The sequence below is a fragment of the Aotus nancymaae genome, unplaced genomic scaffold (genome assembly GCF_030222135.1).
Source record: "Aotus nancymaae isolate 86718 unplaced genomic scaffold, 86718_ANA_hifiasm-v0.15.2.pri h1tg000006l, whole genome shotgun sequence".
NCBI classification, from domain to species: domain Eukaryota; kingdom Metazoa; phylum Chordata; class Mammalia; order Primates; family Aotidae; genus Aotus; species Aotus nancymaae.
The window spans coordinates 38,966,556-39,110,734 of record NW_026988417.1 but is presented as its reverse complement, the minus strand read 5'-3'; the positions used below and the strand labels follow the sequence as shown (position 1 = coordinate 39,110,734).

Below are 144,179 nucleotides of genomic sequence, written 5' to 3'. Positions count from 1 at the left end.
CTACGCTCAGGCCTCCTTCAACAAACCATCCACTCCAGAATCTCAGAGCCAGAAGGTACTTTTGAAATGGAGTTTAAGTCCTCATTTCCACACAAGGAAACTGAGGCCCAGGGATGCAGAGTGGCTTCCATCCAGCAGTGATCGGCCAGAGACGGGATCAGGCCACCTGCCCCAGTCCACTGTGCTCACCGCAGCACTAACAATGCATCTCTTCCTTCTCATTGTCTTTCATCAATATGGCTTTTGCTGCCAGCTGGGTGGTGACTTCCTTGTGGGTAGAGGATCTTTACCTTATATGTCTTTGATTCCTTACAGCACTCATAGGGTTGAATTGTAGTTGACACAGAGTTTACTTTGAATGGTGTCCCTTCCCTCACTATCCCTCTCCCCTCGCTTCAGGCTCCCTTCTCCCCTCAAGGACCTCTTTTAGGTTGAAGCTGCTGAGAACCTTTGCCCATTGGAGTCCAGTCTCCTGGGGGGTATCCCTGACTTCATTCCAGGAGGATGATGGCAATGCTCCCATTCCTTAGAATAGAGACCCATCTGACAAAGAATCCTAGTGAATTCTATGGCTAAAAGATCCTCTGTCAAGCAGCAGAGCAGGGCTGGGAAGAACAAATATCTTCATTCTGCTACAAGTGTTTTTTAAAACAAAAATTACAAGAGTCAAGCATAATGTCTTGCAAAGGATTTTTTTACCCACAAATGAATATAGCATGAATATTTTATCCATTTCATTAAATACAGGATCAGAACATTTCTAACCTGTAAAGAGCTCTTCGAGGACCATCTAGCTGAGTTCATCGTGTTACAGATGAGGAAACTGAGGAGTAGAGAGGTCAGAAGCCTTCGCAAGGGCAGAACCCATTGCCCTGACTCTCAATACAGTGCTCCTTATACAACACCAGTGCAGCTGGTGAGGAAGCTCAGAGGAAATCAAGGTCACGTGTGCCTTTAGGTAGCTTGGGAATGAGCTTCCATTCAGCCAGGGGTGGGTGGGACCTCCATCTGCCCCACAGGAGGGTGGGTAAAGGATGCCAACTCTCCACCGAGAGCCATGCCAGACCCTCAAACTTTCCAGGAGCCTGGGCTCTTCGCAGAGGAGTGCTGTCCTAGGAGCTCAGAGCCATGACACCCGCTAACCAGTGCTTCACAGCTCACTGCAATGGCAGGAGATACCTCGGTGGGACTCTATGCCCGAGGACCTAGTTCACTGCTACTTTCTAACTTTGCTGGCTTTATCCTGGGTATGTGTCTTGAAATTAAACAAAAGAAAAAAAAAAAAACCTCAAAGTTCCTTTAAAAGAGAACTACATGAATTCCTTCATCTTACACCAGAGTTTGGGATAAGCATTGGTAGTTAAGATGCAAAATCATGCCCAAAGGGCTGTCCATGGCACCACTCTTCAAACATTTTGGGGTTTAATTCTGTCTTTGTTTTCTTAATCAAGAAAAGCAACATAACATAGACTACAGACCCTGGAGTCGAACTGCTTGGATTCAAGTCCAGCCCCACCACTTACTAGCTGTGTAGCCTTGGGTAGATTATTCGACCTCAGTTTCTTCATGTATAAAACTCAGGCAATTATAATAATGCCTACCTCTTGGGGTTGTTTTGAGGACTAAATCATTTAATGCATGTGAAACCCTAAAAACAGTGCTTAAACATAAAATTGCTAGATAAATATCATTAAAGAGGAAAATGACATGTTAAGCATGTCATCTGTAGCTCAATGCCACTATTTATTTATTTTATTTGTTTATTTTTCCTCTACTCTTCCTCTCCCCCTTCCATCTCTCTCTCTCTCTCTCTCTCTCTCTCTCTCACTCACCCAGTCTCTCTCCCAACTTCCTGATAGACCTGGTTAGAGGATAATTGGTTTTTGTTTGTTTGTTTGTTTAGAGACGGGGTTTCGCTATGTTGCCCAGGCTGGAGTGTAGTGGCTATTCACAGGCGCGATCCCACTACTGATCAGCACGGGAATTTTGACCTGCTCCATTTCTGACCTGGGCTGGTTCACCCCTCCTTAGGCAACCTGGTGGTCCCCCGCTCCCAGGAAGTCACCATACTGATGCCAAACTTAGTGTGGACACCCGATCGGCATAGCGCACTACAGCCCAGAACTCCTGGACTCAAGCGATCCTCCAGCCTCAGCCTCCTGAGTAGCTGGGACTATAGGCACTCACCACCACGCCTGGCAGGATAATTGTTTTATGTGACAAACAGCTTGTACTATAGGTGGGAGAATACTGGTCCTACTATTTTCTTGTCCTTTTTTATTGTGATGTTAATATTATTGTCAGTCCACCGTGGATTTATTTATTTACTTACTTATTTCTGTAGTAGTCTTTTTCATCCTCAAATCCACTTTGTGAGAGTTACCCAATCTAAATCTAACTCCGTCACAGAGATTGGCAAACTCTCGCAAAGAGCTGGATAGTAAATATTTTCAGCTTGGCAGGCCATATGGTCTCTGTAGCAACTACTCTTCTCTGCTGTTGTACTATGAAAGCAGCCACAGGCAAAATGAATGTGTGGCTGTGTTCCAATAAAACTTTATTTACAAAAATAGGTGGCAGCGCATAGTGTGTTGACCCCTGATATAGACCAGCAGATCCATAAATCCACTTTGCTCATGGAAATTGCAATAGGGAACAATGTTCCAGATGAAGGAGGGGCAAAGCCTGCAGGGAAAAGAGCTTGATGTGGGCAGATGCCTGGCGGGGCCAGGGCTGCCTCCGGCTACAGCTCAGCCAGTGAGATTCGAACTGCCTTCCAGCAGAGGCTCTGGGCATGAAAGAAGCCTTTCTAACAAACAGTCAGAAATATAAGAGAACCAGAGAGTAGGAAGCAGCCCTGTTGGATGCCTGGAGGCTGGGCAAGCCTCCTCACTTCCACAGGGTGACCGTCACAGTGTCATGGGCAAGGAATTAGAGTTTCCAGATACAGGTGATGGTGGGAACGGTGGCTACAGCCAGGCCAGAGGCTGGCAGGGTGAGCAGCAGGGGAATGATTCAAAAGTTCACGTGAGTCTCTGAATACAGACAGGCATGGAGGGCAGAGCTCGGGCAGTTTCACTGAGAGGTACGGAGCACCAGAGCACTATTTTGTTTCTAGACTGCTAGAAATGCCAGCGACTGCACTCCCTCCTGCAATTTTACTCAAATCCACTGGCCTGGGGATCATTGTGCACTGTGGCCTCCAACTCCTGGGCTCGAGAGATCCTCCCATCTCAGCCTCCCAGGTAGCTGGTACTACAAGTGCACACCACCAAGCCAAGACAGGCGGTCATCTTAAAACACAAGTCTCATCATGTCACCCCTCTGCTCAGTGGATTCTCTCCAGTGGATTCTCACCTTATTGGAATAAAAGCTCAGAACAAAAGGGATTCAGGAAGGGGAGAAAGGAGGACTTCTGGGCAAACGGGAACAGTGGGCCCAGAGCTCATTATGGTATGGGCACCAAAAGGTGATGACACTAGGTGTGGAGCCGATTCTCCTTCTGTGACCTCACGTGTCTGCGTCTCACTGTTGTCGCACTGTGTTCTGGCTCTGTCAGTGGTGTGTCGTGGACTGGAAAAGCGTTCTGACTGAAACCCAGCGGGACAGTCTCTCTTGGTGCTTCTGGGCGTGGTGGAGGAAACGTCCCAACCATGACTTAAAACAGACCCAACTCCTGAGCATCCTCCTCGCCTCATCCCTGTCACACCCATACGTTAGTCTACTGGGACTCCCGCAACAAAATACCATAAACCAGGTGAATCAAACAACAGAAATTTCGTTTCTCACAGTCCTGCCTCCATGCCTGAGGACCAGCTCATCCAAGAATCAGCTGGAAGCCCAGACCAAGGTGTGGGCAGGGCTGGTTTCTCCCAAGGCCTTTCTCTTTGGCTTGTAGATGGCTGTCTTCTCCTTATGTCCTTGCATGCTCTCCTCTGTGCATGTCTGGGTACTAATCTCTTCTTCTCAGGGAGTCATGAATAAGGACAGGCCTGGAGGGCAGGGCCCTGGCAATTTCCCTAAGAGATACAGAGTCCCAGAGCACTGTTTTGTTTCCAGGTTGTGATCCCGTTCCCGGTCTGTACCCAAACCCATGATGAAATTAGTCCCATCCCAATGACCTCATTTAACCTGAATTACCTCTTTAAAGACCATATCTCCAAATATGGTCACATTCTTCAGTACTGGGGGTTAGGACTTCAGCATGTGAATTTTGTAGGATGCAATTCAACCTGGAACATCCCACATCCAATCTGTGAACAAATCCCGCAGCTCCACCTTCATGACATATAGGGAACCCAGTCGCCTCTCCCCGCCTTCCCTGCTGTCTTCCTGGTCCAAGCCATTGCTGACTGCCATCTGCACCGACTGCACTTGCCTCCTTGCAGCCAACGGTGCCCCTGAATTCCCTTCTCCAGGTAAGGGCCAGAAGGTCATTTTATTTCATTTCATCTATTTTTTATTTTTAAATATTGTATAAGATGGGGATCTCACTGTGTTGCCCAGGTTGGGGTGCAGTGACTATTCACTCCCTCATGGTTATTGTGCACTGTGGCTTCCAACTCCTGGGCTCAAGAGATCTCCCGCCTCAGATTCCCAGGTAGTTGGGACTATAAGTGCATGCCACCAAGCCCACCAGGTGTTCATCTTAAAACACAAGTCTGGGCTGGGCTCACCCCTGTAATCTCAGCACTTCAGGAGGCCAAGGCTGGTGGATCACAAGGTCAGGAGTTTGAGACCAGCCTGGCCAAGATGGTGAAACCCTGTCTCTACTAAAAATACAAAAATTAGTCCAGCATGGTGGTAGGCACCTGTAATCCCAGCTGCTTGGGAGGCTGAGGCAGGAGAATAGCTTGAACCCAGGAGGCGGAGGTTGCAGTGAGCCATGATTGTGCCAGTGCACTCTAACCTGGGCAACAGAGCAAGACTCCATCTCGAAAAAACAAACAAAACCACAAGTCTGCTCATGTCATCCCTCTGCTCAGTGGATTCTCTCCAGTGGACTCTCACCTTATTTGGAATAATAAAAGCCAAAATCCTACAATGCCGTACGTGATATCTCCCCCAACTTCTCCTCCCCGTCGCTCTTGTCACTCCAGCCATCCTGGCCTCCCTGCATTCCACACACACACTGTGCCCCTCCTTCTGTTCCCTCTGCCTGGGGCACTGTTAGCCTCTCCTCCTGGCTTCCTTTCTTCTTCCTGGGTTCAGCCCAGTGCCTCCTTATCAGAAGCCCTTCCCCGATGACGCTACAGAGAGTAACATCCACCCCTTTCCATCTATGGGATCCACTCTTCCCTCGCACTAAGGATCAGCCAGCATATGTGTGTGCATTGCACTTGGTAGTTATCGTCTGTCTCCCTACTAGAAATTAAGTTCCACAAAAGTAGGGACTTTGTCTTGTTCTGTCCTGTTCTCCCAGATACAGACAGGATATTAGAGGATATTTACTGATTGCATAAATGAATAATATCTAGAATGAGAAATCTAAGGGATTCAAAAGTAGGGGAAAGGCCAGCTTTCAGACAAAGAATGGTGGGTATATTTCCTATGATTCATAAGCTTACCTGGTTTTTTAGCACTCATGGCCAGGGTGTTATTTACAGCTTTAGATTGTCAGTCTACTGCTGTGTTACATTTTAACCTGCGTCAAAGCAAAATTCCTTGAGAACATGAACCATAATTTTTCCTTATACATAGTTCTAGCTCAAGGGAAAGAACCAGCAAGACCAATTAGCAGCGTCTGCTACAGATGCAGGAGGAGGGTGTGGAGGCATCTCCCCCGTGTCTCTGCTGACCTAATGCAACAGAAAGAACCTAATGACACAGGAGGAGTCCTATGGCCCAGGTTCAAGTTCTAGCACCACCTCTTACTAGACATGTGAGTAGTAATTATTTCTCAGAGTCTCATTTTCTCATTTGTAAAAATGAGGATTATACCGAGGCAGGTGGATCACCTGAGGTCAGGAGTTCAAGACCAGCCTGACCAACATGGAGAAACCCCGTCTCTACCAAAAATATAAAATTAGCCAGGCGTGGTGGTGCATGCCTGTAATCCCAGCTACTTGGGAGGCTGAGGCAGGAGAATAGCTTGAACCCAAGAGGCAGAGGTTACAGTGAGCTGAGATAGAGCCATTGCACTTCAGCCTGGGCAACAAGAGCAAAACTCCATCTTAAAAAAAAAAAAAAAGAGGACTATAGTATTTTACCCAAAAGGTTGGTAAAATACCTTTCAAGAGAAAGCAGATAACGTGCCAAGCACACACCTGGCATACAGCAGGACTCTCAGTGGATGCCACTGTGATTCCCCCTGCTGAACCACACAGGCTACAGTACTCAGAAAACACCCATTGGTTAAAAGAAACTCATAAAGTTGCCAACAGAAGAGCCAAGTTCATGAAGAGACATGAGTGGGTGATAAGAGACATGCAGTTTTCTGGGTCAGGAGAGCAGCTGATATATGATCCAGGGTATCCGGTATGTCCAAGTGAGCGATCCGGGGACGGCATTGGGCTCTGATGTCTGTGCTTTGTCAGAGGGTGCATACTGTTCTCCTGAAATCCCCTGAGGGAATATATTTGAAAGCTGCAAAACTGTACGCAGCGGCATAGGGCGAGTATCTCCTGGCTTCCTCCTGTCTGGGGTCTTTCTTCACTGCACAGAGGAGTCCTCGTCCATGGGACATTTCTGGGCTCAACAGTAGCCCACTTGCTTCTGGGAACTTTTCAACATGTTCTTGAGTTTCTGACTCCTCACCCCAGGAGGTTCTCACCCCACAGGCTCTGCTTCCTCTTCTCAGAGCAGACCCTGCGGTTACAACTGTGCAATATTTCCCTGCTCGTTGCAATCACCGACTCTCTGCTAACATTGTAAGAGTTAGGCAAATGACAAGCCTGGGAAAAGGCAGAAGGGGCGTGCTCTGCTCTTCTCCTGTTAACAGTAGCACATGACTTCAAAGATGCAAAATCCTAGAGAAGGGAAGCTGGGAGATTCAGAGACAACACTGTGCAAACCCAGAGGATGTCCTTCCCAGGCAATTCTGGGAGCTACCAACCCCCAGCCTCTCCCACAGCTTCTGCCCCCTGAGAAGCAGCATGGCCCCACGGCCCCAGATCCCCACTTGTCTCCCGCTCCCCCATCCTCTGCCCTGTCCTGGAAAGTAGGCAATAAAGGGACACATTAAAACTGAAAAGAGGCAAGGGCCGGGTGCGGTGGCTCACACCTGTAATCCCAGCACTTTGGGAGGCCGAGGCGCAGGGATCACCAGGTCAGGAGATCAAGACCATTCCAGCCAACACGGTGAAACCCCGTCTCTACTAAAAATACAAAAATTGGCTGGGCGTGGTGGTGGGTGCCTGTAGTCCCAGCTACTCAGGAGGCTGAGGCAGGAGAATCACTTGAACCTGGGAGGCGGAGGCTGTGACGAGCCGAGATCACACCACTGCACTCCGGCCTGGTGACAGAGGCAAGGAGGTGCTCTCTCCCAGGAAGCAATGTGCTGCTCCATCTCCCACCCCACCTGCCCTCAGCATCTCTTCAGCTAGGCCTACTACTTAGCCGAGAGCAGCTCCATGGGTATGAATGACTAGGTGCCTGCTTCTGGAAGCATGTTAGGAAGGAAGTGGGGAAGGGTACTGAAAAGTAAAGCAAGAGAACTGGAAGGTTTTATTCCCAAGTTTTTTCCTTGAAGACGCTTTTTAACTTTCTCCATTTCTTCTTCTCACTTACCTCACCATTGCCATTGACATAGGCTCTGTATACCTAGGAAGTGAACAAGAGGAGAACAGAAGAGCCACAGAAAGGACAAGGGACAAGGGACAAGGGACAAGCCACAGTGTGGCAGGGGGCAGGGGGCGGGGTGGGTGGATGGACACACAGCTCCTGACCATGTAAAAGCCAGGCCAGAAGCTAGGTCCTCAGATACATTAGGTCTTCTCAGTGCCTTTCAGAGCCACGTTGGAGCCTGAAAAAAAAGAGAGAGAACATTGGCAATACTAATCCTGTTCTTTTGTTTTGAGATGGAGTCTCTCTGTTGCCCAGGCTAGAGTGCAATGGTGTGATCTCAGCTCACTGCAACCTCCACCTCCTGGGTTCAAACAATTCTCCTGCCTGAGCCTCCGAAGTAGTTGAGATTACAGGCACAGACTACTATCATCACACCCATCACCGTGTTCATTTTTGTGTTTTTAGTAGACACGGGGTTTCACCATGTTGGCCAGGCTGGTCTCAAACTCCTGACCTCAGGCAATCCACCCGCCTCAGCCTCCCAAAGTGCTGGGATTACAGGCGTAAGCCACCTCTCCCAGCCACTAATCTTGTTTTTAAACTTTGGTATTTTTATTTATAATGAAATGTTTTGCATTAATTTTGATGTTTAGAAATATTGTATTAAGGCCAGGCATGGTGGCTTACACTTGTAATCCCAACACTTTGGGAGGTCGAGGTGGGAGGATCACTTGAGGCCAGGACTTCAAGACCAGCCTGGACCACAAAATGAGACCCTATATCTACCAAAGAAAGGTTTTTTTAAAATTACCTGAGCATGGTGGCACGTACCTGCAGTCCCTGCCACATGGGGAGGCTGAGGCGGGAGGATCACTTGAGCCCAGGAGTTTAAAGCTGTATAGTAAGCTATGATCACACCACTGGACTCTAGTCTGGGTGACAGACAGAGACCCTGTCTTAAAAAAACAAAATTATTGACCAGATGTGGTGGCTCACACCTGTAATCCCAGCACTTTGGGAGGCCAAGGTGGGCAGATCATGAGGTCAGGAGTTCAAGACCAGCCTGGCCAACATGGGGAAACTCCATCTCTATTAAAAATACAAAAATTAGCCAGGCATGGTGGCAGGTGCCTGTAATCCCAGCTACTCGGTAGGCTGAGGCAGGAGAATTGCTCGAACCTGGGAGGCAGAGGTTGCAGTGAGCCAAGATCGTGCCATTGCACTTCAGCCTGGGTAACAAGAACAAGACACTGTCCCCTCCAAAAATTATCTATATTCATTACTAATATTTTTGGTACCCCCTTAAGTGTGCACTGGAAGTAAGCACCCCTCCTGTCTCACTCTCGTCCTGGCCCTGATGAGATTTAGCCCAGCTGATGGAACTGTCAATTCTCCTGGTTGATGATTTTTCTTGTTTTGGAAAGAAAGAGTGAAAGCTCTAAAAATAATCTTCAAAAATCAAAGTCTTTTTTTTAAAAAAAAATGTGCAATTCTACTAAAAGAATCAAGAAAAGAGTGAAATTCTCAGCCACAAAAAGAAACCAAATTTAGACACAGTTCAAATCCTTTATCTTCTGACAAAGCCAAGGTACTTCACCTTCCCAGCCACCAGGTGTCTCTGTAAACTCCCTGCAGGCCTCTGCACAGGGCGCTGCAGATAACGTCATATATGAAATCTGCTGTTTTTAACCAGCTCTAAAGAGACAGCACATACCAAAAAAAATAGTTTGAAATGTAACAGCCTCAAATACCAAATTTACAGTGATCCATCCATTTATCCAGGATTTCTGGTTAATACCCAAGTGCTTATGATAATATAATCTATTAACAGATTTAAGCTAAGAAATAGATTATTAGAGTCAGGTTGTCCTAATCAGGACACTTTCTAGAATGTTCCTGCTTTATTGTTTCCTCATATCTTATCCAGATTAATTTCTAACGTAATACAATTCTGCAAGATCAAAATAGGGTATTTCAGGAACTAACTCTTCCCCTGGTTTGGAGGACTAGATTTTACCCTATTCTTTAGGGTAGGGAATTTTGTTTTTGTTTTTGTTAAGACAGTGTCTCACTCTGTCGCCCAGGCTGGAGGGCAATGGTGCAATCTCGGCTTGCTGCAACCTCTGCCTCCTGGGTTCAAGTGATTCCCCTAACTCAGCCTCCCTAGTAGCCAGAATTACAGGCGTGCACCACCACGCACGGCTAATTTTTAGTAGAGACAGGGTTTCACCATGTTGGCCAGGCTGGTCTTGAACTCCTGACCTCAAGCGATCCGCCCGCCTTGACCTCGCAAAGTACTGGATTACAGGTGTGAGCCACTTTACCTGGCCTAGGGTAGGGAATTTTGAAAACAATGTTTAAACCATTTGCTTATGTTAAAAAAATAAATAAATGCATGAAGTGCTATGGCAGGGGGCGGGGCAGAAAACAAAGTATTGGGAAAGTTGTACTATTCCTTCAAAGTAAGGTGATTTTGACTTGTCATCCTTTCCCTTCCCATCCTCACCTCACCCCTCAGAAGAAAATGCAACACTTCAGTGAACAGACCATTTCCTCGGAACTTAACCTTTTTGTAAGTTAATTCTGCAAATAAGCACTTCATTCCACACTGTGGGGGGACCATCGATCCTTCTTCCAAAGGTTGGGAAAAATGACTCCTGGGATAGACCTCTGTGATGACACTCCACGGGCCTCTCCTGCTCGTCTAAGATAGCATTTATTCTTCATTTAAAAATTGCCACTCATAACAATCACAATAGGAACACGGCTACTGGTCACGATGAGGTGCTCACTACTTATTTTAGTACAGTCATTTCTCTGGGTTTCCACGGCAGGAAAACTCCAGCTTTTCTCCTAACTTCCTAGGCAATTCTTCTTCATCTGCCTGTTCCCTCAATGTCGGGTTTCTCAGGATTCAATCCCAAGCTTGCTTCTCTTGGTCGAGGTAGAAGAAAATCTTACCAGTTATAATGAAACTTTAGACTACAAGAAAAGAGGGAGTAACAGTGGGTTTCATGTCAAATGAGTCCCATGTCTTGAAGAGGAATGCCAACTGCAGGCTTCATCCCTCATATCTGGGTAGCTACATCCTTTCTATGAGTCATCGGGGCATTAAACTGCCATCAAATCACAGGGGGTCTTGTTCAAATGCAGATCCTGAGTCAGCAGGACTGAGTGAGGCTGAGATTCTGCATCCCACATGATACTGATGCTGCTGTCCCATGGACCACACTTTGAGAAGCAGAGGTTAGATGATCGTATAATTATAATGCGATACTGATAAAACATACCTAAATTATCAATTGCACCAACAGACCAAATCAATATATAATAATGGCTGAACTGGGAGAGGGAAGTTGATTTTGAAAAATTAGAAGAATATATGCTTCTGGTTTCTAAAACTCAAAATCTATTTGAAGAGAAAAGGGACCTAAAAGTTCCATGACATCAGAAACAAGATGCTGTTTTTTCAAAGTGCCCAACCTAAAGATTGATTGTGCAGCTTCGAATGACTAGCCCCAGTACCAAGAATCTATTCTTTTATAACTCAGAATCTGCAACTTGAGCCAGTCTGCATTTGGTTGGGAGGGGAAGGGGAAGAAGGATGATCTGTATTATTTTTGCAATCCTAAACTGATACAGAAATAGGAAACCCAGAAAGTTATAAAATAAAAATAAGTATTAAATTTATGTGTATTTATCATTAATGTAAATGATGAACAATCTTAAATCCATGATATCAGCAATTTTAAAGATCAATGAATGGCCGGGGGTGGTGGCTCATGCCTGTAATCCCAGCACTTCGGTAGGCCAAGGTGGGCGGATCACCTGAGGTCAGGAGTTTGAGACCAGCCTGGCCAACATGGTGAAAACCCCATACCTACTAAAAATACAAAAAATTAGCCGGGGCCGGGCGCAGTGGCTCACGCCTGTAATCCCAGCACTTTGGGAGGCCGAGGCGGGTGGATCACGAGGTCAAGAGATCGAGACCATCCTGGTCAACATGGTGAAACCCCGTCTCTACTAAAAATACAAAAAATTAGCTGGGCATGGTGGTGCGTGCCTGTAATCCCAGCTACTCAGGAGGCTGAGGCAGAAGAATTGCCTGAACCCAGGAGGCAGAGATTGCGGTGAGCCGAGATAGCGCCATTGCACTCCAGCCTGGGTAACAAGAGCGAAACTCCGTCTCAAAAAAAAAAAAAAAAAAAATTAGCCGGGTTTGGTGGCACATGCCTGTAATCCCAGTCACTCGGGAGGCTGAAACAGGACAATCACTTGAACCCAGGAGGTGGAGGTTGCAGTGAGCTGGGATCATGCCATTGCACTCCAGACTGGGCAACAGAGCAAGACTCCATCTCAAAAAACAAACAAATAAACAAAAAATAACAAAATCAATGATGGGCTGAGTGTGGTGACTCATGCCTGTAATCCCAGCACTTTGGGAAGCCAAGGCAGGCAGATCGCTTGAGGCCAGGAGTTCGAGACCAGCCTGGGCAACATAGCAAAACCCCATCTCTAGTAAAAAATACAAAAATTAGCTGGGCATAGTGGTGCACACCAGTAGTCCCAGCTGCTCGGGGACTGAGGCAGGAGAATCGCTTGAACCCAGGAGGCAGAGGCTGCAGTTAACCAAGACTGTGCCACTGCACTCCAGCCTGGCCAACAGAGCAAGACTCTGACTGAAAAAACATCAATGTTACATCATAATTTCTGTAATCATTGCAATAACTAGTACATTTTGCCAGCTTTTAAAGGTATTTAATGCACTTAAGATCCAATGGGTTTGTGTTGTGATTTTCATTTAAAAAAAAAAAAAAGAACTTAATTTAGGCATGCAATTAACACCTAAATGTTTGGAGAAAATCTACACTTTTATTTTCTTAACAATCACAATAGGAACATGGCTAATGTCCACAATGAGGTGCTCACTACTTATTTTAGTACAGTCATTACTTTCTTAGAAGCATAAGTTTTACCTTATTAGTTATAAATGTACTACATAAATAGAGAAATGCTGACTGTTGACTAAAAGAATGCTAATTGCTTAACAAATATACGAGAAGGTCTCGGCGACCTTGCAGGAGATCAAACATGTCAAGTTCCTGCCAACACAATTTAGAAACTGCAGAAAAAGAAATTTCTGTAATTTCTTTCTTCTAGAATGTGCTTTTCCAACCTTTGCAGGTCTATTTGTGAGTCTGTGTGCTTAATGACTCTTTCTTCTTGGATTGTGAATTCCGTGACCATGGAAACAGTTTGCCATGGTGATCTTTATACTCCTGCAAAGGTTTCTGGTATTATCCCATTTACAGAAGGCAGGCTGGGAGAGTTTTAAGTAGCATGTCCAAGTTGTAGTGCTGGGATAGGACCAAGGTCTTTCTTACTTGTGAGCCCATGTTCAATAAACAGTGATTGCTGATTGAATGCTGCTCAGGTCATCTGCTGTGTTCTGCAAACACAAAGTCGCAGAATTACGGGACCTCCCAGAGCTTTCCTTGAAAAGAAGATTTGGGGCAAAACTTTAAACACTATTCTCTTAAAGAGCCAATCATAGAGAACACAATGAAAATATATAACTAGACAGATCAACGAGACAGAAAATTAACAAGGATATCCAGGACTTGAACTCAGACCTGGAACAAGCAAACCTAATAGACATTTACAGAACTCTCCACCCCAAATCCACAGAATATACATTCTTCTCAGCACCACATCACACCTACTCTAAAATTGACCACATAATTGGAAGTAAATCACTCCTCAGCAAATGCAAAAGAACAGAAATCATAACAAACAGTTTCTCAGACCACAGTGCAATCAAGTTAGAACTCAGAATTCAGAAACTAACTCAGAACCACACAGCTTCATGGAAACTGAGCAACTGGCTCTTGAACGTTGACTGGATAAACAATGAAATGAAGGCAGAAATAAAGATGTTCTTTGAAACCAATGAGAATGAAGACACAACATACCAGAATCTCTGGGACACATTTAAAGCAATCTCTAGGGGAAAATATATAGCAATGAATGCCCACATGAGAAGCAAGGAGAGATCTAAAATCGACACCCTATCGTCAAAATTGAAAGAGCTAGAGGAGCAAGATCAAAAAAACTCAAAACCTAGCAGAAGACAAGAAATAACTAAGATCAAAGCAAAACTGAAGGAGATAGAGATACAAAAAACCTTTCAAAAAATCAATAAATCCAGGAGCTGGTTTTTCAAAAAGATCAAAAAAATAGACCACTAGCCAGATTAATAAAAAAGAAAAGAGAATAATCAAATAGATGCAATAAAAAATGACAAAGGGGATATCACCACAGATTCCACAGAAATGCAAACCATCATTAGAGATTATTACAAACAACTCTATGCACATAAACTAGTAAACCTGGAAGAAATGGATAAATTCCTGGACACTTGCCTCCTCCCAAGCCTAAACCAGGAAGAATTCGAAACCTTGAATAGACCAATAACAAGGTCTAGTTGGGGCAGCAATTAAGAGCCTACCACCCAAAAAAAGCCCAGGTCCAGATGGGTTCACAGTCGAATTCTAAATTCTACCAGACATACAAAGAGGAGCTGGTACCATTCCTTCTGAAACTATTCCAAACAATCCAAAAGAGGAAATCCTTCCCAAATCATTTTACGAGACCAATATCATCCTGATACCAAAACCCGGCAGAGACTCAGCAAGATAAGAAAACTTCAGACCAATATCCATGATGAACATAGGTGCAAAAATCTTCAATAAAATACTGGCAAGCCGATTGCAACAGCATATCAAAAAGTTTATCCATCATGATCAAGTAGGCTTCATCCCGGGGATGCAAGGCTGGTTCAAAATGCACAAGTCTATAAATGTAATTCACCACATAAACAGAACCAAAGACAAAAACCACATGATTATCTCAATAGATGCAGAGAAAGCCTTCAACAAAATTCAACAGCCCTTTATGCTAAAAACTCTCAATAAACTAGGTATTGATGGAATGTATCTCAAAATAATAAAAGCTATTTATGACAAACCAATAGCCAATATCATACTGAATGGGCAAAAACTGGAAGCATTCCCTTAGAAATCTGGCACTAGACAAGGATGCCCTCTCTCACCACTCCTATTCAATATAGTATTGGAAGTTCTAGCCAAAGCAATCAGGCAAGAAAAAGAAATAAAGGGTATTCAAATAGGAAAGGAGGAAGTCAAATTGTCTCTATTTGCAGACAACATAATTGTATATCTAGAAGACCCCATCGTCTCAGCCCAAAATCTCCTGAAACTGATAAGCAACTTCAGCAAAGTCTCAGGATACAAAATCAATGTGCAAAAATCACAAGCATTGCTATATACCAATAACAGACTTAAAGAGAGCCAAATCAAGAATGAACTGCCATTCACAATTGCTACAAAGAGAATAAAATACCTAGGAATACAACTAACAAGGAACGTCAAGGACCTCTTCAAGGAGAACTATAAACCACTGCTCAACGAAATAAGAGAGGACACAAACAGATGGAGAAACATTCCATTTTCATGGTTAAGAAGAATCAATATCATGAAAATGGCCATGCTGCCCAAAGTAATTTACAGATTCAATGCTATCCCCATCAAGCTACCAATGACCTTCTTCACATAACTGGAAAAAAACACCTTAAACTTCGTATGGAACCAAAAGAGAGCCCGCATAGCCAAGTCAATTCTAAGCAAAAAGAACAAAGCGGGAGGCATCACACTACCAGACATCAAACTATACTACAGGGCTACAGTAATCAAAACAGCATGGTAATGGTACCAAAACAGAGATATAGACCAATGGAACAGAACAGAGGCCTTGGAGACAACACAACATATCTACAACCATCCAATCTTTGACAAACCTGACAAAAACAAGCAATGGGGAAATGATTCCCTGTTTAATAAGTGGTGTTGGGAAAATTGTCTAGCCACGTGCAGAAAGCAGAAACTAGACCCCTTCCTGATACCTTACACTAAAATTAACTCCAGATGGATTAAAGACTTAAACATAAGACCTAACACCATGAAAACCCTAGAAGAAAGTCTAGGCAAAACCATTCAGGACATAGGCATAGGCAAGGACTTCATGACCAAAACACCAAAAGCGTTGACAACAAAAGCCAAAATAGACAAATGGGACCTAATCAAACTCCACAGCTTCTGCACGGCAAAAGAAACAGTCATTAGAGTGAATCGGCAACCAACAGAATGGGAAAAAATTTTTGCAGTCTACCCATCTGACAAAGGGCTGATATCCAGAATCTACAAAGAACTAAAACAGATTTACAAGAAAAAACAAGCAAGCCCATTCAAAAGTGGGCGAAGGATATGAACAGACACTTTATAAAAGAAGACATACATGTGGCCAACAAACATGAAAAAATGCTCATCATCACTGGTCATTAGAGAAATGCATATCAAAACTGCATTGAGATACCATCTCACGCCAGTTAGAATGGCGATCATTAAAAAATCTGGAGACAACAGATGCTGGAGAGGATGTGGAGAAATAGGAACACTTTTACACTGTTGGTGGGAGTGTAAATTAGTTCAACCATTATGGAAGACAGTGTGGCGATTCCTAAAGGACCTAGAAATAGAAATTCCATTTGACCCAGCAATCCCATTACTGGGTATATATCCGAAGGATTATAAATTGTTCTACTATAAGGACACATGCACATGAATGTTCGTTGCAGCACAGTTTACAATAGCAAAGACCTGGAACCAACCCAAATGCCCATTGATGATAGACTGGACAGGGAAAATGTGGCACATAAACACCATGGAATATTATGCAGCCATCAAAAACGATGAGTTCGTGTCCTTTGTAGGGACATGGATGAACCTGGAAACCATCATTCTCAACAAACTGACACAAGAACAGAAAATCAAACACTGCATGCTCTCACTCATAGGCGGGTGTTGAACAATGAGAACACGTGGACACAGGGAGGGGAGCATCACACACTGGGGTTTGTTGGGGGGAAATAGGGGAGGGATAGCAGGGGTGGGGAGTTGGGAGAGATAGCGTGGGGAGAAATGCCAGATATAGGTGATGGGGAGGAAGGCAGCAAATCACACTGCCACGTATGCACCTATGCAACAACCTTGCATGTTCTTCACATGTACCCCAAAACCTAAAATGCAAAAAAAAAAAGTTGAGAAAAAATTAAAAAATTAAAAAAAAAAAAGAAAATATACATCTATTGTTTAGGCCTTCCTTAAAATAAATTACGCCCCTTGCTCTTTACATGGACTGATAAGAAAAGGAAAGCTATGCAAAGTGATATTTCCTAACTTTTTACATGGAAAGGTAGCATAGCATAGTTAGGAGTAGTGAAGAGTCCCTGAAGAATTCTGGGTTCAGGCTGTCTGGATCTTGGAACTGCCACTTGTTAGCTGGCGGCCTGGGGAAAGTTGTTGTTTGGGTTTTTTTTAAGCAATTAATTTCAGAATGTATCAGTTACTTTTTTTTTTTTTGAGACAGAGTTTCGCTCTTGTTGCCTGAGCTGGAGTGCAATGGCATGATCTTGGCTCACTGTAAACTCTGCTTCCCAGGTTCAAGTGATTCTCCTGCCTCAGCCTCCCGAGTAGTTGGGATTACAGGCGTGCACCACCACACCCAGCTAATTTTTTTGTATTTTTTACTAGAAACGGGGTTTCACCATGTTAGCCAGGCTGGATTCTAACTCCTCTGACCTCAGATGATCCACCCACCTTGGCCTCCCAAAGTGCTAGGATTACAGGCGTGAGCCACAGCGCCTGGCTTTGGGAAAGTTGTTTAAATTCTCTGTGTTCCGTTTACTCATCTCTAAAGGGGGCAGAACAAAAGCTCTACCATGAGGTCATCCTGAGGACTGAATGAGGTGATGCACATAAAAAGTTTAAAACAGTGACGACGTGTCTAAAAGCAGATAGCAAACATGCGCGTCATGTCTGATAACCTATTATAGACACCCAACTCATACTTGAACCCGGGATGTTAGACTCCCATCTCTTTTCCACCAGATCAGACTATACTTCGTCATCCATTTTGGCTGGAACGCGCTGCAGGCACGATGTGCCCTCTGTGTAGCTCTCTTCCGCGTTTCCATGGCTGCGTTTCTTTTTCCTGCGTAATTGAAAACACCAACTGCAGAGGCAGGTTTATTTATAGCTGAAAAATTAGTGTTATTTAGCTGGAGCTTTTCTGCAACCGTCAGTCCATTACTGTAAAAGCATCCACATTTACATTGCAACTTCCTTCTGTTTTCCCAGTGCCCTGTAATCCTTAATTCGCTCGCTACTCAAAACAATGTTTATTGAATGTCTATAGAGAGAGAAACTTGATCCAGTCTTTTTACATCCGAAGCCAGCATCTTCCCAGAGCTCAGTCTACCCAACCGCTTTCATCTTAAAAACCGCTCAGTACCAACCGCTTCCTAGACAGCTCTCCATGGAGGTCACACAGCACTTCAGATGCGGCCAAAGTGCAACTCACCGTCTTGCCCTGTCCTGCCATGGGCTCCTAGTTTTGGTGAATGAAGCCACCATTCCCCAGTCCCCCATGCCAGATCCTGGCAGTTGCCCCAGATTTCCCTCACATACCACCACATTCCATCTGCCACCAGGCTCCATGAGTCCTGTCAGCTAAACCCACACCATCCCTCTCAACTCCCCAACACTCTACAAGGTAGTATTTCCTAGACTATTGAAAACCATCTTGGCCCAGTGCGGTGGCTCACACCTGTAATCCCAGCACTTTGGGAGGCTGAGGCAGGCAGATCACGAGGTCAGGAGTTCTAGACCAGCCTGACCAACATGGTGAAACCCCTGTCTCTACTAAAAATACAAAAATTAGCTGGGCGTGGTGGTGTGCACCTGTAATCCCAGCTATTCAGGAGGCTGAGGCAGGAGAATCGCTTGAACCCGGGAGGCAGGGGTTGCAGTGAGCAGAGATTGCTCCACTGCACTCCAGACTGGATGATAGGGCAAGACCCCACCTCAAAAAAAAAAATAAAGAAAGAAAGAAGAAAACCATCTAGGGGCTGGTCCTTCTTCCTTCAGTCTCCTTTTCCTCTAGTCCCCTCTCATATTGCTGTTACATTGATGTTTTGGACTCTGACCATGTTATACTCCCCTCCCCATCTGAAATCCTTCCATGTCCCCCATTACCCACAGGATGAAGGCCTGCTCTAAATCATGGCTTGGGAGGCTCTTCACACTCTCAGCCCTGCCTTCCTCACCAGATGCATCGCCTGCCATCCCACATAGCTTTTTTCCTTTTTTCTTTTCTTTTTTTTTTTTTGAGACGGAGTCTCGCTCTATCGCCAGGCTGGAGTGCAATGGCACAATCTCGGCTCACTGCAGCCTCCGTCTCCCAGGTTCAAGTGATTCTCCTGCCTCAGCCTGCTGAGTAGCTGCGACTACAGGTGTGCGCCACCACACCCAGCTAATTTTTGTATTTTTAGTAGGATGGGGTTTCACCATAGACTGGTCTCGATCTCTTGACCTTGTGATCCGTCACCTAGGCATCCCAAAATGTTGGAATTACAGGTGTGAGCCACGGTGCCTGGCCTTTTTCTTTCTTTCTTTTTTTTTTTTTTTGAGAAAGGGTCTTGCTCTGTTGCCCAGGCTGGAGTGCAGTGGTATGATCTCAGCTCACTGAAGCCTCTGCCTCCCGGGTTCCAGTGATTCTCCTGGCTCAACCTCCCAAGTAGCTGGGACTACAAGCATGTACCACCACACCCAGCTAATTTTTGTATTTTTAGTAGAGATGGGGTTTTGCCACATTGGCCAGGCTAGTCTCAAACTCCTGACCTTGTGATCCGCCTGCCTTGGCCTCCCAAGTGTTGGGATTACATGCATGAGCCACTGTGCCCGGCCCCACATAGCTCTAATAGCAACGTGATCTGCTACACTCTCTCAGGCCTCCATGCTGTTTCCATGTGGTCACTCAGCCTGGAATAGCTGTCCCCTCCATGCCCAGCCAGTGAATAGCTTCTCTTTCAAGACTCATCTTGAAAATCGCCTAATCAAGAAAGCCCTTTCCAACCTCCCAGGCAGAATTCTGTGCTTCCTCTCCTATGTTCTGTGGTTTCTGGTACATACTTCTATCATAGTGCCCATCCTATCACTAGATTCACCTTTGAATTTAGATTCCACCTTTGACCTAGCCTGGGTGCAGTGGCTCATGCCTGAAATCCCAGCATGTTGTGAGGCCGAGGCAGGCAGATCATTTGAGATCAGGAGTTCGAGACCAGCCTGGTCAACATGATTAAACCCTGTCTCTACTAAAAATACAAAAATTAGCTGGACATGGTGTCACATGCCTGTAATCCCAGATACTCGGGAGGCTGAGGCAGGAGAATCGCTTGAATCCAGGAGGTGGAGGTTGCAGTGAGCTGAGATTGCACCACTGTACTCCAGCCTGGGGGACAGAGCAAGACTCTGTCTCAAAAAAAAAAAAAAAAGAAAGAAAGAAAGAAAAAAGAAACAAAAAAGGCCAGGGACAGTGGCTCACATCTATAATCTCAGCACTTTGGGATGCCAAAGCAGGTGGATCACAAGGTCAGGAGTTTGAGACCAGCCTGACCAAAATGATAAAACCTCATCTCTACTAAAAATACAAAAATTAGCCAAGCGTGGTGACCCACACCTGTAATCTCAGATACTCAAGAGGCTGAGGCAGAAGAATCGCTTGAACCCAGGAGGCAGAAGTTGCAGTAAGCCAAGATCGCACTACTGCACTCCAGCCTGGGTGACAGAGTGAGATTGGGCCAAATAAATCCAGTGTAGTAATAGCCAAGATAAGTTTAAGCTCAAGAGTTAAGCTTCTGGAAAAAGAGACCTGTATTTAACTTACCTTAGGTTGTAAGCCCCTCAGCAGAGGGGAGTAGGTCACATTTTTGATGAGAATACATGTTTTAAGATAAAAATAAAGACCATTTCATAGTTTCCCAGTAGAAACAGGCACTGAGAGGTGAGTTCTGATCAGAACATTGCTGCAAAATCCACTCATACTGCAAATATTTACTGAATGCTGGGCAGAGAGTTCACAAGAATTAACTACACGTCATCTTGTACTTCAGGGTGATTATGGAATATTTAGAGGAAAAAGACAAATTTCTAAGAAAAGTTAGATAACAGTAAAAGTTAAATTAGTAATGCAAGCAGCTGGACGTGGTGGCTCACGCCTGTAATCCCAGCACTTTGGGAGGCCGAGGTGGGCGGATAACAAGATCAGGAGATTGAGACCATCCTGGCCAACATGGTGAAACCCCATCTCTACTAAAAATACAAAATATTAGCTGGGTGTGGTGGCACACACCTGTAGTCCCAGCTACTTGGGAGGCTGAGGCAGGAGAGAATCACTTGAACTTGGGGGGCAGAGGTTGCAATGAGCCAAGATTGTGCCATTGCACTCCAGACTGGGAGACAGAGCAAGACTCCATCTCAAAAAAAAGTAATGCAAGCAAAAAGACTATTTCTTTTTTTCTTTTTCTTTCTTTCTTTTTTTTTTTTTAACAGGGTCTTGCTTTGTCACCCAGACTGAAGTAGAATGATGCAATCTCAACTCGTTGCAACCTCTACCTCCTGGACTCAAGCGATCCTCTCACCTCAGCCTCCAGAGAGCTGGGACCACAGGGGCCACCACCCCCCCAGCTAATTTTTTTTTTTTTAATTGGAGATGGGTTTCACCATGGTGTCCAGGCTAGTCTTGAACTCCTAAGCTCAAGCTATCTGCCCACCTCAGCTTCCCACAATGCTAGGATTACAGATGTGAGTCACTGCACCCTGCCAACTATTCCTTAAAGGCATGACTCATTGCCAAATAAGAGGTTTGGACCAGAAGTTCAGAGAAGGGAAAGACGGGTTGGGCCTCCAGGGTGGATTGATCCATAGGAGGCAGAGACCAGAAACAAGGCTCTCACTGGACAGACTGGACCAACAAAATGGAGGGCATGGTGGAGGCATGGGGGTGCATCTTGGTAGAAAGAAAGCCTTTGGAATTTGGGACTGGAGTTTCTGTTCTGCCATTTATTAGAGATCTCAGGGATTTTTTTTTTTTTTAAATCTTCTCTGCACCTCAGTTTCCTCCTGGGTGAAGGGAATAATATTATCTATCCCATAAGCTCCATATAGTATTCAGACCACAGACATCTGTGGAGTCTACTTAAGCTAAGCCCTTTTGATAAGCTCTGGAGTACAAGATGAAAAGAGAAGGGCCTGCCCTCCAGAGCTACCACATAAGGAGGGGCAGTCAACGCTGGTCTCCCTCTTTATTTACCTTCCAGGGGTCTGTCATTTTAAAAGAGCAGTGGGCAGACCCATGAGACACATCCATGGATTCCAGGACATTGGTTCAGAAGTTTGGGGACAGAACAAGCTCTTCACCATCCACATCGGAAGGTTCCTGCCTTCCTCTCCCACGTTCTGTGAGGAAATGTGTCTGTCCCTCTGGAGCTCCTGATTTTCAAGGCTTTTCCCCTGAGCTTTGACGAAGTCCGGGGGAGCCAGCGTCAAAGGCACACTCTAGTCACCTGCGATCATTACCCAAAGCGCCTGCTGCTGACTTCAAGTACCTTCATCTTTTTAATTGCAAAAGACAACCGCTAGGGGGCCTGGGAGCTAGAGGCTGAGCTCTGATTCCATTTATCAGGCAAAATGCCTTTCCTTCTTGCTGAAAAACGCACTCGAGGTCGACAAAACACACACCGTGGGCTGAGAACAATACCTTCTGCACCTTCTGCAAACCCTTAGTGAAAAACGCATCTCCCTTGAGGCTACAAAATATTCTTAACTCAGCCCATCCTCCACAGCCCATCAAGCTGGGCCAAGGGTGTCTCAGCCCTGATTCCATTTTTCAGTGCTTCCTTCTGATTAAAAGCCCTTTGGCGCAGCAGGATTGTCTATAATAATAGTAAATGGCTCACATGATGATGAGGCAATCCTTTCACATCGTGAGCTGCAATCCATCTTGTAAAGGCTTGCAACGGCCTGAATTACAGCCCTGGATTCTCAGCAAAGTCATGGAGTAGGGGGTTTTGCTTGATCTTCCCTCCCCTCCCAGTTTCCCTGCACCTTATGCAGAGGCTTGAATGTCTGATGGACTGCACTTACCTATGGCAATCCTCATTAAAATCAATCAATCACTTATTTGCAAAAAAAAAAAAAAGAAAGAAAGAAAGAGAAAAAAAGGAAGGAAGGGAGGGAGGGAGAGAAAAAAGAAAGAGAGAGAAAGAAAGAAAAGAAAGAAAGAAAGATCTCTACCTGGAAAAAAGAATTAAAAAAAAAAGAAAGAAGAAAAACAAATTTCAGGCCCCTAGGGGCCTCCGGGGTCGCGGTGACTCAAGTCCCTGTCACCAGAATTGGGTGGCAAAGCTTGTTTTTCCTTAGCAGGAGTCTGCTTTTGCAAAGGTTCATCCTTACATTTTGTTTGAGACACTCATGCACACTCCAGCAACAATGGAAATGAACATAATTTCCCAAGCAGGTTGCCTAGAAACCACTCCTGTGTTTCTGAAACTAATTTAAACATGAAAATTCAGCTCCTGACTCACGCCAGGAATGCACATCATAATTTTCTCAGTATTTTACTTTCTTTTTTCTCTCGCATTACAAAATTATGCATGCTCATTGCAGAAAAAAAAGTGAAAAGAATATGAAAATATAGAGGTCCAGAAAGCAAAGAATCTCCTGTAATCTCACTATCAGAGGCAACTGCTGTTGTCATTTGGGAATATTTTCTTCTAGGCTTTTTTTCCCATGCATTTTTAACATCATGGAGATTAATACAGATTTTACATTGAGATTAATACTGAATTTAATTGGCATATTATCTGCATTTCTCCATCTGGTGAAATTTTCAGAAACTTGATTTTGAAAAGACTGCATTATATTACAGTTCATTTTCCCAATATTAACCATTTTTAAATGCTAGATGTTTAGGTTATTTTTTTTTCTTTTTTTCTTTTTTTTATCCACTGGGCTCTTCTGGTACATGTTTAGGTTATTTCTAATCTTTCACCATTATAATAAATGTTGCATGATCAACTTAGTACAAAATAGTTATTGTATCTTTATTTCTTCAGGATAAAATCATAAAAGGAGTTTTCAAAGAGGATAAACATTTTAAAACTGTGACCACATAAAAAACTGTGATCACAGTATGTGACCAAATATACTGTGATCCCAAATACTGTTTAACCATTGTGTGACAATTGCCTACAATATTCAGTATGATAACATACTGTACAGGTTTATAGCCTAGAAGCAAAAGGCTATGCCATTTAGGTTATGTAAGTAACACTTGATGTTCACATGCTGACGAAATTACCTAACAATGCATTTCTCACAAAATGTCCACATCGTTAAGTGACACGTGACTGAATTATTGGTCATATCACAGAAAAGATGCAAAAAACGATATCTAAGTGAATATCCATTTTGAATTAAAGATGAAATAAATATATTCTTTATTTCTATAATAACAAATTGTATACAATATAATAATAAAAGACTTTTGCTCTTTTTGACAAGAGCAATGTGATTGAATATGCTTCAATATATTTAAAAATATTGGCTTAACGTCTTGTATTACAGTTATTCTGGGGTCTGATTTTAAATTCAGCATATTCCAATCATCAATGTAAGGTTGGCATCACAGGAAGAGACCCCCTCACAAATATACATAGATCTAAATGAAGAAGAGTATTGCTCACCATTCTTAGAATCTCGCCAACCGCCAGGTATGGTGGCTCACACCTATAAACCCAGCACTTTGGAAGGCTGAGGTAGGTGGATCACCTGAGGTCGGGAGTTCAAGACCAGCCTGACCAACATGGAGAAACCCCGTCTCTACTAAAAATACAAAAAATTAGCCAGGCCTGTAATCCCAGCTACTCAGGAAGCTGAAGCAGGAGAATTGCTTGAACCCAGGAGGCAGAGGTCGCAGTGAGCAGAGATCGTGCCATCACACTCCAGCCTGGGCAACAAGAGCGAAACTCCACCTCAAAAAAAAAAAAAAAATCTCACCAACCCAAACTGTGATATTTTGGAAATTCACCTTCACTTGTAGTATTCAGTTTATCTTTCATTTGCAGTTATTGTAAATAATAACTTTGTAGAAATAATAACCTTGTAGAAATCTTTCAAAGCTAAGTATCCACTTTATGCCCTTTAGCTTAATTAAAATTAGATAATATGTTCCGTGAATCCACTTACCCAGGCCCACGTCCAAAAGCAGACTCTCAACCTCCCACTTCAAACCTGCATCTCCCTCCATTTCTCCATCCCAGTTATTGACAACTCCAAGCTCCAGTTGCTCCAGCCAGAAAACCTGGGGCTCTCCCTTGCCTCTTTTCTTTCTCTCAACTCCACGTGGAATTAATCAGAAAATCCTAATAGCTCTACCTTCAAGACATATCCAGAACCTGAATGCCCCCTGTCCCTTTTCCTATCACCATCCTGGTCTAAGCCACCACCTTCTCTCACCTGAATTATCACAATGACACCCTGACCATGTGGCCGGTTCCTGCCCATTCCTCTTCATGGTGTCTGCATCACAGCAGCATGTGTGGGCCCTTTAAGAGTTGTATTCTTTTTAATTTTTTTTTTAATTTGGAAAAGATTTAAACTTACAGAAAGTTACAAGAATAAAAATACTACAAAAAATATCCTGTTCCCTTATACCATAGCCACCTATAGTTAGTATTTTGCATATCTTTTATCTACGCAGCTCTCTCTCGGCCTCTCCTCTCTAAATACTATATATCATGGCCCTTTACTCCTAAACACTTCAGTGTTTATTTCTTAAGAATATTCTCTTCCATAGCCATAGTACAGTTACCAATCTCAGTAAATATAACATTGATAAAGCCAGGCGTGGTGGCTCACACCTGTAATCTCAGCACTTTGGGAGGCTGAGGCGAGTGGATCCATCTGAGGTCAGGAGTTCGATACCAGCCTGGCCAGCAGGGTGAAAATTTGTCTCTACTAGAAATACAAAAATTAGCTGGGTGTGGTGGTGCGTGCCTGTAATCCCAACTACTTGGGAGGCTGAGACAGGAGAATCACTTGAATCCAGGAGATGGAGGTTGCAGTGAGTCGAGATCATGCCACTGTACTCCAGCCTAGGCAACAGAGCAAGACTCTATGTTAAAAAAAAAAAAAAAGATACAGTAATTTAATCTAGCCTACTATCTGTTTTCTCATCTTCCAGTTGACCCAATGATGTCCTATATGTCATTTTTTTCCCTTTAGTGTAGAATCCAGTCTAAGATCAGGGTTACATATTGTATTTAGCTGCCATGACTGCTGTCTACTTTAATTTGAACATTTTACACTGTCTTTGTCTTTTATGATACTGTCATTTTTGGAGAATACTAGTCCCCTCTTTTCTATTTTTAAATAGAGTTTTCTCATTTGGGTTTTTTGATGTTTCCCATCATTAAATTCAAGTTATGCATTCCTGGACAGAACACTGGGTAAGTGATACTGTGTCCTTTTTGGAGCATCACATCTAGAGGCCCACGAGGTCCATCTGCCCCTTATTGGTGACATAAATTTTGATCACCCAATCAATGTGCTGTTGGACTTCTCCACTACAGAATTACTAAGCAATCTGTGAATAGGTACTTTAAAATCATGCAAATATCCTGCTCCTCAACAAAATATCTACTTACATTGAGCAACCATTAATGATTCTTGCCTGAGCCAGTTTTTACTTGGATGGTTGCAAATGGTGATTTTCCAACTCCGGTTCACCCTCCACATTTACCAGTTAGCACTTTGCAGCATTCTACTGTAAGCGAGATCCCCGCACCTCCTCCTCATCTATTTATTATCAGTATGCACATGTGGATTTCTATTTTTCTTCCCCTGCCTCTTTTTTTCTGAGACAGAGTCTCCCTCTGTCACCTAGGCTGGAGTGCAGTGGCACAATCACAGCTCACTGCAGCCTCAACCTCCCAGGCTTAAGTGATCCTCCTACCTCAGCCCCGAAAGTAGCTGGGACTACAAGCAAGCGCCACCACACCTGGCTAATTTTTAAAATGTTTTGTAGAGATGGGGTCTAGTGATGTAGCCCAGGCTGGGGATTCCTATTTTTCAGTAGTTCACATCCCACTGCTGTCCTTAATTACGCTGGTGCTCAAATTGTGTCCAATTTGGCCAGGGGTCGCCCCTTCACACTGGCTCCTGTGTCCTTGCTTTAAAATCAGATCATGTAACTCCTCTGCTCTGAAGCTTCTAGCCGTGCCACCTCTCCAGATGAACTGACATTTCTAGCTCTGGTTTCAGAGCACTCTCTCAAAGAAATACCATGCTACCCTAGATAGTCTTAGGATATAAGCAAGGATACACCCTGAAATGCTCTCAAGTCTAAGATCTCTGTTAAAGATAACGCAGTGCTTATGTATACACTGGCTCAATTACCAAACCCTCCCAAGGGCCAGGCACTGTGCACTGGGTGTGAGACCCAAGTCAGAAAGAGTGCTGCCAGAACACAGGCTGGTTTGGAAGGCTGATGTCTAAATGGACATCATTTGCTCATTTGTCCATCGAAGTGGTTAAGAGCACATACTCCCAAGCCAGCCTGGCTGGTATAGAACCCAGTTCTTTGACTTCATAGCTGTATGACATTGACAACTTACCTAACATGGTTGTGCCTTGGTTTTCCTCATCTGAAAACTGGGGATAATTATGGTACATCTATTTCTTTCTTTTTCTTTTTCTTTTTTTTTTTTTTTTGAGATGAAGTATTGTTCTTGTCACCCACGTTGGAGTGCAGTGGCACAATCTCGGCTCACTGCAACCTTCACCTCCCAGGTTCAAGTGATTCTCTTGCCTCAGCCTCCCAAGTAGTTGGGATTACAGGCACATACTGCCACCCTCAGCTAATTTTTGTATTGTTAGTAGAGATGGGGTTTCACCATGTTGGCCAGGTTGGTCTCGAACTCCTGACCTCAGGTGATCCACCCACCTCAGCCTCCCAAAGTGCTGGGATTACAGGTGTGAGCCACCATGCCCAGCCAAGTAACATCTCAAATAAGGGTTGGCTGTTGTTAAAATAAAGTATATATATATTATATATATATATATCCTGCACACTATATATATATATATATATATATACTGACACACAGTAACATCTCAATAAGTGTTGGCTGTTGTTAAAGTATAGCAAGTAGCTGTGTTGTCAAAAGGAAGGAGTTGGCTGGGCACAGTGGCTCATGCCTATAATCCCAGCACTTTGGGAGGCTGAGGTGGGCAGATCATGAGGTCAGGAGTTCGAGAACAGCCTGGCCAACATAGTGAAACCCTGTCTCTACTAAAAATACAAAAAAAAAAAAAATTAGCCTGGCATGGTGATGGGCGCCTGTAATCCCAGCTACTCAGGAGGCTGAGGCAGGGGAATTGCTTGAACCTGGGAGGCGGAGGTTGCAGTGAACCAAGATCGCGCCAGCCCAGGTGATAGGAAAGAGTGGCCCTCCTGGAAGTTTTGAAGTAAGTAGCAAGCGAGCTAGACTAGAAGGAGGAAAATACGAAGAACTTGCAGACAGACGGGGGACCTCTGGTCATGGAGGCAGCACTACGTTTGTTTAATGAATGTTTCTTATTCACACACTTTCTGTTTCCCCTCCCCTCCAACTTCTTGTTTTCCTCATTTCTTTATTATATACAAGAATGAACTTATGGCCTTGCATAGTGGCTCACTATAATCTCAGCACTTTGGGAGGCCAAAGTAGACAGATCACTTGGGGCCAGGCATTCGAGACCATCCTGGCCAACATGGTGAAACCCCTGCCTCTACTAAAAACACAAAAATCAGCCAGGCATGGTGGCACACACCTGTAGTCCCAGCTACTTGGGAGGTTGAGTCAGGAGAATTGCTTGAACCCAGGAGGCGGGTTACAGTGCTCTGAGATCGTGCCACTGAGCTCTAGCCTGGGAGAGAGAGCGAGACTCTGTCTCAACAACAACAAAAAAAGAATGAAGTTACCAAAATAGGCCATATCCTGTGACATAGTGACAGCATATCACAATGTTACATATCTTCTAATCTTTTACTTCAGCTGAGATAGAATTGGCTCTCTGCCCTTCTAATCTCACCTCCCCAGAGTCTGAGTGTCCTCACCAGGCCTGTCCTGATTTTTTCCAGACCTAAGCATTGGGAAACTGGGGAGCCAGTCCAGGGCCTGGCTTGGGCTGATGCAGGGATGAGTTAAGAGTCATAAACTCAAACGCAGGGAAGGACTGAAATGAGTGAAAAGGCAAATAATAAAGCAACACAAGCAGTGGGGACTAGGGGAACCAGTGTGCTCATGACCAACTCGAGGCATTCAAATTCTAGTTTGGAAAACACTGCACTGGCAAGGATGCTATTAAAAGTAATTAATGCTGGGTACAATGTCTCATGTCTGTAATCCCAGCACTTCGGGAGGCAGAGGCGGGCAGATCACCTGAGGTCAGGAGTTCGAGACCAGCCTGACCAACATGGAGAAACCCCATCTACACTAAAAATACAAAATTAGCCAGGTATGGTAGCACATGCCTGTAGTCCCAGCTACTTGGGAGGCTGAGGCAGGAGAATCATTTGAACCCGGGAGGTAGAGGTTGCAGTGAGCCAAGACTGCGCCATTGCACTCCAGCCTGGGCAACAAGAGTGAAACTCTGTCTCAAAAAAAAAAAAAAAGTGATTAACAACTAGTATGACATGGCACCATCCCATCAGAACAGATAGCAGCATAAACAGTCAGCAGTGGTGAGGACCAGCTGAATTTCAGCCCCATACTCTGGTCAAACCACACTTCCAGAGTTGAAACTCTGGAGCTACCCAGCTGGTTTCCAAGTTGCTACCTCTGCCCTAGTCAAAGTCAGAACAGGGACAGTCAAAACCAGAGTCATAAGTAGCACCAAGCACAGTACCTGCACATAGTAGGTGCTCAGTAAGTGTTGAAGGAAGAGGCAGCATGGTTAGAATCATGGGCTCTGTAGCTGGATGCATCGGCCAGAGTCCTGGCTATGCTATGAACTGGCCGTATGTCCTTGAGCAAACAACTAAACTCTGTGCTTCGGCTGCGTTATCTATGAAGTGGGAATAATAGCAGACATGAGAGTACATTAGAAGATACACGCCGGCTGGACATGGTGACTCACGCTTGTAATCCCAGCACTTTGGGAGGCCGAGGCAGGCAGATCACTTAAGGTCAGGAGTTCGAGACCAGTTTGGCCAACATGGAGAAACCCCATCTCTACTAAAAATATAAAATTTGCAGAGTGTGGTGGTATACACCTGTAATCCCAGATACTTGGAAGGCTGAGGCAGGAGAATCGCTTGAACCCAGGAGGTGGAGGTTGCAGTGAGTCGAGATCACACCACTGCACTCCAGCTTGCGCAGCAGAGTGAGACTCTGTCTCAAAAGAAAAAAAACAGAACAAAAAGAGATACATGCTAGCACAGTGCCTGGCACATAGCAAGCACTCAAACATTAGCTATCATATTGTCTGTAGAGCATTCAATAAACAAGTGTGCTAGGGAGCCCATGCCAAAGTGGGCAGTCCTCAAAGCTGGCATGGAGGATCTAGGCCACTAGTCACACAGGAGGCCTAAACGTTGGCAGCACCAGGAAGGAACGTGCTCTCACTTAAATGAAGCCAGACAGTTCTGTTCTGTTTTGTTTTGTTCTAACCAGGGTTCCAGATACACTCTGCCTTGCTCCAAAGCTTTCTGGAGCCCTTCTCCTTTGATTCAGGCTTGGTCTGCCTGACGCTGCAAGTCATCCTAGGCGGAGGGAAGATGGTACACCACATGCTACACCCGGCGCGCCTGTCCTCCTCATCATAAGGCCAGTCTCTCTCAAAATAGGAGCAAGGCACAGCTTGGGACAGAGACCAGTGCTTGGGACATCACCCAGTGCCCCATATCCTAGTTGGATGTTTGATTTGTCCTCTTCCTGCCACTATCCAGCACAGCCACTGTATCACACGGAACTAGAAAAGCCAGGCCGGGTGTGGTGGCTCACGCCTGTAATCCCAGCACTTTGGGAGGCCAAGGCAGGCAACTCACGAGGTCAAGAGATCAAGACCATCCTGGCCAACATGGTGAAACCGTGTCTCTACTAAAAATACAAAAATTAGCCAGGTGTGGTGGCTCATGACTGTAGTCCCAGCTACCCGGGAGGCTGAGGCAGGAGAATTGCTTGAACCCGGAAGGCGGAGGTTGCAGTGAGCCGAGATCACGCCACCGCACTCTAGCCTGGCAACAGAGCAAGACTGTCTCAAAAAAAAAAAAAAAAAAAGAACTAGAAAAGTCGTATCTTGTAGCCATGGTGACCAACTAGCACACAGGTTCGCTCTCTGGCCACAGGAAGCAGACAAGGTAGCTTTTCTGTTTGCAGTTTAGCTATTTATTAAGGCCCAGATGCTAGGGTTTGCTGGCTCTCTGTAAGGACTTGAGCAATTGCACATTCTATTTTTCTTTCTGGGGTGTGGTTAGGCGGTGTTTTTTCAAACACAGTGTGTCTTAGCAACTGAAAGGAGCTGTCAAAGGGCTCCTTTGGTTAGTGGCTAATCCAGGTGCCTTTGGAATCCCCATTTCCTCAAGATTAGCGTGCTCACAACTGATACCCTCTTTATCAGCTGGCTGCATGTGCTTCCTGTCCCCGCAGTTGAGATGGGCGATGGCAGCCACTACTACCGGAGGTAAACGGAGACTTCACAATTGCCAGGGTCTTCGTCGGTCCCTTCAGACCTTCTGCTTCCAAAGCTCAATCGGACCATACAGTGGATCTCCCAGCCAAAGACTCCATTTCTAGCCAGTTCCTGCAGGACGGAGTTCTGGAAGGTTAAATGGATAACTAGAGGCCAGAAGTTGGTTAAATATATACACACATATATATACATATATATATATGTGTGTGTGTGTGTGTGTGTGTGTATATATATATATGTGTATGTATATATATAGTTTTTTTTTTGAGATGGATTCTCATTCTTGTCACCCAAGCTGTAGTGCCATGGCGCAATCTCGGCTCACTGCAACCTCCGCCTCCCAGGTTCAAGCGATTCTCCTGCCTCAGCCTCCCAAGTAGCTGGGATTACAGGCATGCACCACCACAGCTGGCTAATATTATATATTTTTTTTAGTAGAGACAGGGTTTCTCCATGTTAGTCAGGCTGGTCTCGAACTCCTGACCTCAGGTAATCCGCCTGCCTCGGCCTCCCAAAGTGCTGGTATTACAGGCGTGAACCACTGTACCTGGCCTATCTATATTCTTAATTATCCACAACATTTAATGTTCACAATTGAAAGGAAAAAAAGATCACTGATTGTCTATTTAACTGCCTGATGCCATGACAGAAGAATATAAAGTCATAATTGTAGGGCAGGAAGTAACTTCGTTTGAGAGAAACTGAGCTTTAGACTGTTAGGTAACTCTCTCAAGGTCATGACAGTGGTGAGAGGCAGAGCCAGACTGCAATCTCAGCGTCCTGGCCTAGGGTCACAGCATTAGCCCTTGCTCCAGCAGCAGTTTCTCGATGGCAGGAGAGAAATGCTAGAGCCTGGTTTTAGTCCTGAGATCTGATCCTTCTTGGGTCTGAACACTTTTCACAACTCCAGCCATCGACTTATAGAGGACATACTGATTATCTCCAAAATCCATTCTCTCATTCTTCAGTAATAAAATGGCAAGTGTTACCAGGGCCCATGGTTGCTCTGACTCATTCCCCAGTATGCCTGACAGTGAACTCACGTGCAAGGCCTGGTCAGCAGGATGTAAGGGAGAGTGGCGAGCACTTCTTTTTTTCTTTTTTTTTCTGAGACAGAGTCTCGCTCTGTTCCCAGGGACTGGAGTGCAGTGGTGTAATCTCGGCTCACTGCAATCTCCGTCTTCTGGGTTCAAGTGATTCTCCTGCCTCTGCCTCCCGAGTAGCTGGGACTGCAGGTATGTGCTACCACACCTGGCTAATTTTTGTGTTTTTAGTCGAGATGGGGTTTCACTGTGTTGTCCAGGCTGGTCTCGAACTCCTGACCTCTGGTGATCCTCCCATCTTGGCCTCTGAAAGTGCTGAGATTCCAAGCATGAGCTGCTATACCTGGCTGGTGAGCACTTTAAAGGACTAGAGTGTACCCTTCTCTGGTCCTTTCCTCCTGACCAGTGACTGAAATGCTGAACCAAGCTTGGCACTAGAGCGGCCATTTTGGGCCACGAGGTAGAAGCCACATGTTGAAGAGAATGGAACAAGATGGAAGAAACCTGGCGATCAGGGAGCCACCATGCCAGTCTTGGGTTGGCTCTGTTTACATGAGAGATAAATTATTTATTTATTTACTTGAGATGTAGTCTTGCCCTGTCACCGAGGCTGAAGTGCAATGGCGTGATCTTGGCTCACTACAACCTCCACCTCCCAGGTTCAAGCGATTCTCTTGCCTCAGCCTCCCAAGTAGCTGGGACTACAGGTGCCCACCAACAGGCCTCGCTAATTTTTGATTTTTGGTAGAGATGGAGTTTCACCAATGTTGACCAGGCTGGTCTCAAACTCCTGGCCTCAAGCGATCCACCTACCTTGGCCTCCCAAAGTGCTGGGATTGCAGGCGTGAGCCACTAATTTATATGCAGTAGTTTAACAAAAACCACAGATATATGGGGTTTTCAGTTGTAAGTATTTTGTATAATAATGCCATTCGAACACAGAAAGTGAAACTATTTGAAAGGTTCTTGTAGAATTGCCTGGGAAGAAAGGCAATTCATTCCCTTTGAAGGATTTCATTCCTGGGATGCCGCTGCCTGCTTAAAGAGCAGGGTCTGTTCTGTAGAGAGAGCTGGGAGACAAGGAAAGACCCTTGTCTCAAAAATATAGCCACTTCACTTCCTGCTGACTTGATTATTTGGTTTGTTAAACTGCTTTCTCTTTGAAAACAAATGTTCCCTGGGTAAGCCTAGCTCATTGGTTGTTCACACCTGAGAACAGAGCATCCTCTGCTGATTAGTAAGGAGTTTAGGGGAAGAGGAGTTGCGACTAGGCTGCCGGAGGAAGTGACGTTTGGGGGCGGATAAGTCAAGGTTGATGGGATGGATGGGACTCGGAAAGTCCCTGAAAGCAGGGAAACAAAGAAGTGGGAGAAGGGCCAGAGAGGGAGGTACACACGCACTATCGCAGTGGCTCTGCTTTGGCTTGTTCTCAAGACCCTGGGAACAGACCGCCAGAGGGCAGCAGCGCAAGATGAAATTGCTGGGACTTCACAGGGCCGCTAGCTTCAGGCTCCAGGGAGACTTCGCCTTCCTGTCCAACCTGGGTCTCCCTGGTTTTCTTTGTCCAAAGTCAACCAGGATGGAAGACTTAAACCAAAGTAGGCAGGGCCCATTTTCATACACTTTCGTTCAGGGATCCCTGGCGATGGTCGTTCCCCCTCTCTAGTCCACTGATACCATCTCTATCACACATTTAACATTGTATTAAAATAGTCTTTAACGTGGGTTATATATTTTTTTGTTTGTTTTTTGAGATAGAGTCTCACTCTGTCACCAAGCTGGAGTGCAATGGTGCGATCTCGGCTCACTGCAACCTCCAACTCCCTGGTTCAAGCGATTCTCCTGCCTCAACCTCCAGAGTAGCTGGGATTATAGGCACCTGCCACCACACCCAGCTAATTTTTGTATTTTTCGTAGAGATGGGGTTTCACCATGGTGCCAGGATGGTCTCGAACTCCTGACCTCGTGATCCACCTGCCTCAGCTTCCCAAAGAGCTGGGATCACAGGCGTGAGCCACTGCACCCAGCTGGTTATATATGTTTTTTACCTAGCCATGTCCTAAGCAATCAGACCTGTAAAATAATGATTTTGGTGTGCGTGTGTGTGTGTGCGTGCGCGTGCACGCGCGTTACAATTATTACATTAAAATGTCTATATCACCAGAAAATCATCTATCACCTATAGTATATATATATCACATTTGGAAAAACATTGCATTATTTCATTAAACTCCCCCAATGACCCAATGAAGGAGGTGATATTATTCTCCCCATTTTCTAAATGAGGAAACTGAGGCTCAGAGAGGTTAAATGTCTTCCTCAAGAATTTTTGCCAGAGCTGGGATTTGAAGTCTATTTGACTTAGAAGGCAGTGGTCCTTGCTTTCTGCCGAGGAGAAGGGAGCAGAGATACCTAAAGATGCCTGCCTTCCAATCCTACAGAAACATGCCCCCTGCGGCTCTTTTCTTCTTCATCTTCAATTTATCTATTTTTTTTTTGAGACAGAGTCTTGCTCTGTGGCCCAGGCTGGAGTGCAGTGGCACAATCTCAGCTCACCACATCCTCCACCTCCCGGGTTCAAGCGATTCTCCTGCCTCTGCCTCCCGAGCAGCTGGGCCTACAGGCACCTGCCACCACGCCCAACTAATTTTTGTATTTTTAGTAGAGACGAGGTTTCACCATGTTGGTCAGGCTGGTCTCAAACTCCTGACCTCATGATCCACCTGCCTTTCACCATGTTGGTCAGGTTGGTCTCAAACTCCTGACCTCATGATCCATCCCAGAGTGCTGGGATTACAGACGTGAGCCACCATGCCCAGCCACTTTGTCTTTAATTTCTAAGAATATCTTCTTCTCACTAAAACAAAACACTCCAGAATGATTCTGCATGAATAAAGTCTGCCAACTCCATGGCAGAAATAACATTCCTTTTAGGAATGTTGATCACTTCTAAAATAGTGATAAAGAAATTCAGCAGTTTGTATTTCTGGATGAACTAGGGGAGAAGAGGAACTAAAGTTTCTGCAGAGTCTCGCAACACACCTACAGGAAGCCAAGCAAAGTATGCGAATTGCACTGGGCCCGGAGGATGGCTGGTAACAGAAGCCTTGAGGTTTATCTGAAGTGACTGCCTGTCCCCAGGCACCACGGTGACAGGTGTGGTAGAAAGATAAAACCCTAGACTCTGCTGCTCACCCGCTGTGGGGCCGTGGTCAAGTCACTTCTCTCTGCACTTCAATTCCCCCGTCTGTAAGAGGATAACAATTCCGGTCTCGGGGTCATCATAGCAATAAATGAGGAAGCTGTAAATGAGTGCCAAAACACCCCACTTATTACTACTGTTTTTAAGTGATTCTGAGAGTAAAAAGGGCCTTAGTGATCAGAATCCAATCAGCTTAATGTGAATTACAGCACTTGTCAAATACTGCCTTTTCTGCTTGGAAACTTCACTTAAAAAAAAAAAGAGGTCAGCCGGGCACGATGGCTCACGCCTGTAATCTCAGCACTTTGGGAGGCTGAGGTGGGCAGATTACAAGTTCAGGGGTTCGAGACCAGCCTGACCAACATAGTGAAACCCCGTCTCTACTTAAAAATACAAAAATTAGCCAGGTGTGGTGGCATGCACCTGTAATCCCAGCTACTTGGGAGGCTGAGGCAGAAGAATTGCTTGAACCTGGGAGGCAGAGGTTGCAGTGAGCCGAGAGCAAGCCATTGCACTCCAGCCTGGGTGACAAAGTGAGACTCTGTCCCAAAAAAAAAAAGAGGTCAAAAAGCCATTCCTAAAGCAAAAGTAAATGGCTAAACCTGGAACTATTCCTGACCCCAAAGTCCTACTTCAGACCATGTTTCCCGTTTTTCTCTTATATTCTAGCCCAACATGCATAAATCCTTGCTTCTACCTGAGGGCCACATAGAGGAATGGACAGACAGGAAGAGCTTTTGCCCAAATTAGTTTCACTTCCTCCCAAGCACCCCTTGGTCACAGCTATGGAGAATTGTTTACTGCGGCACTAAGGGCTACATTTTTGTTTTAATCAGTGCAGGGTAGGCAAGAGACTTAAGTCAGTGAGCTTGATGATGTAATCAATTTTCCAACTACCAATGACACTAGGACCTCATCACGTTTCTTTGTCTTCCTTTCTAACCCCAAATCTAGCAGGCATCCCTGTTCTCATTAACAAAGGCTTCTGTTAGCACCATTGCTCCCTACCTACCGTCCAACATCACAAGGGAGAAGTTCTGTGTCGAGAACAATAGAGCAAAAGGCAGCAAGAAAGCGAGTCTCCAACATCATGGAGCCCACATACCAGCTCTGGATGGCTTATGTACAGTGAAATCTCCAAGACGCCTTCCAAAAACCAGATGTCCCTGTCCTTTCTGGAACCACTGCCATCCCCTGTCACTCAGTAAGCCTCATCTCCGACCTCATCCTGCTCTAACTCGAACACAAACACAAGTCTGTAGAACTACAATGGCTGTGGGGGCATCATTCTCTTTGCCTTGCCAACATTTCTACTTTACATCCCTCCCTGCTCCTGTGTAGAGGATGGTACTCAATCACCCGAGACCCATCTGGTAGATAGAGCTTGATGGACCAGGGGGAGAGGGGCATCGCTCCTGCTACAGTCTGAATGCACACACCCTTCCAGCACTGAAGTGCACACAGCTGCATCTTAAACGACTCCTCCACTTCTCATCAGCTTAGCATAGAGCGAGTTCGGAGCTGTCAGACACTCATCAATGGCTGAGAGACAAAGAAATACATTAAAAGATCTGTTCGCGTCACTTTGTGCACAGCAGAACTCCCATTTGTCTTATGTCTAAAAAGCTGGCCGTTGACTTTCAACAGGATTTCACTGATGCTGTTAGAAAATATTTTTCCACTAAATGAAAACAAACTGCTTCTCTGAAGATGCAGAAGGTAAGAGATAATAAATAAAAATGCAAGTGGTCCCAAGCTGGTGTGCAGTGCCCCGATCTTGGCTCACTGCAACCTCTGCCTCCTGGGTTCCAGTGATTCTCCTGCCTCAGCCTCCTGAGTAGCTGAGATTACAGGTGCCCGCCACCACAGCCAGCTAATTTTTGTATTTTTAGTAGACACAGGGTTTCACCTATTTGGGTGTTTGATGACATTCAGTGTTCCAGAACATTACTTTGGGAATTCTTTTCTCCCATGATCTTGGAGAGCAGTGTGAATGGACATAGAGGCCATTTATATAAAAGAACCTGAGGACGTAGGAGAAAACAAAAGAATTTGCCAGGGATGGGAAAAGCTCACCCATTTAAATATGCAGAAACCTGAATGCCAGTGTCTGACTAGCTATTAAGCAATAATCCTTTCTCTATCCCTTATCATATCTACCAGTTACTCTGCAAGATTATTCTGTGTAAAGAGCATTGTAAAATGTATTTTTCAGATTTATCTCATCTTTTTGCCAGGTCAGCCCACCCCATGCATATCTGCCACCTGCCTCTTGCACAATCCCTCAGAGACCACGGAGCTGCAGTGTGGGGCCCTCAGCTGATCTGATGCAGGTAGATAACCCCTCCCCCACACTCTTTTCCTGCTTGCTTGCATCCATTACAAACTGTCCTCCCCACTCAGATACTACCAATCCTGGTAGTTTTTGTTTGTTTGTTTGAGACAGGGTCTTACTCCGTCATCCAGGCTGGAGTGCAGTGGTACAATTGTAGTTCACTGCAGCCTCGACCTCCTGGGCTCAAGTGATCCTCCTTCCTCAGCCTCCCAAAGCACTGGGATTACAGTCATGAGCCACCTCACCTGGATTCCCCAGTAATTTTGACCATGATCTCATTTGCCTCCTTCTCCTGATTAGGCCAGCCTTAGAGCATCCAAGAAGCTACATAATATAGAATAAACATAGGCTGCTAGATTTAAATCAAGATTTTACTTCCTAGCGATGCAAGCTTTGTTGAGTTCCTTAACTTTTCTTAGCATTTCTACTTTTAAAAAAAGTTGTTGTAATACTAAATCATAGGATTTTTGAGATAACTAAATGAGAAAATGTACATAAGACTTGCAGCGGCCAGGTGCAGTGGCTCATGTCTGTAATCCCAGCACTTTGGGAGGCCAAGATGGACAGACCACCTGAGGTCAGAAGTTCAAGACCAGCCTGACCAACATGGAGAAACCCTGTCTCTACTAAAATACAAAATTAGCTGGGCGTGGTGGCACATGCCTGTAATCCCAGCTACTTGGGAGGCTGAGGCAGGAGAATCGCTTGAACCTGGGAGATAGAGGTTGCAGTGAGCCAAGATCGTGTCATTGCACTCTAGCCTGGGCAACAAGAGTGAAACTCGGTCTCAAAAAAAGAAAATACAGCACCTTAAGTGCTCAGTAAATAGCAGCTCTTTTCTTCCCACTTCTGTTTCCCAAAATAGTCCTGTCTGGGAAGATGCATTGTCACAGGCTACATACACTAAATAGTTGTTTGGTATTATTATTACCCGGATTTCATTCACTACTTTCATTCATCATTATAAAGAACACAATAACATGTCATTTTTGGCACCTACCTATGGGAAGTAATAGCATTGTTTTTTCATATGTCATTTTCATAACTGGCCCTTTGCCCTCATTTAATTCTGCAGGGTGGGCTCAGATCGAAACTGTCAAGATCCTCAATGTTTCACGCTTAGCACCAGGAAGCCTCCATCGGTCCCTTGGAAACTGGAACAGTGCCAACCGAGAAGTTTCTACTTTGCTTCCATTCAGAGGGCACTGCTGAGAAAAGGTGGGAGGGCTGCCCACTCAAGTGTGGCCTTTAAAGACAAAGTGGAGAAAAAAAAGAGGTGAGAATGTGGTGCAGTGGTCTGTGAACTTGAGACGTTCAGCGATGGGAAACAGAGGCCCCTAAGGAGCCATTTGTATAAACCAGTTCACAGCTACATGCAATGTGCTTCCTGTGAACAGAGCCCTGAGGCATAGAAAGGATTCTCCAATATTGCTTTTCCCATAGAAAAGATTATGCCTCATCTTGGTTCTTGGTACAATTTGATTTGATGCTGCCTGCAGAGTTCCAAACTTTCTTGGTCTAAGCCAGGGGCCACAGTCCTCCTTGCAAACAAGATGTATTCTTTAAGATATAACTGAGGCTGCTGTAAAAATGAGACATAAAAACAGAAGTTTGTTTTTCTTATGTAAGAGTGTGAGCATAAGCTTCCAGAGCTGCTGTGTGATTCCATGATGTTGGGGATGCCGTTTCTTCCTGCTTTTTGCTCTGCTATGCTCCATACACACCTTGTGATAGCAGATGGCTGCCCCAGCTCCCACTATCCCATCCGCACTCCAGCGGGCAGGAAGAAGAACTGGAGCAAGAGAAGACATCTTGCTTTCCATCAGAGGCAGTCTGGAAATTCCAAACATCAATTCCACGATCATCTCCTTGGCCAGAACTGAGTCACTGGCCCACACCTAGCTGCAAGGAAGGCTAGAAATGTAATCCTAGGTGGACCATCATGAGTCCATCTGGCATATTACTATGGAAGAAGAGAATGCAATATTGGGGAACAGCTAGCATTCTGCACAAAGGACCAGACAGGAATATAAACCAGTGATTCCTGCTAGGTGTAACGACAAATGCATATCTTTTGTGGGCAGTGGAGCACAGAGCAAACAGGGAGAGCCCCACTTTAAGCAGCAGCCCCTTTCACCTTAGATGATACTGTCATGCAGAAATTCAGGCTCCCTGTTCAACTCTGCTGGTTTTCAAAAGAAGTCAGAAATCAACATTTTAAAAAATAATGAAATCTCAGTCGGGTGCAATGGCTCACACCTGTAATCCCAGCACTTTGGGAGGCCAAGGTGGGCAGATCACTTGAGGTCAGGAGTTCGAGACCAGAAGTTTGGCCAGCATGGGAAAACCTCGTCTCTACTAAATAAATAAATAAATAAATAAATAAATAAAATAATAATTAGCTGGGTGCAACGGCTATGCCTGTAGTCCCAGCTACTCGGGAGGCTGAGGCAGGAGAATCGCTTGAACCCAGGAGGCAGAGGTTGCAGTGAGCCAAGATTGTGCCACTGCACTCCAGCCTGGGTAACAGAGCAAGACTCTGTCTCAAAATAAATAAATAAATAAATAAAAATATAAAATGTCTTTATTTTAGAATGTTGGGTCAATTTTTTTTAGATTCTGTGTGGGCCCAACATATCTGTGGACTGGATACGGCCCAGTAGCTGCCATTTGGGGCTCTATATTGATTTGATTTACATGAAAATGTCCATTATGCTTAACTCTCTGCCCAAAATGCAAAATTTTGGGAATCCAAAATTAGAGTTAAAAGGCAAATAGGCTTAGTAAAGAGCTGTTATCAAGACAAAGCCTTCAAATTACTTAATTTGTTTGGCTTGTTAGTCTGGCACTGAAACACAAGAAAATCACAAATTGGTTTTGAATGGGTCACAGTGACCAAGTAGTTACTTAACCAGGAAAAGGAACTGGAGGAAACTCTCAAGTTCCATTTTTCAGCATGTTTCTTCTGCGAGATGGAAATGATATACGTGGCAGCCATGCTAATGCCGCTGGAGCTCCTGCTGTGGGAAGCGTGATTGACGGTCCCTCCCCCACCCCAAGCTGCCTTTCTGGATCCAACACCAGGGATACAGGAAGGCTTCATTTCCTGCCAGCTGCTCCAACCAGTGACTGAGCATAGAAAGGGGACAACTCCAATAGTCCATTTTGGCTCCAGGACTCTTTAACAGCCTGGCCAAACCTTTCCTGTAACCTTACTGCAGTTTCAGACTCTTCCAACCCAGTCCTCCTTCCTTCTCTTCTTCCTTTTTTTTTTTTTTTTGAGATGAAGTCTTGCTCTGTTGCCCATGCTGGAGTGCAATGATGCCATCTCGGCTCACTGCAACTCCGTCTCCCGGGTTCAAGCAAATCACATGCCTCAGCCTTCTGAGCAGCTGGGATTACAGGTACCCGTCAACATACCCGGTTAATTTTTATATTTTTGGTAGAGACAGGTTTTCACCATATTGGCCAGGCTGGTCTTGAACTCCTGATCTCAGGTGATCCACCCACCTCAGCCTCCCAAAATGCTGAGATTACAGGTGTGAGCCACCACACCCGGCCTCCTTCTCTCCTTCCTGCCACAGATGTCAGAACTTCTCTCGCCGCTTTCTCTGGCTCCCTCCTTTATCCTTCACAGGTGTGTCCCTCATAGATCTCTTGCACATCTGATACCATCTTGGCATCTGCTTCTCAGCAGACCCCACCTAGCACATGATGCTGATGATGGCAGCAGCATGTCTAGGCGCTAACTCTGTGCACTGTTCTGAGACTAGAACTAGAGTCCCTGGCAAGAATGATAATTATGGCTAACTTTATTGAGCACACACTGTGTTCTAGGACCATGTATTTCAGCCCTGCATGGATTGTCTTCACAAAAGTCCTAAGGTGGGTAGTGAATTGCTGCTCTCCTGATTTTACAGATGTGGAACTAGGTTAAATGACTTGCTCGTCTTCCCACAGGTGGTAGGCAGTGATTCAGACCCAAGTTGGTCTGTCTCCAAAGCCTAGCCATGCATACATCAAACATCTGTGTACTTCCTTCCCAATCTTTACTACCTTCAAATACCACCACATCTATCCTCATGACTGTTATAATTTATGGGTAGTACTCATACAATTATTTGCTTCCTATTTTTCTTTAAATTAATTGATTTTGAAAACTTGAACATGTTTATTTTAAAAGGAGACACAATAGCCCTAAGATAAATGGTAAACTGCTATCCCTTGCCATACATTTAAGGTAATCCTAAAGATAATTTTCATAAAGACAAAGCAGTATTCTCAATTTTTTTTTTGAGATGGAGTCTCGCTCTTGTTTCCCAGGCTGGAGTGTAATGGCACGATCTCGGCTCACCGCAACCTCCGCCTCCCGGGTTCAAGCAATTCTCCCGCCTCAGCCTCCCGAGTAGCTGGGATTACAGGCACCTGCCACCAAGCCTGGCTAATTTTGTGTATTTTTTGTAGAGACAGGGTTTCACTATGTTGGCCAGGCTGGTCTCAAACTCCTGATCTCAGGCAATCCTCCCACCTCAGCTTCCCAAAGTGCTGGGATTACAGGTGTGAGCCGCTGCATCCAGCCTGGCAAATTTTATTTAGACAATATTATAACATTTAACATTTAGACACTATATCTAAAGACTAATTCCAAGGTCTGCACTCACTTTGGTTTTGTTATGGATAAAGGGAGGTTAGCAAATGTTAGATGTTAAAGATAGCTTCAAACGAAGACTTTTTTCTTGACAAAACCAGAAAGGTTGAAAACATTTGAAAAGGGACTAACTTTCTCAGTGTGTGACTCAATGCTCTTGATCCCTTGTATCCCTAAAATCCATTTTGGGAAATAACGACCAATATGAATATGGAGAACGTTCATTTGAATAAAGAGAAAATGTATAGAATTGTCACAAAAGAAAATAAAATCAATTTTATTACTCTCCAACCTCAACTGGTTCTCCGTATCACAACAGTATGCCCTGGTTTATCTGGAGGGTGCGATCTTTTTAAAAGTAAAACAAACCGGAGCCTGCAGCACAAGTGAACCCTGCCTTTTTGGCAGGTGTATCCGGTAGAGAAGCAAAACATCACTCTGTGGTTAGGCTACTGGTGCGCTGGAGTTCAGCACATTCACAAATCAGCCTGTCTAGGAGGGGGCTCAACCACACACATAGACCTGGAGCCCTTGTAAAAAACCTCCCAGCCTCGTTGGGTTTGGAAGACAGTGATGATCCGGAGCTGAGCAACAGCGACAGGCAAGTGTGGGCCACCCCACCTGCCTGGCTGTGCACTGGGCCGTTTCTAGCCCCAGCCACCACGTTCCTTGTAGAGACAACAGATAAAATCCTACCGCACAGATTGCAGAGCTTGGCTGCAGTGTAGACACATTTCGGAAAGTCATACCCCACTGTCCAGGGTTTAACCCCAAAAGACAAGACCAATAATCTAGTCACTCTGTGAATTAGTGTTTTGAGTGCCATAAGAAGGTGGAGAGGGTTTCTCACCAACCTTCCTTTCTGCCTCTGTGCTCCTGCGTCGGCTTCCACGATGTATCATTTGTATTTGATTTGGTGAGTGGTCGGCAGATGGAGTTGGCTCTGGAGGTAGAGAAAGGACTGTGATGCCATGTGGAGAAGTGTTTCCTCCATTCATCCTCAAGAAGTCCCAGTCTAGGCCAGATGCAGTGGCTCATGCCTGTAATCCCAGCAGTTTGGGAGTCTGAGACGGGAGGATATCCTGAGGTCAGGAGTTTGAGGCCAGCCTGGCCAACATGGTGAAACCCCATCTCTACTAAAAATAAAATAATAAATTAGCCAGGCATGGTGGCAGGCACCTGTAATCGCAGCTACTTGGGAGGTGAAGGCAGGTTAATCGCTCAAACTCAGGAGGTGGAGGTTGCAGTGAGCCAAGATCACGCCACTACACTCCAGCCTAGGCAACAGAGTGAGACTCAGTCTCAAAAAAATAAAAGAAGTCCCAGTCTTGTGCCCATTTTGCGGATGGAAACTGAAGTGAGTCACTGAATGCTGAGGTCTGACAGCAGACCTCTGGCAGTTCCATATGCTTTATTTTCTTAGACCTCTGGATTTCTGGCATATTATTCTTTTGAGCAAATCACCATCCCTAGCCGACATAAATCTTAGAGAAGGAGTAAAAATTAATATTTGCTAAATGCTAAACACCTTAAATAGCTCCTCCCATTTCATGCTAAAACCCCATGAGGTTGAGATATATATATATTTATTTATTTATTTATTGTCTCCCCTCTACCAATGAGGAAATTGAAATACAAAGAGGTAGTCAAAGATTGCCCAAAGCGAGGATTCAAGCCCCAGTAGTCTGACCTCAATGTTCAAACTCAAAACCACTATGCTGCCGTCTGAGGCAAATATACCTGCATTCAAATCCAGGCTCTATCTGCTGGTAGAGATGTGTGTCTTGAGCAAGTCACTTGACCATTTTGGCCAGAGGATCATTTTACATATGACCATCTTCTCCTATGTAAAGTGAAGATAAAAATATTCCCTACCACTTAAGCCTGGTAAGAAGAGAAGTGAAATGAGGCAATGCAGGTAACATGCTTTGCATGGTGTCTTGCGTGCAGGAGGAACTCAATAAATGATCAGTATTATTAGCAATGTCATCGTAGCCCAAAGGATCAGCCACCTCTGTGGCCGATCTGGGCAGGGGAAGCCCACAAGATGGAGAAAAATTCATCCTCCTCAAATGGTCTTTCCTCTTCAAAGCTGCATGCCCCACATGTGTGTGGGAGGCCTCACAAAGCACTTTTAGAGCCATCAAGGATTTTTGGAGACAGTGACAAAATCCAGGAGACAGATGGCATCATAGACCTCTGAGAACCAGTCGGTGTGCTAAAGATCTGTGTGACCCAGGACATTTCAGAGAATGAGTTCACTGTGGGGAGTGAACTGACGAATGCCACTCCACAAGAACCACAAGTTTGCAGAAATGCTACATATGATAGTTTTAAAATGGGTCTCAAAGTTCCTTGACTCTGGCCCCATCAAGAGATGGAGTCTAATTCCCTTATCCTTGAATATGGGCTGGGCTCGGTGACACTGGGTGACTTCCAAAGCTACATTACAAAGGATATTTTAGCTTGGCTATGTCTCAGGATGCTTGTTTTTCAATTCTGAAATCCCATGGTGGGAGGAAGCTCAAGTGACAATGGAGAGGTCAGGTGTAGGTGTTCTGGTCCTTGGCCCCAGTTGAAGTCCTAGTGAACAGCCAGCCTTTGGGATGACCCCAGCCTCTATCACTATCTGACTGTCCTTCATGAGAGGCTCCAAGTGAGAACCACCTCCTGAACCCAATCAATAAGAAATAATTATTGTGTTATGCCTCTAAGTTTGGAGTCATTTGTTATACTGCAATAAATACCTGGAACACTCATAGTTATTATTTTAAAATAGGCTGGGTACAGTGGCTCATGCCTATAATCCCAATACTTTGGGAGGCGAAGGCAGGAGGATCGCTTGAGCCTAGGAGTTTGAGACCACCTGAAGAACATAAAGAGACTCCCCCCAACTCTAGAAAAAATTAAAAAATTAGCCAGGCATGGTGGCACACACTTGTGGTCCCAGCTACTCAGGAGGCCGAAGGGGGAGATATGCTTGAGCCCAGAGACCTGAGGGTGCAGTGAACCATGACGACACCACTGCACTCCAGCCTGGGCAATAGAGCAAGACCCTTTCTCTTAATAAATTAATTAAGTAAATGAACTTTTAAAAAAATGAAATGGTAGTCACTTTGCTTTCTCCTGAGGAAAAAGTGGCTAGGTAGCCTTTCATTGGAATAAGGCTGAGAAGTATTCTTTAGCTCCCTAAGCCATCAAAACTAGGAAAGCTTTACAGTGGATTGACCCTTGAAGGTCTCTTTGAAGCAGAACTGGGGCCAGTAGAGACGAAAAGCCTGATACCTAGGCAGGTGCAGCACGTCAGGCTGTAAATATTAATGCAGAGGTTGTCTGCAAACCATCAGGCAATACCAAGTGTTTTCCAGGAGTGTTAGCAAAGTTAGTGGCCCTTGACACTTGTGGAAGTGAAAATTACAACCTCAGCAGCTTCAAAAAATAGGTACTGAGATAAACATTCATGCATATTAATATGGTTTGTCCCTGTGTCCCCATTCTAATCTCATCTTGAATTGTAATCCCTATAATCTCCACATGTTGAGGGAAGGACCAGATGGAAGGTGATTGGATCATGGGGGCAGATTCCCCCATGCTGTTCTCATGATAGTGAGTGAGTTCTCACGAGATCTGATGGTTTTATAAGGTAGTTTTCCCTGCTCTTGCTTGCCCTCTCTTTCCTGCCACCATATGAAGAAGGTCTTTGCTTCCTCTTCCTCTCCTGCCATAATTGTAAGTTTCCTGAGGCCTCCCCAGCCATGTGGAACTGTGAGTCAATTAAACCTCTTTTTTTTCTTTTTTTTTTTTTGAGATGGAGTCTTGCTCTGTCACCCAAGCTGGTATTCAGTGCCCCGATCTTGGCCCACTGCAACCTCTGCCTCCTAGGTTCCCGTGATTCTCCTGCCTCAGCCTCCTGAGTAGCTGAGATTACAGGTGCCCGCCACCACAACCAGCTAATTTTTGTATTTTTAGTAGACACAGGGTTTCACCATGTTGGTCAGGCTGGTCTTGGACTCCTGACCTCATGATCTGCCTCCCTTGGCCTCCCAAAGTGCTGGGATTACAGATGTGAGCCACTGCACCCAGCCAAACCTCTTTTCTTATAAACTATCCAGCCTTGGGCAGTTCTTTATAGCAGTATGAAAACAAACTAATACACATATATACACAGGCAAACACACATGAACACAGAGCTCTACTATCTTGCTGTCTTGAGCAAATTATGTAAGCTCTGTGTCTTGGTTTTTTTCATGTCTAAAGTGCAGAAAATAACACTTTCCTCAGAGGAGTGTTGAAATGTAAACGAACTTCAAATACTAAGAGCAATAGAATAGAGCATGCTCAATGAATGTAAGTTATTACAATAATCCATACATATATGTACACACATAAAAAAGAGAAGACTGGAGGCCAAGGCCAAGCACTGAGGCCAAGGCAGAAAGAACACTTGAGCCCAGGAGTTCAAGATCAGCTTGGGCAATATAGCAAGATGCCATCTCTACAAAAAAAGAATTTTTAAAATTATCCAGGTGTAGTGGCACATGCCTATAGTCACAGCTACTCAGGAGGCTGAGGCAGGAGGATCACTTGAGCCCAGGAGGTTGAGGGTGCACTACAGCCTGGTTGACAAAACAAGACCCCATCTCAAAACAAACAACAATGAAAAAAAGACAGACTGAAAGAAATTACTCCAAAGAGTTACTGTGGTTATCTCTGGGTCATAAGATTATAAATGTTTTTTATTTGCTTCTTTATACTCTTCTATATTTTCAAAATATTCTATAATAAACCTGTATTTCTTTCATTAATTTTATAAAAACATCATTTGAATAGAGACTAGAAGGGAAACATAGGGGGAAATGGTTACTGGAAAGATGGTAGGATTGTGAATAACTTTTTATTACTCTGTTTTAAATTTTTTTTAACTCCCAAGTGCTTGGAACTTTTTTAACACTCTAAATTTAGTTTTTAGTGTTCAATATTTTTTAAATTGACTTAATCAGTGGGATTTTTAGGTCTAGGAAAATAAAGATGGAGGACAAATTAGTGCTCAGCCATGTAGTACAGTTGCAAGATGTTGTAGAGGTTTGTTAGATGGTTAGATGGAGCTCAGTGAGGACTACAACAGTCAGGATAGGCTTCTTGGGGGTGGTGATGCTCAAGGTAGATGTGGGAGGATAGGTGCTTTTTCCAAGGACTGGTTCTATTCACTTCTCTCTCTCTCTCTCTCTCTCTCTCACACACACACACACACACACACACAGAGAGAGAGAGAGAGAGAGAGAGAGAGAGAGAGAGAGAGAGAGAGAGAGACATACATGGACATTCACACTGTTTTGATCTCTGACCACACCAGATGCTGAGGCAATAAAGAAACCATCCCTGTCTTGAGGAATTTCCTAACGTGCAAAGTACACACATAAACAAGCAGCCTTTCGATTTAATACAATAAGTATTAGTTTAGCACCAGGCACAAAGTTCAGTAGGAGCACAGGCACAGGGTATTCGCCCACCGTGGCCTTCAGATTGGCTTCTTTTTTTCTCTCTCTTTTTCTTTGGACTTTGAGTAAAGCAGATTACCCTCCATCATGTGAGTGGGTCTCATTCAATCAGTTGAAGGCCTTAAGAGAAAAAAGACTGACTTCCTTGAGAAAGAGAGAATTCTGTCTGCAAACAGCCTTCAGACTTGCACTGAAACATTAACTCTTCCTGTGTCTCTGGCCTGCTCTGCAAGCTTTGAATTTGCCAGACTCCACAATAAGTGAGCCAATTCTTTAAAGTTAATATGGATCAATTGATAGATAGGTAGATGATAGAGAGATGGGAATAGATGATAGATGGAGATGGAGGTAGAGGTGGAGGTTGAGATCAAGTAGAGATGGAGATGGAGAGAGATAGAGATAGAGAGAGAGAGAGAGGTGGAGATGGAGATAGACATGGAGATGGAGATGGAGGTGGACGTGGAGGTGGAGATGGAGAGAGAGATAGAGGTAGAGGTAGAGGTGAAGATGGAGATGAGATGGAGATGGAGATGAGATCGAGATGAGATGGAGATGGAGATGATATGGAGATAGAGATGGAGATGAGATGGAGATGGAGATGGAGATGAGATGGAGATGAGATGGAGATGAGATGGAGATGGAGATGAGATGGAGATGAGATGGAGATGGAGATGAGATGGAGATGGAGATGAGATGGAGATGAGATGGAGATGAGATGGAGATGGAGATGGAGATGAGATGGAGATGGAGATGAGATGGAGATGAGATGGAGATGGAGATGAGATGGAGATGAGATGGAGATGGAGATGAGATGGAGATGGAGATGAGATGGAGATGAGATGGAGATGAGATGGAGATGGAGATGAGATGGAGATGGAGATGGAGATGAGATGGAGATGGAGATGCAGATGGAGATGAGATGGAGATGGAGACGAGATGGAGATAGAGATGAGATGGAGGTGGAGGTGGAGGTTGAGGTCAAGTAGAGATGGAGATAGAGATGGAGATGGATGTGGAGGTGGAGATGGAGAGAGAGATAGAGGTAGAGGTAGAGGTGGAGATGGAGAGGAAATGGAGAGGAGATGAAGATGGAGATGGAGGTGGAGATGGAGGTGGACATGGAGGTCGAGGTCAAGTAGAGATGGAGATGGAGAGAGACAGAGATAGAGAGAGGGAGAGAGAGGTGGAGATGGAGATAGACATGGAGATGGAGATGGATGTGGAGGTGGAGATGGAGAGAGAGATAGAGGTAGAGGTAGAGGTGGAGATGGAGATGGAGATGGAGATAGAGAGGAGATGGAGAGGAGATGGAGATGGAGATGGAGACAGAGATGGAGATAATTCTATTGGTTTTGTTTCTCTGGAGAGCTCTAATGTACTGGCTTGCCCCATTGTCCAGTTAGCCAGGGATGGAGTGGAGGGAGGAATAAAGTGCTGATCTGTAATGGTTTACTAATTCAACCTTACCACACTTCCTCCCCCAAAGATGGGCTCAAAAGGTAGAGCAGGCCATGCTCTTAATTGGCAGTCCTCTAATAACATCACCATCCTGCTAAAAGTCTTCCATTGATTCTCTGTAGCCCTTTCTTTTTTTTTTTTTTTTTTTTTGAAATGGAGTGTCATCTGTCACCCAGGCTGGAGTGCAGTGGAGCGATCTTGGCTCACTGCAACCTCTGCCTCCCAGGTTCAAGTGATTCTCCTACCTCAGCCTCCCTAGTAGCTGGGATTACAGGTAAGCACCACCATGCCCAGCTAATTTTTGCATTTTTAGTACAGACAAGGTTTTACTATGTTAGCTAGGCTGGTCTTGAACTCCTGACCTGAGGTGATCCACCTGCCTCAGTCTCCCAAAGTGCTGGGAGTACAGGCGTGAGCCACTGTGCCCAGCCAACCTTTCAATAAATTCCAATTATAAGGCTTAACATTCAGAGATCTTTGTGCACTGGATTCAATCGCTACGCCTGGTCCCCCCTTTTACAACTGGCAGATTAATTACTGTGCCCCAGTGTTCACTCTGTCCCCCTAAGAAGACTGTGCATTCACATCCTTTGCCCTATTTCTTGCAGGTCCCACATGGGAGAAGTAGACATTCCTACTCCATTGATGTAGAGCTTGTCCACACAACTTGCTTTGCCCAGTAAAATGTAATCAGACATGACTTATATCCATCCTAGCAGAAACTTTAAATGGTTTTCTGGCTTGGCTGAACCAAGGGTGGGTGTCCCCTAGGAAGGTTGGGGGAAAGAGTGTAGAACTCTCTCATGAAGATTTTTCTACTTTTCTAGCAATAAAAGTATCAGCTGCCCCCTCTGAAACTTTTTCTTGGAAGTCTAGATTGTACACTCTGTTGTAGCATGAAATTATTTCATTTAAAGCAATAAACAGCCTGTGTTTCTTAAGGGCTTGTTAAATCACTTAAGATTTGGGATGTTTACATGACAGACCAATTGATTTCTCTAAATCTTAACTCATTGTTTTTGGGAACAGTGTCTTAAAATAGTGTCTTGCTTTATTTTTACCATGTAGCAGGATAGGAAAAATATCTTAACAGCTGGAGCCAGACTCCCAGTTTGAGTGTGAAATATCTTTGTTTAGGACAAGAGCTTTCTAGGTCATTTGGGATGGAAAGTGGGACCCTAAGATTTGAGAGAGAACAGGAGGGGAAAAATCAGAGATGGCTAAACTGTTCTGTTTTGGAAATAAGTATGAAACTGGGGCAAGAAGCCAAGGGAGAGAGCTGAAATAAAATGAGAGTGGAAAGAGAAACGAAGAGAGAGTACAAGATAAAGCAAACCCTGGAATATGGCTGGTTGAAGCAAAGAGGGATGTTGTGCCCTCCAAAACCCTCTCTCCCCTTCTTGCATAGTGAGATTCCCAGCTGGGCACACCACGGCTCTGTGAAATACTCCATTTCCCAGACTGCATTGTAGCCGGTGTGATCATGTGACTATGTTTCCAACAATGGAATGAGAATGGAAGTGAAGTCTACGTCCTCTTCCTTAGAAAGGAAATCCTTGGCCTCCATTCCCTCCTTTTCTCCCCTTCTGATGGGCTGTTTGTGGGTGTGATTTCACTCAGTTCTGACCATGCATATGAGGACATAACCACTCGTAGGGGGTGATGACACACCAGATAGAAGAAACACTGGTTTGAGTGACTGTGAGCAGCAGAGCTTACCCTCACCTGGACTGTTAAACTCTGGACTGAGAGAAAGAGAGAGAAAGCCACAATAGGTTGCTGGGAATAGGAGAGAGATATTGTTGTTTCAGCAGCTTAGCCTAAATCTCAGCTAACACAATGGCAGAATCACTATGGAGCTTTTGAAAGACAGAGATAAATCTTACTCTTTTCAAAAATTTGCATTATCTGCATGGTAAACCCCTCCATCTTTTGACTTTACAAATATGAAGGCTTTATGCGAGTGAAAGTCTTGGTAGAAATCAAGGAAAGACACTGGTTTCCATAGCTGGGCTGGCAGAGCACAGACCAGGGAAAACACATGCGGGATACACCACACACTGAAATGATTTCACAGAAGCAGATGCTCCAAGCCAAAGGTTCCCATGACAATAGGAGCTTGTCTGAATTCACAGAAATCAGGGAGGGCCTGGACTTTGCATAGAATCTGAAATGGAAGAATGTTCGAATTCAATCTAAGTCACAGGGGACAGGAGAATCTCAATGGACACCTGAGCCAAAACAGAATAATTAATCCAAGAAGGTAGGAATGTGTAAGAGTCAAGAGTACAGATTCTAGAGTTGGACTTAATTTCCAATCTCTACACTACCACCTACAATTATGTAACTTCAGGGAAGTAACTTGAACATCTGTGAACTGGGTATAATAATAATATCTAACTTATAGTGTTATCATAGAGAAATAAAATGGATAACATAAATAATGCATGCAAAACACTTAGCAGAGTGCTTGACTGAGCAGAACGCCTTGTAACCCCCAATGGGTTCACCTTCCCTGCTACCTAGACAGAGCCGATTTCTCAAGACAGAGGAATTGCAATAGGGAAACAGTAACTCACACAGGGCCCACTGTGTGAGAGACTGCAGTTTTATTATTATTCAAATCAGCCTCCCTGAGCATTTGGGGATGAGAGTTTTTAGGATAAATTTGGTGGGTAGGGGAAGGCCGGTGAGTTGAGAGTGCTGATTGGTTGGGTCAGAGATGGAATCACAGGGAGTCAGAACTGTCCTCTCACTGAGTCAGTTCCTGGGTGGCGGCCACAAGATCAGATGAGCCACTTTATGGATCTGTGTGGTGCCAGCTGACCCATCAAGTGCAGGGTCTGCAAAATATCTCAAGCACTGATGTTAGGAGCAGTTTAGGGAGGGCCAGAATCTTGTAGAGTCCAGCTGCATGACTCCTAAACCATAATTTCTAATCTTGTACCTAATTTGTTAGTCCTACAAAGGCAGTCTAGTCCCAGGCAAGAAGGAGGTTTGTGTTGGAAAGGGCTGTTATCATTTCTGTTTTAAACTGTAAGTTCCTCCCAAAGTTAGCTCAGCCTTCGTCCAGGAATGAACAAGGACAGTTCGGAGGTCAGAAGCAATATTGCGCTGGTTAGGTCAGATCTCTTTCACTGTCTCAGTTATAATTTTGCAATGGCAGTTTCAGCTTGACATATGATAATGAAAAAATTCGCTTTTATTATTAATGATAACTAACTAATTTCATCCTAATACTCATATGAGACCCAAGCTATCATTCAAGGCTCAGACAAAAATCACTAACTTTGAGGCTCCTTTGGCAAAGTTGTCTGCTCAAAGGTTTCTTACTTGACCAGAGGAAGGAGGTGGGGAGGAGGGTCTCGCTCCAGCATGTGAGGCGTGCAGGACGAGGATCAGGAGCTCCATCGCTTAGATGAGAAAACAAAGTTAAGAAAGGTGCCTGTCAGTCTGTTCAGGCTACTGTAACAAAATACTAGATGTTTATAAACAACAGAAATGTATTTCTCATGGTTCTGGAAAACAGGAAATCCAAGCTCAAGACACAAGCAGATTGGGTGTCTGCTGAAAACCTGCTCCCTCCTAGACAGCTGCCTTCGCAATCCAACTCCATACAGCAGTAAGAGTTGAAGGGTCTCTCTGGGGCCTCTTTTTTTCCCTTTTTTTTGAGACAGAGTTTCACTCTTGTTGCCCAGACTGGAGTGCAATGGTGCAATCTCACTTTTAGCTCACCACAACCTCTGCCTCCCTGGTTCAAGCGATTCTCCTGCCTCAGCCTCCCGAGTAGCTGGGATTACAGGCACATGCCACCATGCCCTGCTAATTTTGTATTTTTAGTAGAGATGGCATTTCTCCCTGTTGGCCAGGCTGGTCTCGAACTCCTGACCTCAGGTGATCCTCCTGTCTCAGCCTCCCAAAGTGTTGGGATTACAGGCATGAGCCACCTCGCCCAGCCTGAGACCTCTTTTATAAGCACATTAATTCCATCATGAGGGCATAGCCTCACCTCTCAAAGCCTCCACCTCTGTAGAGGGGTGGGGCAGAAGGTGAAGATTTCAACCTATGAATTCCGCAGGTACCAGTATAAACAGACCATAGCAGTGCCTGAGATAGCAAGTTAGTGGCAGAACTAGAAGTAAAATCACATCATTTGAATTCCAAGGCATTTTTGCAAAAACAGATTGAGAACAAAAAATAACACTTTTACTGATGTTTCAGATGACCCCATGCCTCCCTACTCCTTCCCCCATGTCCCTTCTCAGTAAGCAACTCACTATCCTTTCAGCAACTCAGGCAAGAAAGCTGCCGTCATTCTGTCCTTCCTATTTTCCCTTGCCCTCGTTTTCAAGTTGTGTCTATTTCATCTCCAAATTGCTCTGAAATTCATGTACCTCTTCCCGCCTCCACTGCCACCAGCCTGTTTCAGGCTGCCCACAGTAGCCTCTTAATTGGTATCCACATTGGACCTCTCATTTTTCTCTCCTCTTGGCAGCCAAAGACTTTTTTTTAAAATCCAATTGTAATAATTCCTGTTCCTGCCTAATACCTTCCACTGGTTTCCCACAGACTCAGGACAAAGTCCAATCAGCCACCTGGTTAGTTTTAGCTTACAACACTCTCACTGGGTTTGTTTGTTTGTTTGTTTGTTTGTTTTGAGACAGAGTTTTGCTCTTGTTGCCTTGTCGCCCAGGCTGGAGTGCAGTGGCATGACCTCAGCTCACTGCAACCTCTGCCTCCCAGATTCAAGTGATTCTTTTGCCTCAGCCTCCCGAGTAGCTGGGATGACAGGCTTGTGCCACAATGCCTGGCTAATTTTGCATTTTTAGTAGAGACGGGGTTTCACCATGGTCACCAGGCTGGTCTCGAACTCCTGACCTCAGGTGATCCACCCACCTCAGCCTCCTAAAGTGCTGGGATTACAGGCATGAGCCACCACACCCGGCCTCTCACTGGATTTCTAAGTACAAACCACACCAGCTTTTCTCTTTCTAGGACCAAATTCTCTGCTTTTGAATTTTCCTCAGTTTCCTCAGCCTGGGACGGTCTTTCCTTCTCGACTTCCCTTCATCCAGCCAACTCATTCATTCAAAAACATTTTTAAGCTCCTAGTATGTGCCAAACACTGTTCTAGGCCACTGAGGTAGTTAAGCTGTTTTGTACCATGAACCCTATTAGTAGCTTGGTGAAACTTTATGGACCCTTATTCAGGCAGAGGCTTTATAAACGCATAAAATAAACACAAAGGCAGGCCGGGCAGGGTGGTTCATGCCTGTAATCCCAGCACTTTGGGAGGTTGAGGTGGGTGGATCACAAGGTCAGGAGTTTGAGACCAGCCTGACCAACATGGTGAAACCCCGTCTCTACTAAAGATACAAAAAAAACTTAGCCAGCCATTGTGGCACACACATGTAATCCCAGCTACTTGGGAGGCTGAAGCAGGAGAATCGCTTGAATCCAGGAGGTGGAGGTTGCAGTGAGCCGAGATCACACCACTGCACTCCAGCCTCGGCAACGAGGCGAGACTTCGTCTCAAATAAATGAATCAATAAATAAAAATAAACACAAAGGCTTATAAAAGAAGCCATATCTATTGAAACAGTTACCAAAGTATTTTTAAATTGTGATATAGTAACTTACATTATTTCTTTTTTTTTTCTTCCCGAGGCAGAGTTTTGCTCTTCTTGCCCAGGCTGGAGTGCAATAGCAAGGTCTTGGCTCAGCTCACTGCAACCTCCAGCCCCACTCCCCCATGTTCAAGTGATTCTCCTGCCTCAGCCTCCCAAGTAGCTGGGATTACAGGTACCCGCCACCATGCCTGGCTAATTTTTGTATTTTTACTAAAGATAGGGTTTCACTATGTTTGCCAGGCAAACTCCTGACCTCAGGTGATACACCCACCTCAGCCTCTCAAAGTGCTAGGATTATAGGCATGAGCCACCATGCACAGCCTCACATATTTCTTTATTCAGCATAAATGATATTCTAAGATATCTATAAACCTGTAGCATGTGACACAGCGTCAAGTCCAGTTTATACTACTGTGGTTTGTTGCCTACATTCATGACAAGGAAATGCTAATTTTTTTTTCTTTGGAAATACTAAATTTCAATTAGGGATTAGTGAAAATAAAGATGCGGGTTTTATTTTTATATCCAAATTTATAGAGCCCAAACTCTATCCACAGACCCCAGAGGTTCCCCTGGATTAGTTTAATACTGGGGAATATACGAGGAAACCAGACTGACACAGGAACTTAGTAGTTGGAGCAGGCTGATAATAAACGAGATAATTTCACAAGATAATTGTAATGAGTTGTTGAAGGAAAAAAAGTAAAATAATTCCAGATGATAATGAGTCCTTGAAAGAAAATAAAATGATCAAGATTAACTTGCAGCTAGGATGAGGTGACCCCAGCTAAAACCCAAAGGAGGAGAAGGAACTAGTCCCATGAAAAGCCAGGGAAGAGCGCTGCAAAGGAGTCAAGACAAGTGGGCCCGGTGCGGCAAGGTGACATGGTTTGTATCTGTGTCCCCAGGCAACTCTCACGTTGAATTGTAATCCTCGATGTTGGAGATGGGGCCTGGCGGGAGGTGTTGGATCCTGGGGGCGTATTTCCCCCTTGGTGCTGTTCTCATGATAGAGTTCTCATGAGATAAGGTGATTTAAAAGTGTGTGGCAGCCGAGTGTGGTGGTTCATGCCTGTAATCCCAGCACTTTGGGAGGCTGAGGCAGGGAGATCACAAGGTCAGGAGTTCGAGACCAGCCTGACCAACATGGTAAAACCCCATCTCTACTAAAAATACAAAAAATTAGCTGGATGTGGTGGCACACGCCTGTAATCCCAGCTACTTGGGAGGCTGAGGCAGGAGAATCGCTTGAACTCAGTTGGTAGAGGTTGCAGGGAGCCAAGATTGTGCCATTGCACTCCAGCCTGAGGGACAGAGCAAGACTCTGTCACAAAAGAAAAAGAAAAAAAAAGTATATGGCACCTTCCCGCTCTCTCTCTTGCTCCTGCTCCATGCCTGCTTCTCTTCACCTTCCCCAATGATTGTAAGTTTCCTGAGGCTTCCCCAGAAGTAGAAGCTTCTATGCTTCCTGTACAGACTGCAGAACAGTGTGCCAATTACACAACATTTCTTTATAAATTACCCGGTCTCAGGTATTTCTTTATAGTGATATGTGAACAAACTAATACACATGAGCCAGGCACTGACTACAGTGCAGCCACCGCACAGTGTTGGGAGATGAGGTCAGAGAAACCGGCACACATCAGTCCTAAAGGCCGATGAAGGAAGTCCCTGAGCTCCTACTGGGGTTCCCTTCTCTGGAACTTTAGGATGCCATTGACAGCATCCCGAGTTATTCTGGGAGCCCTTGAGATCATGCGAGTGAAAGGACCTGGTAAACCCACCTCTCTGGGAGTTCCCATGGGTCACACATCATCCCATTAACTCACAGTTGTCCTGTGAAGTGCGTGCTGTGAGGGCCCCCATTTCTCTAAGGGGTTAAATAATTTGCTGAAGGTCACGTAAGTGGTACATGACAAAGCTAGAATTCAGGCTAAGCTACCTGACTCTCTAAAGCAGTTTCACTTGACCTTTTCCACCTCTTGTCAGTTTTGTTGTTTTGTGTTTTGAGACAGGATCTCACTCTGTCACCCAGGCTGAAGTCCAATGGCACAAATTCAGCTCAGTGCAACCTCAGTCTCTGGGGCTTAATTGCTCCTCCAGCCTCAGCCTCCAAAGTAGCTGAGACTACAGGTGCACACCACCACACTTGGCTAATTTTTTTTTTTTTAGTAGAGACAGGGCTTCACCATGTTGCCTAGGCCAATCTCCTGAGCTCAAGCAATCCTCCCACTTCGGCCTCCCAAAGTGCCAAGAATACAGGCCTGGCCCACGTGAACTATTTCAAATCAAATTCACCCGCTTCCCCAATTGCTCCCAGAACATGACTGTCCACACACGATTCTTTCCCCCATGCAGAGCAGGGTCTCCAAGGAGGAGAAGCTAAAATCCAGCCTGAGCAGCTAAATGCTGCATGGCCTGAGGGAAGCCACTTAGCCTCTGTTAAAACCAGCATAACCATGGCAACCCACTTCCGGAGCCAGCATTGTAAGAGTCCAGCAGAGAAAATCAGCCTGAATCAGTGGAAGGAGACTCGGTGTTCCATTCTCTCTCTTTTTTTTTTTTTTAATTTTGTTTTTCTTTTTTTTTACTTGCCATCCAGTAACAAGGTGTTCCATTCTCTCTAAGGACAGCTGGCTTGTCCTCCCCCAGCACTCTGAAGGGCTCAAAGCAGCCCCCTCCACAGCCCACCCCGACCTCAAGGCTTGCTGTCAGCCCACTAGGGACTCCTCATCCTTCTGGGTGCTCTTGGTCCCCATCCCCTTCCCACCAGAAGGTTCTCTCCTGAAACAGATAAGGGCTGAGACTTTGCAGGGCACAGACTTTTGCTGTGTTCACCTTCCTAAAACAGCCCCGGTCCAGCCAGGCAGCGTCTCCTTCCCAGTTTCAGGGAGATAAGAAAAAGAGGGAGAATCAGACAGAGGATGAGGGTTGTGCAGCTCTTTTCTATTTTCCCACTACTCTGTGTCTTCTCTTTCTTTTTGTTCTGTGTGTGTGTGTGTGTGTGTGTGTGTGTGTGTGTGTGTGTGTCAGAGTCTCATTCTGTCACCAGGCTGGAATACAATGGCACAATCTCTGGTCACTGCAACCTCTGCCTCCCAGGTTCAAGCAATTTGTCCTGCTTCAGCGTCGTGAGTAGCTGGGATTACAGGCGCCCACCATTATGCCTGGATAATTTTTATATTTTTAGTACAGATGGGGTTTCACCATGTTGGCCAGGCTGGTCTCGAGCTCCTGACCTCAAGTGATCTGCCCGCCTTGGCCTCCCAATGTGCTGGGATTACAGGCATAAGCCACCGCCCCTGGCCTCTTTTCGCTCTTTCTCCAACAACTAGACCTCAGAGCCTTCCCTTCAAGGCCCCTTGGATCACTCCTTCCAGTGAGTGCTTCAGCCTAAAGTATTTGAAATACAGGTTCTTCCCGCTTCGTCCAGGTGTGTGGGGGCAATGTGAGCCCTGCCTCCTCCTGCTGCCTCCAGGATGGGAAAAAGAATCAGCAGTTTTGTGCTCTGGTTTATTTCAGGCCTTCACCCAATGCACAAAGACCTTGCTGGGCTGGGAGTCATTTCATTGCTCTGGGACCAAGTGCTTTCCCAGCAGCATGGGCCACCTCTTTTAGACCATATAGTGCATCTTCCCACCCTTTTAATTTCACTGTCATCTGCAAGACTGAGGATGTCCCAGAAATGACAGAGGGTAACTTTTACTGAGTCTTCAGCCATGTGCTAAGTGCCTTACACATGTTTCCTCGTTTAAACTTCCTAATTATGTTATGAGATGGGTACTTGTATTATCCCAGTATTGGCCAGGCATAGAGGTTCATGCCTGTAATCCCAGAACTTTGGGAGGCCGAGGCGGGCAGATCATAAAGTCAGGAGTTCTAGACCAGCCTGACCAACATGGTGAAATCCTATCTCTATAAAAATACAAAACTTAGCTGGGCGTTGTGGCATGCGCCTGTAATCCCAGCTATTCAGGAGGCTGAGGCAGGAGAACTGCTTGAACCCAGGAGGCAGAAGTTGCAGTGAGCCGATGCCACTGCACTCCAGCTTGAGTGACAGAGCAAGACTCCACCTCAAAACAAACAAACAATTATTTTGCAGGACAGAAAACTGATGTTTAATTTTTTCCAAAGAGATCTCATTACATTGCCCAAGTTGGAGTGCAGTGGCTATTCACACATGGGCAATCCTGGGCTACAGCCTTGAACTCCTGGTCTTCAGCATCCTCCTGCCTCAGCCTCCTGAGTAGCTGGGATTAGAGAAGCTGTTATTTAGAAAGTTTAATAATTTGCTCAAGATCACTTAAGCTTTTACATTCAGGTCATCTGACACCATGGCTTTTATCTCCCTCCCTAGATATGGTCCGTTGGTCAAAGAACAGTCTAGATCCTTTCCGCGGCAATTAGACCAACGTTTACTTTGGACCCCAGATTGATTTGCCAACATTAGATGACGTGGATGCTGTTGTGTCATGGGGACTCCTACACAGATACTGTAAAATGCCTCTGTGAATGGAAAACATTAACTGGCCCTCGGCTTACTATGGGCGTCCCCCGGAAGCGCAGATTCGCCTGACTCATACGCGTGGCAGACACCTAATGGTGGCAGCAGCCTCCTTCTTTGATGTGGCTTCCCTCTTGCGCTCATCTTGCCAAACTGCGAGAGAGAAATAAAATTCCTTCCATTAGACTAAATTCCTACTCATCTCCCCGCAGCTCCTCAGGAGGGAGGGAAAGCAAAGCAAAGGGAGCGAGCGGGCGGGCGGGGGAGGTGGGAGCGGGCTCACCGTGCGCGGGAGGGAGACAGGCTCCACCAACCTGAACGACCTGACACTCTGCCTCTCACGGTTGACGGACTCAAAATACGTGAAGAGGTGGATGGCTCCCCTCAAGCTGTGCTCACAACACAATAGACACTGAACTGCCAGGAAAAGAATAAACGCTAGGAGATGGAGACCTCGTGCAAAGAAATGGGAGGGGCCCTTGTCAGGTTTTCATTTCTGGCCTGTCCCCAAGAACCTCAGGACCTAGTTCTCAGCCTGGGCCCTCGCACCGTCAGGGCACTCCCTGGCTTCCATGTCTTGGCCTCAGGTTTCCCTTGGAAGAAGGGAAGCCTAAATGGGCTCAGGACTCTTCCGGAAAATAAACTCACGAAACTCTGAGACCCAGGATGCAGCCTCAAGAGTCCTTTGAAATCGTTTCCTCCTGGGAAACACAAGGCCTTAGCCTTCAGGGGCTTACAGTTGTAAGTGGGAGTCATTATGTAAATGAACACTTTCTTCATGTGATTCAATGTTACAGATGCTTGTGGGGGGCGGGGCACACCTCTTCCTTCCCCTGAAGGGAATTTCACTGATATAACTCCGGGTCTCTCTCTTTGCCCTTTTATACATTCCACACTCTGGAGGTGGAGTGATATGGTTTGGCTGTGTCCCCACCCAAATCTCATCTTGAATTGTAGCTGCCATAATTCCCACGTGTTGCGGAGTGACTTATTGGGAAATAATGGAATCATGGAGGCAGTTTCCCCCATACTGTTCTTGTGGTAGTGAAGAAATCTCACGAGATCCGATGGTTTTATAAGGGGAAATTTCTTTCGTTTGGCTCTCAGTCTCTTCTTGCCGGCTGTCATGTAAGATGTGCCTTTCACCTTCTGCCATGATTGTGAGGCCTCTCCAACCATGTGGAACTGTGAGTCCGTTAAACCTCTTTTTATTTATAAATTACCCAGTCTTGGGTATATCTTTATCAGCAGTGTGAAAACGGACTAATACTTGGAGTGACTTATCTACTTGGTAAATTTGGAAAAACAACTGTGTATGTTCAGTTCTGTTCTTCCTTTTATTCTCTTGCAGCCAGGCCTGGCCAAGGGTAGTGCATGATCTCCCTGCTCCTTCATGCTGCAAGTTCCCCCAGGGCTATAGCCTCTCCCCAGCCCACCCCTGGTGAGCACTCCTGAGAATGGGCCAGTGATCCACCTGATTCTGGGGTTCATTTGGTTCTCACACTAGGTGATATCTTCCTACCTATCTGTAGCAGTAATAAAGGTGACATTTGGCCTCCAGCTTTTTATTCCCTTCTTTCTCCTCTCTCCTTCTTCTCCTCCCTCCCTCCTTCCCTCCTTTTTTCCCTTCCTTCCTTTCTTCCATTGGAGTTTTGCTCTTGTTGCCCAGGCTGGAGTGCAATGGTGCAATCTCAGTTCATTGCAACCTCCCCCCGCTGGGGTCAAGTGATTCTCCTTCCTCAGCCCCGCCAAATAGCTGGGATTATAGGTAGCCGCCACCATGCCCAGCTAAGTTTTGTATTTTTAGTAGAGACAGAGTTTCACCATGTTGACCAGGCTTGTCTCGAACTCTTGACCTCAGGCGATCCACCTGCCTCAAACTCTCACTCTTGATCATGGATCAGTTCTATTTAGAACCCCAAAGCCCAGAACACTGCCTGGCACATAGCAGCACTCAACAAATATTTGTTGAATAAATGAATATAAAACAATCTGAGGCCAGTGGCTCACGCCTGTAATTCCAGCACTTTGGGAGGCCGAGACAGGCAGATCACTTGAAGTCAGGGGTTCAAGACCATCCTGGCCAACATGGTGAAACCCTGTCTCTACCAAGAAATACAAAAATTAGCCAGACATGGTGGTGCATGCCTGTAGTCCCAGCTACTAGAGAAGTTGAGGTGGGAAAATCACTTGAATATGGGAGGCACAGAGATTGCAGTGAGCCGAGATCGCACCGCTACACACCAGCCTGGGCAACAAAGTAAGACCCGGTATCAAAAAAAAGAAAAAAAGTCCAAGAACAAGATATAAGTGCTGAGTGTTGAGGAATATAACTGTACTTCTCAAAGTGTGGTCCAGGAACCCTGGGGTTCCCTAAGACTTCAGAGAACCATGAGGTCAAAACTATTTTCATAATGATACTATTGACGGAGTCGAACTCTGTAAAACATTTGAAGAGATTTATTCTGAGCCAAATATGAGTGACCATGGCCCGTGACACAGCCCTCAGGAGGTCCTAAGAACATGTGTCCAAGGTGGTTGGAGCGCAGCTTGGTTTTATACATTTTAGAGAGGCATGAGACATCAATCAGATACATTTAAGAAATGCATCGTTGGATCCAGAAAGGCGGAACAACTCAAAGTGAGGGAGGGGGGCTTCCAGGCTATAGGTCAATTTAAACATTTTCTAGTTGACAATTGGTTGAGTTTGTCTAAAGATCTGGGATATAGAGAAAGGGAATGTTCAGGTAAAGATAAAGATTGTGGAGACCAGAGTTCTTTGGAATTTTTGTAGTGGCTGCCTTTAGAGACAATAGATGACAAATGTGTCCTATTCAGATCTTAGTTAATCTCTTTAGCATTGGGAGGGTCTGGAGGAAAAAGCTCCCAGCTTGCCAGCTGTTCTTTGTTAGAAAATGATTTGGCGCTGCTTTTCATTAAAAAGAAAAGCCTAGGCCAGGTGCAGTGGCTCACGCCTGTAATCCCAGCATTTTGGGAGGCCAAGGGCCGGATCACCTGAGGACAAGAGTTCGAGACCAGCCTGGCAAACATGGCAAAACCCTGTCTCTACTAAAAATAGAAAAATTAGCCAGGCATGGTGGCTGGTGCCTGTAATCTCAGCTACTTGGGAGACTGAGGCAGGAGAATCGCTGGAACCCAAGAGGCAGAGGTTACAGTGAGCCAAGATCACACCGTTGCACTCCAGCCCAGGCAGCAACAGCAAGACTTTGTCTCAAAAAAAGAAAAAAAATTAAGTTAAACAATAAAAATAAAAGCCGTACTGAGGACTCCCTTGCAATCTGCCTAAGTGATTTCTTCTTAACTCCTATATCACTAATATAAAGCAAACTAGACCGGAGAACTTTGTGGAAAAACAGATTCGAGGTTCCTCCCCTCTATATTGTAATTTGGTAGAGCTGGGACAGAGCTCTGAAAATTTGTATTTCGTAAGAACTCTCCCAGTAATTGTGATCATCAGTCATTAGTAGAAACAATAAACATATTAAAAATTTGGAGACATACAATTGTCAGAGAAGGCTTCAGTTATTCAACACTCATTTCTCATGTACAGACTATGTTCCAGGGACCATTGGGAACATTGGGCAGACACCTGTGAACAAGACTCAAGCCCTGTTCTAAAGAAGCTCACAGACAAGTGAGAGAGATGGAGGTAGAGAACTGGAGCACACAGTGTTGTATCTGACAGGGAAAATGGAGTGCTTTGGAACACAGATTCAGGGTTCCTCACTTCAGAAGAGCTGACCTCAGATGATACAGAGGAGCTAGAGAACCAAGAAGAATGGGTGACAAGGACATCATGAGTGATGGCCTAGAGCCAGATGGCTGTGATGCTTCTGTTGTGGATGGTGATTAAAAAGCAGGTTCAGCGCTCACTTCGGCAGCACATAAACTAAAATTGGAACGACACAGAGAAGATTAGCATGGCCCCTGCGCAAGGATGACATGCAAATTCATGAAGCATTCCATATTTTTTTTTTAATAAAAATAGTAATAATAATAATAAAAGCAGGTTCAGGCTGTGCGAAGTAGGTCACACCTGTAATCCCAGCACTTTGGGAGGCCAAGGCAGGCGGGATCACCAGAGGTCGGGAGTTGGAGACCAGCCTGGCTTAAATGGCGAATCCCTGTCTTTACTAAAAATACAAAATTAGCCAGGCATGGTGGCATGTTTTAGAGACGGGGTTTCACCATGTTGGCCAGGATGGTCTCTATCTCCTGACCTCGTGATCCGCCCACCTCAGCCTCCCAAAGTGCTAGGATTACAGGCATGCATCACCACGCCCAGCCAACTCTAAAATATTTTAAGAGATTTATTCTGAACCAAATGTGAGGACCATGACCCAGGACACAGCCCTAGGAGGTCCTGAGTACGTGTGCTCCTGTGGTTGAGTTACAGCTTGATTTTATATATTTCAGGAGAGTTACAAGCAGACATCAGTCAATACATGTGAGGTATACATTGGTTCAGTCCAGAAAGGCCAAACAACTCAAAGTGGAGGTCTTGAAAGGACTTCTAGGTCATAAGTAGATTCAGAGATTTTTTTGTTTGGCAATTGTTTGAGAGTTAAGTTCTTATCTAAAGACCCAGAATCAATACAAAGGAGTGCCTGGGTTAAGATAAGAAATTGTGGAGATTGCCGGGCACAGTGGCTCACGCCTATAATCCCAGCACTTTGGGAGGCCGAGACAGGTGGATCACGAGGTCAAGAGATCGAGACCATCCTGGTCAACAAGGTGAAACCGTGTCTCTACTAAAAAATACAAAAATTAGCTGGGCATGGTGGCGCACGCCTGTAGTCCTAGCTACTCAGGAGGCTGAGGCAGGAGAATTGCTTGAACCCAGGAGGCGGAGGTTGCGGTGAGCCGAGATCGCGCCATTGCACTCCAGCCTGGGTAACAAGAGTGAAACTCCGTCTCAAAAAAAAAAAAGAAATTGTGGAGATTAAATTCTTATTATGTAGATGAAGCCTCATTGGTGGACACCCTTAGAGGCAATAGATGGCAAATGTTTCCTATTCAGACCTTTAAAAGGTGCCAGACTCTCAGCTAATCTCTTCAGGATCCAAAAAGAACCTGGAGAGGGAAGAGGATTCTCTACAGAACGTAAATTTCAGCCAGGAGAGGTGACTCACACCTGTAATCCCCGCACTTTGGGAGGCTAAGGTGGGAGGATCGCTTGAGGCCATGAGTTCTAGACCAGACATACATTTCTCCCACAAGAGATGGCTTTGTGCGGCCATATCTAAATACATCAGATAAACATATTTGGGGATAAAATACTTTAATTTCCTTCAGGGCCTACTATCTGACATGTGGCGCTATACTAGAGTTAGGCTGGAATTTGGTATTTTATTGCTACAAAAGCCTGTTTTGTCAGTCTTAAGAACTCTGTTTTCATGTTTTTCATTGTTGTTAGTTATCTTTTGTTTTTTTTGAGACGGAGTTTCCCTCTTCTTGCCCAGGCTAGAGTGCAACGGCGTGATCTCGGCTCACCATAAACTCTGCCTCCTGGGTTCAAGTAATTCTCCTGCCTCAGCCTTCTGAGTAGCCGGGATTACAGACATGTGCCACCGCTCCCAGCTAATTTTGTATTTTTAGTAGAGATGGATTTTCACCATGTTGGTAAGGGCGGGTCTCGAACTCCTGACCTCAGGTGATCCACCCGCCTCGGCCTCCCAAAGTGCTGGGATTACAGGCAAGAGCCACTGCGCCCGGCGTTGTTTTGTTTTTTTTTTTAGAGGCCAGGTCTCCTTCTGTTGCCCAGGATGGTGTTTTAATGTTGATGCTGGTCAGTTGTGCCTGAATTCCAAAGAAAGGAGGGTATAACGTGGCGTGTCCACCCCCCTTTCCACCATGGCCTAAACTAACTTTTCAGGTATACTTTGGAATTCCCTTGGCCAAGAAGAGGGGTTCAATGCAGTCTGTTGAGTGACTTAACATGTTATTTTTGGTTTATATGGGCAGTACATTAGCCAGCCTGGCAGGGGTGGAAGGGTGGCTTGGGAACAGAGCAAGAGAAGGGCATATAGGTGGGACTGGAGGCTTTTAACCCCAGAGCTGATTGGATTACAACTCTGGGCACACAATGGAGGGTAGCTTGGGGGGTGGCAGACTGAAGAATGGGATGGCCTCTAGTTGGCAATTAGAATAATATGAGTCTCAGGACCATCCAAGGCAGTCAGGAAAATAAGCAACACCGTTCATGCTCATGGTTAAATAAATAAATAAATAAAATAAGCTGCCAAAAATCAGACAGTGGGATAAAATAAATGTAATAAACCCTTCCTGAACTTTCTGTACCCTTTTCTTAGGGGATTTCATGAATCCTTTGGTGTCAGCAGCTCTTAAAATTCTGGGGTCATGGACTCTTGAGACTCTGATGAAAGCTTTTGATAGTCTCTCCAAGAAGACAATGAATTAAAGCAAGAAATTGTACGTGGCTAGGCAGCATTTCTCCACTGTCATGTTCCCTTCCCTTTGTATCTTCTTTCTGAGAGGTCATTTGATAAGGGATGGGGGGCAGTGGGAGAAAAAAGATGCTTTCAGCAGAATCAGGCACCAGAGCTTTCCTAGAAGAGGTAGTGAATATTCGCAGCAGAAAGTTTGGGGGTAGAAATTTTATTCTGAACTACAGGAAGCCTCTTCCTGATGTCAGAGGCATTTGAACCAGAGCATATTGAGTAAGGGCTGCGTAAAATGAGGCTGAGATCTACTGAGTTACATTCCCAGATGGTTAAGGCATTCTAAGTCACAGGATGAGATAGGAGGTCAGCACAAGATACAGGTCATAAAGACCTTGCTGACAAAACAGGATGCAGTAAAGAAGCCAGCCCAAACCCACCAAAACCAAGATGGTCATAAGAGTGACCTCTGGTCGACCTCAGTGCTACACTCCCACCAGCACCATGACAGTTTACAAACACCTGGCAACCTCAGGAAGTTACCCTATATGGTCTAAAAAGGGGAGGCATGAATAATCCACCCTTTGTTTAGCATATCATCAGGAAATAACCATAAAAATGGGCAACCAGCAGCCCTCAGGACTTCTCTGTCTATGAGTAGCCATTCTTTCATTCCTTTATTTTCCTAATCAATTTGCTTTCACTTCACTCTAGGGACTCACCCTAAATTCTTTCTTGTGAGAGATCCAAGAACCCTCTCTTGGGGTCTGGATGGGTACCCTCTTCCTGTAACAATGGGAAGTAAAAAAAGAGCAATACAGGAATGGAAATGTGAAAGGAAAATAAATCTTGAGACTCCACAATCGCAAAGTCAAGGGAAAGACAAGCTGCGAACTATGTCAGGCAAACCTGCCTCCCACTTGATTCCTAAATAAGATAGCCCCTGTGAGGTCTTTTAGGCTGACTGATGGCGCCATTGACGCTAGGGCAATCCCTGTGACGTGCACCAGACACCTCTGGAGGGCCTTCCAGAATTAGAAAACCTGAAGGAGCTGGAAGATCATGAAAAACGGAAGAATTCTTAGGTTAGTTAGAATTCTGCAGCTCCTAACTAACCTGAGACATTCTTCTATTGTTTCTTATTCCCACCTCAGTTGACAAGGTCATTGGACTTTGCAATGGACCTTGGTCAACCTCGTGACTGCACACCCTACGACCCCTTCCCAGCTTGCAAAAAACTGCCCTAAACTGTAACTTCTGTAACTTTCCACTGCCCACCCCAAACCTATAAAACCAACTCCTATCCCACCACCCTCCACTGACTCCCTTTTCATACTCAGCCCGCCTGCACCCAGGTGAATAAACAGCCGTGTTGCTCCCACAAAGCCTGTTTGGGGGATCTCTTCATTCAGAGCACAAATTTTAACAGCTACAAAGATAAAAAGCTCCATACCTCCCTCACAATTTGCCCACAACGAAATTCCTGTGGACAAAGGACAGACAGTACAGAACTCAAATCATCCCTCTGAGGCTCAAGTGAGACAAATGCATATCTGATTGCTTCCTCTGCCCTATTGTTTATGTCAAATTGCAGATTCACTGAGCCAGACTAAATTTTGTATTCAGTGGAAGGCTCATCAAGGACTCTAAAGAGTCCACCGCAGCCTTTTGTCTTTTAACTGCTTGTGATCGGGAAGCCTCTGCCTCAAGTTGTGTGCCTTCCCAGACTAAACCAATGTATATCTTACAAGCATTGATGATGTCTCATGTCTCCCTAAAATGCATAAAAGCAAGATGTGGCCGGGCGTGGTGGCTCACGCCTGTAATCCCAGTATTTTGGGAGGCTGAGGCAGCCCAATCACCTGAGGTTGGGAGTTTGAGACCAACCTGACCAACATGAAGAAACCCCCATCTCTAGTATTAAAAAAAAAAAATACAAAATTAGCTGGGCGTGGTGGTGCATGCCTGTAATCCCAGCTACTCAGGGGGCTGAGGCAGGATAATTACTTGAACCCGGGAGGCAGAGGTCGCAGTGAGTCAAGATCACGCCACTGCACTCCAGCCTGGGCGACAACAACAAAAAAGCAAGACATGTCCCGACCACCTTGGGCACATGTCAGGACCTTCCAAGGCTGTGTCACAAGCAGATCCTTAACCTTGAAAAAATAAACTTTCTAAATTGATTGAGACCTGACTCAGATACCTTTTGGTTTACAGAAACAAGGACAGAGTCCAGTTTGGTGGAAGAGGCAAGGGAGCAGTTAACTAGATTTTGCAGGGTTTGGTGGATGCCTCAGTGGAGAAAGTAAAGAGCTGTACTCAGTGAGTAAGAGTGATTGCCTCGTAGTCAGGCTTTCTGGAAATGGACTGTACACTTACACCCAGCGAATACTGCAGCCATAACCAAGGGCAGTTTCCCTCTTCTTATTTCAGTCTCTTGTGAGCCCTCTTCTTCCACACCATTTGGGATGAGTCTTCCTCCAGTCAGGGCTACTGGTCACAGTTTCACAGGCCATTCACTGAACAAGGCAGAGGGGACAGTGGAGACTGAAATCTAGCTGTGCTGGGCTCGCCAAAGCTCTGTGCTGGCACAGGGCGTGTGCAGGCAGAGCGGGCACCATTTTCTGACTCTCACAAAGATGTCCTGCAGGCTGGCGGCAGCGCTGTACCTACACCTGCCTAAGGCTCTGCTCTTTCTCTTTTGCTTCCACCTCCTCCCTTCACCACAGGCAGAAAATTGCACTTGTCAAGTCTCCACAATATGATGCAAGCTAGAAACACTGGCCAAGCTGCCACCTCCCTCCTCCCTCTCCCTTCCCTCTGCCTCTCCTTCTCTCCCTCATCCCTCGCCCAGAGCCCCTTCCACATGGATTCACTTTCTCAGACCAAGTCGATTGAGGTGGAAGGAGAAAAATGACTCAGTATGTGCCAAGTGTGTTTCTCCTACCAATAGCACAAAGAAAACAGACGCAGACAGCTTTCAGCAGCCTCTCTTCTCTCAGCCCAAGCATCAGGCTAAGAGAAACATTGTGAAAAAGACAGCTCATAAATGGTCCCTGAGTGGCAGCCACAGAGTTAAAACCACAGCAGGGCTCTGCCTGCTCCCACAGCTGCAGGCCGATGAGGCTTGGCTGGGTTCCAGATAGCAGGCCTGCAGTGGCCCGGCCTCCAGTGTCTGTCCTACCTCCCCCAGGACCCCAGGCTCAGGCTGGCTTCTTCCCTGCCCTCTGCTCAGGAGGAGCTTGGCCCTGTGGGAACTGGGAGCGTTGCCCCAAAGGCAAGCCCACTGACTTTCTCATTTCAGGAGGCCCCTGCTCACCCTGAGGCACTAGGTACCTGCTTGCCCCTTTCCCAGGCCCGTGGGGCATCTGTCCCTCCCATCTCAGGCTTGAGGGAGAAGCAACAGCCCAGAGCTTGACTGGGAGCAGATAATGAAATTGCCTTTACAAACATCATAACCGAGGAAATTATGACAGTGAAAGAGATCAGGCCGACCCCATCCTCCTTCTAACCTCTGAACTGTCTTTCTTCATTCCTGGATGTAGGCTGAACTAGCCTTGAGAAGGAATTTAGCTTATAGTTTAAACTCTGAAACAAAATGGATAATATCCCTTTCCCAAAAAACCCCTTCTTGCCTGGGACCAGTCTGCCTTTGCAGGACTAACAAATTAGCTACAAGATTAGGTATCATGGTTTAGGGGCCATGCAGCCTCTAGCTGCAAGAGTCTGAACCTCCCAAAATTGCTCCTGGGAATGATATCACTGTTGCAAAACCTAAGATCAGTGCTTGAGATATTTTGCAGACCCTGCAGCAGACGACACCACCCAGACTGATAATCTGGCTCAACCAGTTCTGCGATCCCACCAAGGAGCAGAAGTCAGCAAGAACAACTCACTTTGACCCCCTATGATTTCATCTTAACTGGACCAATCAGCGCTCCCCACTCTCTGAGCCCACACCCGCCAGCCAAATTATTATCCTTAAGAACTCTGATCCCCACATGCTCAGGGAGATTGATTTGAGTAACAGTAAAACTCTGGTCTCCCGCACAGCTGGCTCTGCATGAATTACTCTTTCTCTATTGCCATTCCCGTCTTGAGAAATCAGCTGTCTAGGCAGCCGGCAAGGTGAACCCATTGGGTGGTTCTTCAATTAATTCCACATTAATTCTCACAGCCACCTCCTGGGGCACTCTTGTCTCCATTTCATAGATGAGAAAACTCAGACTCAGAAATACTGTAACGCTTTCTCAGGGTCACCGAGTCCCACCAACTCCACCAACCCATCAGAATTCTCTCCTCTCTCTTTAGTTATGACCACGTGTTGTAACTGCATTGCAGCCTTTTCTTCAAGAGAAATGGCCTCTAGGAGTCTATTTCCAAGATTCACACTTGATAGGGCATTTTTTAGGAAAAGAGAATGGCCAGGTAGTCATACCCCGGAACTCGAGGTCTCTACTTGAGGAGATGTAGGGACAGCAAAACTCCACTTCCATGCTCTTAGGGTCTCAGCTGGGCCCAAAGAGTAAACTGATGTAGATCAATCAAGAGGAGAAAAGCATACAATTTTATTTCATATAAGTTTTACATGGCCCGGGAGCCCTGCTAAGGAAATGAAGACCCCCAAAGAAGCAGCTAGAGTCAGTTACTTATGAATATAGACTGGATTGGACAAGGAGTAGTAAGTTGTGAAGAATAAACTAAATTATGTGGAGAGGCTTAAAAGATAAGAGTTATTGGTTGGCCGGGCGCGGCGGCTCACGCCTGTAATCCCAGCACTTTAGGGGGCTGAGGCGGGCAGATCACAAGGTCAAGAAATTGAGACCAACCTGGCCAACATGGTGAAACCCTGTCTCTACTAAAAACACAAAAATTAGGTGGGCGTGGTGGAATGTGCTAGTAACTACAAGTCCCAGTTACTCGGGAGGCTGAGGCAGAGAATTGCTTGAACCTGGGAGGCGGAGGTTGCAGTGAGCTGAGATCACGCCACTGCACTCCAGCCTGGCGACAAAGTGAGACTCCATCTCAAAAAAAAAAAAAAGATAAGCGTTATTTGAACAAGGTCTGTGCAGAATACTCTTGGTCTCTACTTCTCAACCTCAAAGATAAGAACGTTGTATCTTTCCCACTTTTCATCTCCTGCTTTTAAGAAACTGCACAGGCTGGGCATGGTGGCTCATGCCTGTAATCCCAGCACTTTGGGAGGCCAAGGGGGAGGATCACCTGAGGTCAGGAGTTCAAAACCAGCCTGACTAACAGAAAGAAACCCCGTCTCTACTAAAAATACAAAATTAGCCAGGCACACCTGTAATCCCAGCTACTCGGGAGGCAGAGGCAGGAGAATCCCTTGAACCCAGGAGACGCAGGCTGTGGTGAGCCCAGATCGTGCCATTGCACTCCAGCCTGGGCAACAAGAGTGAAATGCCATCTCAAGGAAGGAAAGAAAGAGAGGGAAAGAAAGAAAGAGAGAAAGAGAGAAAGAAAGAAAGAAAAGAAATAGAGAAAGGAAGGAAGGAGAAAGAAAGAAGAAAGAGAGAGAGAAAGAAGGGAGGGAGGGAAAAAAGGAAGGAAGGAAGGAATAAAGCAAGCACAGAGGTCAGAGTGATCTTGCACCTACTGGTTTCCATGTGTCTTTTTAACTTAAGCAGTCAATATACCAGAATGGCATGTTTGGTGTGGCATATTCTTAATTCTTTCAGAGACCAGGAGTCCATAGTCACCACCATCATCATCATGATCATGATCATCATCATCATCGTGTGCATGTAGGGTGCACTAATACATGCTGGGCAAATAGCAGGCCCTTTCCATTCCACATCGATTCTCACAGCCATTAATACCTCTCCTGGGGCATGATTGTCTCCATTTCACAGGTGAGAAAACTGAGACTCAGAATTACCATAAAGCTTTCTCAGGGCCACTGAGTCCCACCAACTCCACCAACCCATCAGAATTCTCTCCTCCCGTCTCTTTAGTTATGACCACATGTTGTAACTGTATTGCAGCCTTTCTTCAAGAGAAAAAGCCTCTAGGAGTCTATTTCCAAGATTTACACTTGATAGGGCATTTTATAGAAAAAGAGACTAGCCAGATAGTCATTGTTAGACTAGACACAGGATAAAAGAATGTCTGATTAGGCAGCGGTGGCTCACACCTGTAATCTCAGCACTTTGGGAGGTCAAGGTGGGCGGATTGCCTGAAGTCGGGAGTTCAAGACCAACCTGGCTAACATGGTGAAACCCCGTCTCTACTAAAAATACAAAAGTTAGCTGGGTGTAATGGCACAGGCCTGTAGTCCCAGTTAGTTGGGAGGCTGAGGCAAGAAAATCACTTGAACCCGAGAGACGGAGGTTGCAGTGAGCCAAGATCATACCACTGCACTCCAGCCTGGGTGACAGAGCAAGACTTTGTCGGAAAAAAAAAGGAAAAAAAAGAATATCTGGTTAAAAGTCAACTGTGCTGTTGTCTGAAAGTCCGCTGTCGGTCAGGGAGCCAGGGTGTGTGACTTGTTTCCCAGAACATGTCTTAATCCCGTTAGAGTCCATCAGAAAACAGCTTAGGCATTTTATCAGGATCACTGAGTTTCTTCCCAGAAGGAAGTTGTGAATCACATCACATACAAAAAAGGGTCTGTCCCAGACCAGGCCTGGGGCAATTTTTGTTTTCAGTGCTATCACGGTGAACATGACATTCTACTGATGACTAGACCACTCCAATTCAATGATGTGATCATAACACATGGTCGTGCTGTCACAGCAATCACCTGAGGACAGGGTAAGTCTGAACCATCTATGTCTGGCTTATAACACATATGTAATGAATGTTTTATTCTGTGAATGAGTGAACCTTCCCAAATGGAGAAGGAATGAGTGGACTCGATCAACACTGCTCAAAGTGCAACCTGTCATCCTGGGCAGGTCTGTAAACTGTTACTCGACTATGGCAAGGTGAGAAAGAAAAGACATTTTTTATCTGAGGAATATGAGTCCTTTTAAGTGATCAGGCCCAGAGAGGCATTAAAATGAGACAGCAGGCCGGGTATGGTGGCTCACGCCTGTAATCCAAGCACTCTGGAGGCCAAGGTGGGCGGATCGCCTGAGGTCGGGAGTTCAAGACTAGCCTGACCAACATGGTGAAACTCTGTCTTAAAATAAAATAAAATAAATAAATAAATAAAATAAAATGAGACAGCAGTCATGGCTCACTCTACCCCCTTCCACCTTGAGCTATTTATTTTGAAGTCTCCTGCTATATGGACTCTAGACTGACTGTCACCACCAAGTAACCATAAGTTATCCTACTGATGCCGTATGCTAGACGACATTATCCATACACTACAGTTCAACAATATATAGGCAATTAGTAATCAATGTTATTTCTGTAAGCCCATGAGAATTCCTGAAAAACAACTTTTGCAATTGCCCCTCTCCTGATTCACCCTTTTTTCCTTAAAAACTTGAGCCTCTCCTTTATTCTCAGGAGAATCTCCCAGTGTTTCCTGGGCTGCAGTCCTCAGCCTTGGCCCAAATGGACTCTATATTAATTTTTTCTGAGTTTCCTCCTTTATGTCAACAAAGTTAAGCAAAGAAATTGAGAGAATGACATATGTAAAAAGTTTTACAGCAATTTGTGAGAAGTAAAAATTCCTCTTCAAAGTTTCCTTTCTTGTTAAAGAATAAATCATAAGTGTGCTAATAACTTTGTTAAGCCCTATCCTGTGTAGCTGTTGAACGTGCCGTGCTTACAGGCATGTAGTATATTCTATGTCCTTGTACTTTAACCAAGATATCTGTGCTGGACGTGCTCACAGGCATGTCCCAGCTCGCAGACTATGCCCCTTACCTGTTTAGAAAAGTTTTAAGTTGTTGGCCAATCTGGTTTTGGTTTAGACTGTGAGGTCTGGCTCCAGCCAATGGAGATCAAGCACAGCAGTAAGGATGACCCCCAAATGCGTAAGGGATAAAGATGTCTGTTTTTCCTTTGTTCATTGTACTCTCATGACAAGATGGCTAGCAAGGGTACCATTTCTTTGTATGTTTCCTATAGGCCCTCCCAGTTTATGTCCAGGAAGTAAAAATTGCTTGCTGAGAGATCCTTTGTCTCAGTGCTGATTTTTCTTTGCACCACCAAGCATCTGTTTTCAGCACAATTGGACAGTGTCTGTTGAGTCTAAATAATATAGGAGTTTGACGGGGCACAGTGGCTCATTCCTGTAATCCCAGCATTTTGGGAGGCCCAGGCAGGTGGATCACCTGAGGTCAGGAGTTCCAGACCAGCATGGCCAACATAGTGAAACCAATTCTACTAAAAATACAAAAATTAGCCAGGCATGGCGGCAGGTGCCTGTAGTCCCAGCTACTTGGGAGGCTGAGGCAGGAGAATCACTTGAACCCAGGAAGTGGAGGTTGCAGTGAGCTGAGATTGCACCATTGCACTCCAGCCAGGGTGACAAGAGCAAAACTCCTTCTCAAATAATAATAGTGATAATGAAGTGCTGGGATTACAGGCGTGAGCCACCGCACCCAGCCGAGAGGTCCCATTCCTAAGAAAATGCCCTGGCAGAGAAAGGGACCCTGAGTCCCCTCTACACAAACCTTCAGCCAGTCAAACCTAACAACAGCCCCACCTCAGCTGCCCAGTCTTTTTCTGAGGGATATTAGAGGTGTCCTTTCAGGGCTCCCCATCTAAAGCCTCTTAAAGCCATGCTGCAGCTTGAAGACTCAGGACATGTTCTCTCTACCCCACCCCCAAACTTCAGAAAGAACCAGAGAGAATCAGAGACCGTAGCATCAAAGCAGAGCAAAATCCGAGGCTCTGTGTTGTGGCAGGATGGGGGTTTTCTTCCCCCCTTCTCCACTCCTTTCCTTCCTCCCCTCAGCCCCCTCCCCTCCCTTCCTGAGGGGAAGTCTGGTATAATGGAGGAAAGTGACTAGGTGGGCCCAAAACACACAGCAGCTGTCTTCTGAGAGGTGTCAAGAGTACCAAGAGGAAGGCGTGTTGGTTTCCTAGCTGTTCTACTCTGGGTCATCCAAAAGGCTTCGGCCTCCTCCGGGGACAAAGGGGATCTGACACAGCACCTTCACATGGAGCCCAACCTTGTGGGAAGGGCAGAGAAGGAAGGCAGAAAAAGATGGAGCCCGGGCTGGGGTGTGAAGGAGCAGCAAAGACCGGAGAGAGGAGAGCCGCCTATGGTCGCCACACTCTGGAAGAAACATGCAGGTGACTTGAAAGGAAGTTAAAGAAATATCGGCGGCCAGGCATGTGGTGGCTCATGCCTGTAATCCCAGCACTTTGGGAGGCCGAGGCAGATGGAACACCTGAGGTCAGGAGTTTGAGACCAGCCTGGCCAACATGGTAAAACCCTGTCTCTACTAAAAATACAAAAATTAGCCGGGCATGGTGGTGCACACCTGTAACCTCAGCTACTCGGACGGCTAAGACGAGAGGATTGCTTGAACTCAGGAGGCGGAGGTTGCAGTGAGCCAAGGTCACACCACTGCACTCCAGCCTGGGCAACAGAGCAAGACTCTGTCTCAAAAAAACAAAACCAAAAAACAGAAGAAGAAGAAAAGAAACCTCTGGACTTCACATCCGTCATACTAAGATTTTTCTTTGTATGTTCCCTATAGGCCCTCCCAGTTTATGTAACCAAGGAGTTAGAGTGTGCAACCAAGTGGGTGGCCCGTTATTGGAAGGGTGGCAGTCAGGAGGCCAGGCTGGGGAGCAGGTTGCCTGGACTGAATCTTGTCTCTGCCACATATGCCAGTGACTGACCTTGAGTAAGTTTCCCAATCTGTAAAGTAGGTATGAAAACTTTACTTTTATCCTGGGTGCTTACAAGATGTAAATAAATTAACATATGTTGCCGGGCACGGTGGCTCATGCCTGTAATCTCAGCACTTTGGGAGGCCAAGGCGGGTGGATCACGAGGTCAGGAGATTGAGACCATCCTGGCTAATGTGGTGAAACCCTGTCTCTCCTAAAAATACAAAAAAAATTAGCCAGGCATGGTGGCGCAGCCTGTAGTCCCACCTACTAAGGAGGCTGAGGCAGGAGAATTGCTTGAACCCGGGAGGCAGAGGTTGTAGTGAGCTGAGATAGTGCCACTACACTCCAGCCTGGGTGACAGAGCTAGACTCCATCTCAAAAAAAAAAAAAAAAATTAACATATGCAAAGTACATAGTGCTGGATATATCTGAGGTTATTACTACAAATCTGAGCAAGGCTATTTATACATATGTATATATGTATCTACATATATGTGTGTCTGTATATATATATACATGTGTGTGTGCACACACATACACACACACACCTTAGAAGTCCATGGATGCAATGAACAAACATGGTTACAGATTCCTTCGAAAAATCTAGGCTATCATGCTGCCATTACATAGTGTAGGAGTATGTATATTCGTTAACATGCTGATATTGAAAGCTGTTCACAATATAATAAATGAAAAAACCAGATTGCAAATCAGATTGCACCATACAATCCCAGTTTTGTAAAAATACACACATATGTGGATAAGAAAAAGTCTGGAAGGGTAGAGATGAAAAAATGTAGCAGTGGTTATTGAAGTGATTTTTATTATCATCTTTTTATTTCATTGTTTCTTCTAATCTTTTCAACCATTAATGTGCAATATTTATGGATTTTCTTAGGAGAGACAGAAGAACATTGATAGAATCTCTTTCTTTTATGATTTCTTTCACTTGTGCCAGCCAGGCTAGATTGCAGATTTTCCTGAGGAGCATTTGGGGAGAAGGGTGGGAGAGTTTCCCTGGGGTGCCCCTGAACACACAAAACCCCAGCCTGAGTTGTTCAGGACTCACAGCTCTAGCGGTTGAGCTTATTGCTAATAAGCCAGGGGGTGCTGCTGGCTGGCTGGCGTGTCCTGTGTCTTCCTGTTCTCTACTCTTACTGGTTTCATGTGATGGCCTTTGTCTATGACTTTTTCATTTTTTTTTTAAGATGGAGTCTTTCTCTGTCACCCAGGCTGAAGCGTTGTCGTGTGATCTTGGCTCACTGCTGCAACCTCTACCTCCCAGGTTCAAGCAATTCTCCTGCCTCAGCCTCCCAAGTAGGTGGGACTACAGACACCCACCACCACATCCAGCTGACTTTTGTATTTTTAGTAGAGACAGGGGTTTCATCATGTTGGCCAGGCTGGTCTCAAACTCCCGACCTCAGGTGATCTGCCCGCCTCGGCCTCCCAAAATGCTGGGATTACAGGCATGAGCCACTGTGCCCAGCCAGCCCTTAAACTTCCATCATAGAAACCTGAAATGAATCACAGAGTCCAAAGCTCCAGGTTAGAGGTTGGAAGTTCTGAGGCCTGTAGGAAGAGGTGAGAGCCCTTGGGAGCCAAAGCTCGGCCCTCAAGTCCCAGCTTCCCCAAAGCCATCTGTGTGTCTTGGGCAATGAGGAAAATCAGATTCTTCACCTGTAAGATGATAGATTGGGCTAAATCCTCCCTGAGGTCCTTTTCAACTCCAAAAAATGGGAGTCCAGTAAATAACAGAGAAGCAGGGGAAAATGTTCTGCCATGTTGATTTAGGTATGAGCCCAATAAAAGGGTCTACACTAACAAGAGAAAAAATAAAAATTATATGGGTTTGCATGCAGTACCCAGAGAAGCAAGACAAATACAGTTTGAGGCCTGGATTTATGGATTATTTCCTTCTTTCTGACTTTTCCATTTGTTAACAGAGATACCAGCGATATCTGTTTACTCAATGAATGCCTAGCAGACAACCACATAGTAAGTGGGTTCAATTTTTTAAAAAATGCTCTGATAGCAAGGATGAAAACAGTGACAGCCAAGGCTTGGATGGAAGACCTCACTTCTGGTCAGTGACTGCACGTGCGTGGCCTGCATGAGCCATGTTATCCTCCTGGTCCTCACCTCTCACACTAACACCTCACAGGGTCATCCTGAGCCTCAGATGAAAGCATCATGGAATGGAAAAAAGGGAGCTTGGAGCGAGAGATCTGATTACAAATCCTGATTCTGCCAAGAATTAGTTACGTGGGCACAGATGAGTCATTTAGCATTCCTGAACCTTAGCTTCCTTGCCTGCAAAATGAGTCGAATAATTACAACCCACAGCATTGCTGTGACGTCATTGGACACAGCGTACACAAAGTACTTTATAACCTCTAGAGTGCTGACCGAATGCTGGCAATCATTAAAACAAGACAAGGAAAAGCACTTTGGAAAATCTTAAAGTACTAAGTGAACTAATGTGGGGAGATGATGACTGTGATGACTGATTCACTTATGAAACATGGTTCAGCATTACTATGGGCACAGCACTGTTAGATGCTAGAGCAATCAAAGTTGGGTGAGAGAGGTACCAGGTGCCGGGCTGCAGAGAGAAGCGATGAAGAGGAGGAAGAGATAGAGGAGAAAGAGGAGATGTATTTAAGAAGTACACATGTGCAGTGACTTATCTGGGGCTGTCTGAAGACTTTTTTAAAAAATAACTTCAGTCCAACACCTCAGTAAGTCAATTCCCTGAGACAACAGACCTACGATGCAACAACTGCCCTTAGGCTAACTCTGGTGACTCACTTGTGAATTGCACCCCTATCTGTTTCAATTAGTGTAAAAGTTCTACAGACAGATTGTGCCGCCTCACTATGTTCTTATTTAAACATGGCTACAGAGGACGTCCAGCTGCATCAACAGTTGGGCTCCAGCGAGCTGCAACCTCGCTGCTTCTCAAGCTTGTGCTGCCGCAAACATACATGCTCAGCCTGCAGATTCTTGGAATTGCTCGGCAGGACCCTGCAGGCCAGCTCTTCACTCTACTTTGAGTCCTGTCTAGGCCCTGAGTTCTAGTCATTTCCTTCCTTTTGTCCAGAATCCGTTAGAAACCACTTGCCTGTGTAAACCTCCGGCACCACCCTGCTGCTATGAATCATGCCAATTTTCTGTTCTGGTCTATTTGCTAATCCATTCCCTGAAACCACCTAATTCGTTTGTTCCCAGCAGGCAGACAGATGGGTTAGCATCCCCAATGAAGGCAGTCACTGCTGGAGGGTGCTGGGCCATATCGAACACTGATCATGGCAAAAAGCACGTGTGTCCCTCTCAGGGCAACAGGGAGAAACCTAGGCCTGCTTTCTTTTTCAACGAGATGGTTTGTGTAAAAACCAGATCACTAAATGTGGTCTGTCAACATCTTTCAGGCCTCTCCTCAATCAGGCCTCCCTCTCCTACCAAACTACTAAATATTCTCTCTCCCTTTTCCTGATTTATTTTCTTCATAGCACTGATCACCCATCTACATTGATCTTATCTGTTTCTTTTATAACTCCAGTTCACATCCTTATCCCTAATTAAATCCTTAAACTCCATGAAAGTGGGAACATTGGCTATTGCACAGCTTGACACTAAGGCCAAGGTGCAACAGGAGAGACAGAAATACAAGTGAATAATTAGGAAACAACACGACAAGTCCAGCTATGGAGAGATGCTCTGTTAGTCATCAAGTCCTCCGCTTTCTCTGAATCAACCCCGTAAAGAACCTAAAGAACTCAGTACATTCTGAATGAAAAACAGGTGAACGGAGTTGTCTTCACATACACCAAGAGACTGACCCTCTGTTGATCCCTTCTGTAAGATACTAAAAGTAACCTATTTGTGCTGAGAAACAGTACTAGGGGCCAGGCACAGTGGCTCACGCCTGTAATCCCAGCACTTTGGGAGGCCAAGACAGGCTGATCACCAAATCAGGAGTTTGAGACCTGCCTGGCCAACCTGGTGAAACCCCATCTCTACTAAAAAAATACAAAAAAATTAGCCAGGCATGGTGGCAGGTGCCTGTAATCCCAGCTACTCAGGAGGCTGAGGCAGGAGAATCGCTTGAACCTGGGAGGTGGAGGCTGCAGTGAGCCGAAATCTCGCCATTGCACATCAGCCTGAGCAACAGAGGGAGATTCTGCCTCAAAAAAAAAAGAAACAAACAAGCAAACAATATTAGAAATAATTAAAGTACAGCAAACATGGATTGAAAAGCAAATGTATGAAAAGTGAACAAGTAAAAATTCTGTAAATTCTTAGGAATTTACAGAAAAGTGCAACAAAGAGTAGGAAGAGTGAGGTGGCCCGGATCTGCCACCAGCTTGCGGGCTTAGGCAGGTCAGGCGATGTTCTCAGTACCTCAGGGTCTTCATCCTTAACAGCAGAATCCTGCCAGCTCTGAGGTGAAGGACAAGGGAATGACATAGCTGCCATTTATTGTAGTAGACATAGTGTAGCCTCTACCCACATTAGCTCCTTTAATGCTCATTATATTATTTTCTCCATTTTACAGAGAGTTTAGTTAACTTACACAAGCCTGCAGAGCCTAGTGAGTGGTGGGGCTGAGACTCAAGTTCAGACAATTTGGCTTTAGAACCTGAACTTTAAATTTTTTATTTTTTTAAAAAAAAGACGGGGTTTCACCATGTTGCTCGGGCTGGTCTTGAACTCCCGACCTCAGGTGATCCGCCCACCTTGGCCTCCAAAGTGCTTGGATTACAGGCGTGAGCCACCATGCCCGGCCTAAATTTTTTAAATTAATTATATCATACACACACAAAAGAATGCATAACATATATCTGGATATTTTTGAAGAAAAAATAATAGAAAAAATTAATGAACACTCAAGTACCCATGTCCCAAACTTAAAAATAGAACATTACCACTACCTGTGACACCCCGTCAAAACCCTCATCGCCTTTCTCCCCAGAAGAGGGAAGCGCTTACTTGAATGATGTGTTAATGATTGCTGTGCTTAAAAAATTTTTTATTCTTTGTTTTGAGACGGAGTCTCTCTGTCACCCTAGCTGGAGTGCAGTGGTGCAATCTTGGCTCACTGCAACCTCCACTTCCCGGGTTCAAGCGATTCTCCTGTCTCAGCCTCCTGAGTAGCAGGGACTACAAGCACCCGCCACCACGCCCAGCTAATTTTTGTATTTTTAGTAGAGACAGGGTTTCACCATGTTGGCCAGAATGCTGTCAGTCTCTGATCTCATGATCTGCTTGCCTCAGCCTCCCAAAGTGCTGGGATTACAGGCATGAGTCACCACGCCCAGCCAATGTCATATTTTTTAATTCTCTTGAGAATATGGTGGTTTGGAAATAATATTTTAAGGGTGGATTTTGTTTTCATTCCCCTGAGTACATGTGAGATGAAGCACTTTTTCTTTTCTTTTCTTTTCTTTCTTTCTTTTTTTTTAAGACGGGGTTTCACCATGTTGGTCAGGCTGGTCTTGAACTCCCAATCTCAGGTGATCCACCTGCCTCAGCTTCCCAAAGTGCTAGGATTACAGGCATGAGCCACCGCGCCCAGCTGAAATGAAGCACCTTTTCTAGTGTTTATTGGTCACATATATTTTCTCTTCTGGGAAATATCTGTTTAAAACTGGGCTGTTTTCTTATTGATTTATAGTTGTTCTTTATGTATTATGGATACTAGCAGAGCTTCTTGAATGTAAATATATTGTTAGGAGACCCACAATTTTTGAATGTTGCTATCCCAGAGCTATTCTTTTGTTCATTCAGATTAGAATTAACTAACCTCTTCCTTTCTCTTCCAAGCAAACAGATGTTAAGAGTGGTATTTCTTAGGTTTTGAGGCTCAGGAAAAGGCAATTGCCTAGACTGCCAACCCATATCCTTCAGTAGGGGTTTGAGCAATCATTTAATGACAGACTATATAGATGACTAATGAGTCTATCACTCAGAGTCCTACAGGAAATGAAATTTATTATTCCAGGTGGTGCAAATGAAGAGACTTGAATGAAAGCACTGCTTATGGAGGTCGGGGTCAAGGGACCACATCGGGGATGCTGCTACATCCAAAGACGAGGACCAGCAGGAAGCCACTACCCCCCATAGGGCTGAGGGTGAGGTAGGGAAACACCATCCTAGGGCCCAGTAGAAGCTGGATCCATGGAAAAGACACTCCCAGTAGGAGCTAGAACCATGGAGGGACTCATGGCTATTGCCAAATAAGTAGCACCAAAGCCGGAAAGGCATGGGGAAAAAACGCCCAACTGTTCGCTGTCACTACGCTCTGATTTCCTGCCAGTGTCCCATTGGCTGAACTCAAGTGGAAGCCAGGCAGGAAGAGATTGGGTGATTCAGTCCACAGGGTTAGCCTCCCAGGCCCAGAGGAGGGCAGGGAAAGGTGGAAAATGGAAATGGGGAGTGGGGACAACAAGCAGAGAGCAGTCAGGAGGGTGGGATGTGAATTACCTGAGACTTTATTATGGGAAGAATGATAAAAGGAAACTTACATAGGAAGACTGCCAAGCTCTCATCATCACCACTTCCCTGCAGTGTGTAACGAGGATCGTTGTCACCATCTTAAATTAGCAAGTGTAATGAAAATATAATTTTTAGCTAGTCAAGTTTAATTATACCAAAATTACGTGGTAAAACAGACACATTTTGTGCGTTTTTGTGTGTTTTGGTTTTGGTTTGGTTTTTGTTGCGGGGGACATAATAGTCTTGCTGAATCCCCCAGGCTGGGGTGCAGTGGTGCAATCTCGGCTCACTGCAACCTCTGCCACACGGGTTCAAGCAATTCTCCTGCCTTGGCTTCCAAAGTAGCTGGGACTACAGGCGCATGCCACCATGCCTGCCTAATTTTTGTATTTTTAGTAAAGACGGGGTCTCACCATGTTGGTCAAGCCGGTCTTGAACTCCTGATCTCAAGTGACCCGCTCGCCTCAGCCTCCCAAAGTGAGCCACCACGCCCAGCCCACAATCATTATTATACCAATATTTATAGAGTATCCTAGGAATTAGTATTTCTGTTTTAAGAAAGGGGAACTAAAGCCAAATGTGGGATCACAACCCACATTTTCTGATCCCAAAATACATGACCAGTGTCTGGTCTCTCCACTCCCTCATTATGGCTTTCTACCTACCATTAGTATTGAGTTCCAGATTAGGATACATTTTAGAATCTACCAAAAAATTAATGTAGACTTTAGGTTTAATCAAGAACTCTTTATGAACTTATAGCACACATAATTTTCAGAGTTCATCTTTTCTTGTGAAAACCTGCTTGAGATCTTAGCCATTGATTATGTTTCTTTCCTTTATCTGGGCAGATACAGTCTCAGGAAGAGTAGGTCCCTACTATTGAATTGTACTGATCTCACTCAACTTGTAAGCATTGCTTTCTCAGCACTGGGGCCGAACATTCACAGATGCCCGGTCCCCTCTGTCATATCATAACTCTACAGAGGCACCAACTCAAGTCCTTCCATCACATCTCATTCTGGGTAAAGGGCCCCCCCAAGTACCAAATCCTTGAAAGAAAAGAACTAGACTTTCCTTTTCCCCATCACTCCCTTATTCAAAGGAAATACCTGAAACCTCAGGGGTGGAAAAGTGAGACAAGAAAAGGAGAATATTGGCCAGGTACTGTGGCTCACGCCTGTAATCTCAACACTTTGGAAGGCCGAGGCAGGTGGATCACCTGCAGTCAGGAGTTCGAGACCAGCCTGACCAACATGGTGAAACTCCATTTCTACTAAAAATACAAAATTAGCCAGGCATGGTGGAACATGCCTGTAATCTCAGCTACTTGGGATGCTTAGGCGGGAGAATCACTTGAACCCAGGAGACGGAGGTTGCAGTGAGCTGAGATTGCACCATCGCACTCCAGCCTGGGCAACAAAAGCAAAATTCCACCTCGAAAAAAAAAAATGGAAAAAAACGAAGAGAAAGAGAATATTGGCTGGGCACAGTGGCTCACATCTAAAATCTCAGCACTCCAGGAGGCCAAGATAGGAGGATCCCTTGAGCCCAGGAGTTCAAAACCAGCCTGGACAACATAGCAAGACTCCATCTCTACAACACATTTCAAAATTAGCCAAGAGTGGTGGCATGCATCTGTAGTCCCAGCTACTTGGGAGGTTGAGGTGGGAGGATCGCTGGAGCTCTGCAAGTGGAGGCTGCAGTGAGCCATGATCACACCACTACACTCCATTGTGGGTGACGGAGCAAAACCCTATCTCAATAAAAAAAAAATTAATTAAAAAAAGTAAAAGGGAACATTTCTCAAGCTTTTTATAACATTAAATTTCATCTCTGCCAATTTACATGCAATCAGCCTTTGGAATTATGCTTTAAATACCAAGGGTTGGAATAAAGACCTTTGCAAATGATGGTGCTGTGTGACATAGATGGGTCCCATTCTCATTACCAGAAAGAAAAGGGGAGGACAAAGATCAGACTTGGAATATTTTATTTAAACATGTATTTTTTAAAATACAGCCTACTTGACTGATGAGGGTGGGGCTGCAAGCTACATGAGGTCGGATGTGGCAAGGCCATTCAGTCAAGCTGCTCTGGGAGGAAGTGGGGCAGGGTGGTTCTGAGCAGAGCTTTGGAGTCACACAGACCCGCTTGAGACTCCCGGGGCAGCCACTCACCAGCTGCATGGGCTTGGCCTTGTCACATCAACATGGTGAGCCTCAGTTTCCTCTTGTAAGATGGGACTCAGTGTAATGCGGGCCTACACACACGTGGCGAAAGAATGCTTAACAAGGTGGCCAGCACAGCACATCTGAAGCACCGAACGAACTTTAGCTATCAAGACGCTTCCAGCTTTCTTGTCACTCACCGCCCCGGATTCTGCTGCCCAGTTAACTAGTGGGTGTAAAGTAAGACAGAATAGAATCGCTGTGGATGGAATGTTTGTGTCCCCACAAATCTCAAAATGTTGAGGCCTAATCCCCAGTGTGATAGTAGAAGGTGAGGACTTTGGGAGGTATTAGGTCATGAGGGTTGAATGGGATTAGTGTCCTTAGAAGAAGAAACCCCAGAAAGATGATCTCTTGCTCTACCATGTGAGAACACAGCAAGAAGGTGGCCATTGCAAACCAGGCAGAGGGGTCTCCTCAGAACCCAACCATGCTGTGCCTGGTCTTGGACTTCCCAGCCCCCGGAACTGTGAGAAATATATTTCTGTTGTTGAAGGCCCCCTGGTCTATGGTTTTCCACTGTAGCAGCCCAGTCTGATGGAGACAAGGATGGATTACCCCTCCATGCAAATTAACTCTTTAATGTCATCAAGAACATACTTAATGTTGCTTGATAGCTAACTATTAACTATTAACTTGGAATAGTGAAGAATCGATAAGCGACAGTCTACTAAAAGGTACCACAACTCTTGAGGTAAAAGAAACCCATATCTGCAGGCGGGGCGTGGTGGCTCACACCTGTAATCCCAGAACTTTGGGAGGCCAAGGCGGGCAGATCACGAGGTCAAGAGATGGAGACCATCCTGGCCAACATGGTGAAACCCTGTCTCTACTAAAAAAAAAAAAAATACAAAAAAATTAGCTGTGCATGGTGGCGTGTGCCTGTAGTCCCAGCTACTTGGGAGGCTGAGGCAGGAGAATTGCTTGAACCTGGGAGGCGGAGATTGCAGTGAGCCAAGATTGCGCCATTGCACTCCAGCCTGGCACCTGGCAACAGAGTAAGACTCTGTCTAAAAAAAAAACAAAAAAAAAACAAAAAACAAAAAAACCCATATGTGCATCTAGGCAGGCAAAAGAATGTGCCCATGTGGAACACACATCACATGGATTCTACCAAGATGGCCTATTTTTCTTCTTACCCTTGCAAGGCGGGTGAGGGTCTGCTTCCTTTTATAACCACTGAGCAGCACAGAAGCCCAATGCCTTTCCTTTAATTCAGTTCAACACAACTTTAGTTCCATTGCCTTCCCTGTGCTGAGTCCTGGGGACAGTGAGGAGACCAGGAGGCAGTGCTACCTTCCAGAACAGCAGTCTAGCAGGAAGACAGACACTTACTGACTCCATTTCTGCCATGTTCCATCACTGGAAAGGGTTTACACATAGATTCCTGGTCTCAGGTGTGAGGGTTGCCAGAGGGAGCTGCTAAGCTTGGCTCCCGCCAACTGGTGTAGGTCTCACCTGCGTGTCCTTGCCCAGGTGACAGAAAAGCCATTTGACCGTGCCCTCTCTGGCCTTCCCTTCCTGCTCTGCTGCCACGGTGGAACCACCTCCTCTTCTCTCACTTAGGATCATGTACCAGAGTCCTTCCCACTTTCAGATACCCACCCCCATCTCTCTTCAACAAGAGAGAAAAAAGCCTGGGGGACAGCCCACTGCAGTGAATGGAAATTCATTCCCACTGACATGTTAAATACCTCTCACGCAAAGGCTGGCCCTGAACATCTGCATTTGTGATTTAATCTGTGTGTTGAGGGAGAAGAAGAGGATCCCAGGGATATCAGAGGATATGAGATCCCTTCCCCTCCCCTGCCCAGTCATCTTTCAAGCCCCCCACCCTTGCTGAGAACTAGAGACAGGGGCTCTCGGGTCAAGGGAGGCGGGTGACTCAGAGGTGAGGACAAGCCCCAGCCTGGGGAGCTGAGATGACTGGGTCAAGGCAGCTGTGTCAGCCCCAGGGAACCAAGGCAACCCTCCCACCAGAGATCAAGACCCCAGTCCCAGGCCTTTTACTGGAGAGAGAGAAGGAGAAGGCAATATGTGAATGAGCACAAATTCGGTTTTTGATATTGATTATAGACATAAGGAATTGACCACACGAGGAAACAGAAAAAGTAGTTTGGCTATGTCAATATCGTTCTAATCAAAGTCATTGATGCCAGCCGCCTTACCTTTTGTGTGTAATAGCCATTGTTACCCCAAAACAATGATGTACCTTCCTAAAGGTTGTTCAGAGTGTTTCTAAGTTTTGATTGGGGCACTAATTGATCTATCTAGGTGCCAGCCTTTACAATTTCTTTTTGAGACGGAGTCTTGCTCTTTCACCCAGGCTGAAGTGCAATGGCACAATCCTGGCTCAACGCAACCTCCGCCTCTTGGGTTCAAGCAATTCTTCTGCCTTGGCCTCCTGAGTAGCTGGAACTACAGCTAATTTTTGTATTTTTAGTAGAGACGTGGTTTCACCACAAACGTGCTGGGACTACAGGCGTGAGCCACTGTGCCTGGCCCAGCCTTTGCAACTTCTACCTTAAGTTAGGTGGTCTTGTATTCTCAACTTTAACAGATGAGCAACACCATTGCTTTTAAACTATTAGAGAGAATGGGGTTTGAGGTTGTGTGTGAGAGCAGGTTGTGTGAGAGTCTGTGTGTGTCTATTTACTCAGTATTTCCCCTGATAATTTTCTGTTATCTGGGCAGCTGCCATAGTGCTTTCCTCTTCCCGTGCTTGGCATTTGATTTTTCTCTTTTAAAGACTGCAAATTCTACCTTTTTCCCCTTACATACACATATATATGTAGACACCTTCCCGATAATCCTAATTAGATCTTGTAATTCATAAATTATGTTGCCACAACAGCTTAGTTTAGAGCTTAAATATAACAAATTTGTCAAATTAATGGAACTTTGACCCCAGTGCCTTTCAGAAGACTGCAATCGCCTGGGAGCCACCCTATCAGAAGTGAAAGTGAGATTCTCCCGCTTGTTCTGTTTCAAGTTCTGTTGCTGTTTCTTGGAGCAGTCTGATTCTCTACTGAAAGATGGAGTTCCAGTCAGTCTTGTGAATGAGAGGGGAATGTTTAATTGGAATTGAGTGAAAGACACTATCATAAATAAGTGATGTTTTATCATTTCAGAAAAATATAGTAATAACTTTAAAATGATTAGGCAGTATTAGGATATTTCATGGAACTGTATTTTATATCCAACTCTGAATAACAGGTAGGTAGAAGATAAATTGCAAAGATTCATTTATGGTCGTTTTTAAATTTGATTACCCATTTAAATCCAGCAGCCAAGTGGTTTCAACAGACTTTCTACTTGAGGTGAAAATAATAACACTACAAACATATGAAGAGCTTCGTATGGTTATTTCACTCACAGAGCAGTTTATGTTTTCGAGGATGTAGGAAAAGATTTTCCAAGTGTGAAAACTAATTATATACAAAAGCAATACATTGTGTTATTAGTTAAATAAAATGTGTCTTTAAATATGGAATTCTTTGAAAAACTCACTTCGTTGTCCAAAATTGTGGAGACTGTGTCACTTTTTTAATCAAAGATGGAATATTCATTGCAGCTTCCCAAGGGATTTTCAAACTGGCCCAGGCAAGGAGTTCACTTGTAGAGTGTAGTTAGTGAAAACATCCAGTGGCCAAGCCTTGTCAATAACTGTATCCAAAAGGAGACGCTGCTTGGGGTGTACCCAGAGAAAACATCAAGCTTTCCTGGCTTCCCCCCGCTCCCCATTAATCTCTGGGGCGCATACGTAAGTGTTGTGTGAAGTCTCTTGGCTTTTAGAAGATCTTGCACTCATTGATGGAGAAGAGTCTCCTTCTGTTTCGCCTTCTGGCCTGGTTGACGGCAGTTCGGACGGCACACTCAAACACCTGCTGTACCCCCCGGTTGCTAAGGGCTGAGCACTCCAGGTAGCCCTTGGCTCTGACGTCCTGGGCCAGTCTCTTCCCGTCTATGGCATTGATGCAGGAGGCCCTGTGGGGCCCCATCTCCCGCTGGTCAGTCTGGGTGGCCACCACCAGTACAGGGGTACAGGGCAAGTTGCTCCTGATTTCACCAATCCACTTGTTCTTCAAGTTCAGGAACGAGTTATGGTTGGCCACAGAGTAGCACATCAGCACCACGTCCGCCTGCTGGTAGGACAGGGGCCGGATGCTTCTGAAGGCGTCATTGCCCGCTGTGTCCCAGAGGCCCAGGCTGATCTGGATGCCATCCATGAAGACGTCCACCCCCGTGTTCTCGTACACTGTGGGTTTGTAGGCCTCTGGGAAGGTCTCGGAGGTGAAGCGCACCAACAGAGAGGTTTTCCCCACAGCAGAGTCGCCCACCAACACGCACTTGATGGAACTCAGCATCTTCCCAGCCTCGTGTCCTACTCACAAGTCAGAATCCCAAAGGAACTCTCAGTGGGCGGCAGCAGCACACGCCATTCAGCAAGGGGAATGCGAGCCAGGTAGGTCTGCGTCCTCAGGACCTCTGACGGTGATCTGCAGAATGTTACTTCTCCCTGCCCGTCCAAGGGAGACTCGCCGTCTGCTTTGAAAACCTCCAAAGCCGAGTCTTCAACTGGAAAAGAAAGAGAAGGTGGGTGGGGGAATGAAGTCTTTCTTTCTTGCCTTTTTTGTAGACAGGGGGCTTCCTCACTGGCAAACTGATTAAAGGTGGGGCAATCTCAGTGTAGCCATCCAACCCCACTTGTGCAATCCACTCTTCCCCTCGATGGGGAGAGCTTAGATCTGTCTTTCCCCAGCATACACACCCGCAATGCCTCCCGGTCAAGAAGCAGAAGCTGACTTTATCTCTAAAAGCACTCAAGTGATTAAAAAAAAAAACAAAAACAAGCAACTGCTCTGATTGCAACATGAAAAAGACCTCAGTAGCAACCTGGTGTGTGAAGGAAATGTTTCCAAACAGCTGTCTCTCGGCTTCTGCTTCAAGAAGTGGCAAAGGGTCCTGAGAGCGTTCTCTGCTGCTTCAGCTTCTGATGGATCTAGCCCCCTTGGAAACTGCAAGAAACAAGAATGTTAGGAGCGACAGTTGCTATATGCATTTCCTTTTGTTTACTGACTAGTCACATGGTCCTTGGTTTATGGGAATACGTGTTGTGGGAGGGGAAGAGAAATTACTAGAACTCTAAAAATTTGCTGTGGTTTTTCCAAAAACTGGAAAGAGATGCAGCAGACTGGCCTTGGAGTTATCTGCATCTGGAATCAGGCACTATCACTTACACATGGCTTTGAGTGCATTGCTTGAACTCTACGCCTCAGCTTACACATCTGCAAGATTGTGATAAATTTAGGCACCACTTCTCAGAGATGCTGCGAGGATTACATTATTTCTTTCTTTTAACATTTTTGGATGGCCATCTGTGTATCCAGAACTCCGCTAGGCCCCTGGTTAAACAAAATATCTTGCTTGAAAGCAACCATATTCAGTGCCTGCCACTTAAACAGGACTGCATAAATGGGACAGAATCTGAATTTCATGAAAAAGCCAAATAAATTCTCTTTCAGTGCGGAGGGAAAGCTCCAGGCAATGAGCTCCACCTTGGAGGCAGTGTCGTGTCTGCTGCAGCACGATGTCACAAGGCCAGCCCAACTCCAGACAAAGAAAAGTCTTTCAGACCAAAATTCAGAGTAGAAGTTACTGCTGCAATCTGGGCTTATAACCTCTCCCCTTGGCGATCCTCCTGACATGTGCCACGCAAGGCAATACAAAGCAAACCTACAAGTCTGGTCTAAGACATGATTTTTAAGTCACTTCTCTAAACCCTGGCATTCCTTTCCAAAACATTGTTTTTCTTTCTCTCTCTCTCTCTTTTTTTCTTCTGAGACAGGATCTCACTCTGTCGTCCAGGCCAGAGTGCAGAGGTGTCATCACAGCTCACTGAGGCTGGACCTTCTGGGCTCAAGTGATCCTCCCACCTCAGCCTCCTGAGTAGCTGGACTGCATGTGTATGCCACAGCTGGTCATGAACTCCTGGCCTCGGGGATCCTCCTGCCTCAGCCTCCCAAACTGTTGGAATTACAGGCGTGAGCCACTGCGCCCAGCCTCCAAGACATTTTTATCCTTGTCAACCCACCATCTCTGTTGTTTAGTTATACCTAATAGGCTTTGCAAATGAGTTAGCCAAATAAATAATTCACATGATGTTCACATATACATGTTTTTAAACACATGTAAGTCAGGTGACCTTGGCCAAATTACTTAACCTCTTTGAACCTTGGTTTTCTCATAAAAATGAAAATAATAAAAGGACTTTCTCATGTGATCATCGTAAGGATTCAGAATGTGAAGAGTCTGACTTAGCACAAAACCTGGCATCTGGGAATTATAGGGAGCCATCAAGTCATCTATTTCACTACTATCTGAAATACCAAATACTGAACATCCATAGCGGAGGGACTGCTTTGCCAAATGTTCACCTGGACTCTTTCTGCACACTCACACCAGGTCATTCTCATGCACGATGGTCCTGGGCCCCATCTGATACCAGACCTTTGAGGAAGACTCCTTGAGGGCTCCATAGGCTTTGGTTAGACTTTAGATCCTTAGACCACGAGGCAACTCAAATATATGCATGTGTGACTTAGTCCAGAGCCAAGACCTCTTAAGACATTTTTAAGTTTTTTTTTTATTAAATTTAATTATTTTATTTTTTATAAATAGAGATGGAGGGGGTCTCACTCTATTGCTCAGGCTGGTCTTGAACTCCTGAGCTCAGGCGATTCTCCCACTTCAGTTTCCCAAAGTGCTGGGATTATAGGCATGACCCCAATGTAGCAGGGCCAGAATTAGGAAAAATGTACATGCACCAGTCCTTTATTTATTTATTATTTATTAATTTTATTTTATTTTACTTTACTCTTTTGAAATGGAGTTTCGCTCTGTTGCTCAGGCTGGAGTGCAGTGGCATGATCTCGGCTCACTGCAACCTCCACCTCCTGGGTTCAAGCAATTCTCATGCCTCAGCCTCCTGAGTAGCTGGGACTACAGGCATGCACCATTACACCAGCTAATTTTTGTATTTTTGATAGAAACGGGGTTTCACCATGTTGCCCACACTGGTCTTGAACTCCTGACCTCAAGTGATCCACCTGCCTTGGCCTCCCAAAGTGCTGGGATTATAGGTGTGAGCCACTGCACCCTGCCACTGGCCACCTTTATTTTTTGAGACAGTCTTGCTCTGTCTCCCATACTCACTGCAGCCTCCACCTCCCAGGCTCAAGTGACCGATCGTCCCCCCTCAGCCTCCCAAGTAGCTAGGATTACGAGCACTCACCACCATGATCAGCTAAGTTTGTTTAGTTTGTGTAGTGACAAGGTCTCACTATGTTGCTGAGGCTGGTATCGAACTCCTGGGCCCAAGTGATCCTCTCGCCTCAGCCTCCCAAAGTGTTGGAATTACAGGCATGAGTCACCACACCAGCCCGTTCGATTATTTAAATAAACTTTCTAATAAACTGACTGAGTGAAAGCCAAATTTCCTGAGCAAATATCTGCAAAAGGAAATGAATAAGGCATAATTGTTAAGGTCATGGGCTTTAAAGTCAGGTAAACCTGGCATTGAATCCAAGCTACTCAATTGACTACCTATGTGACAAACTTGGAAGATTTTCGTAACCTTCCTAAGCCTCAGTTTCTTTCTCTGCAAAGTCAATGTAATAATATGATATCTGCATCACAGGATCACAGGTTGTTGAGAGTATTATGTGTGCCTAGAGTGCAAAATTCTTAGCAAGTTCATAATATAAACATACTATATGTACATAGTAAACATGCAGTAAGTCATCCCTATTAATAGCATCATCAAATAACAATTACTAAATATAATGATAAACAGTTATTAACTCTAAGTGGGGAATTTAAAGTAGCACAAAGAGGTTTCTCCAGCAAAGGGTGTTCTGTGTGTTTCACACCCAGACATGGCTACAAAAAGAGAGAAAGGGAGGGACTCCCGTCTGAGCTTTGCTACCTAGAGAGTCGGTAAGGAGAAAAAGTCTCTATTCAATCAAGTGAGTCTCCTGTGCCAACCAGTTCTGACCCCAAGTGGTCCATCAAGTCAGCTCTCAGGGCCTCAGTTTCCCAAACTGTAAAGTAGTTCTTGATAGTCTTATTAAAACTGAAGCCAAAAGAGGAACCTTTATTATCTGCCACAGTGAATACAAAAACACACTGCATTATGGTGCGGCAGTAAAGATGGATGATAAGCCTTGAGGACAGGAGGAACCTTGGCAGATGCCTAAATATGGAGCTGGGGGAGGAGGGGGGTAGGGGAGGAGCTGCGTTCTGAGGCAGAGCGATACCCTATATGGACATGACAGATATCTTCAGAGTGGGTCACATGTGTCCAGAAGCGAGCCGCCACAGGTTACACCATCAGCATGTGAGCCTGATGGGCTTGATTTCAGTGGAATTTCTCCGAAAGAAATTTTCTCTAAAAGGGCTTCTGAGTGAAAAAAGTGAGTCTTCTGTGGTATTTCCCAAGTGGCTGACTCGCAAGAGTGGCCCAAGTACGTCTCTTCATACGGAAGAGTTACGAGAGCATCTTCATACAGCGTCGTGGGTGGTGACACTGAGTGGCCCTCTAGGCCGTTCTTCTCAGGGCTTGAATCAGATGGACTTAATGAGCCTTCACTTCCAGAGCCTCCGGGGTCTCCATAACTTGATGTTCTTGCCCTTTTTCCTCTTTCTACCATTTTCACAGAAAAAGGTCCCTCAACAGGCCTCCATGGTTCACATGCACAGAGACAGAGGAGGGAAGGGAGGCTTCACGTCGCATAAGCAACAGGGTTCAGCCCTCCTGCCCACTCTGGCAAAGAGACAAAGAGAGACACATCCTAACCCGTTTCCTTCTCCGGAAAACTGAGGGCTGTCCAGTAGGAAATTCTGGTTTCCTTTTGGCCTCAATAATGGCCGTGCTAACAGACGCCCATTCTCCACCATAACACCCTTCGCTGGCTTGCACCGTGCCACCCTATTTGCCGGAAAGGTCTGCTCTTCCTTCACGCCCCAACTCCCACCCCTTCTGGAAAGCCTTCCTTGACCCCCAGCACTCCCCTGCCCCTGCCAGATCAGATGATCCCTGCTGTGTTCCCCAAACACCTCTATGTACATTTGACATAGATACCACCACTCTGCTGAAATGGTTGGTCTTCTCAATTGTAAAATGGAATCAGATCTGCCCTGACTTCTTCACTGGGAGCTTATAAGGGTCAGATGGAAATGATAACAACACAGAAATCATTTCTGCTTGTACTTTTACAATACTTTGTACATTTGGAAATGCTCTCTTATTGGTTTCGCAAGAAAGTCTTTTTGGAACAATACAGCATAATATAAAGCTTGAGTGAAATCATGACTATTATTAACTACTATTATTGCAGGTTTGGAATTAGCTGGGTTTTGATGGAGGTAGCTTACTTCAAAATGCTGGTGGAATCCTCAGCTGTCTTTTTAAAAAAATATGAGTCCATCACCGGTTGGGGATGGTCTATCAGTTACAGAGAATACATCTAAATGTCATCCTCCTCAAGGAGCTTTGCACAAAGGACCTGTGCTGGTAGCAGCCAATGCATTCGTTAAGGAAATTGATTCCACCATGAATCTAACACAATTAGATGGCCAGGAAGTCACCACGCTCCTCAGCAACCCATCTCTAGCCAGCACCTTCAATGGCCCTTTCACAGCCTAGCAGGGACATCCCAGCAAAAGCCGGCCCTGCTCAGGATGGGTGAACCCATGGGGGAGCTCCCCAACTGGAAAGTGGGGCTGAGTGCTTTGTTCTTGTGGAGAAAGCAAAGCAATTCAAAAAATCTTAAGCAACTTTGGAAAAAAAGTGTAACCATCTCTAAACTTTATCACTCCAAATTATTACCAGTTTTCACTATCTAACAAATAGACACTTGTATATATCTTCCGAATATTTTTCAGATTTCGATCTCTTGACCTCATGATCCACCCACCTTGGTCCCAAAGTGCTGGGATTACAGGTGTGAGCCACCACGCCCGGCCAATATTTTTCAGATTTAAACTTTTCAAAATTTCAACATTGTCTACACACTTGCTGGATTTTAGCTAAACAGATTTCCACTGTTTCAACAATTCCTAACTGCACAGCTGTTCCTCATTGTCTTTGGATTAGTTCCATATTTCACCGTAATTAGCAATATATATGTACATATGTGTATATGCAGAGACATAACTTTATGTATATAAGGTATAGGTAAGTTCCTTTTTTTTTTTTTTGAGATGCATTTTTGCTCTTGTTGCCCAGGCTGGAATGCAATGGCATGATCTTGGCTCACCACAACCTCCGCCTCCTAGGTTCAAGCGATTCTCCTGCCTCAGCCTCCCAAATAGCTGGTATTACAGGCATACACCACCACGCCTGGCTAATTTTGTATTTTTCATAGAGACAGGGTTTCTCCATGTTGGTCAGGTTGGTCTTGAACTCCCGATCTCAGGTGATCCACCCGCCTCGGCCTCAAAAAGTGCTGGAATTACAGGCATGAGCCACCATGTCTGGCCCGGTTCATGATGTTTTAAAGGATATCTGTTGCTTCCAGATCTGGATAATGATTCCACAAGTGTGTGCACTTTGTGAAAATCCACCAAGCTATATACCCACGATATGTTCACTTTTCTGTATGTAGATTAAACTTTCAACAAAAAGCATTTTAAAAAATAAGGTTACCACCTTTGCAGTGAACGTCTTCTCAAGTAGTATTTTAAGTTTTACTTGCAAGAGTTTATTTCACTATTCTGAATCCTATCTTAATAATTCCCCCTACAGTGTTGCTAATTGCTACAAATAATCACTAAATTTTTCTCTCAAAATCACAAAAAGAAATCATTTTTAAATCAGTGATTTTTTTTTTTTTTTTTTTTTTTTTTGAGACAGAGTTTCACTCTGTTGCCCAGGCTGGAGTGCAGTGGTGAGATCTTGGCTCACTGCAACCTCCGCCTCCCAGATTCAAGCAGTTCTCCTGCCTCAGCCTCCCAAGTAGCTGAGACTACAGGCATGTGCTACCACACCTGGCTACTTTTTTGTAGAAGTTGTGACATGATAATCTCTAAAAGTTTAGTAGAAACAGGCTTTCACCATGTAGGCCAGGATGGTCTCAATCTAACCTCGAGATCCGCCAGCCTCAGCCTCCCAAAGTGCTGGGATTACAGATATGAGTCACCGCACCCAGCCAAGTCAGTGAATTTTTGTACATAGATCATCTTCTGTTTGAAACAGATTTTGTTCTGAAAGTTTGTTGCAAGATGCTGGGTTTTTTGGCCAGGCACAATGGCTCACGCTTGTAATCCCAGTGCTTTGGGAGGCTGATGTGGGAGGATCGCTTGAGGCCAGAAGTTTAATACCAGCCTGGGCAACATAGCAAGACCCTCTTTATACCAAAACAAAAATGCTGGTTTGCAACTTTAAACATAAGTTCACTTGAATAGAAAATGTTAAGCAGTATTTATATTCCTAAGCTTGATGCATATTAAACCTCTTTATAGTTGAATTAAAACAAAACATTGCCAAGTCCTGAGGCCTTTTATTATTTCAATATATTAAGCTCTGAAGCCTCTCTGAGCCGTGAGTCCTGCCCTCTGACTGCCAACCAAGCAGGGACTGTGGTCTCTTCCCCTCCTCTGGCCCAGGAATTCTGCCTTGACTGGTCTCTTCCACTCCCAGGAGCACAATCAAGGAACTGTCGCCTGAGGTCTAGAGTTCTTAGCCAGGTTCAACAGCCAAATACAAGACTAGCCAGCGAGGCAACAGCCCAGAGCACCCTTAGAACCTCATCTCAAAACTAGATGTACTCCAAGAGGTACACTCAGGGCAGGATGCGTGGTCTCTGAACTTCTTTCTAGGGAATGTGCATCTTGTTTACCAAAGGTCTCATGTTTTTCTCAATTGAGTATCCATGTTTGGGGCCTGAGCTGAACTATTCTAGGAAAAAGAGAGCAAAAAGGCAAATCATGCCTGTCTAATCATTCTATAATGTCACAATGCTATAAAGTAAGGCTATGGCCCGCCCATGGCTGAATCCAGCCTGCCACGTGTTTTTGTATGGGCGAGAAATTTAGAACGATTTTTACATTTTTTTAAGGGTTGAAAAAAATCCAAAGGAGAAAAACATTTTATGACCTGTGAAAACTATATGAAATTCAAGTTTCAGGGTCCATAAGCAGCATTTTGTTGAAACACAGTCATGCTCATTCACTGGCATGTTGTCTATAACTGCTTTCTTGCTGCAACACAAAGTTGCAACAGAGACTTTATGACCCACCAAGCCCAAAACCTTTTCTTTTCTTTTTTTTTTTACGGAGTCTCACTCTGTCGCCAGGCAGGAGTGCAGTGGTGCAATCTCGGCTCACTGCAACCTCTGCCTCCCAGGTTCAAGCTATTCTCCTGCCTCAGCCTCCTGAATAGCTGGGACTACAGGTGTGCACCACCACGCCCAGCTAATTTTTGTATTTTTAGTAGAGACGGGGTTTCACCATGTTGGCCAGGATGGTCTCCATCTCTTGACCTTGCGATCTGCCTGCCTCAGCCTCCCAAAGTGCTGGGATTATAGGCGTGAGCCACCGCACCCGGCCACCTAAAATATTTCAATCTGGTCTTTACACAAAAAAATTTGCCAGCTCCTCCTAGACAGAAAGGTAGGTCAGGGGAGAGAGATCCAAGATGGCTGATCACTAGCAGCTCGGGATCATAGCTCCCAGTGAAAGCGCAGAGAACGAGAGGACGCCACACTTTCAGACGAATATTTGTTGCTCACGGACCAAGAGATTCCCAGCAGAGGAGCCCCACGGGTCACCAGGGCGACTCTTGTGGCTGGCGCGACGGTTTTGCTGGCACCTCAGCGCGGCAGTTCTTGGTGCAGAGTCCAGAGATTCCCGGGCAGAAAAGCACCATCAATCTTAACACCGCTGTTTTGGCCAGCGCAGTGGATTGCTCAGATTTCAGCGCTGGGAATCAACAAGTTGGACGTCCGCTCAGAGACCTAGTTAGAAAGTCGGTAATTACAAAGACGACAGAGGGATAAATATATAATGAAGAGAAGAAACCAGCCTAAAAAGGCAGAGAATACTCAAAATCAGAATGCCTCTCCCTCTACAGGGGATCGCAGTTCCTCATCAGCAATGGAACGAGGCTTAATGGAGAACGAGTGTGTTCCATTATCAGAAGCAAGTTTCAGAAGGTGGGTGATAAGAAACTTCTGTGAATTAAAAGAACTTGTTCTAACCCAATGCAAAGAAACTAAGAACCTTGAAAAAAGGTTTGACGAAATGCTAACGAGAATGGACAATTTAGAGAGGAATATAAGTGAATTGATGGAGCTGAAAAACACAACACGAGAACTTCGCGAAGTATACACAAGTTTAAACAGTCAAATTGATCAAGCAGAAGAAAGGATATCAGATGTCGACGACCAGCTTAGTGAAATGAAACGAGAAGACAAGATTGGAGAAAAAAGGATAAAAAGGAATGAGCAAAGTCTCCAGGAAATATGGGACTATGTGAAAAGACCTAATTTACGTTTGATAGGTGTACCTGAATGTGATGAAGAGAATGAATCCAGGTTGGAAAATATTCTTCAGGATATCATTCAGGAAAACTTTCCCAACCTAGCAAGGCAGGGTAATATTCAACTCCAGGTAATACAGAGAACACCACAAAGATATTCCTCAAGAAGACCAACCCCAAGGCACATAATCGCCAGATTTATTAGGGTTGAAATGAAGGAGAAAATACTAAGGGCAGCCAGAGAGAAAGGTCAGGTTACCCACAAAGGGAAACCTATCAGACTTACAGCAGATCTCTCAGCAGAAACCCTACAAGCCAGAAAAGAGTGGGGACCAATATTTAACATCCTTAAAGAAAAGAACTTTCAACCCAGAATTTCCTATCCAGCCAAACTAAGCTTTACAAGCGAAGGAAAAATTAAATCTTTTGCGAACAAGCAAGTACTTAGAGATTTCACCATCACCGGGCCTGCTTTACAAGAGCTTCTGAAAGAAGCACTATACATATAAAGGAACAACCAATATCAGCCTTTCCAAAAATATATCAAAAAGCAAAGAGCAAGGCTGGGTGTGGTGGCTCAAGCCTGTAATCCCAGCACTTTGGGAGGCCGAGGGAGGTGGATCACAAGGTCAAGAGATCGAGACCATCCTGGTCAACACGGTGAAACCCTGTCTCTACTAAAAATACAAAAAATTAGCTGGGCATGGTGGTGTGTGCCTGTAATCCCAGCTACTCAGGAGGCTGAGGCAGGAGAATTGCCTGAACCCAGGAGGCGGAGGTGCGGTGAGCCGAGATCGCGCCATTGCACTCCAGCCTGGATAACGAGAGCGAAACTCCGTCTCAAAAAAAAAAAAGCAAAGAGCATCAACACAATGAAAAATTTTCACCAACTAATGGGCAAAACAGTCAGCTAGCATCAAATGGCAGTATTAAACTCATATATATTCAAATTGGATAAAAAGCCAAAACCCATCGGTATGCTGCATCCAGACCCATCTCACATGCAACGATACCCAAAGACTCAAAACAAAGGGATGGAGGAAGATTTACTAACCAAACAGAGAGTAAAAATAAACAAAGAAATAAAAAGCAGGAGATGCAATTCTCGCCTCTGATAAAATAGACTTTAAAGCAACAAAGATCAAAAGAGGCAAAGAAGGACATTACATAATGGCAAAAGAATCAAAGTAACAAGAAGAGCTAACGATTCTATAGATCAACGAGATAGAAAATTAACAAGGACATCCAGGACTTGAACTCAGACCCGGAACAAGTAAACTTAATAAACATTTATAGAACTCTCCACTTTAAATACACAAAACACACATTATCACCTCACACCTATTCCAAAAGTGACTACATAATTGGAAGTAAATCACTCCTCAGTAATCGCATAGCATTTCATAGGTTTAAATGAAATATTGGTTGGCTGCTTGTTTGTTATTTTCTTCCCTTATTCCTTCCTGTCTACATCATTAAGTATAATTATTGGTATAAGAGAGGTTTTCTTTTTTTTTTTTCTTTTTTTTTTTTTGAGACAGAGTTTCGCTCTTGTTACCCAGGCTGGAGTGCAATGGCGCGATCTCGGCTCACCACAACCTCCGCCTCCTGGGTTCAGGCAATTCTCCTGCCTCAGCCTCCTGAGTAGCTGGGATTACAGGCACGCACCACCATGCCCAGCTAATTTTTTGTATTTTTAGTAGAGACGAGGTTTCACCATGTTGACCAGGATGGTCTCGATCTCTTGACCTCGTGATCCGCCCACCTCGGCCTCCCAAAGTGCTGGGATTACAGGCGTGAGCCACCGCGTCCGGCCAAAAGAGGTTTTCAATACCCATTTCTAAACTGCATTCTAGCCTGGGCAAGAAAGCAATACTCCCATTCTCTCTCTCTCTTTCTCTTCCTTTTTCTTCCTCTTCTTCATTCTTTTTTTTCTTTCTTTCTTTCTTCCTTTTAAAAAAAAAAAGAAAGGTAGGTCAGAGTAAGGAGCTCATAGACCTGGAGTCAGGCAGGCTTGGGTTTGGCTCCAATATCTGCCACTTGAATGCATGACCTTGGGCAATTACTTAACCTTTCTGAGCTTCGGCTCCTTTGACGACAAAGTCAACTATGCATAGCGCCTACAGCGTGGACTCTGGAACCATACTGCCTTTCTGCCCCACTGGCTATGTGATCTCATGAAGATCACTTAACTTCTCTAAGCCCCTCTTCCATAATTGTAAATAGGCAATAATAATGGTACCTATCTGGTGTGAGTTGGTTGATGGTATTATTTTTAATAATAAAAATAAATAAAAAATAATGGTACCTACCTTACAAGGTGACTGTGCAGAATTAATGGGTAGTGCATGTAAAGCACACTGAATAGTGCCTGGAACAGACAGTACTATAGAAGTATTTACCATTATTATCATTTGCCTTCAGTGGGTGTTGAAGATGGCTCTGAGCTAGTTTATGTCATGAGCCTAAAACAGTGCCTGGAACAAAACAGGAACTAGCAAATAGCAGCTGCTATGATGATGCTGATATGAACCAGGACTATAGACACGCAGGAGAGGGAGCATCAATTCTCGAAATGGGAAAAAGGAGTGGTGATTTGGGAGCCCTGCATTTAAAAGGTAACATCTGACCTTTAGGATGAGTAAGATTTTGATAAACAAAAGAGAAGAAAGGCTTTGGGGCATGAAAATACATGCCCCATGATTTAGGGAAGTAGAAGAAGGTCAGGGAGGCTGCACTGTGGGACGCTTGGTGGGGAGTAGGAAGCGGCTAGTGGAGGGATTGTGGGAGATGAGCCTGTGATTTAATACAATCCAAAGTTGCCTCCTGCTCATCAGCAGTCACGGCACACTCTTAGCTCCAGATGACTCCAATTCAAATCAGTTAACAGCCAATTAAAATCCCTGGGTCTTTGGCATAAAAACAGTTACCAGCCAGGCACAGTGGCTTCTGCTTATAATCCCAGCACTTTGGGAGGCTGAGGCAGGTGGATCACGAGTTCAGGAGTTCAAGACAAGCCTGAGCAACATGGTGAAGCCCCGGGCATAGTAGCAGGTGCCTGTAATCCCAGCTACTCCAGAGGCTGAGGCAGAACAATTGCTTGAACCCAGGAGGCAAAGGTTGCAGTGAGCTGAGACCACACCATTGCACTCCAGCCTGGGCGACAGAGTGAGATGCCATTACACACACAAAAAAAAAATTAGCAAGGCATGGTGGAGCCTGCCTGTAGTCACAGCTACCTGGGAGGCTGAGGCAGGAGGATTACTTGAGCCCAGGAAGCTGAAGCTGCAGTGAGCAATTATCATGCTGCTGCCCTCCAGCCTGGGTGACAAAGCGAGATCCTGTCTCAAAAAATAAAGTAAAAGACTGTTATCAATCCATTCTCTTTTAACTTAAATGTTACCAGCCTCTTTGAGCACCTACTCCATGTCAGGCATTGAAGCCAAGTTAAAGAAGACACAGTTTCGGCCTTCAAGAGGCTTATAGTCTAATTGTAACACAGACATAAACTTCAGCAGGTATCTAAGGGAGGAACAAATAAAGTGCCAGCAGACGGGAAACGTGCAACTTGCAACTAGCAGGAATCAAGGAAGGCTTTGTGGAGGCCATGATATGAGAACATGACCCTTGAAACCACTGAGCTTGAGATGCGCAGAGATGAAAGAGAAGCATGACCAATGCAGGAAAAACCTGGGGCATCTGGAAGGGTGAGAAGCAGCTCAGTTGGGCTGAAAGGTAGAGCCCAGAATGGGAGCTCAAGCTGGTCTGTAGGAAGCTCGTTCTTGCGGCAGGTGAGGCAGGATTGCAGGCAAGAAAGACCAAAGAGGCAAGTGGGAGGCTCCTGCCATAACACAAGAGTTGGGGATCGAGAATGGCTTTACCCAGAGCAGATGCTGTGAGACTAGAAAAGGGGAGAGGGGCCCCAGCAACATCCACGAGGTGGGCACGCAGGCCTGAAACAAGGCGATTCTGAGGCTGCAGGCCTGGGGGCCTGGGGGATGCTGCTGGCAAACACAGGCAGCACTAGAGGGGAGAGACAGATGTGTGAGATCTATAAAGAGGCGGGTGTTTCCCACCCGGGGCCTGCTGAAGAGACAGGGCACTTTCAGGAGAGCCAGGGCACTGCAGCCGTGTGACAAGGCCATTGTTTACTGAATGAAGGGGAAGAGAAGTGGGGCAGCCAGGGTCGTCTTCCTCTCCTGTCAAAGATGAACTTTGACACGAAATCTTTTTTTTTTTTTTTAAGATGGATTCTTGCTCTGTCACCAAGGCTGGAGTGCAATGGTGCAATCTTGGCTCACTGCAACCTCCACCTCCCAGGTTCAAGCGATTCCCCTGCCTCAGCCTCCCGAGTAGCTGGGTCTACAGGTGCGTCCTACCATGCCAGGCTAATTTTTCATATTTTAGTAGAGATGGGGTTTCACCATGTTGGCCAGGGTGGTCTCGATCTACTGACCTCAGGTGATCCACCCGCCTCAGCCTCCCAAAGTGCTGGGATTACAGGCGTGAGCCACTGCACCCGGCCAGACGTGAAATCTTTAGCTAGAAACATGTTCTGTTCTATGTTATGTACAGCCCCCGCAAAAAAAAAAAAAAAAAAAAAACATCATTTAAGAATAGGTGGGTCTCACACAAACCAGTTTGTTCCTGTATTAAAAACCGTCTATTCACGGACACAGGAAAAGGCTTCCTATGCTAAATGGATGGAAAGCAGGCTTCCAAATGGTCTGCACAGGATGATTCCAGGGCTGTGAAATCGGCTAGAGTGGTGCCCACCTCCATGTGAAGCTGGCTTGTCTCTGGGTCCTGGGGTTGTATATGATTCCCATTTTCTTCCCCTTGCTTACACGCATTTAAAAATGTGTCCACAATACGCATGTGCTTCTCGTGCAGTTTTGAAGAAGTGCTTTGTGTATGTTGTTTTGTCTTTTTTTTTTTTTTTGAGACGAAGTCTCACTCTGTCGCCAGCCTGGAGTGCAGTGGTACCATCTTGGCTCACTGCAACCTCTGCCTCCCTGGTTCAAGTGATTCTCCTGCCTCAGCCTCCTGAGTAGCTGGGATTACAGGTGCGCGCCACTAAGCCCAGCTAATTTTCGAATTTTTAATAGAGACAGGGTTTCACCATGTTGGCCAGGATGGTCTCAATCTCTTGACCTTGTGATCCGCCTGCCTCGACCTCCCAAAGTGCTGGGATTACAGGCGCACCCGGCCATTTTGTCTTTTTAATGTTGGCTTAGAAAGGAACAAAAAGGCTGGGCTGGTCCCTTGAAGCTAAAGAAAATTTCTGTGAATCCCTATCAGTGACTGAAAAATTTTCTAGGTCTAGACTGCTGAATTCCTTTACAATTCCTACAAGCACTAACCCCAACTTCTGATTCCCTTTTAAAGATGTTTATCCTCTCCTCCTTGCAAAGAAAACAAGCAAAGCTGAGTGATCCTGCCTCCTGTATCACAGCTGTTCAGAGCTACCCTCAGCCCCAAGCCATCTCTTTTTTCTTCTTACTCATAAGGATTTTAAAAGGCCAGGCCGACAGCCAGGCACGGTGGCTCAACATCTGTAATCCAGCACTCTGGGAGGCCGAGGCGGGCGGATCACTTGAGGACAGGAATTCTAGACCAGCCTGGCCAACATAGCAAAATTCTGCCCCTACTAAAAATACAAAAATTAGCCTGTTGTGGTGCTGTGCACCTATAATCCCAGCCACTTGGGAGGCTGAGGCAGGAGAATCGCTTGAACCCGGGAGGAAGAGGTTGCAGAGAGCCAAGATCGTGCCACTACCCTCCAGCCTAGTGACACAGTGAGACTCCATCTCAAAAAAAAAAGAAGTCCTTTTTATATTCTTTTAGATATTCAAATAAATTTGAATATGGCCTAGGTATTAGATAACATTAAAAAGTTACTGCTAATTTTGTTAGGTGACAATTATATTGTCAGGCCCTTATTTATCAATCAATTTGTCAATTATATTTTAAGGCCTTTATCTGATAGAGATGTTGATATATTAATAGGGAAAATAAATAAGATGTCAGGGATTTATTTTATATTATTCCAGAAAACAAGTAAAAGTGCTGGATAAAATAAGATTGGAAAAGTGTTAAGAACTTTTAAGGTTGAGTGGTAGGTACACAGGGATAGATTACTAATCTCTCTTCTTTGGTGTAGCTTCAAAACTTTTCTTGTTAAAAGCTTTAAAGGGTGGGGCTTTTGTTTCTATAGTATTTGTCCAAGCTGTAGTTTTAGTTTTAACATCTTTTTTTTTTTTTTGAGACAAAGTTTCACTCTTGTTGCCCAGGCTAGAGTGCAGTGGTGAGATCTCTGCTCACTGCAACCTCCGCCTCTCGAGTTCAAGCAATTCTCCTGCCTCAGCCTCCCAAGTAGCTGGGATTACAGGCGCCCACCACAATGCCCAGCTAATTTTTTGTATTTTTCATAGAGACGGGGTTTCACCACGTTGGCCAGGCTGGTCTCAAACTCCTGGCCTCAGGTGATCCACCCGCCTCAGCCTTCCAAAATGCTGGGATTACAGGCGTAAGCCACCACGCCCAGCCTCAAGCTGTAGTTTTAATCTTACTCTCTAGTTATAGAGAAAATGCAGAAAAGTATCACCAAAAAACAAAGCATACTTTATGCCATAGCAACTTTTTCAAGTATTTGAAGGCATGTGCATAGAATCATGAGCAGTGAAAAGATGACAGCCCAGAGGCCTGGAACCTGCCTCCTGGTGGAGGGAGATGGAAGAGGAAAACCACAGTCCTGGGAAAGGATTCCCAGACATGCCAGGAAAGAAAACCTCGCACTTCAGTACAGACTCTACCTGCAACTCAGTAAGACATCACTATCTATTCCTGGGAAGTAAGGGCCATCTCCAGAACATACCCCAAACAAAGGAGGCCCCTGCGATTACCCAAACTCAACTGTCTAACTGGTATCATTACCTTCTCTAACTTCCCTTGGCTCTCCCTGGATAGAATTCTGCAGAATTAGCTCTTTGCAAAAAACGAAAATCATAATGAAAATACCTAAAACAGAAAAGAAAAGAAACTCAAGAATGAAAATGCATTATCCACACGAAACCAGATGAGAAATTAAAGTAACTGAGAGTGAGGCAGACCCTCTGCCCTGGGGGTTCTTGTTGTCTGAAAAGGTGAGTGGGCTTTGGGAGTTTCTGTCTTGGTATTTTGTGTTTTCCCCTTAGACTCAAACGTAGCCTTTGTGAAAATATGAAATCTGCCTGATGTCTGGATAGACCTCCACCAAGTCCAAGATACCTCCCATCTGTAAAGCACCATCTATACTAAGAACGCCATCACATCTCACGGCTTCCCCCCATCCCCAACCCAGAAACACCATTCAAGCCATTGGTGGTGGACCGCATTTCCCACTTTTATTTGCTGGTCCAAACAGACTGAAGATGACCTCCCTATTCAGGCTAACTTCTCTCCTCATTTTTTCCAGACCATTTCTATATATCCTCATTTTTTTATTATAAAAGTAGTACATACAACATTTTAGAACATTTCGAAAACACAGATCCAAAGAAGACAAAAATCAATTACCACCTAGAACCAAAAGCTGTAAAATATTAGCATTTTATATTTTTCTGGGGTTTTTTTTCAGTGCATCATTTTTTTTCCAAAACTAAGAATACCATACTTTATATGAAGCTTGCCATCTTGTTTTTCTTAATTTAACCTTTCGGTCATAAATATTTTCTATGTCAAGATTCTTGACATAGAAAACATAATTCTAATGGCTGCATAAAATGTCATTATATGAACACAGCATCATTTATTTAACCAACTGCCTACTGTTGGCTATTTTAATAATTCCTCATTTTCACTATAAATGAAAGTGAATCATTGAGTGAATATTTTTAATATAAATTTATATAAATATATGATTATTTCTTTAGGATAAATAGATATGAGAGAAACTTCTGGAACAGAAGAGATAAAAAATGGAACCAATTTATATTCCACATATGAGCCTATCATTTCATCACTCTATCTACTCTCACTGGGTATAATATTTGCAGGTTTGATTTGTTTTCATTTGCATTTCATTTACAACTGGTGAAGATTAAAATTTGCTCATCTGTATTTTGCCAACATATGTTTTTTTCTTTTGTAAGTCATCGGTTTTACTTTTCCAGCAAGATGGTCATTGTTTCTTAATGACTTTTGAAATCCTTTTCAAGATTAAGGATATTAATCCTTTCTGATTAAATGTGTTGCAAATATTATATCTATATATATTTATATTTTGTGTGTGCACATGTGTTCTGGGAATTCCCCAAATTCCTGGTACTCCCCCGTCACTGAGCAAGCCCTAAACAGAATGTAAAGTAGCATGTTCTCTGCTGCGGAAAAAAAAACTCAGCATGATGAGATGCCTGAAAGGTCATCTAATTCAACACACTCATTTCCCCCATGAGGAAACCAGGGACTTGAGAGAAGTGGTTAAGCTGCTGGGGCCCACTGGAGGCCCAGAAACTGAAGCAGCTGAGTCAGCACACTTTCCATCTACACAGGATTTTTTCAGATACACACTATGTCTACATTGTATAGCCCATACTTAATTTCCTTAAGATTTTAAGCACAATGCTCATACAGCTGGGGAGATATGCCAAATTATTCATACAGTAGTAACTTTTTTTTTTTTTTTGGCTTTTTCCCAGAGAAGGATTTTATTGTGTTACTGATGGGTTTTTACTCAAAAGGTAGCTTCCAGTGTTTTTTGTTTGTTTTTGTTTTTGTTTTTTGTTTTCAGACAGTCTCACCTTGTCACCCAGGCTGGAGTGCAGTGGTGAGATCAGCTCACCGCAACCTCCACCTCCCTGGTTCAAGTGATTCTCATGTCTCAGCCTCCCAAGTAGCTGGAGTTACAGGCATGCACCACCACGCCCGGCTAAGTGTTGTATTTTTAGTAGAGGCGGGATTTCACCATGTTGGCCAGGCTGGTCTCAAACTCCTGACCTCAAGTGATCCACCCACCTTGGCCTCCCAAAGTGCTAAGATTACAGGTGTGAGCGACCGCACCCAGCCATAGCTCCCGGTTTTTTGTTTTTTGTTTTGATTTTGGTTTTTGTTTTTAGCTCCCAGTTTTAATATAAAAAACAATCTTTTCAAACAGCTGCTCCCTTTCTCATCCACTTCCTTTGAGATGGATCATCTCTCTTGAGGAGAAATCATTAAGCTTTCCGGCACTCTCTAGAAGTAGGATAAACCCTTAACTTGCAGACTGCCTAAGCTATAAAAGACGTCAAGGCATTTAATATTTTCTTCTGGATATGCAGCCCAGAGCACTGGAAGGAGTGAGGTGACTTAGTTTTAACTTCAATGTGTAAGACTGGCGATATGCAACTGTTTGCAAAGAGCCCACGTTGTGGAGTTGACAGTCATGGATAGATTTTTATCTCCCTTGTTGAGCAGCAGTATAACCTTGGACAAGTCACAGAACTACAACTGCAAAATATGAATAATCATGCATCATTTGTAGGACTTTTTTTTTTTTTTTTGAGACAGAGTTTCACTATTATTGCTCAGGCTGGAGTGCAATGGGGTAATCTTGGTTCACTGTAACCTCCGCCTTCTAGGTTCAAGTGATTCTCCTGTCTCAGCCTCCCAAGTAGCTGGGATTACAGGCACCCACCATCAGGCCCAGCTAATTTTGTATTTTTAGTAGAGACGGGGTTTCACCATGTTGGTCAGGCTGGCCTCAAACTCCTGACCTCAGGTGATCCACCCACCTAGGCCTTCCAAAGTGCTAGGATTACAGGCATGAGCCACCATGCCTGGCCTTGTAGGATTTTTTTTTAAGGCAACTGAAAAGAATCTATCTCCCATGCCTAGCTGAATGCCTGACCCTCAGCAGAGAAGGATAACAACAAACACATTTGCCAGGTGCTGTTTTAAGTGCTTTATAAAAATTACCTCACTTGATCATTACAAGACGTCGTGTGGTCAATACCATTTTTGTCTCATTTTACAGCTGGGGGAACTAGGGCACAGAGAATTAAAGTACCTTGCCCAAGATGACAAGGTAATGAGAAGAGACGCTGGCGTTCAGACTCTGGCAGTCCAGCCTCAGACCCCATTCCTAGGTCTCTACCTCCCCTCTCCCTACCTCTCTCGGGGGGAGACTGCCTACCCCTGAAACCTTGATAGAACTAAGCAATCCTAAAACAATGGCCGAGGGTGAGGAAGAGAGCTGGAAATACATTTTTCTGCCAGTGGGTGATTTCCTTCTTCCTACAAGCCTGATTTCTTACAGCATTTTAAAGATTCTTCCTTAATCAGACACTCTCACACACCACTCGATGAGCACAAGACCGCCATCTTTGTAGAGGGCAATTCAACAGAAGCCAGCAGTGTCCTTAGTGTATTTGACACCCAGGACTAATCATTTACCAACCTCTCTCCTCTAGGTGACAAACTTATTTTCCTAGTAATGTGTAGAATCAAGAATAGTCTGGATTTTTTTTTTTTCATTCATTCTTTAGGTTTAAAACAACAAGTTGATTTTTTTTTTTTTTTTTTGAGACAGAGTCTTGCTCTGTCGCCAGGCGCCAGGCTGGAGTGCAGTGGCGCAATCTCAGCTCACTGCAATCTCCGCCTCCTGGGTTCAAGCAATTCTCCTGCCTCAGCCTCCCAAGTAGCTGGGACTACAGGCACATACCACCATGCCCAGCTAATTTTTGTATCTTTTAGTAGAGATAGGGTTTCACCATGTTGGCCAGGATGGTCTCCATCTCTTGACCTTGTGATCTGCCCACCTCAGCCTCCCAAAGTGCTGGGATTACAGGCATGAGCCACCATGCCCAGCCTACTTTTTTTTTTAAATGAACTTTTAAAAAATTATTCAGGTCAGGTGTGGTGGCTGACACCTATAATCCCAGAATTTTGGGAGGCCACAGCAGGAGGATTGTTTGAGGTCACGAGTTTGAGACAAGCCTGAGAAACATAGCAAGACTTCATCTCTACCAAAAAGTTTTTTTAATTAGTTGGCCATGGTGGCATGTACCTGTAGCCTTAGCTCCTAAGGAGGCTTAGAGGGGATGACTTGAGCCCAGGTGATCAAGGCTGCAGTGAGCCATGGATCACAACACTGCACTCCAGCCTGTGTGATAGAGTGAGACCCTGTCTCTAAAAATTAATAATAATAATTCAGTAAAATATTTCATGTATGAATTAAAATTTCCACTTACCAATCAAAATTAATTATACTTTGTAGTTTGCATTCTGCTCTGTTTTTTCACATTTAAATACTGAACTCTGAGAGAATAATGGAATTGAAGTAACTCTGAGAGAATAACGGAATTGAAGTAACTCGAGTTCTGTTCTGGGGTTTCTACAATCATTGTGCTATCATTGTTTATGTCTAATCTACTGTTTAAACTCCGGACTATGCAGCGCCATAGGCGCTAAAATGCAACTTGGCCCCAAAGCTCTAGCAAAAGCTGTACACACCATTAAGAACTTACTCCAACTTTATCACTGCCAGCGCATGGTGATAATAAAAAAAACACCCACACTGGTTTTAGTACTGTTTCAAAATTCTACAAACCACACAATCCCTCACTCCCTGTACATAGGGGGAAACCCCTTGCACCATCCCATTCTTTAAGTCCTTGCCAGTATCTATTAAACTTCTAAATGCATGGACCTTCTAATCCAGCAATTGCAATTCTTTGAACACAATGTCCTGATGTATCTACACAAGTAGTCAAAATATGCAAGAATTTCCATTGTTACATTATTCATAACAGCAAAAAAAAAGAACTGGAAAGAACTGAAAGGTCCAGTAAGGAGCAGGGGTTAAATTAATTATGCCATATCCATTCCATAGAATCCACTCAGCATTAGAAAGAGTTAGGTCAGCCTGTTTGTATTGCCCAGGAAGGGTATGATATACAGACCTACTTCAGAGGTATTGCAGGTTCAGTTCCAGACCACTGCAATAAAGCGAATCTTGCAATAAAATGAGTCACACAGTTTTTTTATTTCCTAGTGCACATAAAAGTTATGTTGACCAGTAGCAGTGACTCACACCTATAATCCCAGCACTTTGGGAGGCTGAGGCCAGTGGATCATCTGAGGTCAGGAGTTTGAGAACAGCCTGACCAACATGGAGAAACCTCGTCTCTACTAAAAATACAAAATTAGCAGGGCGTGGTGGCGCATGCCTGTAATCCCAGCTACTTGGGAAGCTGAGGCAGGAGAATCACTTGAACCTGGGAAGTGGAAGTTACAGTGAGCCAAGATCGCATCATTGCACTCCAGCCTGGGCAGCAAGATTGAAACTCTGTCTCAAAAAAAAAAAAGTTATGTTTACACTATACATTATGTCTAAAAGTGTACATAGCTTAATTTAAAAATACTTCATTGCTTAAAAATGCTAACAATACAGGCTGGACAACACAGTGGGACTCCATCTCTATAAAAAGCTTTTAAAAACTACCGAGGTGTGGTAGAGCACACTTGTAATCCCAGCCACTCAGGAGGCTGAGGTAGGAGGATTGCTTGAGTACAGGAGGCTACAGTGAGCTATGATTGCCCCACTGCAGTCCCGCCTGGGCAACAGAGAAAGACCCTCTCTCAATTAAAAAGAAAAAAAAGGTAACAATCATTTGAGCCTTCAGCAAGTCCTAATCTCTTTGCCTCAGTGTTGATGGCTGCCAATTGATCAGGGTGGTAGTTGCTGCAGGTTGGAGTGGCTTTGGCTATTTCTTAAAATAAAATAACAATGAAATTTGTCACATTGATAGATTCTTCCTTTCATGAAAGATTTTTCTCTATAGCATGAAATGCATTTTATCCACAGCAGAACTTCTTTCAAATTGGAGCTAATCCTCTCAAATCCTGCACTGCTTTATCTACTAAGTTTATGGAATATTCTAAATCTTTTGTTGTCATTTCAACAGTTTTCACAGTATATTCACAAGTAGATTCCATCTCAAGAAACAACTTTCTTGGCTCATCCATAAGAAGTAACTCCTCATGCATTAAATTTTAACATGAGATTGCAGGCATTCTGTGCTACCTTCAGGCTCCACTTCTAACTCAAGCTCTCTTGCTCTTTCTACCACATCGGCAGTTACTTCCTCCTCTAACATGTTAAATCCTCAAGTCATTCATGAGGCTTGGAATCAACTTCTTCTGAACTCCAGTTATTGTTGATATTTTGACTTCCTTCATGAATGACAAATGTTCTGAGTGGCATCTAAAATTCAGAAGATTTTAAATTTACTTTGCCCAGATCCATCAAAGGAATCACTATCTATGGCAGCTACAGCCTTACAAAATGTATTTTTAAATAATAAGATGTGAAAGTTGAAAGTACTCCTTGATCCATGGGTTGCAGAATAGATATTGTGTTAACAGGCATGAAAACAGCATTAATCTCCTTGTACATCTCCATCAGAGCTCTTGAGTGACTAGGTGCATTGTCTATGAGCTGTAATATTTTCTAAGGAATCTTTTTTTCTGAGTAGTAGGTCTCAACAGTGGGCTTAAATTATTCAGTAGACCATGCTGCAAATAGATGTATAGTCATCAAGCCTTTAGTTGTTCCATTTATAGAGCACAGGCAGAGTAGATTTAGCATAATTCTTAAGGCCTTAGGATCTTTTGGGATAGTAAATGAGCATTGGCTTCATTTTAAAGGCGCCAGCTGCATTAGCCCCTAACAAGAGAGTCTGCCTGCTCTTTGAAGCTTTGAAGCCGGGTATTGACCTCTCGCTAGCTGTGAAGGTCCTAGATGGATATTCTTCCAATAGAAGGCTGTTTTGTCTCCATTGAAAATTCTATTGTATACTGTAGCCACCTTCATCAATGACCTTAGCTAGATCTTCTGGATAACTTGCTGTATTTATTCATCAGAACCTGCTGCTTCTCTTTAGATTTTGGTGTTATGGAGATGGCTTCTTTCCTCAAACCTAGTGAATCAACCTCTGCTATCTTCATACTTTTCTTCTGCAGCTTCCTCATCTCTCTCAACCTTCATAGAATTGAAGCAATTTAGGGCCTTGTTCTGGATTAGTCTTTGGCTTAAAGAAATTGTATAGCTGGTTTGATATTCTATCCAGACCACTAAAGCTTTGTCCAAGCAATAAGGCTGTTTCACTTCCTTATCCTTCATGTGTTCCCAGGAGTTGAACTTTTCATTTCCTTCAATATCTATTTTCCTTTGCATTGACAACCTGGCCAGCTGGCATGAGAGGCTTAGTTTTTGGCCTGTCTCAGCTTTCAACACGCCTTCCGCATTAAACTTAAACATTTCTAGCTTTTGATTTAAAGTGAAAGACACATGACTCTGTTTTTCGCTTAAACACTGAGAACCCATTACAGGTTTATTAACTGGCCTAATTTCAGTATCATTGTGTCTCAGGAAATAGGAAGGCCCAAAGAGAGAAAGAGAGTAGGGGGAACAATTAGAATACGTACAATATTTATCCACTAAGTTTGCTGTCTTACATGGGCATGATTCATCGTGCCCCAAAACAATTGCAATGGTAGCATCAAAGGTCACTGATCACAGATCACCATAACAGATACAATAATAATGAAAACGTTTGAATTGTTTTGAGAATTACCAAAATATGACAGAGACATGAAATGAACATATGCTATGGGGAAAATGGTGCTGATAGACTTGCTCAACACAGAGTTGCCACAAACCTTGAGTTTGTAAAAAATGCAACATCTGTGGAGTGCAATCAAATGAGGTATGCCTGTATCAGTAACTGAAAAAAAACAAGCAGTAGAACAAACTGGGAAGGGTTTCCCATTTATGTAGAAAGATAAATGTGCAAACTTAGTCTGGTACAATCTATCTTCCCTTGCCTCTAAGGGTATTGGTCTGGCCAGAAGGTCTCTGCAATGATGGACAAATCAAGGTTTACTGGGAATTCTCAGCTCACCTTTCACATGTCCCGCTATAGATTAAATTATACTAGGAACATATCAGTTACTCCCTAAATTGCCTAAGGGAGAAGAGGAACAAAGAGAAATAATCTAAGAACCTAAGTTTATTCAGATTTTCTTAGACTTCTTCAATCTTCTTTTGAAATATAGACATATGGGCCAGGCGCAGTGGCTCATGCTTGTAATCCCAGCACTTTGGGAGGCTGAGGTGGGTGGATCACTTGAGGTCAGGAGTTCGAGACCAGCATGGCCAACATGGTGAAACCCCGTCTCTACTAAAAATACAAAAATTAGCCAGTGTCGTGGCATAGGCCTGTAGCCTCAGCTACTCAGGAGGCTGAGGCAGGAGAATCACTTGAACCCAAAAGGTGGAAGTTGCAGTGAGCTGAGATCGTGCCATTGCACTCCAGCCTGGGCAACAGAGCAAGACTGTCTCAAAAAAAGAAAAAGAAAGAAATACAGACATATGTACTTTTTACATAGATGATATTGTAGATACACAGCAATAGAATAAAATATTTCTTAGATGCTCAGCTTCTGATTAAGGATCAGAAAGATCAAGAAACAGCAAAACAAATACATAATGACCCTGAAACTGCCAGGATATTCCAGAGCAAAATTCTTTTTTAATGTTTCAGTTCATTGCCTATGCGTATACACTGTTCAATTAACATATTTCAAATCCATAGAAGTCTAAAAACAGTGACAGAATATCTGCCTTTAATTGTCTTTAAACTAGGCCTACTTTTAAGGACCCTAATGTGGCAGAAGATAAAAAAGAAACTGTTAATACCATTTAGACTAGGCCCAGAGGTTTAAAAAAATTTTTTTTTACTTAGTTAATAATGTCTCTGACCCTCACATTTTTTTCTCTATAGAAGAAATTATTTCATTTGGAGAGGTCATGCATTGGCACAGGCAGAATGGTGTGGCTGTACTTTATCACCATAAAGTCCCATCTAGCTAGGACCTCAGAGAATAAAATGCTAACTTAGAGAGAGGAGACGCAATGTTCTGCATATAAATGACTTCACTCTCTGCTTCATCCCACAAAACATTAAAATTTAAACAGCCAAGTTCTATAATAAAGGTAAATGCAAAATGCCAAAAGAACCCTGAGGACAGAGTGTTAAAATCTTCCAGGGTGGTGGGGTGCGGAGCGGGGAGAGGAAGAACATTTGAACCTGGTCTTGGAGGAGAGAAAGAAAATAGGACTGATGGACCGCATGCAGGCAGCGGAAGCGGCTGGCAGCCACGTGGGTGTACACGTGGGTATTTGGACAATAGAGACCTGGCTACAGCGGCTGAAGCAAGATGGGAGATGATGTTGGAAAGGGACGATGGGGACAATTTGTCAAGAGCCCTTTATGCCATAGTAAGTAGGAAATAACCTCCATCCAACCTTCTCTCTCCTTACTTTTCTCCTCAGCCCTGCAACCTCAGCCTCCCAGATTCAAGCGATCTTCCTGCCTCAGCCCCCCAGTAGCTGGGATTATAGGCACGCACCACCGTGCCCAGCTAATTTTTGGATTTTTAGTAGAGACGGGGTTTCACCATGTTGGCCAGGCTGGTCTCAAACTCCTGACTTCAGGTGATCCACTGGCCTTGGCCTCCCAAAGTGCTGGGATTACAGGCGTGAACTACCACACCCAGCCTCATACATACATTTTTATATACAAACTACAGCATACTTTACTCTGTGATGCCTTTCTCACTTAATAATAGATTATAAATCTTTTTCCTTATCAGTAGATTGAGTCACCTAACTCTTTCTAAATTCCTTGTCTGAAAATATAATGATTTTAAGAGTCCATGTGGTGGTTGAGACTTTTTCTCACTATACTGTATATAGAGGCAGCTTGTGGTGATCAGAGCCCTGGACTGATGGTCAGGCTTGAATCCCAGCTCTGCCACTAGTTATGTGACCTTGCTCATGCCATTTAGCCTCTCCAAACCTGTTTTCTTATCTGCAAAATTAGGCATTGAACTAGATGGGTTCTCAGGGCCCCTCCGAGGCTGGTAGTTCATGTTTCTGTGAACCATCGATATCACATGCTGCCTTGAGAGCAGATTTGAAAAGAGAAAAGGATGAAGGAGCAGAGAGACTAAAGCTCCTGCCACCAGATGACTTTTCCCTGCTCCCAGGCTGTTGCTCACGCCTTCCTTGCCTTCCATAACCTTCCCTCTCCACCCCTAGCCTTGGCCCACTGAGCCTGGGCTTATCAGCCAAGCTAAGCACAAGGGGCCCCAGCAGGTGTCTGATTTCCAAGACTGGTCAGTAGCCCGTCTTATTGTTACACGAGGAAGAACAGAATTTGGATACGTTTTCCTGGGAACATGTTCCATCCCAGTTGAGAGTCCACTGCCCTCATTGTAGAGAGAATGTGCATATAATGAATGCCTTAGAAAGCCCTCAGAAGCTTGGAGAAACCACCAGCTCATCTGCAGACTCTCAGTAGCAGAACAACCGTGTGGCTAAGGAGGCTGAGACCCAGAGTGAGTGTCGTTTGAGCTCAATGAAATCCTTCCATTCTCCAAGGCATCCCCATACTTTGCCAGACAAAAAGGCAGCCATGGGACACATCACTCATTTGCCTCCCAAATGTCCACACCAAGGACAGAAGGTATGGACCTTGTACAAAGTATTCCACAACCTTATTTTATTTTACTATTTTTGAGACAGAGTTTCTCTCTTGTTGCCCAGGCTGGAGTGCAATGGCATGATCTCGGCTCACTGCAACCTCCATGTCCCAGGTTCAAGCAATTCTCCTGCCTCAGCCCCTCGAGTAGCTGGGATTATAGGCATGTGCCACCATGCCCAGCTAAATTTTGTATTTTTTTAGTAGAGACAGGTTTCTCCATGTTGGTCAGGCTGGTCTCAAACTCCCAACCTCAGGTGATCTGCCCACCTCAGCCTCCCAAAGTTCTGGGACTGCAGGCGTGAGTCACCGCGCCCAGCCTCCACAACCTTAAAACAGTCAAATATCAAGTACCAGATGTCCATCAAGAGAGCTACTGGTATACGCCCTAAACTGGAAAGGTGCTCACTGATCGCCTGCTCTCAGAAGGGTGATTTGTGACTCTTGCCAGATTATCTGCAGCTCCAACATGGAGTTGGACATCCATCTTTGATGCCAACTCAAGTAGCACAAACAGCCATTATTGACACATTTGACACCAGGAGGCAGAATCCCAACTCCGTTTCTAGCAGCAGGGACTTTCAGAAAACACACTCCTTGTGGAATTAATTTTCCCCTTCTATTCATTTTTGCCTTAATTTGTCTCTACTTCTAAAATACAAGTCAAGCTGCCACAAAAAATTACTTTTATAAGGTGAGGGGAAGACAATACACCTCTGTTATCATTGAATTCCTTACTATTGTAGACAAATATTTAATAATATGGGGAAAAGTATGTGACAACATTGTTATATGGATAAAAGAAATGCAAGTTCAAATTGGTATGTGCAACATGATCCTGATTTTTTAGTAAAAATAGAAGAAAAAAGCAAGGACCTATGCCAAGATTTTAACAATGCTCATACTGGTGCAATTACAAATTTTTGTGTGCTTATCTATGTCTTCTGAGTTTCCTTCACAGACATATACCACTTCTGTAACAACAACAACAAAAAAAGTAAAAATAAAATCTCTTGATCTTTTGTAAAAGAAAATATAGGGTCGGGTGAGTTGGCTCATGCCTGTTATCCCAGCACTTTGGAAGGCCAAAGCAGGAGGCATGAGGTCAGGAGATCGAGACCATCCTGGCTAACAAGGTGAAACCCTGTCTCTACTAAAAATACAAAAAATTAGCCGGGCGTGGTGGCATACACCTATAGTCCCAGCTACTCAGGAGTCTGAGGCAGGAGAATTGCTTGAACCTGGGAGGCAAAGGTTGCAGTGAGCTGAGATTGCACCACTGCACTCCAGCCTGGGTGACAGAGTGAGACTCCATCTCAAAAAAAAAAAGAAAGAAAGAAAACATAAACACATCCTGTTATTTCTTCCTGGGAAGAGGTGACATTTGCTAGTATCACTTGGATAGTCACTTTCAAGAAAGTATGGCCCAGCAGTACTGGATCCTGGGTCAGGATTGACCCCAACTGATGAAATTACTTGCACAAGTCCAAGACCCCGACCCTTCTGCCACATCTGACAGAAGAGCAAGTCTCAGTAGGCCTGTAAGTTGCCTTCTCACTCATTCTTGAACTCCACAGGGCAGGGATCTTTCAGACACCACACAATTTTTTTTTTAATTTGGAATATTCCAGTGATTTGGATTGTATCCAACCCATCCTGCTCAGCATGCTAGAAAGATTTCTAGGAGAACTAAGATCCTAGGAATATTGGTTTCTAGGGTCTCACTATAATGATTTATGGGAACTTCTTTCAAGTTGTCACTGAGACCAGAATAGTCAAGTTGGTTGAAATCTGGAAGATCATCTTCTAATCCTGCCCCCGAATTTCAGTCATCTCATAACCATATTTAAACTATTATTTACTTGATATGTTTTAAAAATCAACTCTAAGTAAACTCACTTGGCCTTTTCCTAATTAAATAGATGAAATCATAGATTTGTCACTTATAAGTTTTTTTCTGAAAACATTCAAATAAATATATACCTATTAAAAACATTTTTTAAATGCTTGCCCTAAAAACATCTTGTTTCCCACCATCAGTACACACACTGTACTTGGGGTAATATATATCCAATCCAACAATTCAACCTTCAAAGTTTTCAGAGAAACTGACACTTAGAGAAATAAACCTCTTGCCTAAAGACATATTTTTGTGAAAAGTCCTTATGCTTTTATTTTTTGTTTCCTTTTTTTTTTTTTTTTTTTTTTTTTTGAGATAGAGTCTTGCTCTGTCGCCAGGTTGGAGTGCAGTGGTGCAATCTCTGCTCATTGCAACTTTCGCCTCCTGGGTTCAATCAATTCTCCTGCCTCAGCCTCCAGAGTAGCTGGGACTACAGGCATGCGCTAATGTTTTTGTATTTTTAGTAGAGGCGGGGTTTCACTTTTTTGGCCAGGCTGGTCTCAAACTCCTGGGCTCAAGCAATTCACCCGCCTCAGCCTCCCAAAGTGCTGGGATTACAGGCGTGAGCCACTGTGCACAGCCTAAAAACTATTTTCTTAAAAGTATCAAAGAGCTAAAAAAAAAAACAAGAACTGTCAGGCCAAAACCTAAGAATGAAAGAGAAGCCAGTGAGGTAAACAGCATTTGTCAGCTAAAAGAAATGGAGATGAACAAGCAGAAAACGAGCTGCCGTTCCGATGGCCTCATGGGGCAAGGATGACAGAAGTCAAAGGTCAGAGTCCACCCAGGGTGGAAAAATAGTCGACCCCCACATATATTCTATTTGTTTGTTTTTTGATACAGAGTCTTGCTCTGTCACCCAGGCTGGAGTGCGGTGGCATGATTTTGGCTTACTGCAACATCTGCCTCCCAGGTGCAAATGATTCTGGTACCTCAACCTTCCAAGTAGCTGGGATTACAGGCATGCACCACCATACTGGGCTAATTTTTGCATTTTTAGTAGAGATAAGGTTTCACCATGTTGGCCAGGCTGGTCCTGAACTCTTGACACCGAGTGATCTGCCCGCCTGGACTCCCAAAGTGCTGGGATTACAGGCATGAACCACAACATCCAGCCTCCCAATACATACATTTTAGCCAGAACCCCAAAGGGTACACCGTCAGGGTAAGAGTGAGTCAGAAGTAATTCCACCCCCTTCCCTATCCCAAGAAACTGGAGAGGGGCATTACCTTAGGCTCTGTTTAGAGAAGGAAGGAAAGGAGGAGGGGAGAGAGGGGCAGGAATAGACATACAGTGCTTGAAAGATTGGAGTCCACCCAGGTAACTGGCATAAGTTTTCAAAATCCTCTCTGAAGAACATTTTTATCTTAGGCCTTAGGAAACTCATACCAATCATTTTTCTAGGGCTGTGAAGAGCCTGCAAAGACAGTCCTTTTGTTCTCTGAAGGCGTGCATTACTACCTAAAGCAAGAGGGACAAACAGAGAAGAGAAATTGCTGCAGTGTTCAAAATTCATGGTCTCCTATTTCCCTCATTCTCAGGACTTCTGCGAGGCACCCACTCCTGATACTCCTGATGTCTCATCAGAGGAACCTCAGTGGACACACGGTGTTGCAGTTTGAAAGAAAATGGGCAGCCTTACCAGGTAGTTTTTACCAAGATAATGACTTTGCCATGGTTCTTGGCCTCACCTCACACCCTCAGAAATCTGATTCCCTCGACTAACAAGAAAGTATCTGACGTTCCAGAGTGAAACGCACTTTAACCAAGCTCACAAGATTTAGTTATATACCAGGATGCCGATTCATTTGCTGACCATAAGAAATGCTGCTCTCATGAGGACTAGAATACCATCAACACAGTCTGTGTACTCTTTCCCCATGGGGAGAGCTATTGGAAAGACAAACTATGATACCAAGACAATACCAAGGCATTCCCTGATCAACAGGGACTCAGAGTGAAAGGAGGTGGCTGAATGACCCAAGAACAGGCTTTGACTAAGCCTTACCTTCTCCCCCATGGTCTTATCATGGGATCAAAACTGGGGAAGTCCATTAGCCAAGATTCTCTCTCCACTGACAATGCATGGATCGGCACTGCCAGAATATGATTCTCAAACCTGCCTGTTTTCCATGGTTAACTAACTCCCAACTTTCTGATTAGTACCTCTTCATAAAATCCAACTTCTCCGGAGGGCTCTAGTCCTCTTCATGTGCTAGGCTTTCCTAGGCTTGCCTTGGTAGCACCAAGCCTATCTGAAATTACTTTCAAGAGACAATTGTAACAGAGGCTGAGATGGGAGGATCGCTTGAGGCCAGGTGTTCAAAACCAGCCTGGGCAATATAGTGAAACTCTGTCTCTAAAAAACAAAAAGAAAAAAGAAACAACATAGAAATACAAAAAAAAAAAAAAACCCACTCCGGGACAGAGCATTAGTTAACCTTCTGAAATCTCAAAGTGAACTGAAATGTACCAGAGGATAATCCCCAAACGCCATCCACCTTCTCTAACCCCCTTGCCACCTGTGCATGATGCCCATATTTTGTAACAGTGTCATGTACCGTGCATTCATCAGAAAGCTTCCTTCTGCCCTGCCAACCCCAAAGCGCCACCCATACCACCACCCACCGACCAAATAGCCAAGGAAGAGATTAAGAAACCTGCATTATTACATCAAGCAAGTCTTCACAGTACTGTAAGCTTTTAAAACAAAGGAACCAGGCCAGGCGCAGTGGCTCACACTTGTAATTCCAGCACTTTGGGAGGCTGAGGCAGGCAGATCACTTGAGCCCAGGAGTTTGAGAGCAGCCTGGCCAACAGGGTGAAACCCTCATCTCCACTAAATATACAAAAATTAGCTGGGTATGGTGGTGCGTACCTGTAGTCCCAGCTACTCGGGAGGCTGAGGCAGGAGAATCATTTGAACCCGGGAGGCGGAGGTTGCAGTGAGTGGGGATCACGCCACTGCACTCCAGCCTGGGCCATAGAGCAAGACTCCATCTCAACAACAACAACAAAAAAAAAGGAACTAGAAGAAGGAACATTACCATGGAGAGGCTCAGGAGCAGCGGTCTAGGGCAGCTGTCCTTGGATGACAGAGCTGAGTGCAATCGCTATCCTGGGTACCTTCTGGAATTTTTCCCCCCACCACCTCTCTCACCAGAGCGACTCTTTGGTAACTAGGTAACTATACATCTGTTGTTGTTAGTTGTCTTAACCAGACCCTAACAAGGATTTTCTTAGAGAATTTTTGTTTTGTTTCGTATTAAGAAATCTTACTAAATCTTAACTAAAGTTAAATTTGAAACCCTGCCAGTGAACTCTTCTGTGTTCCATTTCCTATGAGGCTTTACGAACCTAGCCCAAGGCATGTGTGCGTGTGTGTGTGTGTGTGTGTGTGTGTGTTTGCACGTGCATGTTTGGGAGAGAGAGAGAAAAATCAGGAACTAGAAGAGTGAGACCCACACCTGCCACTTTTCTAAAACAAGGTTCAAGGCAACTTTCACTATCATAGTTAACTACCCTTGGGTAAACTATGTCCCTCTTTTTTGCACCATTGTTCACATAATGATACAGAGGGGTTTGTTTCTCTATCACACAAGAAGTCTGTTTTCCCTTCTCCCTCCTTTAATGATATTCTCCTGGCTGAGCTCCAGTGTCTTCCCAACCATGAGTCATCACTGCTATTTCTGCATAAAATAGGGTGTTCTCAGCTTCTCACTTCTAAGAAGGACCATAGTTCAGAAAAGTCTGATAAGATGGTAAGATCCCCACAGCACACGTCTTGGTCTGAGATTATTAGATACCCAGTTTAGGGGAACTCTCCCTGTAGGGAGACAGCAAAGGAAGCAGTTCCCCAGTCTATCAGCAGTGGCTGCCATTCCCACTGATAAGGATCCCCTGCAAGGAAGCCTGACCCTCGGGGTTTCAGCCAGTTGGCATGGCCAGCATCCAACAAGCCCCGTCAGGAGCATCCTACCAGAAGGTCCCTGCCTACATGGAGTGAATGAAGGATGATAAAAAATCCTCTCCCTACCAAATGTATCTTCCACCCTTGGAGCAGCCCTTTCTCTTGAGGTTTGTTACTTTGTTGAAATGCAAATATTCTTGGAAGGTAAAGACTTTTTTTTTTTTTAAACCATTAGCACATTCACACAAATGTGCATCCAGTCCCATTCTTTCCTCAAAACCAGTTTTGATTGGAAGAGAAGGAAGTTTAAAAAAATCACCATGATCAGGCACGGTGGCTCACATCTGTAATCCCAGCACTTTGGGAGGACGAGGCGGGTGAATCACAAGGTCAGGAGTGCAAGACCAGCCTGGCCAAGATGCTGAAACCCCATCTCCACTAAAAATACAAAAATTAGCCAGGCATGGTGGCAGGCACCTGTAATCCCAGCTACTCAGGAGGCTGAGGCAGGGAATTGCTTGAACCTGGGAGGTGGAGGTTGCAGTGAGCCAAGACCGTGCCACTGCACTCCAGCCTGGGCAATAGAGCGAGATTCCATCTCTAAATAAATAAATAATTAATTAAATAATTAAATAAATAAATATCACCTACATACAAAAGAGAGTTAAGGATAGGAAGATATGTCTTACTGGGCATTAATCCTATTCTCTGGCCCATTCCCAGCTAAGTGCAAGCCCGCATTAACTTCACATAGCACTGGTAGCCCACCAGTTTCCCATGTCATCTGTGGATTATCTGAAGTGACATTAATCTGAACTCTCAACACTATCAATCATGTAATCATTCCTCACATATATGTTGCACTCTAACGACAGGCTGGGGAATATTCTAGATTTTGCATAGAGGACGAAGTAAACTGAGGAACTCTAATCCATCCCAAGGTCAAGTGTCCAATGTATGGATGAAGATTGCCTGGGCTTGTAATATTGACCATAATGAAGATGTTAGGGAAGCATTTGGCAGTTAATTCGCTTCTTTTGCTATCTACCCTACAGTCCTGGGAAGTATCACTAGGCATAATTTACAAAGCAATTGAGGCCCAGGGTAGTGAAGTTAGGGCAGTCTCCAGATTTAATCATCTAAATCATTACTCCCATAAAACTGGGAGTTGTTTACAATGTTTTCCTGGGAAGCTGTATTTTTAAAGCATCGGATGAATCAGAAGCACAGTCCAGCTGGAGGAATACTGCTAGACAGCTCAGGGCAGCCTTCTCAGACAGCTTTTCATTTGACCACCATAATTCAGGAAGGAAGGATTATTACATTATAATTCCCATTTTACAACTGAGGCAGCTTAAGCACAGAAAAAAACTATCTAGTCAAAAAGTAAAACAAAACAAAACAAATCTCCTCTCTTTCCATTTTATTTCCTTTTCATCTCTTACGAACAAACTAACGGAACTGTCAGAACAAATTATCTCATGAGCAATCATTTATGACTCCACTGTTTGCAAAACCTCTTTTGGTCTTTGTACCATCCACATAAGAGCAATCAAACAGCTAGCTATGAACCCAATGAAACTACTCCCAAGACATCAACTATGACGCTTAAATGTCTTCCTGCATCACTTTATTTTTGCCATTAAAAATAATCAACATTACACTTTGGGAGGCCAAGGCAGGTGGATCACTTTAGGCCAGGAGTTCAAGACCAGCCCGGCCAACATAGCGAAAGCCTGCCTCTACTAAAATTACAAAAAATTAGCCAGGTGTAGTGGTGCATATCTGTAATCCCAGCTACTTGTATGACTGAGGCAGGAGAATGGCTTGAGCCTGGGAGGCGGAGGTTGCAGTGAGCTGAGATTGCACCAATGCACTCTGGTCTGGGCGACAAAGCGAGAGGCTATCTCAAAAATAAATAAATAAATAAATAAAGTTTTAAAAAATGGAAATAAAATACATGTTAAATAAAATGTTGTTTGTCCCGTTCAACCTAGAAAACATATCTCTTGAGGGACTAGTGTGCTAATATACAAAGATATACATCCGAAATAAGACACAGTTCCTACTTTTAAGATGTTTACAGTACAATGAGAGATGACCAACAATTACAACCTAAAGTAAGCTGTTCATTAATTTAATGTCTGACATTCTCCATGGCAGGCATTGTTAGTGTTTAACTCCATACCTGTGCCTCTCCTTGTCATCAGTAATAGATAATACGCAGCTTCGGGCAATGGATCATGTCTGCCCTCGCCCAGTATTTCTCAACTTTTTTTTCCAACATCATATCCCGAAGAGCATTTTTAGACGCTTTTTTCTTAATTGCCCCATCCATGAAATTTTAATACCATAGATAAATTTTATGTCTGCATATATGCTGTATGTTTAACTGTGCTTTATACATATAAAGAATAAGATACTTTTTGTGCCTTTTCCCTCCCACAAAAACAATATCCTTCCTTTAAGGGATGATATCAACAGCACCCCCCCATCCACGTGCCACCCTAACCCTCACTCCATTCTCCACCATGTTCCCCACACCCACCCACCCTGCCTGTTAGGAATGCACGGTCTAAGGGAATTGTTAATAACAGTCTATTTCCTGCTTCCCACCATAATGGCAGCTGGGGTGGCCGTGTAACCCAGTTCTACCAATGACATGGAAGCTGACATCCATTTGGGAGGTCTCTGGGAAAATTCTTGTTTTCCTGGAAAATGAGACAGCCACTGCCAAGTCAGCCTCCTTTCCACCCCAAACTTCCCATGCGTCTTGAATGGAGTACGTGGCTAGAAGCGGTAGCAGTCATCTTGCAGCCATGACAAAAGACAACAGAATGGCAGCCAGTCTCATTGAGCCATTGACCAAGGGCCAGAAACAAAGACCTCTGAACTTCCTGTTGTGTGGAGAAACGAATCCTGGTCGCTTTAAGCCCTGTTGGTAGGTATTGTATAACTTGCAATTACACAGTTGTTATACAAAGCATTGTTAATTGATCAGCTGTGTGCCTCACAAGCAATAGCTGCCCTCTTATGATCATTAGTTATTGCTAAACCAAGCCAGAAAGAAGTACACACAAAAAAACAAATGCAATCAGGAATATTACACAAATCAGACACGAGATTTCACTCACGTTTAAGAGTTAAAGTCTTTTTTCTATCTTACCTCCTTTATAAAAAAAAAAAGAATTAAAGTATTTCTCACTAAACAAATCAACTTTTCAAAGAGTTGTATGATATTCCAACTAATGTTTGGCATTTGGAATGAACAAACTTTTAGCTATTTGGTATTACTGTGTAGAAAAATGGCCATGAAAGGATACAGGTAATTTTCCTTTATTTTCCTACTTTATACAAAATTAACATATTTATGATTTACCTAGGAGATATGTTTTTCAAAATACTTGAAAGTCAATTCTTTTCTAATTGAATCTTTAATATGCATAAGAAAAATGTGTTTCTTAAGGACCTCTTGACAGATCACCATGGCTCAGGCCTATAATCCCAGCACTTTGGGAGGCTGAGGTAGGTGAATTTGCTTGAGGAGTTCAAGACCAGTCTAGGCAACATGGTGAAACTCCATCTCTACAAAAAAATACAAGACGTAACTGGGCATGGTGATGTGTGTTTGTAGTCCCAGCTATTCAGGAGGCTGAGGTAGGAGAATCACCAGAGCCCAGGAGATGGAGGTTGCAGTGAGCCATGATCACGCCACTTGCTCTCTAGCCTGGGCAACAGAGTGAGATCCTGTCTCACTAAAAGAGAAAAGAAAAAAAGAATCCCTTTGGGAACCTTTTTATAGGTTAAAATGTAGAGATAATCATCTGTATTCATCACTTGAATATTTTATATTTTGCTTAAATTCTGATACTAGCTAATGCTAATTATTTCATATTTTAAAAACAGAAACCACTCACAAACTTATTTGATAAATCCAACATCACTCATTAAAAGTGATTTTCTATGCTTATCAAGGTTCAAGACCCAAGAAACTCAAAATCCCTCTAAATCTAAAGAGCCTCTAAAGTTTATTAGATAGAATTTAATTATAGACTTAGGGCTTTCAAAGCATTAGGTTTCTTTTAAAGTGTCCAAAAAAAAGTCTCATGTCCAAATCATTTTAACTAATTTCATTATTAACCTCACAACAAAAACTGACATTCTTTTAATAAAGATTGTTGTTCTTTTTAATATAAAAACAATATATGCTAGTTATAGAAAAGACAGGAAAAAATGAAAAACATTTTTAAATCATGTAATCTTATTACACACTGGACAATTTCTAACATATTTATTCACCTTCATATTCTGAATTCAGATATAAGAATACATATATAGGCCTTTTTATTTTATAAATACAAATATATATGTATTTTTGAGACAGGGTCTCATTTTTTCACCTTTGTCACCTCATACATTTTTGTTGAGCATTTTAGGTTATTTCTCGGTTTCTCTATTTCTAGTAGACACCATCGTGTTGAGAAGCCTTGCTTTTATAATAAAACACCTTGCATTGTTTTCTGAGGAATATTTCTTAAAAGTGGTTGAAGACTATGAACAACTTAAAACTGATCGTTCATTTTGCTGCCCAATAACTCACAATTTTTCTGAAAAGAGGTCTTTCTAACATCTCCTAAAACAATTCAAAATAATACTTTAGAACAGAACATATTAAATGGAGAGCAGAAGGGATTATTTGCCTCGTTTCCCTGACTGGCTGACGATATTGTTTATAAATTGTACTTTGGCCAATATTTTGTAGGAGAAGAAAAAGCTTGATTATAATTTTAAACTTTCTAAGCAAACCTTAAAGACTATAAAAGCAACTGAACTTGTTATTTATTCTGCATTTCACCTCGGTTACTAGTTTGTTAATGAAACAGTTCTTAAGAGTTGTTAAGCACTCCCAAAATTGTCAAGGGAAACGAAATGTAGTTATAATTAGTAGATAAAATAATGAGCTACATGCCTGTTGAGACATAAAACCAATCACAACCAAATTTATAAAGGAAGGAGCACTAACGCTTAAATTCCAAATAGCTCGAGTGAATGTAGGGGAATAAAAAGAGTATGACCATTTCAGTCCTCCAAAGAAAGGACAGGTAACTCAGAGGAAGCTTGAGGATAATATAACTTCACAAGGTTGGTTGGTCATAGCTCCAAAAGAAAGTAGATACAAACTTAGGCTGAAAACACTGGTGTTTTTTTTTTTTTTCTTGAACACGATTGTACCATATAGTTTTTATTTTTATTTTTATTTTTATTTTATTTTTTATTGAGACCAAGTCTCACTCTGTTGCCCAGGCTGGAGTGCAGTGGCGTGATCTCAGCTCACTTCAACCTCCGCCTCCCGGGTTCAAGCCATTCTCGTGCCTCAACCTCCCAAGTAGCTGGGACTACAGGCAAGAGCAACCACACCCGGCTAATTTTTGTATTTTCAGTAGAGACTGGGTTTCACCATGTTGGCCAGGCTGGTCCCGAACTCCTGACCTCAGGTGATCCACCCGCCTGAGCCTCCCAAACTGCTGGTATTAGAGGCTTGAGCCACCGTGCCCATCTACCATCTAGTTTTTAAACAGAAAGCACAAGCACCTAGCCCGTGCTGGAAGAGAAACTTTAATTTTTTCTTCCATATATGTGTGCGATGGGTCTTTACTGGGTGGCATATTAAGTGGGTAGCACTTGGGGAAATCCAAAACTGTTAGTTTGGGGTTTGAACTTTTGATCCAAGTTTTATACATAGAACCCTCCTGCTGCATCCTGAAAACTATTCATGTGTTTTCATAGCTCTAGAATGTAATAGAAACACTGCCACAATCTACATTTCAATTGCTTTTCCTGAAATGTAGAAGATGAAAAAAAAGATAGCTATAGGACTCAGAAAAAATACCCATAGTTGCCTTTCGTTAATTCAAATGATCCTTTAAGTTATTAGCTGTATTTCTATTCTATTAAAAAGCAATGTTTAAGCTTCTTTCTATAGATTTCACATATCTTGGAGGGAAAACACTGGGATGATGGCAATTTTAATACATAAAAACTTAAAGACTTACAAATAAGATCTATACAAGTATATTTAACTTAAAAGGCATATGCCATATTTACTACAATCAATATCCATTACTATTATATTTTTAAAGTCAACAGTATTACAGCTATTTCTCTGATATTGCCAGATGTTCTGTGTATAGGAATATAGTGACAATATTGTTTTGGCACATATAGGAAATTGTGGTATTGTCAATATGTAAGGGTTTTCTGGCTGTTCCCCTCCTATTTCCTGTATGTGCCTCCAACCCTCTCCTACTTCCTTATCACATGAAGAAGACAGAGAAAGACTATTATTGATATAAATTTCAGCAAGTTACTGCCCAAAGAGTGAAGCTTGAGTAAAATCACGTTTTATCAAGAAAAAGTATACCAAAGGGGACTTTTAGATCCCTTAAAGGTTTTTGTAGTTGATCTTACATCATTTAAATTTGACTCTACATATACTGAGTTTCCTTTTCCTTGTTAGAAAGAATCATCACGGGCATTCTTACGCTTCTCAATCCCAGTTGAGATCATTTTCAGCTCCCAACTGAACAAAGACCGGTAGAATTTTTTTTGTGGCAACTGAGAAAAAAAAATGCAAGAAAGGGAGAAAAAGGTTGATAGTAAGGGTTGTATATTACAGGTTCTCAAGAAGGCGACAGCTGGACCTGGAGGGAAGACAAATGAAAAGTAGTGGTCCTGCCTGAAACAAAGGAAAAGCGTCGAGGAAGAGATATGTGCCAGCCCGTTCTCTGCATGGGCAACCAGGCTGCTAGACATAATGACCTGGCAGGGGAAAAACATCTCCAGGAGGTGAGAGGAGTAGGGATTTTGCTACCAGCCTTCGACGTACCTGGAATATTTGTGTTTTGAGGGCTGTGACTCGGGTTGTATGATACATTAAAATAGATATTGAAACTTGCAGGAAACCTAGTCACGAATGTGCAACAATTAAAAGGTTATACAAGTTAAGACACACTGATTACAGGAATGTATTTGTTATAGGTTTTCCCTTTCTACTTCAAAGACAGATTTCCAATTTTATGCTATCCCGTACCAAGAGAACCTTGACTCACAATGTGTTTAGTCAATTTCACATCCTTTTAATCTGGAGGGATGAAGGTGGAGTATGTTTCTCTTTCTCGTCCTGTGTCAATCCGCTGTATGACTATGACATGAGAATGTGGGCTCATCTTACCACTTTCTGCAGGGTTAGTAATTTAAACAGATGGGTTTGGGGTAAGTCTCCATACCCTGCCTGACACCACAGTCTGGCAAGATAGGAAATTAACAAAGGCACGAGCTTTCAGCTGAAAACATCCAGTTCCCCCAGTTGCAGGTCAGATACCCACTAATAGAAGATGACCGACTGGGCTTCAGTGATCAAAAGGCTACACAGGAAAAGAACTATCTTCAGAGTCATCAAAGCCCAATCAGATGTTCAGCTTCAGATAGGAAAACTACATCTCACACTCAGAAGTGAGCACGTTACCCACCAGCTAATGCTAATGCCTTTCGCCCCTAAAAGTAGCTGGGCTGGGTAGCCAGTACTTTGCTTAGGGGCATCAGCTGACCCCACACCACTCACTATGCTCTAGAGTTGACCAGATCACGATCTACAACCTGCTTACATTTCTTTTTCTTTTTCTTTTTCTTTGAAACTGAGTCTCACTCTGTTGCCCAGACGAGTGCAGTGACGCCATCCCGGCTCACTGCAACCTCCGTCTCTTGGATTCAAGCGATTCTCCTGCCTCAGCCTCCGGAGTAGCTGGGATTACAGGCATATGTGCCACCATGCCCGGCTAATTTTTGTATTTTTAGTAGAGACAGGGTTTCGGCATATTGGCCAGGCTAATCTTGAACTCAGGTGATCTGCCCACCTCAGCCTCCCAAAGTGCTGGGATTACAGGCGTGAGCCACCGTGCCCAGCCCTGCCTGCATTTCTTGTGCCACCCAAGGCATCACAAGCTGATAAGTAACACATTAAAGTGGCATCTTGAGAGACTGCTTTCCCAAATGGGAACCAACCCCGGCTTCAGGCGCGAGAATTCAGAACTAAGGATTTAGAGCATTAATCACATATTATCTGAAGGAAACCATCTCTAGACCCACATGCTCCTCATTTTAAGGATCTGATGCTGTAAAGCTACACATGTATCTGCTATCTTATCCTCGTTTCAGCCATCAACCAGAGAATCAGCATTTTTGTCTTTAGGGGCTTAATCTGATGTCAGTAATAACCAGAACTTCCTCTGCAACGCTCCCTCGGCTAAGGCCGGAGCTCCTCACATGAGGCCTCTGGATCCCTGAGAGTCCATGAATGGGTTTTAGAGAGTCCTTATATCCCCTAAGACAGTGCGGCAAATGTTCACATCCCTGTATGAGAAAGTCTTTGGTTCTCATTAGATTGTCAAACTAATCTATGACCAAAAATTGTGATTAGAAAACATTGCTCCAAAGCATAAGCCAATCAGTCCATGAAAAACCCTGTTTTGTGGGGAATAGAACAGTCAGCGAGTGCTTGTAGAAGAAGGCCTGACTTCAGGCATTAGACCCTTGCACATCCAACAGACCCTGTGAGTTGCTCCTCCAATGTTAGGATGGGTTGTTAACTTATCCTTGATTCACCATGTCGTGTCTCAAGAGATTAGAGGCCCTGATGATGGAGAATGTGATTAAAGTAAAAGAATCGCTGGGGTGGCTCACACCTGTAATCCCAGCACTTTGGGAGGCCGAGGCAGGTGGATCATGAGGTCAAGAGATCGAGACCAACCTGGTCAACATGGTGAAACCCCATCTCTACTAAAAGTACAAAAAATTAGCTGGGCACTGTGGTGCATGCCTGTAATCCCAGCTACTCAGAAGGCTGAAGCAGGAGAATTGCCTGAATCCAGGAGACGGAAGTTGTGGTGAGCCGAGATCGCGCCATTGCACTCCAGCCTGGGTAACAAGAGCGAAACTCCATTTCAAAAAAAAAAAAAAAGAAGAATCCTCCCCACTGTGAGAAGAGCACAAGCCATTGAAGGCTATTTGAAAGCTATTACAATCACTAAAATTCCAAAGCCAGGTGAAGCCGATAATCTCAAACTTGGCTTCTGCTACTGCGATGTCATTCACTTTTAATGTGTTCAATTTTGTGATACAATGTTGTTAAGACATAAGTCTAATTGTTATTACTATTTTGAGTGCTGAGTTCTAAATGTAAAATACATTTCACCAAAAAACATACTTTCTTTTCTTCTTTAACATAATGTTATCATACAGTAAGGTCCAGAGTGTTTTCTGTACATAGCACTCCCGTAGTCTACTACGAGTTTAATAAACACCTCCCAATGTCTGAAATGAAATGTTTATGGGTCCCAGACTCTCCCCATGACCATTTTTCTCTGTGCTCATAGTTCCCCTAGTCACGGCTACTTTCAATTGGCTCAAATGCTGGACAAAACTGTTTAACTGTAGAAGAGAATTTTGTGCCACAAACTATATTCCTTTAAGGAATACCACAAGTACAGCTTCCTGGTTTTTCCTGTTTGTTTCTATAACAAATAAATACCTTGTCCCTCTCGGCTTTCTTTGTTTTCACTCCTCTTTTACATTGTAAGTCCTTCAATTCTGAGGCTTCAGGTAACAGCTTCACCCACAACACACACACACAAACACACTCACACACACAAATACACACACACACTCACAGATATACCTTCCCTGGACAAAACCAAACTGTTGCCTTTATTCCACTAGTGTTTCTCAAAGTGTAATCTGCAGACCACTCACACCGGAGTCTTCCTAGGGTGGGAGGATTTGTTAAAAGTGCATATTCCTGCCAACCTCGAGGACCAACCGCATCCAAATGCATGGAGATGGATCATGGATGCTAAATTGGTGAACTCATCCCCCACTCATCCAGGTGATTCTTAAGCACACTAAAACTTGAGAATCGTAGCTTTAGAAACATCATTTCCTCTCTGGTTTCAGCCCCTATATTTTTCGGGTCAAAATGGAGCAATTTTCTTATCCATCTTGTTCATCTCTGACATCAGCGTCTCCTTGTCTCTTCCTAAGAAACCTTCTCTCCTCTCTCTCTGGCCTTTGATGGCAGCTTTTCTCTGGACTATTTCTCAGTCCTTGCAGTCTACTTTAGCAAGTCCTCAGACACAGCTACTTACTTCTTCCTCCTCCTTAAGCTGCTCTAAAGAAACCCCCTTAACACCCACAGCCCACACTGCCTAGCTCCAAGCTCCCTTTACAAAGCCCTGCCCAGGGATTCACAGTAATATCTATAGGTTAAAGGTAAGCCCCATGTCGTTCACAAAACTTATAGCCTCCCTCTTACATATTAAAACTGCTCAAGGTCACTTACTAACAGGTGTTCTCCGAATTTCTTAAATGCACATACACCACTAGTACAATAAATGAAATAAAAACAAATTCTATTATTTCGCCATTTGAACATACCAAATGCTGTCTTTTTTTATGGCTTACATTTAATTGTTATTCATAACGAAGTCAGAATGTAATTAAAATTTTTAATCCTGCTTTTCTAAGCTAATATCATATCAAATATATTTTCATAACCATTGTAACTATGATTTTTAATGATTTTAAAACACCCAATGGGCTGCACGCAGTGACATGCCTCTAATCCCAGCACTTTGGGAGGCCAAGGCAGGAGGATCACTTGAGCCCAGGAGATGGAGACCAGCCAGACAACAAAGTGAGACCCCCTCTCTACAAAAAATTTTAAAAGTTAGCCAAGTGTGATGGCACACACCTATGGTCCCAGCTACTTGAGAGGCTAAGGCAGGAGGCTCAAATGAGCGCAGGAGGTCAGAGCTGCAGTGAGCTGTGATGACACCACTACACTCCAGCCTGGGTGACAAAACAAGACCCTGTCTTAAAAAAAAAAAAAATCTTATGCAGTTAATGTTGCCAGAACCCATAATGCTTAGTGTTTAGGTTATTTTCAGATTTTGCTGCTATAAATTATAATACAGTGAATATGTTCATGCATGTTATTTCTTCCTTCTTTGAATTATTTATTCAGAATAAATTTCCAGGAGTGTAATGAATGGATCAAAGTGTATGAACACTTCAATGGCTCTTGGTACATATTGTCAAATTGCCATATTTGTATTTTACACAGTTCCTCAGTAGCATTCTAGTAAATGTTTAACAACAGGCTTGCCCAGCCCCCGCAAAAAAAGGTGGGGAGCCTGATTGATTGTGTTCACTGATTTTCACAGTGTAAATACTTCTACCATAGCCGCTTTCAAGCTACCAACATGGCATTGCTGAATGCAAAATTGAAAAGAGATGCTCAAATAGCACATTTTTATATAGCATTTCCATCATACAGATAAAGAGAAGTCAATAGCTTTACTGGCTTGGAAAATTTCCGAAAATATTACAATCAGTACGTGCCAGCAAGCCCGTTCTAGAACACCACTGTGAATATATCTCCCTTGATATTTCCCAAGAGTATATCTTTTTTTTTCATTGGAATCATTGAAAATTCACCCTGTGCCCATCTGTGTGACAAACAATGAGCATGCTTTTAGGTCAGCAGATGACGCAAGTAATGGATAAAACCTAATGCAAAAAAAAGGGACAGAGTGGGACATCTAACTCCTGTCTGTGTTGAATAATTCTGTCTACCACCCTCAAGCATTCATTTTACGGTGCTTTTTTCCATGAGATCATGTATACAGACTATTCCATCATTTATTTACTCAACAAGGCACTGAATGGATGACTGTGTGTAGTTGTCACGGCAAATGTGATGAGAACCGTATCCTCTATTTCTTAACCACTCTCTTCCTTGGTTTTCTTTTCTACGAAATGGGGAAGAGGTCACTGCTGACTTCAGTTTTACCAGAAACTGAGTGCAGAGATAAGAAAGGTTCAACTTAGGCTCTAAGAAGCACTTGAACATTCCGTAATGCTCTGGAAATTTCTTCCAAAAGCAATTCATTAGTATTCTGTTTTGCCAGGAAAGAATGTGATGTGGTCCTTTCTCCCTTGAAAGGAACTTCCCTTCTTTGGGCTCCCCCGGAGTATACAACACTTCAGTTTTTGTTTTTGAGATGGAGTTTCGCTCTTGTTGCCCAGCCTGGAGTACAGTGGCACGATCTTGGCTCAATGCAACCTCCGCCTCCCGGCTTCAAGCAATTCTCCTGCCTCAGTCTCCTGAGTAGCTGGGATTACAGGCATGGGCCACCACATTCAGCTAATTTTTGTAATTTTAGTAGAGAGGGGGTTTCACCATGTTGGCCAGGCTGGTCTTGAACTCCTGACCTTGTAATCTGTCCTCCTCGGTCTCCCAAAGTGCTGGGATTACAGGCCTGAGCCACCGCGCCCGGCCAACACTTAAGTTTTTAAATTAGTGGCACCCTATTTTTGCATGTTAAAATGTAGGCATGACTGAGCTAAACAGCCTCACACCCTTGACCCAGTCACACCACTCCCAAGAACTCATCCCAAGGAATACATTCCAAACAAAGGAAAACACACTTTCTGTGTGAAGATGTTAATCACAACAGAGAGTAGATCAACTTGCCTCATTTCAGCACTTATTCAACTTATGGTTTTAGGGGCCCTGGTAGGCAAGCTCTGGATTCTTGGTTCCTAATTCTCCACCTGTAAAACAACCACTTTCCAAGTTGTCTTAAGGCTTGTATTTTTCAATCACACAGATTCCTGGACCTCATGCCGGGGCTGGGGTATGAGACATGGAATTTCAATTTCTTAAAAGCTCCCCAAGTGGTGTTGATGTCCAGCCAGCTTTAGGAAACACTATTCAACACTGAAACACCAGACACATGACTACCGTCTCTGAACAACTGTCCACATCCGGGGAACAGTATGACAACTTCTTGTGCAAGTCGTCAAAAGGTTGTTCAGGGCCTTCAAGCAGTTGCTACAGTCAAATGGCTAAAGAGCCACAGAAGGTTTCTGGTGTCCTTCAACCCCCCGGGTCATCCTCTCCATCTCTGACACCCTCCTTGCTCTCACTGCCCGCCCCAGCCCCACGCACTGTCATGCCGCCTCCCAGCCTCCACCTGCACACCCAGCCCTGACTTGTGCCCATCTCTTTACATACACGAAGCTCCAGAGTCTCCTCCCTTAGGACACTAGTGAGACTCTAGAGGAAAACTCTCACCGTCTGACTCAAGTCATCTGCATGCATAATTGAGAATGCCCTGCGCAATTAACACGCCAGGTGGATTTGCATTTTTTTAAAGGAGGCTTTTAATCCAAAAAATATTTCTAACCTAGAGAGTGGAATGGGGAAGCAGGATGCTTTTTAATCTTGGCTTTCACCCAGATCCAAGCATCCGAAACCCAAGTAAGCACTCATTGCCACAATGATCCCCACTCCTATGCAGAAATGGATTTTTAGCTGTGCTTTGCTAGCACTAAAATTAACACATTGTAAGGTAAAATTAATTTAAACTTGGCAAAGAAGAAAGGTCATGCTCTCTGCGTCTAATGAAAAGCAGCACCTCTAGAATTCCACCCCAAGCATTCAGAGAGTAACATCAGCCAAAGAGGCCCACAAGTAATGCGGCGGATACTCAGGAACTCTCTTAAAAGCTAGAGAAACTGTTACAGAAAGGTTTGAAATAGCAGTTTCCAAGCTTGTTTTCCTTTTCTCATATGAATTATCACTAGAAAAACACCCACCTCCTGTGTCTTGTCCACATTTGGTGCGCAAAAAACGTGAATTCCCAGCCTCCGCCTGTCACCCCTACTTTTCCTGGAGAGGAATGTTGGGATTAGGACAGTCAGCTTGCAGCTTTCTTGCTCCCAAGCCAGGGATCATAACACCTTCATTTGTGTTAATAGCCAAGTCCTTACTAAGAATCGTAAGAGTTGCATCTATTGAGAGATTTTTTTTTTTAAGCAGGCACTAGGCTACATCCTTTATATATTTTTATCTCATTTGATCTCTACAACAATCCTCTGAGGTAGGTATTTTCAGTTATTATTACTGTAATTAGAGCTATTTTGTGAATTTTTAAAAAAACATCTGAACACTGAAGAAGTAACTTGTCTGAGTTTCCCACAGCCCAGGAACGATAAAATGATAGAATGGGGATTCAACGCAAAACGATCTGGCTCCAAAGTTGGGTTCTCATTCACCCACCATGCTGTATGTTTGTTATTCTATGAGTTCAGATATTTTATGGTCCAGAAAAAAAAAGTGTTTGAATCATTATGATCTACTGACTCTCTAAGGAAACGTCCAGAAAAAGAACAGAAGCATACCCACGCCATCACATTTAGAAATGTGAAGAAAGTACCACATATTTCATGGAATTTGGGGACTGGCTTTTGAGGAATAGAGACTTGCTTATCATTCATCAACCAACTCATCCTCCCAAGAGGAAGGCCACTTTAATTCCCGGATGATCGAAGGGCCTCCTTAAAATGTAGAAAGCAGAGTTGGAGGCCTTACCAGTACTCGGAGCCTCACGAACCTTTCTCTGCATAAACGATGTCCTAAGGGAAGATGGTAGAGGGTGAGTGGAGGCCCATAGACAGGCGTATGGATGCAGAAAGCAGCCCCAAGTGGGAAGAGGCCAAGCTCCCTCTCACGTGGAATTCTGCTAGTGCGGTGAGCCAAGGAGACGCAGCCAAAAGGCAGAAGGAGACCAGTGACTAATGAACGGGTCACCTTTCCCCAGTGCCTGCAAGGTCCTCCCTTTTGTGTCCACACCCTAACTGTCTAGTCTGATTTCCTGCAATGTGTAAAACAAACTGTCTTCTCTCCAGCGTCTCTTCAACTGGCCTAGTCATCTCCACATCAGTGTCACCTTTGTGCCTTTACCCACAAAGTCCTCCCAGTCTGAAATCACCTTCCCCTTCTCCGTCTACCAACACTTCGCATCCTTCCAATGCCCAGATCTTCCCCACAACTCCAGTTTGCCCCCAGACCCCCTCCCTGACGTTTACATAGCTCTTCAAGCCTGTGCTGCCCTGCTCATCACTGAATTCTCATGTTGCCTTGCTTCCTAAATGTTACTTCTTATCCCAACTACTGGCTTATAAGGTCCTTCGAAGTAGAGATTTTTAAGATAGTTCTCTTATATCCTCCACAGCACCAGCTAAGAACCAATAAGGGATCACCAACTACTCGTTGCCTGCTTGAATACGTTGGCAGCAACTTTCGTTTAGTAAAGCCCCTAAAACCGGTGACTTCCCAATCTTTGTTTAGTTACAACTCAGGCTACTGACTGGTATCTCATAGCACATCTCCAAATCAAATCACCTTGGAAAAAAAATTAATTTAAAAATACATGTTATACATCATATAGCATTTTCGGGAAATGGACATGAGCGTCGGCAATAGGTGAAAAACACAGGCTACAAATTCCAGATTGAAATCTACATCACTTAGATTTAGGTTCTGTTTCTTTTCTGAACTAGATAACTTTAATATTCATATTTGCACTACTTAGAGACTCTAGATTTACTTCATCAAACCTTGGGTAATATTTAAACTACCCATACAGTTGAGCTCAGTTACAGTCACAGGCATATTTATTCTCTAGGAGAATATCTGGAAAATCAAAAAGCCAACTATTGTAACTTTTAATGTTTCAAAAACTGTACGCATCTTGTTAAGATGCTAGTTAGGGGTGGTGAATATCAAAGCAACCTCTACCCCATCCCCCTATAAATTGGTTCTACACCTTACGCCAGGTGGAACAGAGTCATTACAATGTTTAACCTAGAGTAAAAGCTAAATAAACTTGGAAGAATTCCTTTTGATACCAAAGAAATACTTTTAAAGAAGCAACACCCTTACCTGCTGCAGAATGCCGAAGAAATTTCTTGACAGTAAAATGACTGACTCCGGAAATCAAATTTGTTCAGCAAAAGGAGGTGATAACAAAAACAAGAGCAAGCCTTTTCACCGTGGCTGATTTCCTCCCAGGATCAACCCTTCCCTCGTTCCCAAGAATATTAACTGATTCACACTAGAAGAACCGAAAATGTAAGAGCTGGGCTGGCAGGGAGTCCACCCCAAGATGGTTGGGTTTAATGTGCATGAGGCAGCAGGAGCAATCAGAATGTGACAAGAGATTAGCAAGTTCCTGTGCATAAGTCAATTTCCTGTAGCCGGCTTTTCCGCAGAGAGGGTTTCATTTGTGTGGGTTTAGGGGGGTGTGTGTGCACGTGCATTTCTCTCCATGAGAATATGAAACTTCCCCAGATCAGAGGCAGAATAAGGCCTTTGCTGCGAGTTTAATTTATCCCCCACCCCACCCCACCCCGAGACCGTATTTCTCTCCCCCTTAGCCCCATTTTCCTCCAGCAAATCCCCGCATAAAACTGAAGAAAGACTGAAAAGTCCAAATGATTCCTCATGGAAGTAAAATTACCAAAAAAAAAAAAAAAAAGGCCGTGCCACTGACCAGTCTTGGTTCATTTGAGCTTAGGAAACAGCACCTTAGACCTTTCCCCACATCAGCTTGGGGAAAACAGGTGGGTTGTCTGCTTTCCTTTACTTCATTAAAGACTATCAAATAATAACCTGCAAAGAACAGATGCCGCCTTAGTGAGAGTTCAAGCGGCCCCCACCATGTGTTCACCCCTGTATGGACTGGCACCTGGGCTTGGGAAATACCTGATGAGTTGTTTTTTCAGACTCCTCAGAGTTTCATTATTTGCCTAAAAACACAAGTTTACTTGCTTTGTCCTTCTGGGCAATCCAGGTGTAGAGACCATCTGCAACTACTTAGGTTACGGCTAAATGCCTGACCCAACAAACTGAACTTTCATCACGTGGTCACCACCCCTTGTGCCCCAAATCCCTGAATAATTGTAGATGCTACTGCTCACGATGATAGCTTGGCCAAAATGTCTGCCAGCCGTAAGGATAAAGTCAACTCTATACAAGTCAAGGCACATTTACAGAGATCCTGCTACGTGCAAGATACGGTGCTCAGTGCTGGGGTTGAGGTGGGGACACACACAGACTCAGGGTCCTGCCATGTGCCTGACGCTATGCAGGGAAGAAAAGCACAAAGACGAAGGGAGACATATTCCCTGTCCTGACAGCACCCAAATCCCAGGGAAGTTAGGGGGAAATGCACAGAAAACATTCAAATAAATGCAATCAGGCTGGGCGCGCTAGCTCACGCCTGTAATCCCAGCACTTTGGGAGGCCGAGGCGGGTAGATCACCTGAGGTTGGGAGTTTGAGACCAACCTGACCAACATGGAGAAACCCAGTCTCTACTAAAAATACAAATTAGCTGGGCATGGTGGCGCGGGGTGCCAGCTACAAGAGGCTGAGGCAGGAGAATCACTTGAACCTGGGAGGTGGAGGTTGCGAGGTTTTAGTGAGCCGAGATCGAGCCATTGCACTTCAGCCTGGGCAACAAGAGCAAAACTCCGTCTCAAAAAAAAATGCAATCATTCTAAATGCTGGGAATATTACAAACAAACCAGAGAAGAAGCGGAGCGAGACGGCAGGATGATAACTTCATCCGAGAAGTGGTCAGGGAGGGCCTCTTTAAGAAGCTGACATTTAAGCTGACACTTAAAGCCTTGTCTCTCAGCCCTGGCTGGAAATTAGAATCATCTGAGAAACTTTAAAAAAAATCAGTGCCCTACAGAAAAGACAAATAGCGCATGTTATCACTTACATGTGTGAGCTAAAACATTTGAACTCGTGGAGATAGAGTGGAGAATAGGTAAGAGACTGGGAAGGGTGAGTGGCGGGTAGGAAGGAGGATGAAGAAGTGGGTTAAAGGGTAAAAACACGCAGTAAGATAGCAGCAATAAATTCAATCTTCGATAGCGGAGGAGGATAACTATACTTTTAAAAATGTATCACCAGCCTGGGCAACATAGCAAAACCCTGTCTCTACTAAAAATGAAAAGTATTAGCTGGACATGCTGGCACATACCTGTGGTCCCAGCTACTCAGGAGGCTGAGGTGGGAGGATCACACTTGAGCCCAGGAGTTCAAGTTTACAAATGAACAGTGAGTTATGATGGCATCACTGCACTCCAGCCTGGGTGACAGAGCAATACCCTGTCACTTAAAAAAAAAAGTGCTGTATTTATTGTCACATAAAATTAACCAAAAAAAAAAAAAAGTACTATACTATGGTGACAAGCACCTTAAATACCCTGACTTGATCCCTAGGCTTAGATTTGTCTTTTATTTTATTTTATCAGTGCATCAGCCCCACACTCAAAGATTCAAGTTTAATTGGGCTGCATTCGGACTGGACATCGATATTATTTTAAACTCCTCGGATTATTCTAAAGTGCCGCTGCCACTTTAATGGATGAGGAGGTAAGAACATTCCAAGCAGAGGCAAATGGTACATGCAAAGGCCCTGAGGTGGGAAAGAGCTTGGCATGTTCAAAGAAGTGAAAGCAGATGACTGTGTCTGCAGCATAGTTGTAGAGGGAATCAATGGTATAAGATGAGCAATTTTTTTGTTTTTTTAGATGGAGTTTCACTCTGTCCCCCAGGCTGGAGTGCAATGGCACCATCTCGGCTCACTGAAACCTCCACCTCCCGGGTTCATGCAGTTCTCCTGCCTCAGCCTCCCAAGTAGCTGGGATTACAGGCATGCGCCACCACGCCTGGCTAATTTTGTACTTTTAGTAGAGATGGGGTTTCTCCATGTTGGCCAGGCTGTTCTCGAACTCCCGACCTCAGATGATCTGCCCATCTCAGCCTCCCAAAGTGCTGGGATTATAGGTGTGAGCCACCTCACCCAGCCAAGGTGAGCATTCTTATCAATAGACACACAATTACCAAGTTCATAAGATTTTCACATGAACCCAAGTGTCACTTTGTTAATTCACAGTAAGAACTCAATCTGCCAGCTGAGATCCTTGAGCCTTCTGAAGAGCACATTATCTTCCAGAAGATCCTCTGTGGGAGGCCAGGTGCAGTGGTGGTTGCTCACACCTGTAATGCCGAGGAGGTAGCATTGCTTGAACCTAGGAGTTCGAGACTAGCCTGGGCAACATAGTGAGATCCCATCTCTACAAAAATACAAAAATTAACTAAGCGACCATGTAGTCCCAGCCACTCAGGAGTCTGAGGCAGGAGGATTGCTTCAACCCATGAGATTGAGGCCGCAGTGAGCTGCGATCCACCAGCACACTCCAGCCTGGGGACACAGCAAGGCCCTGTCTCAAAAAAAGAAGGAAAGAAAGTAGAGAAAGAGAGAAAGAAAGAAAGGGAGAGAGGGAGGGAGGGAGAAGGGGAGGGATGGGGAGGGGAGGGGAGACAGAGAAAGAGAGAGGGAGGGAGGGAGGGAGAGAAGAGAGAAAGAAGAGAGAAAATCCTCTGTGGAAAGCCAGATCCCCATCATGATGTCATCAGCTGAGCAGAACATAAGCTGTGGATACTTTATTTACTTCTGGTTTTGTTCATCAAATGATTTAGAGCATCTTGTAAAACTACTTACACCTTAGCAAAATGAAACAATTAAAAACAAGAAATCTGAAAATGAGGCCAAGAGAAGGGAAGACAAAAATTACACTAAAACCAGGGGTGAGGTTAACACAGAGAATGCATGCCATGTGGTTCTACGCTCTTCGGACACTGGCATGAGGCAGGAAATACCACCACATAAAAAACCCATTGCTTGCGGGAGAAACACGAACACACAGCTAAGAATCGTGCGATCTTCCTGGCTCCCAGTGCTGAGATTAAAGAGAAACTTTGCCCCTGGATTCCCATAGAGAAGACAACACCACCGAAGTGAAACAGCACATTTAGACTAAATGCAGCCAGCCACAAGTGGGTGAGGTGGTTCCTTACATTTTTCCTCCATGTATACTGACTGCATCTCACCAAAGAGTTTACTAAAATTAACTCTAGGGCGTGCGGCAGGGAGCGTGCAGCAGGAGATTAACAGAGTGTGCTACCCCACAACACCGCTTTGACGTTCCAATTTTATCCAGAGATGAAAAATGACTTCATGGGACAGACGCAGCGGCTCATGCCTGTAATCCCCATACTTTGGGAGGCCAAGGCGGGCGGATTGCTTGAGCCCAGGAGTCCAAGACCAGCCTGAGCAACATAGCGAGACCCAGTCTCTAAAATAATAATAATAGGCCGAGTGCCGTGGCTCACGCCTGTAATCCCAAAACTTTGGGAGGCCGAGGAGGGTGGATCACTTGAGGTCAGGAGTTCGAGACCAGCCTCACCAACATGGTGAAACTCCATCTCTACTAAAAATACAAAAATTAGCTGGGTGTGGTGGCACATGCCTATAATCCCAGCTACTAGAGAGACTGAGGCAGGAGAATCGCTTGAACCTGGAAGACAGCGGTTGCAGTGAACTGAGATCACACCACTGCACTCCAGCCTGGGCAACAGAATGAGACTCCCGCCTAAATAATAATATTATTATTATTAATAAGGAAAAATGACTTCAGCTATGTTTCAGAAAATTCAGGATAAAAAATTTGTCTCATCCAAGTTTCTAAAAGATTTAAGGAAGCAAAGAGTTCAAAATTGGTTGCCTCTCTGAAGTCATTCAGCAACCACTTTCTGACCAATAGTTGATTCTCCCATCTCACATCTCACAAGAGATCAAGTGGGTTTTTTTTTTCAGTGTCTTTTAAGGGGACACTTTCTCCCCTTCAGAAAGCAGAGGAGTCAGACAAGGACAGCTGCCTGCGTGGACAGACCCCCTCCACCTCCTCAGTAGAAGTGGAGATGAGGCTCTGCCCTTTGGGAAACAAAGCAAGAAATGCCACCAGCAGGATTTATAACTAGCTCCAGGCCGCAGGCCTTGTACCGTTTTCTGCACCAACGTGGAGATGTACTCCAGGGCCAGGATGGACTGGGTGCGTCCTCAGGCACAAGCAATCCCACCCCATCCTGGAAGAGGCTGGGAAGGGCATTGTCATGCCTGGGTGTGAGACTCCTGTCCCTTTCACCCCCTGGCTGGCCACCCTTCTGCTTCTGAGGAACTGGCTTTCTGTGCCTGGAATTACCCATTTTAGATGGTCTGGTATAGTCCAGCGTTGGGTGTCCTCCTGCTCCTGACTTACACGCCTCTAATTTCACACAATTTAATCTCAGAGGGGATTTTCTTATGGGGAGGAGACAGGGGGTTGCCTTTAATTTTCTTCCTTTCTTGAAAATGTCTCTTTTTGGTGTTTCTCTATGTCCCCCCGCCCCTTCCCTCCTCTCCTCTCTCTCTCTTGCTCTTGTTCTTTTAACAGACTTTTAACCAACAGGGGTAGTGGTGAGGGGAGGAAGCAAATGGCTAAAAATACATGCACACATTCACAGACACACACGCACCCGAACCTCTCAGTGCGCCCCTTCTGACGCTGTGTAGTCCGTCCTTGGGATGGGGTGGGGGGCAATCCTGGGGACTTCAGAGTGGCAGGAGGAAGGAAACCAGTCTGCAGTTCCTAACTGGGAATCAGAGCCCCCTCTGAGCCCTCTTCCGGGAAGCCAAGCCGTCTGTGGCCACAACCCACCTCCACTGCAAGCCCAGTGAGGGCCCCTCCCAAGGGCTCCATAGCACAAGGTGCTAGCACAGCCGGCCGAGCACTCACCGAACGGCCCTACAGCGTTGACTCCAGAGGTCCCGGGGCTCCGGGTCCAGCCTCGCTCACTCAGAAATCCCAGGCACCGAATAGTCATTCAACAACCACTTTCTGACCAATAGGTTGATTCTCCCATCTCACAGCCGACAGCTGGCCTTTACGGGAACCACTTTAAACCCTAATTTAACAGCCAAGGAAACAGAGACCTTAACTGGTTAAATGATTTGCATGAGACCCTACAGCCTGAGAAAACCAGAACCAAGATTCACCCCATTCATCTGTCCTGGCTGTCCCACTGCCTCCCCACAGAGACCTCAACCACAGGGAGGGGCAGCCAGAGCCCCAAGGCCCGTGTTCTTGGTCCTAAACACTCCCCTTCCAGGATTCCCTGCACAAATCGTCCCCTTCAGGTCAAGGTAAAAAAGCAGACTTACTTTCTCAAAACCACCATCATCTGAAGTGTTCTCTGATATGGCAGAAGAACAGCTTACTTTTTCTTTAATAGTCCCTTATGAACAAAGACCTCTTTTATTGAGGTTTTTAAAATAATCTGACAACTACCTGTGTACCCTGAACTCATGCATAAGTCCTATGTTTGCTCATTGAGAAGGTGTTACGCCACTTACAGCAGCGAAAATTCTTAACGACGATTGTAATTGGATGAATAGTAAATCTTGGAAACCTTGAGACATGAATCATCTACTAAATTATTTCAACGGTGGGTTAGTAACAGGCCTTTCCCTCCCCCTTGCCATTAGCATGTTAACAGAAATGATTTAGATTCAGTGGGTAGCTTTTAATGTTTACACAGACCCTCATTTATGCCACCTAATAAAATATTTAAGTGAGTTGTGAAGATAGGTAATATGTACTAAAACCTTGCCTGAATGCTTTGAATTTCAAACCCAGGGCAGTAGTCATATTGCAATTATTCTCACCCAGCTCCCCTCTGGACAATGAACAACTGTATTAAAACAAAATATCCGTTCTTCCTGATTAAGAGATTT

General features: G+C 44.4%; 1 protein-coding gene and 1 non-coding gene across 5 annotated transcripts; one reads left to right on the top strand and one right to left on the bottom strand.

Moving 5' to 3' along the window:
- The first annotated feature begins 63,640 nt into the window (after positions 1 to 63,640).
- LOC135271931 (U6 spliceosomal RNA) lies at positions 63,641 to 63,747 on the top strand. Its single transcript, XR_010340062.1, has one exon. It is a non-coding gene; the product is annotated as a U6 spliceosomal RNA (small nuclear RNA).
- A 20,671-nt stretch (positions 63,748 to 84,418) lies between these two features.
- On the bottom strand, positions 84,419 to 143,738 carry RHOH (ras homolog family member H). Of its 4 annotated transcripts, none has more exons than XM_064366540.1 (3): positions 143,607 to 143,738; positions 89,570 to 89,691; positions 84,419 to 89,251 (listed from the first exon to the last, which is right to left on the bottom strand). In XM_064366540.1, exon 3 carries the CDS (start codon positions 89,038 to 89,040, stop codon positions 88,465 to 88,467), a length of 576 nt encoding a protein of 191 aa, XP_064222610.1. In that variant the 5' UTR covers positions 89,041 to 89,251; positions 89,570 to 89,691; positions 143,607 to 143,738; the 3' UTR covers positions 84,419 to 88,464. The 4 variants fall into 4 exon arrangements, with proteins under 4 accessions (XP_064222610.1, XP_064222605.1, XP_064222607.1 ...); XM_064366535.1 differs by lacking the exon at positions 143,607 to 143,738 and adding an exon at positions 143,182 to 143,423; XM_064366537.1 differs by lacking the exon at positions 143,607 to 143,738 and adding an exon at positions 142,928 to 143,043.
- Positions 143,739 to 144,179: the final 441 nt, after the last annotated feature.

Excerpts from the sequence above, each read along its gene's own strand:
- RHOH (XM_064366540.1), bottom strand. The coding sequence starts at position 89,040 with ATGCTGAGTTCCATCAAGTGCGTGTTGGTGGGCGACTCTGCTGTGGGG.